The sequence below is a fragment of the Tursiops truncatus genome, chromosome 5 (genome assembly GCF_011762595.2).
Source record: "Tursiops truncatus isolate mTurTru1 chromosome 5, mTurTru1.mat.Y, whole genome shotgun sequence".
Lineage (NCBI taxonomy): Eukaryota > Metazoa > Chordata > Mammalia > Artiodactyla > Delphinidae > Tursiops > Tursiops truncatus.
Window position 1 is genome coordinate 89,443,798 of NC_047038.1, and position 144,179 is coordinate 89,587,976.

General features: G+C 38.8%; 2 protein-coding genes and 1 pseudogene across 4 annotated transcripts; 2 read left to right on the forward strand and 1 right to left on the reverse strand.

Moving 5' to 3' along the window:
* Window positions 1–2,603: 2,603 nt before the first annotated feature.
* Window positions 2,604–40,703, forward strand: LOC101331631 (alpha-fetoprotein-like). Its single transcript, XM_019932659.2, has 14 exons — window positions 2,604–2,688; window positions 3,805–3,856; window positions 4,005–4,146; window positions 5,477–5,688; window positions 8,469–8,601; window positions 11,623–11,720; window positions 12,759–12,888; window positions 18,365–18,576; window positions 20,098–20,230; window positions 21,855–21,952; window positions 24,223–24,361; window positions 26,801–27,027; window positions 33,642–33,774; window positions 40,659–40,703. The coding sequence occupies exons 1-14, from the start codon at window positions 2,604–2,606 to the stop codon at window positions 40,701–40,703; spliced, it is 1,839 nt and encodes a 612-aa protein (XP_019788218.2).
* A 2,030-nt stretch (window positions 40,704–42,733) lies between these two features.
* On the reverse strand, window positions 42,734–106,819 carry RASSF6 (Ras association domain family member 6). Of its 3 annotated transcripts, XM_019932714.3 has the most exons (12): window positions 106,589–106,819; window positions 94,735–94,833; window positions 75,440–75,518; window positions 69,979–70,118; window positions 63,251–63,348; window positions 61,516–61,700; window positions 58,242–58,343; window positions 57,857–57,908; window positions 47,235–47,353; window positions 47,042–47,139; window positions 46,896–46,944; window positions 42,734–43,705 (listed from the first exon to the last, which is right to left on the reverse strand). In XM_019932714.3, the coding sequence occupies exons 2-12, from the start codon at window positions 94,797–94,799 to the stop codon at window positions 43,688–43,690; spliced, it is 1,005 nt and encodes a 334-aa protein (XP_019788273.2). In that variant the 5' UTR covers window positions 94,800–94,833; window positions 106,589–106,819; the 3' UTR covers window positions 42,734–43,687. The 3 variants fall into 3 exon arrangements, with proteins under 3 accessions (XP_019788273.2, XP_033713025.1, XP_073661433.1); XM_033857134.2 differs by lacking the exon at window positions 42,734–43,705 and having other exon boundaries at window positions 46,439–46,944; XM_073805332.1 differs by lacking the exons at window positions 42,734–43,705; window positions 75,440–75,518 and having other exon boundaries at window positions 46,439–46,944; window positions 106,589–106,607.
* A 23,733-nt stretch (window positions 106,820–130,552) lies between these two features.
* On the forward strand, window positions 130,553–132,620 carry LOC101324526 (heterogeneous nuclear ribonucleoprotein K pseudogene; annotated as a pseudogene).
* Window positions 132,621–144,179: the final 11,559 nt, after the last annotated feature.

Genomic DNA, 144,179 nt, shown 5'->3' on the forward strand with positions numbered 1-144,179 from the left:
TCCCAGAAGTCTCTGAGACTGTCCTCAATTCTTTTCATTCTTTTTCTTTATTCTGCTCTGCAGTAGTTATTTTCATTATTTTATATTCCAGGTCACTTATCCGTTCTTCTGCCTCAGTTATTCTGCTATTGATCCCTTCTAGAGAATTTTTAATTTCATTTATTGTGTTGTGCATCACTGTTTGTTTGCTCTTTAGTTCTCCTAGGTCCTTGTTAAACGTTTCTTGTATTTTCTCCATTCTATATCCAAGATGTTGGATCGTCTTTACCATCATTATTCTGAATTCTTTTTCAGGGAGACTGCCTATTTCCTCTTCATTTGTTAGGCCTAGTGGGTTTTTGCTTTGCTCCTTCATCTGCTGTGTGTTTCTCTGTCTTCTCATTTTGCTTAACTTACTGTGTTTGGGGTCTCCTTTTCACAGGCTGCAGGTTTGTAGTTCCTGTTGTTTTTGGTGTCTGTTCCCAGTGGCTAAGGTTTGTTCAGTGGGTTGTGTAGGCTTCCTGGTGGAGGGGACTAGTGCCTGTGTTCTAGTGGATGAGGCTGGATCTTGTCTTTCTGGTGGGAAGGTACACATCTGGTGGTGTGGTTTGGGGTGTCTGTGGCCGTATTATTATTTTAGGCAGCCTCTGTGCTAATGGATGGGGTTGTGTTCCTGTCTTGCTAGTTGTTTGGCATAGGGTGTCTAGCACTGTAGCTTGTTGGTCATTGAGTGGAGCTGGGTCTTGGTGTTGAGATGGAGATCCCTGGGAGATTTTTGCCGTTTGATATTACGTGGAGCTGGGAGGTCTCTTGTGCTCCAGTGTCCTGAAGTTGGCTCTCCCACCTCAGAGGCACAGCACAGACTCCTGGCTGGAGCACCAACAGCCTGTCATCCACACGGCTCAGAATAAAAGGGAGAAAAAAAAAGGAAAGAAAGAAAGAAGAAGACAAAATAAAATTAAATAAAATAAAGTTAGTAAAAGAAAATATAATTATATTAAGAAAAAAATTTCTTTTTGTAGAAAAAATTTTTTAAAATAATAAAAAAAATTTTAGAAAGAACCCTAGGACAAATGGTAAAAGCAAAGCTATACAGACAAAATCACACACAGAAGCATACACATGCGTGCTCACAAAAAGAGAAAAAGGGGAAAAAATAAATATATCATTGCTCCCAAAGTCCACCTCCTCAATTTGGGATAATTCCTTGTCTGTTCAGGTACTCCACAGACGCAGGGTGCATCAAGTTGATTGTGGAGATTTAATCCGCTTTTCCTGAGGCTGCTGGGAGAGATTTCCCTTTCTCTTCTTTCTTCGCACAGCTCCCGGGGTTCAGCTCTGGGTTTGGCTCTGCCTCTGCATGTAGGTCGCCTGAGGGCATCTGTTCTTCGCTCAGACAGGACGGGGTTAAAGGAGCAGCTGCTTCAGGGGCTCTGACTCACTTAGGCCGGTGGGGAGGGAGGGGTACAGAGTTCGGGGCAAGCCTGCATCGGCAGAGGCCGGCGTGACATTGCACCAGCCTGAGGCGCACCGTGCGTTCTCGCGGGAAGGTTGTCCCTGGATCACGGGACCCTGGCGGTGGCGGGCTGTACAGGCTCCCGGGAGGGGAGGTGTGGAGAGTGAGCTGTGCTCGCACACAGGCTTCTTGGTGGCGGCAGCAGCCTTAGCGTCTCATGACCGTCTCTGGGGTCCGCGCTGATAGCCGCGGCTCGCACCCGCCTCTGGAGCTCCTTTAAGCGGCACTGTTAATCTCCTCTCCTCGCGCACCAGGAAACAAAGAGGCAAGAAAACGTCTTTTGCCTCTTCGGCAGCTCCAGACTTTTTCCCGGACTCCCTCCCGGCTAGCCGTGGCGCACCAGCCCCCTTCAGGCTGTGTTCACGCCGCCAACCCCAGTCCTCTCCCTGCGCTCCAACCTCTGAAGCCCGAGCCTCAGCTCCCAGCCCCGCCCGCCCGGGCGGGTGAGCAGACAAGCCTCTCGGGCTGGTAAGTGCCGGTCGGCACCGACCCTCTGAGCGGGAATCTCTCCGCTTTCCCCGCCCCCCCTCCGCACGCCTGTGGCTGTGCTCTCCTCCGAGGCGCCGAAGCTTCCCCCCTCCGCCACCCGCAGTCTCCGCCCGTGAAGGGGCTTCCTAGTGTGTGGAAAGCTTTCCTCCTTCACAGCTCCCTCCCACTGGTGCAGGTACCGTCCCTATCCTTTTGTCTCTGTTTATTCTTTTTTCTTTTGCCCTACCCAGGTACGTGGGGGTTTTCTTGCCTTTTGGGAGGTCTGAGGTCTTCTGCCAGCATTCAGTAGGTGTTCTGTAGGAATTGTTCCTCGTGTAGATGTATTTCTGGTGTATCTGTGGGGAGGAAGGTGATCTCCGCGTCTCGCTCTTCCGCCATCTTGAAGCTCCTCCCCGACATGACTCATTTTAAAATCCAGTATTCGTTAATGAATACTATCTATGAAAAATATTTCTTCATTGTTATGAATTTCTGTAATTGTTTGAGGGTCATAGTGGCCAACGTGGAAAAACATTCACCAGAAAAACGTTAATTATTAATAGCAATTACTTGGAAAGAATATAAAAGGATTCTTCAATTCAAATGATAGAATGTACTCTGTAAAGATTCATCTGAAATAATGAAGACTGTTAGAACCATATCTTTGCTTGTTTTCTTCAGCTCCATTAAATGTCAGACTCTTCAGAGAAGTTTACTAGATGCAGGTAGGGAATCCTATTTACAATCTATACACCCATGTGCCAGGAGATGAAACATAATGACTATTAACATATACATGGAAAGGCTATCTTTCTCAGTGCTCATCACTGTCAGTAGAGTCATTGAAGATTGCTAGAAATTAACCTGTGGAATAGATACAGAAAGAGAATTGATATATTGAAGCAACACACACAGGAAGATCTCATTTTCCATTTTCCACCTTACTTCCACTCTAGGTCAGAGAATGACATATTTCAAACTTGTATTTAAAATTGGATAAATGATTTTAGATAGAGCAATAGTGTTTATAGTAGCAAGAATAATCCCATGAGCTACATTATTCAGTACCTACTAAGTGCCAGGCACTGTGCTCAATGCTTCACACATAGGCTTTCATTTAATCCTAACAACCACCCAATGTAGTAGAAGTTATTTACATTTGATAGAGAAACAGAACCTCTGAGTGCTTAAGTTATTTCCTCAAGGCCATATTGAGTATCAGAGCTAGAAGCTGAACTCAGAATAAGTTATCTCCAAAGCCTTTACTTGTTAATATGTAAATAATAATGGTTTCTTTATTAAATAGATAGCTGCTAAGCTCTTTTGAAGCTATTGATATTAGAAGGAAGACACTGTTTTCAATAGAGAGCATGTGTATGTGTATGTGGTGAGTGGAGATGATGAAGATGATGAGCGAATTCAAGATGTATGAGTTACTGTCTTTGCCAAATTAAGCCTGGCAAAGTGTTAATGCTTATACTTTTGTTCCTAATACCAGGCTTTAATTTTCTTAGTGTTCTTTGCGTGTGCTAGTAACTTCTAATAAGAGATAACCAAAGAGTCAAGTTTAATTAATTCAGAAGTATCAATACAGGTATGTGCAACTTATTTGTAAGCCAATGACGGTTCAACTACATGATGTGTTTGACTAGAAAGAAATCATTCACAGAATACAGTTTAAATAAAAGAAAAGATATATTCTTATAATTTGTTCTGGTTTATGCTATAAACAAAAATAAATCTGGAAATTTATGAATGAATAAATATAGATTTGAATTGTCAAAGGGGATTTCAGTTTGGAAAATTTCCTCTTCTGTAAATAAAATCTCATTTTTTTTCAGCCATGCAGCACTCTAATAGCCAGAATTATCTAGAGGAGAACTTAAGAGCTGTGTGAGTTTTATTATCAGTATTCTTTTGTTTGAAATGTAAAATCATATTAATTATTTTGGGGGGGGGAGTAGGGCAGTGATATAACAAGACTGATGGAGGAAAAGAGTTTGATTCTATCGTCAGCATTCACACAAGTGTTCTGTTTCAGCACTAGTATTATGGTTGCACAGTTTCTTCAGAAATTGACTTATGAAAAAGTACAAACCATAGTTAAAGAATTGCTAGATCTTGCAGAGAAGTGCAAGAGCCTCAAGCCACATGAATCACCTTCAGAATGTTGTCACCAATTGGTAGGTGAATCATGTTCTGCCTTTTTCTCTCTGTTGTTTTAAAAACTAAATTGCAAACAAAGGATGTTGTTATGAAGTGGGATGATTGAATAATTAGGCAAGGGATTTTAAGGCAACAATATGTACATGTGTCACACTCAAGATATAATCTTTGTAGGTTTATAAACTTACATTTTATCATTTCATATCTGGGAGATCAGACTCTGAGAACTAAATGCTCAAGAGAATGAATTATACCCTAGAATGCCAATTTGTTAATTTAAGTCGGTTGCTCTGTCTCTGTCACTAGAATATTATTGTCTGACATCCTCATATAAAGGTTTCTGGGAAATTAACGTACTGATTTTAAAAGTTTCTAAGAGAATATAAAAAAGAAGAAAAAAGTGAATATTATTATAGGCTTTTTTCCCACTTAGTAGAAAATCTTGAAAATTACTATCATCTCATAAAATATGTCTATCTTGTGATTAGAAAAATTCTTGATAAAAACTAACATATTCTTATAATCTACATATTTTTATATCAGTTATTCTCATATCAACAATTTAAATACAAATAAATAATTTTCTTTTTTATTTATAGATTTTTTTCACTCCATCTTCTTGGGCTAAAACCTACCTTTTTTTTTTTCTTACCAGACTCTAAGTAGTCATAGAAAAATCATTAGTCTAATTAGAGACACACTTTAAATGAAGTTCCTTTGCCAGTGGCTAGCCTCACTTATTTTATATCGATTTCTTCTTATTTCCATTTCCAAAGATGACCTTTTTCTGCCCTTATCCCACAAATCTGGAAGCATATGTCATTTGAGGTTTACAGCATCCCACACATTTACTGCCGTTCAAAGATACTTGAAAACTGAATCATTACATTTCTATTTGAATATTTGACACCGAATACACATTGCCTCAGAGTTTAACTTTTAAAATAAGCTCCCATGGAAACCAACTAAAAACAATGAGGAAGCAAGGAAAGCAAACTAAGAGCTGTTTCTTGGTGGGTAATTCTTATTAAAAATACCTTGATTTCTTTAGGTCCTGGACATTTTGGCTTACCTTTATTTTAATACCTTCAACTGTATGAAAATGAAGCACTTACATAGGTAGGGAGAAAATGATAAATTCTATTTGGCCAATGTCCAGCATGTGGGAATTTAGACTTAAGAACCTTTTAAAAGGCTTTCACTCAAAAGAGCTATGTCCAGGGACTGTTGGATACAGAGTATAACATTAAGCACTCAGTTGCCTTTTCTATATAATTCCTTAACTTTCCTGTGGTTAGAAATGTAGACCACAAGTGCCTTCCCTTAAGTTACTATTTCCTCCTACAGATGACTACCTTCCTAGAGCATATTTGCAATAACCAAGGGTTGGCTGACAGACATGTGTTTTCTGACTGTTGCAATACAAATAACTCAGCAAGACACAAGTGCTTCCTGTCATACAAAAAGGATGTTGCAGGTTACAGTGATATCTCCCAAATTTCAAATCCTGAGCAGATCTGTGAGATGGACAAAGAGAATCATGTGCCAGTGAAAGAGAAGTAAGTCATATTTCCTTGCCAGGTCTTTGAAAAAGAGTGTTTTCCAATTTTGAAGACAGATCTTTTGTTTTAATATAAAAGCCTCTGAGTACCCAAAGCTTGATTATGTAAAATGAAAATTTGAGCTACACTTTATTTTTTTCCCTCACAATGACAACATGGTCTTAGTAAACCCAAGAGGGCATGAAAATGTCTGCACCATGAAACATTAAAAAGGACTAGGATCTGTAAGAGACCCATCTCCTCAAAGGTTAGGTTGGTCAGACCAGTAGCAAATGATGTTGAAAAATACAGTCTAGTAGGCAAAGGACACTAAACAGAGTATTGGGAATAGAGGGCAGGTAATAGCTCAGGCAATGGGCTAGTATTTGGGAGGTTCACGAAGGGATAGCCGGAGGGGTATCTGATAGGCATGGAGATAGAGTCTGTCATTGGGAACCTAGGAATAAGTAATACTTGTGGATCGGACAGAGATGAGTTTTCTACTCAAGAACTCTGATTCTGTAATTTCCACCTGGAGTGGATGGCATGATAGCCCATGGGTAGGTGAGCTCATATTTTGGTTTCCTAGTTAGCACAGAAGTCTATCTTTTGAGAGTGAGGTACGAGCAAGTTAGAGGCAGGAAACCAAAACCAGAGAGAGGTAGAAATGACAAGAGAAGGACAAAGCTTCAGTTCTCAAGGAATGCAGTTCTGGCCATCTGGTCAAGACAGACTCAGACACTAGGAAAAAGGGGAAGATCTGATTGCTGGATCTAGTGCAAAAGGCATGGTGGTGGTTTGATTTCAGATTTTAGACATGAAACTCTAAACCAGAAATGAATGAGCAGACAGGGTGACTTGATGTTGAACAACGTAAACACTTTTAATTCACCTATACATGGGCAGAATTGCCCCAGAAGTTACTGAGCCTTCAGGAAGGAATTAAATGGCCCCAGTCACTTAGGGAGAAAGGACTAAGAGATAAAGGATTGGGCCGGTTCCAACTGGTCTGACATTAGGGGCAACCAAATGGGAAACTGTAATATGAACTTGGCTACCTATTAAATGAAGTGCTAGCCACTCTAGGTGAGATTTATAAAATCATGTTCGGGCATTGTAAAATCAAGTTTGAGCATTCAGAGATTATGAAATCTAACCAATACTCAGGCAGTGAATCTAATCTCTTCTTGAACATTTACGATTAAGTCAGTATCAAGGAGTTATTTATATGCTAATTTAACTTATGTGCATACAACCATAAATATTCAGGGAAAAATAATTTTCTAACTACTTGCTTCATAATTATGTCAACAACTTTGTTTAGTTCTCAACCAAAGAAACAGTAACATATCAAAGCTAGAGGAAAAGTCTGCTATTTCAGTCTTATCAAAAGATAGCATAGAATACAGATACACCAAACAGTAGTTATTGTATCTTTGGATTATCTAAGGAATTTTCAATAACAGTTTTGATCATTGTAAGATAAGTGTGACCCTTTGTTACCTTGCAATAGGGACATTCTATTTTTAAATGGCTCTAATTATTAGAAAGCTTTTTCCTTATACTAAGTTCAGCTTTGCCTTTGGAGATTTGAAATTAGATTAGTTCATACTGCAAATCCTCTATGGGAACTAAGTTACTGCAGCACAAAAATGAACTCTTAGTTTAGCATAGTACCCAACAGAGAGCAGAGATATTGAATGGCTCCAATGAAATTTCCTATCAACCAGGAATTTTGCCTTATCTTGGGTGGCAGTTGTATCTTGATAATATCAGTTTGCTTTCCTTTTTTTACAAGTTGGGCTTGAGAAACTTTGCTGAAATGTAACAAATCTATTGACTGAACTTCCAAGAGTAAGGGGGGTGAGGGTGGAGGTTGGGCGGGGGTCAGCATTTCCTCTAGTTTAGCCTTTTGCTTATACTATCCCCAAAATGATTAAAGACTTAACTATACTTTCATTTTGGCTTTTTGTCTTCATTGGCTACTCTGGAACTCTTCCAAGGGGTAACTCAGGAGTGCAAGATCCTTCCATCTTGGAGCTATACCATCTGGAGCAAGTGTTTCCAAGGTTACTGCAAAAAAGAAAGAGAGAGACTAGGGAACTGTGCAAAGTAATTACTAGCCAAACCTAGGAGTGGTGTATGGCATGTTTATTCATATTTCATTGATTAGAACTCAGTTATATGTTCCCACCTAACTGCAGGAGAGGCTGGAAAAGTAGTCTTCCTGTGAACACAAGAAAAGAAAGTGGATTTGTGTGAGCATTGAGCCGGTTTTTGTCTGCAATGTCAACTTTTTCGGGGTATTTGTGTGTGTGGGGAGGTGGGGCATAAATAATTTGAGTAAGCTTTGTGGACTAGTGTGAGGAGATATGATTATAAGTGAAAGGCAGGCCTGGTGCCCAGGCTCTATAATGAGTGTAAACACCCACCAATAGCTTCTAAATTTAACTCCCCTTCACCAGGTGTACAATTCTCCATTTACAATCAGTTTAGACTATTGAACTTTCTATCTCCTACTACTTAGATAAAAATGAAAAGTTTTAATTACTGATTTTCTTTACTTACTGGTCCAGAAAGTACAGTTGGTGACTTCATGGGCACTGTCTAACCTCACAGTGATCTCTCTGTAGTGAACTTTTGATGCATTTAAGTACAGTGCTATCCTATTTCTGTCACCATGAAATTCTAGACATTTCAGGTCAACAAAACTAAATGAATCCTAAGTTTTTAAGAAACAGTGTCAGCATATGTTCTTGAATTCCAAATTATATAGCTTTGTATCTGTCAAATTACAGGTACATTTATGAAACTTCTAGGAAGCATCCATTCTTGTATGGACCCACTATTCTGACCATGTCTGCTTGCTATGAAACAGCTGTTCGGTCTTGTTGCCAAGAAGACAATAAGACTGAATGCTTCCAGATAAAGGTAAGCTATTCATATGTCAACCCTTACTTAGGGACTTGTTATGCTAAGTGTGGACTATGGACCAGTAGCATATGCATCACCTGGAAGCTTGTTAGAAATACAGTCTGAAGCTTTTCTCCAGACCTGCTAAAGAAGACTTCATTTTAACAAGATACTCAGGCAATTCTTATAGTCCTTCAATTTTGAGAAGCATGATCTAGCATAAATATAACTTCATAATAAGTATTTAATATTCCAGTTATTATTTCTGTATAACAAAACACCCCAAAATTTAGTGGCTCAAAACAATAACAATGAGTTTATTACTCTTATGGTGTCAGTGGGTCAGGAATTCAGGAAGGGCTCACCTGGGCTTTTCTGGCTACTGATTTTTCATGGGGTTGCAGTCAATGGCTGGGGCTCTGAAGGTCTGTAGTACCTGGGGGTTGGTCCAACATCTCTTTCTCCTCATATTATCTCAGGGCCTTTCCATGTGATCTCTCTGCCTTGGCTGGTTTGGGCTGCTTCACAGAATGGCAGCCTCAGGGAAACTGGACTGCTGACATATGGCCAAAGTCTCAAGAATGAGTTTTCTAGTGGATGAAGCAGAAATTGCATGGCCTTTTATGATCAGGATTCAAAAGTTACTTCTGCTCTACTCTATTGGTTGAAATATCATAAAATGTCACCAGTTTGAAGGGGAAAGTAAATATACTGTAACGAAAGCTCATTGTAAGAAGAACATGGGATAGAAGTTGTTATTATAGCCATCTTTGGAAAATACAGTTAGCCTCACACTTAATTTTAACTGTGTGGCTTTTTCTCCTTCATTGAATAGACATAAATCGGTGATTGGTTCCATGATAAAAGTACTTTTTATGTATGTTCATTAAAGGTTCTAAATATCAACACAAAATAGCCATCCTTAGAAGGCACACCAGATGGATTTTCCCCAAGGTCATGCTGAAATGAATAGTAGTTTGATAATCGTTTTGATGAATTCCTCAAGTCTAAGCGCAGTGCTGCTTCTTCCTTGCTGTTTTCTTTGATCTCCTCAGTGAGAATTTCTCTCATATTCCTCTCAACCCCCATTTCTCTATTCCTCTAAAGCTATTTCTCCTGTTGAGCTCCTCATCATCTACCTTGTGTAAGAAATTAAATAACGTATCTAAAGAGTCTGACATATGCTAAGTACTCAATAATCGCAGCTATTATCATTAAAGCTACTTATATATATTTCTTTCCCTAGTCATCTCCAATTCCTTCAGAAGCCAATTCTGAATTCCTAAGCAGGACAGTCATTTTTTTCCTCCTGTTGGCTTCATATTATTAAAAACAACAAAAACAAGTGATTGTGTAGACTTAGGTCTCATTACCTGGCATTTTGGAAGAATGAACTTTTTCATGAAGGTGAGTTTTTTTTAGGTAACTTGTTTCAAAGTTTTCTTAATCTTAACCCTTTCAGAGGAAATTTTTCCTTAATGTATAACATGCCCCTATAATTTTAAAAAAAATTTTTTATTGGAGTATAGTTGATTTACAATGTTGTGTTAGTTTCTGCTGCACAGCAAAGTGAATCAGTTATACATATATCCACCCTTGTTTAGATTCTTTTCCCACATAGGTCATTGCAGAGTATTGAGTTCCTTGTGCTATACAGTAGGTTCTTCTCAGTTATCGATTTTTTATATAGTAGTGTGTATATGTCAATCCCAATCTCCCTATTTATCCCTACCCCCCAACCCCGATTTCCCCCGGTAACCATAAGTTTATTTTCTACATCTGTGACTCTATGTCTGTTTTATAAATAAGTTCATTTGTACTATTTTTTTTTAGATTCCACATATAAGCAATATCATATGATATTTGTCTTTCTCTGTCTGACTTATTTCACTCAGTATGACAATCTCTAGGTCCATCCACATACTAAGCATAAGCAGATGCTTTTAAGTTAGCTAAGAGTTCTTTTCTCCTCTCCCTCACTTTGTGATGTTTACAGTCTTGCTGCCTCCAGGGTGTCTGTTTCAAGAAGTTATTACTCCTTGCCCAGAGAAAATTGCATAGCCAATCATGTAAAACTTGTATCTATGATCAGAGAATGCAGTTTATGAGTTAAGCCTTCACAGACTCTCTTGTGAAGAAGTGGATAAGCTTGTTTGTATTTGATTTCAAATGAGTATAATACAACAAAATAAGAATAAAAATAATAATTATATTATAATTAATTATAAAGTATAATTTATTATCGTTGTGCCAGATTTGTGGTTTGAATATTGCCTCTGTATACATTATCTAACTTGTTCTTAAAAAAAAGCATTGTAAGGTGTTGTTACCCCAAGTTAAAATAATATATGGTCAATATAATGTTTTAAGTGAATATATAGAGCTTTTCTGAAATTTTAAAATGTTGTTTATTCTCCCATCACACAGAGATACCAATTTTGGTATATTTCCTTTTATTCATTTTTTTCATTCACAGGTTTTATTTTGTACATTGTTCTGATCAAATTGAATATATAGTTTTGGTTAGAGACCTAAATACATGTGCTTTTTATTAGAAGTCAAAAGTCAAAATTCTGGGTTAAAGAATATAAATGTTTTCTTGGGGGGGGCTCCATTAATATATATTGCAAAACTGGAGCATATATCATAGATAAGCATTTGGAGACATGTTCAGGATGACAGGGCTAGTAACTTAAAAGAACCAAAATACAACTGTAAGACGTTATCAAAATTTATTCTAGTGGCTCCCTGGATTTTTGTTTGTCCACTTTCTTGTTCTCATTTATATGCCAAATGTCTAAGTTCTGGGACAGACACTCTCTGGGGAAGTGAGATGCTATTTTATAAAAAACAAAAAACAAAAAAACAGAACCTTCACCAAATTATGCTTTTACATTTGGCCTCATAGATAAGACAATAAAATCTTTCTAATTTTGAGGAGATACTTGATGTTTATTTTTCTGTCTTCTTTACTAACCATGAGATAAACTTCTTCTGTTGTTACCATAGTTCTTTGATGAGACGGTTTTCTAATTACAGCTAGAACCCATCAGAAAATACGTTAGAGAAATATCTTTGAGGCATCACCACTTATGTGAGATTGGGATTAAATTCAACCACAAAGTAGCAAAAGCAGTGTAAGTTACCTATTTAGATTTGTGGACTTTGTTGCTTTGTATCATCCTCTTTGATTAAACTCATTTGAAAAATCATTTATCTTTCATTTGCTAATGTCTCAGTGCAAATCTGGTTCCTTTCTCTACACGTGTGCTATTTGCCTGTTCAATAGGGCACACTGGGCTGTGCCTGAAACTGCACAGTCCTCCTCTCTACCCACTATCTCCTGTGGGGTTGATATCTCCTCTATCAACTTCTTCCATCAGCTCAAATCCTTTAGGCTCTTCTCCAGTGCACAAAAGTTTCTGTACATTCAGATGCTCACACTTAGTAGTTCTTCATGGTAAAGGCTGGAGGACAAAAGGTATTTTTCTCTTGGAAGATAAGAAATATTTTGGCTCTAATGTCATGTAGGACAGAAAAAGTGAGTGGTGTTTTTTGAGGTGGGGATAGAGGAGTGTGGGGTGGGAGGAGAATTTGATGCTACTCAGTGTGCCTGTATCTTGGGCCCAGATTGTGTTTCTGTCCCAAGTTTACCCCTGAAGACATGCATCTTCCCTTATATCACCTTCATCCCCAATTTAGGATAACAGTGGGCTGCCTGGAAGCTCAGTTTTCCTTATAAGGCAAGCCCATTTTTCATATTTCTAGAAAAATTTCAGGGATGTTTTTCAGTTGTCAACAGAGAGGGACAAGGGAGAACCAAACCTCTTACAATTATTATCTTTCTGATAAAGAATTTTATTTGGAAAGTCAGGTCAGATAAATTCCCAAATTACCTATCTAAGCAACTCAACTACTTTAAGCAATAATTTGAATGATGAAAATGACTGTATTTACATGATTATGAAGTGAATAATTTTCATTTTGTGATTTACATCTTTGTATGGCTCTGGGTTCTATCACTGTAGAAAAAGAAAGCACTTATAATATACAACTGTCTTCATCCTACATTTGCAACTGTGTTTCTATTCTTTTGGTTACTCAATGAACTACAAATAATTTTAGAAAGAATTGAATTCAAAAAACTGTTTAAAATGTACTTTTTTTTTTTCCAGGGAATTGGTTCTGTTGACTAAAAAACAACCTAAAGCTAACTTTTCTGAAATTGCCAAACTGGCCATGGATATTAAAAATCTGCATCAGATCTGTTGTGAAGGAAATACAGTAGGGTGTGTGCTTGGCAGAGTAAGACTTTCTCTTTTCTTAAAACTCTTTAAAATACTTGTACTTTTTAAATAAAAGTGAGGGTGGTATAGATGAATCTAAAAAAGTAATTATCATTTCTCAATATTACCAACAGAATGGTGTCTCCCCTCGTCTCTCTTCTCTTCTCATGAAACAATTTTTTTCTTTCTTTTCCTCCCTTCCTTGCTTCCTTCCTCCTTTCCTTCTTTCCTTCCTTCCTTCCTCATTCTATCTACTTTATTCTTTTATTCTTAAATTTTTAGAGCTGGCTGCTAATTTTCTTCCAAATTGAGATTGTATTTCATTCATCTTTGAATCTCTAGAAAGTCTTAGAATTGCAAACTATACCCTCAGGCCTTATCAGCCTGGAGGAAAGAAGAAACCACCAAAAGCAAAGATGTGGCGTCAAGGGACAAGGGCCGGGGCATGGACAGCATAGAACTCACCTGCCCCACGTCCAAATGTAAAGTCTCAAAATCCCAGAGAAGGAAAAAAATTGTAGCTGTTAAAATCCTGATAACGTTTTAGTAAATCACAAGTTACAAGTATGTTCCTATTCATTCTACAAGTTTGAAAACTGAATAATTTTCATCATGATAAAAAATAAAACAGAAACAAAGAAAGACTACAATCATGATTTCAGTGAGGAATCTATGACTCTTATGGGCAGAAATCCTTACCCCCAACAATTTTTGCCCCATTACACATAGATTAAGGAATGTGGGTAACAATATCAGTTAAAATAGAAAAATCATTGAATCGAACACTCAGTAGAACCCCTAAGATTCTAAGTCCTCAAATGTCTACTTTGCTGGAACAGAGAGTTGGGGTCGGACCATAGCTTTCCCTTGGCAGCCATCGCAGTTGGCCACTGTTTGGTCAGTGCTTGACCGAAAGATGGTGGCTGCTACTGCCAATTCCATCCTGGAGATAGACAATATAAAGTTGCTTCTTGGATTACTTCCCGTATGGCAAGAATCTCAACGCATACTGGAAGCGATACTATCCTATACACTTAGAAGTCGTGCTGGCTCTTTAGGATAGGCTCTCAGGATCCTATCTGCATGACGATTAGGTGAAAATTACAGGGAACTTTGGGACCTATCCATAGGTATTAAAACAAAACAAAAGAAAAATCTCTAAAATCCTTTAACACATAAACAATACCCATGCCAAACTGGTAACTCTAGAACAGCTCCTGTTATTGTCTATACTATGACAGGAATGCTAGAACAATCTCCAGTTATTTAATTGTATTAGGTAGTATTAATAAGCAATATAAAGTAACTTCAGATAGTTCTGGCATTCCTTTCTTATTCTAGACTATAAAGGAAACAGGTTTAGAGTTATTAGCTTGACAAAGATACTTTTATGTGTTGAGATGTTTCACTCTGTTTTAGAGGTTGTCTTGTTTTGTCTTAAATAGGATGGATTCTGAACATTAGTAAATATTCTTTTGTCTTCTTGGGATGATCATTTGATTTTTATTGTTTGACTTATCCATTGAAGAATTATATTAAAAGATTTCTTAATATTTACCCATTTTTACATTGCTCAAGTCAATATCATTTTACTATATCTATGGTGTCTCTCTCTCTCTCCATATATATATGTCACAATTTTGCATTTACCTTTAGATGTGAAATGGATCTAGAACTTTCTTTTTTGGCACATATTTTATCAGGTTTTGGTATCCAGTTATGATAACTTCTAAAAGATGAATTAGAATTTTTTTCCTTTCGAATTCTCTGAAATAACTTAAATAGCACTGTAACTTACCTGTTTTCAGGTTTGTCTGTGAAACTGGAGGAGGGATGGAGATACAAACTGTTGTGACAGCTTCTCCATTTCTTTTGTTATGGATTTATTTAAACATTTTTTTAGTCAATCTTTATTATTCATGAATTCTATACTTGAGAATTCACCTACATGCCAAAATTTATTTGTGACCCCCAAATCAATACTCACAGCACTTTGTGGTCATTCCCAGATTTATGCATGCTCAGGGCAGTGGAAATCTGAGTTGCCACATGTGCATGGCTCCAGCTAGAACAGAACAAGGTGATGCTCTCTGCCTTCTTGTTGTAGCTCTCATACTGTAAATAGGTGTTCTTTTTGCAGTCTATTAAGTGCCACATTTTCTGCATTTCTGTGCTTTTTGTTGATGAGTTAGCTCTTTACAATGGCCCGAGTATAGTTCTGAAGTGTTGTCTAGTGTTCCTAGAAGCTGTGATGTGCCTTGTGGAAAGAATATGTATTTTATTTTATTAGAGTATAATTGCTTTACAATGGTGTGTTAGTTTCTGCTTTATAACAAAGTGAATCAGCTATACATAAACATATACCCCCATATCTCCTCCCTCTTGCGTCTCCCTCCCACCCTCCCTATCCCACCCCTCTAGGTGGTCACAAATCTCCGAGCTGATCTTCCTGTGCTATACGGCTGCTTCCCACTAGCTATCTGTTTTACATTTGGTAGTATATATAAGTCCATGCCACTCTCTCACCTCGTCCCAGCTTACCCTTTCCCCCTCCCTGTGTCCTCAAGTCCATTCTCTATGTCTGCATCTTTATTCTTGTCCTGCCCCTAGGTTCTTCAGAACCTTTTTTTTTTTTAGATTCCATATGTATGTGTTAGCATACGGTATTTATTTTTCTTTCTGACTTACTTCACCCTGTATGACAATCTCTAGGTCCATCCACCTCACTACAAATAACTCAGTTTCGTTTCTTTTTATGACTGAGTAATATTCCATGTATATATGTGCCACATCTTCTTTATCCATTCATCTGTCGATGGACACTTAGGTTGCTTCCATGTCCTGGCTATTGTAAATAGAGCTGCAATGAACATTGTGGTACATGACTCTTTTTGAATTATAGTTTTCTCAGGGTATATGCCCAGTAGTGGGATTGCTGGGTCGTATGGTAGTTCTATTTTAGAATATGTATTTTAGATAAGCTTTGTTCATGCATGAGGAACAGTGCTGGTGGCTATGAGTTCAATGTGAATAAATCACCCATATGCAGGAGTCCCCCTTATTGCCCCCTTTGCTTCCTGAGGTTTCAGTTAATCACAGTCAACTTTCATCTGAAAATATTAAACAGAAAAATCCAGAAATCAACAATTCACAAGTTTTAAATTGTGCACCATTCTGAGTAGCATGATGAAATCTTGTGCCATCTTGTGCCATCTCATCTGGGACGTGAATCATCCCTTTGTCCAGCGTTTCTCGGGGATTAGTGACTTAGCAGCCATATAGGTTATCAGATTGGCTGTCCTGGGATCACAGTGCTTGTGTTCAAGTCACCCTTACTTTACTTAACAATGGCCCCAGTGCACAAGAGTAGTGATGCTGGCAATTTGGATCTGCCAAAGAGAAGCCATAAAGTGTACCCTTGAAGTGGAAAGGTGGAAGTTCTCAACTTAATAGGAATGAGAAAAAAAAATCATATGCTGAGGTTGCTAAGATCAATGGTAAGAACAAATCTTTTATCTGTGAAATTGTGAAGAAGGAAAAAGAAATTCATGTTAGTTTTGCTGTCACACCTCAAACTGCCAAAGTTTTGGCCACAGTGCAGGATAAGTGCTTAATTAAGGTGGAAAAGGCATTAAAATTGTACAATAAGGTATTTTGAGAGAGAGAGAGAGAGACCACATTCACATAACTTTTATTACAGTATATTGTTATAATTGCTCTATTTTATTATAAGTTATTTTTGTTAACCTCTTACTGTTCCTAACTTATAAATTAAACTTTATCATAGGTATGTATGTACAGGAAAAAACATAGTATATATAAGATTTGGTACTATCTGCAGTTTCAGGCATTGACTGGGGGTCTTGGAATGTAACCCCTGTGGGTAAGGGGGGGCTACTCTATATTAAATAAGGTGTTTTTAAACAGAAACATACACAAAATAAGGTTATGTCTTGATCTGTTGACGAAAATGTGGCCAGAGACTTGCAGAAAACTTGTTCTGTATTTCCTCTAGGGTAGATGATTCAATATTCATGAATTCAGTGTTTATAACTACTGTGAGTAATGAGAATCAACTGTACTTATTTTTGTCAGGTTTTAAAATATACATTTTCCTTTAAAAAAATCTCCTTCATTAGCACTTTCTCATTGAGAAATATAGAGTTCTACATGACAATATTATTATTTGATAACTAAAAACATCAATTATGTAGTTATACCTCCTTTCCCCCCCATGTATATATGTTTTCTCCTTTAAGTAATTAGTTTTGCAAAGAGACTATTTAATTTACTGTTCTTTTCCAAGACAGAGTTCTTGGAAAACGACATTTACTCCAGTCTCACAACTAGGTGGAGCCTAGTCAGAAGTGATTTATGTCATTTCTAGGCCTGGCCTATAAAATCTCCTGTCCAAAACACCCAATCTGAGGTCAGTGTTAGAATCTACAGGTTGGAGATGACAGGGCCTCTGTCAGCCTGGTTCTCAGAACTACTGCCCGGAGGCAATACACCTCCCCTTCTCAATAGGACTTTATTGAGAAAGAAACAGGCTGGATCCTATTAAGCCACTGAGAGCAGGCTCGTCACTTAACTAATGTACACACTCTCCCTTATCGGTCTCAACCTGACCTCACAATGCAGCTTCAATTTGCCACTCTCAGATCTAGATCTTCAGTACATTCTTCTTCTCTCCTGATCCCTTAATCTTAATCTCAACTAAATTTTCCCAATGAGCTCAAAATGTCCTATATACCATTTCCCATGTACGCCATGTTCTTCACATCTAAGACTCTTTTATATAAAGATGGATAATTCTAGTATGCTTTTCCTCTCCATTTGTTTCCAACTAACTTCTATTTGTCCTTCAAGATTCAAATCATTCAAGATCTTCACTCTGACCTTTATCCAGTCTGGATTGCCAATCTCTCTTTTTTCTTCCAAAATATAACACGTGCATTTCTCTAACAATTTATTTTATAATGCATTATTATTCTTGTTTAACTACTTGACTCCAACTAGATTGTGAGCTCCTTAAGTATAGAGACTAGCTTGTTCATACACACATGTACTTATTTTTGTATGTGTATATATAAGTAAATATGTAAGTTTTATAGTAATATTACAGTAATGTATATAGAAAATGACAGAGACAAAATGTTTTCTAAACTGGGATCCCAGAACGATAACAACAGTAGCAAGTAATAAAACTCTTCATTTGTATTTTGTTGGGCTAAACTTGAAAACAATAATACCGTCTGTCTCTCTTTAAGTTCTGTAAGAGATGTTAGAAGAACTTGTGACACTTCAGTAAAGTCAAATAGAGAAGGTTTCTTAGTAGAATGAGTCACTATAAATGACCTTTTTTGGTCTCGCAGTTTGCCATGGAAAAAGCAATATAAGATGCCAAGTTTTTCTCTGGTTTTCTACTGATAACAATAAAAAGAAATAAGTTCAGAATGAAGTCATCAAAAATTACTGCTCTTTTATGTTTATAGAGCCAGCTTATGAACTATACCTGCTCTAAACAGGCTACACCATCCAGCAAGATCACTCCATGCTGTGAACTGCCAGAACCATTCCGAGGGGAATGCATTATCAACTCAGAAAATGACAAACCTGATCTCTCATCCCTGCCACTTAGCAGGTTTACAGAAGACCAGTTTGTATGCAAACAATTCACTGACAAACAAGATGACTTCCTACAAGAGTAATACGGCTTTTTGTAAAATCTTAGTAATGGTATATTGTATTTATGGATTCTTTGGGAGAGATTGCAAACTTGAATGATGACAGAGGCGAGCCAATGATGTGAGTGAATGGTTAAATGGCTGAGAGGAGATGCCTTGTGGAGTCCAAGGTTGCAGCTACTATTTGGCTCTAGCTACTTGTAACCATATGGGAATGTAGGCTTTGGGTCGTTGGATCAACTGCATTTTGAGAGAAGTTGGAAGTCTCTTGATTTTTAAATGTTGACAACTAATATACGAATTTTAAAAAACACAGTGAGCGTCAAGTGTGTGCAGGCTTTGCTCTGAGGGACTTAGAGTCATCCCTAAGTAAGGGTTTCAGATTGGTATGCCTGGCCAGCTCTTCTAATTAATTTAATACCTACTCTCAAAGCCATAGTGTGGCATTACAAGATTAAAGAGATGGAGTTCTAACATCTCTGGTGTTAGAGATGGTGTTAGAGATCTGGAGTTCTAACATCTCTGGTGTTAGAGATCTCCAATCAGAAGTGCAAATTATTTGGGGCATAAAGCAAACTGATTTCAATATATTATAATATTAAGACAACATTACTGAGTGATTGAAATAGTTCCAAAGTCACTTTGTGAAGTATTATTTGGAGCAGCTAAATTCTAACAAAACATAAGAATTTGAATTTTCCTCAAAGTTTTCTGTAGATTGACTTTAGCTATATTTCTGAAATTACATTTGACACTGGCTTATAAAAGTAAATGTCACTACCTGAACTCACTTATCCCTAAACTTGCATTTAGTATTGAAAAAGTCGATAGGCACAACTTCCTAGTGGAAATTACGTTAGACTATGAGTTGTGAGACCTGAGTTCCAGTCTAGCTTGGTCATGCATCAGCTTTGAAATGCAGTTCAAGCCACTTAATTTCCCCAGACTTTTGGGTTCCAACTGTAAACTGAGGCAGTTGGATAAGATCACTTCAGATGTCCCTTCTGCAATTCTATGATTCCTTTGAAAATATTCTAGAGTCCAAATTTCTGTTTCTTGTAACCCAGAAGAACGTGCAGATTATGGACAACTGATGCTTGAAGGCTTATGTGGGAAACAGGGGAAGATGGTTATTTAATACCTAGTCAGCACAGTCTTACAAAAAAATTGTAATATTTATAAAATCTAGCCTCAAAGGTCATCAAGAAAATGTTCTCACCCAAACACTTGAAATGAATTTCTAGTAAAAGTAAGGAGAGACCCTGAGCCAGGAACTAAATCTTGTCAGGATGTTTTAGGTTCAAGTTTGAATCTGCCACTCACTACTGTGTAACTTTGGAAAAATCACGTAATTTTATTGATTTGGTTTCCTTATCTCAAAATCTAGCCAATAAAACTTCCCTGCCAGCCTCCCAAGATTTTCAAATACCTAAAGTCAGTTAAAATATTGAATAAATGTCATGGTCATAGGTGGCTTTTGAAAGAGAACTATGGCTTCAGAATTTAGTGTTTACTTTCTGATATGCTTCATGTGCTTACAGGTTTCTTTATGAATATTCAAGAAGACATCCAGAGTTGGCAGTTCCAGTGATTTTAAGAGTGGATACAGTATATCAAAACTTACTGGGAAAATGCTGTAAATTAGAAAATCCTCTGGAATGCTATAGTCATGGGGTAAATTCCTTTTTTTACACCTGTTTCTCATAAGTGATTATAAACATAGGGAAAAGTCCAATGCTGTTAGTAGTGCTGTACTTTTGTAAGATGATTATGCATGTTCTTTCTAATTGCAAGCACTACACAAAAACTTTGATTTCTGTCTAAACCAAAGGCCACATCATTATACAGCAGCAACTTTCTGTGTGAGTCACTGCCTTATAGATTCTGTGTTTTATGAAAACAACTCTGTGAAATCTTCTCTAAAGTTTGCTTGGCATGGTAGCAGGTAGCATGAAAGCATAGCCTATTAGGGTGAGGGAAGGTTGACGGTTTCCACCAAGCAGGCCTGGAAACTGTCCCTATCTCAGGCCAGAAATCATACTGTTCACAGTCAGCAGCTCCTGTTGTGTAGTTGACATGGAAAAAGCCGGTTGCCTTACAACTCTCTGACCAGACAATCTGTTATCCACATTTTACCAGGAGCCAGGTGGTTCTGGCTTTTGTTATGCTAATTAGTGGGTGGGGATGGAGGACGAAGGCATTTCTTGTCCTGTTTGAGCTCAAGCAGGTACACCTAGCATCTTCCTGTTCCCAGAGAGAAGGCTAAATGAAGGCGACTTAGTCTTTTGTAGGTTAGCACCCTTTCATAGCATCACCTGTAGACTCCACAATCATCATTATGATAATAGCCCCTTATAGGAGCATGGATGTTTAGAATTTACAAAGTAGCTTTACAACAAGTGTCCTATTTTATTCTCACAACAGCTTGGTAAGATAGGTAATGGCATAAGTACTAGCTACATTTTGTAGATGAGAGTTTTGAGTTTCAGAAGGTTCAGGTGACTTGTCCAATGTCACACAGGCAGTAAGGACAAGGCTAAGTGTTAAATCCAGGCAAACAGTTTGCCAATCAGGTAAAATTTTTACTATAACAAATACTGTTTATTAGGATCAGGTGGACTGGGTCTGATTACTTAAGAAGATAACCAGTGCTCCTACCAAAGAGCTAAGTCTGCAAGGTCACTCGTATCTTCCCACTGGAATTTTATTTGCACTGTTCAAGAATTCTTTGAACTTTCATTTAGCTCTGAGAATTCCATGTGATTCCCTTTAACGTGTATTCGTGGAGCGCTTTACTAGGTTCAAGTCTGGTACTTGTTTTTATTAAACCATGACTTCTTAATATGTATCTATATTTCTATATCTACATCCATATCTCTATATCTGTACTGTTTACATAAAAATGCTGTATTATTAAAAATAACCAGTATGCACACATACACACACACAGTCTGATCAATTAAACTTAGATCTATAAATTACTTTTAAGGACCTCCTTTTGGCTTGATGAATGGTTAGCTTTATGCTTGTAAAATATGCCATTTAAGCCCATAAAAGAGCTCATACCACAGGAAACTAAATATCAATCTTGCTGTCCCACTTTTTTCTCCACAAAGTACATGACCATTCCTGTTTCAGCAAAATGTGTTTTCTCAACATTTCCAAACTCACTAAGTAAATAAAACCCTGGGTTTAGTAAAACAGTCACATTAAACTATTACAGAAGATGGTTTTGCAATCTTACCTTAAGATAGATTGTTGCAATGATAGATAAACACTGATTATCTTTATTTTTCAGGAAGAGATGTTTCAAAGAGTGGTTCATGAAAGCCATGAGCATGTGAAAAATCAGTGTGATTTACATGAGAAATTAGGAGATAGTAACTTCCATGACAGGTATGCTTCCAAAATATTGTCCAAATTTGTGGTTGTTCGTGAGTTTTTGTTGACTCCTGCTGAGAGTTGCTAAGAGTCTATATTCAACCTGAAAATCTCAGAGGCCAAGGAAAAACTCAGTTCAGAATTAACCTAGTTATCTTTGTCTTGATAAGACAGTTGTCCACATAACCTTGGGTGCTTTTACGTTGCTTTTTAGGCCAGTTTCCAGATTCCAATCAATGCCCAGAGGTCAGGGAGCCGGCAGACCCTGACTGCCCTTCCGCAATCCCACAGGAGCCCTCTACCCTTCACCTGGACATTTAGTTTGGGGCTTTGCATGCAATCTGGAGTCAAGGCTGCAACAGAGATCTAATCTAGGTTTTCTTCATCAGTTTCAAGTCAGGTCAATATAGCAAATACAGTATTTTCACCATCAAGAGTAGAGATAAATAGGCACCTTAGTCAGAGGGAGCACACGTTAACTCTTTGTGTGCAGAGAGCCTGGTAAATCCCATTGTATTTCAAAGATTAAGATATCAAAAAAACAAAAAAGCCAATTTTCAGTTATCTTTAAGATCTTACTGTAATAGTCTATTAAGAAGCAGAGTATATATATATATATATGTCAATCCCAATCTCCCAATTCATCACACATATATACACTAATATGTATAAAATGGATAACTAATAAGAACCTGCTGTATAAAAAAATAAATAAAATAAAATTCAAAAATTCAAAAAAATATATATACAACTGAATGCAGAAAACCAGGTGGAGAGCACTACGTGTTTGTGGATGTTATTTCAATAAAAATCCAGTTTAGTGTGTGTGTGTGTGTGTGTGTATGTGTGTGTGTTTTGATAAAATGATCTTAAAATTGAAACAGATATAAAATAGGTAACTAATAAGAACCTGCTGTATAGCACAGGGAACTCTACTCAAAAAAAAGAAAAAGAAGCAGAGTATTGGGGAAAAGTTCAGTTTGATACAGTGTCCCATAATATTGAGCTTAAATTAAATGTCCAGAATAATGGATCCAAAAAAATTATTCTTGTTTTAGAATATTTGGCTTATTATTATTTTTTTACTGTTGTATTTAATTGCTAACATCTAGCTTAAGGATTAGACCAGTGGCTCTCAAACTTTAGAGTGCATCAAAATTACTTGGAGGACTTGTTAAACACAGCCCACCCCTAGAGTTTCTGATTCAGTAAATCTGGGGTGGGGCATGAGAATTTGTACTTCTAACAAGTACCCAGGGGATGCTGCCAATCCAGGGGTCACACTTTAAGAAGCACTGGATTAGGTTGACTATTTCCTTGGATGCTATAGCTAAATTCTTCCCCTAACTCCATTATAATATAAATGCAATAAATGATTCTGACATTTTGTCCTCAAATTCAGTTCTGCAGAGTCTTTCTCATTAAATCTCTCTCCATATCCCTCAGTTCCCACTACCACTCTCCTAGTTCAGGCCATCACTTGAATTACTGGCATGGACTTTTCTTCCCTCACTTTGCCTCTTGCCCACCTCCAATCCATTCTTTATATAGCAACCATAATTATCTTAAAAACAATGTAAATCTGATTCTATAGTTAAGCTTTCTTCCTTCTCCTCTCTCCAATTCCCAATCTCCCCTAATTAAGAAAAAAATCACAATCAGTGACTTTCTAAGTGCTCCCTTCTTACTTTCATTCCCCTTCACCTGGCTCATTTTTAGTTATTGTCAGATCTCAGCTCACATGTCATTTCCTCTAGGAAGCCTACCTGACCTCCCTGGGATGGGATTAGATGTCGTTCTGTGTGCACCTATAGCATTCTCTATTCCTCTCATTACACTGAGTGTACTCCTCTATCTCCTCCACTAGAGGCGTGAGACCATGAGAGTAGGACATGTTTCCTGATCATTGGTTGCTGTAGCTTCTATTCCTACACGTTGTAGACAACCATACATGCTTTAACGGCCTGTGCATATATTTATTTCAGAAGCTGTTTACTATGAGTCTGATTTTGCAGCCATCCAAATTAGCTATCACAGTATCCTTCATAAGTAGAAAGAAGATGGTTGAGAGTGGAGCAATGTGTGAGGTGGAAAGGGAATTTCCAGGTATACTGAATAAGCCATTGAGCCACTGGGTCAAGAACTAAAGGGATAGACTTAAACCCAATCTAATGACTTGCTCATCCCACATCAGAGACAATGTCAGATATTGAGGAAAACTTTGTAGAATTCTTCATTTTGGGCACATAGCCATTGCCAGGAATAAGAGGAAATTATTCTTTCAGGCTCATAGTCCTTTATACTAAGAAAGCCCCACAACTATCTGCTCAGGAGTTGGTTATATTCACGAAGAACATGGCGGCTGCTGCCACCACATGTTGCCCACTGAATGATGAGCCACAGTTTGTTTGCATGGAGAACTCGGTAAGTGCATCCTTGACTGCATGTCTGTCTGTTGTTAAAAGTTCTGAACTCCAAGCCCCAGCAATCAGTCTCATGTTGGTGGACACGTCTATGAATTGTCAATGGAACCTAATAATTCTGTCCTTAAGAGAATTTATTTCTGGTCAGTTCATGCCAATTGTCTTTGATTAGCAGCAGGGATAAATAAGACTATCACTTTGCAAAAACTGGGGATGTCAGATTCACCAGACCTTTGCCTGGATCATATCCCAAGGTCTATTCCCTGGATTTTCAAGTCAACAAAAGCGATTTTGCTGATTTTAGACTAACTCATACTAATCAAAAGTGTAGGAAAAAACCACCCAGTTTCCTCTTGTGTTTCTCCTTTACTCTCACACGATTACCATACTCACAACACTTCTGACACCAGATGTGTGGGTTTTTTTTTTTTCCCCAAAGCAAGCACTGGGAATCCTACAATTTAACTCAATTCTAACACTATCTGCTTGGAGATAGCATCAGATCCTACGGGTTGAGGGCTCAGTTCCACAGGACTGCTCCCACCTGACTTCAGATGCCAATCACAAGTCCAAGTTGTCACCTGTGCTTCTGACTGATTAGCTACAAATCGGAGGTTTCCGCAACTCCCTCCTTGGGTTCAATTAATTTTATAGAGCACTTCACAGAACTCAGGAAAACACAGTTACCAGTTTATTGAAGGATATGAAAAAGATGCAGAAGAACAGCCAGATAAGAGATACATAGGGTGAGACCTGGGAGGGTTCCAAGTGCAGAAGCTTCCTGTGGAGTTGGGGTGTCTCACCCTCTCAGTACTTGGATGTGTTCACTCACCTGAAAGCCCACTGAACCCCATACTATTGGGATTTTATGGAGGCTTCCTCACATAGACATGACCAATTATTAACTGTATTTCCAGCCTCTTTCCCCTCTCTGGAGCATGGGGGTGGTGCTAAAAATTCCAAGCTTCTAATCATGTCTTGGTCTTTCTGGAGACCAGCCCCCATCCAGGAGCCATCCAGGAGCTCACTCAGAGTCATCTCATTAGAGCAAAAGCTGCTCCTAATGCCCTTATCACTTAGCAATTTATAAGCATACCAGGAGCTTTGTGTCAGGAACCAGGGTCAAAGACCAAATATTTATATTTTCTGTTATCTTACATCAAACTTACAAGTGTTACCTTCATTAGACAGAATACCAGATTTCATTTACAGTGAGAAATGTCTTCCCAATGTCAAGAATAATTGGGTCTAATAACTAGGCTACACTTTTCCCTGAATCACATTACTTGGGAAGTTGAATTAGGATATGGGTATTCATGCAAATGGAATCAGAGGAAGGGCAGGGATGGTCTTGAGAGATATTTCTTCCAGGGATATGAATTATTCCCTCCTAGCAATGGAGAACATCACTCCAGGACCTGGATGCTCGTCTCCAGGTCTCTCTCAAGTGGTATATTTTAACGCTACTGAATTCTTGTTTGGTGACAGCTTTCTTTGTCCTATATTCTTGGTAGAGCATCTCCTCTATACTAAGTTAATCTTTTTCTCTGATAAAATATAGTTGTTTTGGTTACAGATTTAAATGTTTTATTATCCAGCTCTGTCTTCCTTTTATTTTATTATAAATTTTTATTATCTAATCATGCCTTCCTTGGGGAACTCTTGATTTATATTCCTAAAACCTTGTTTTTAAGTGATCTCTTTGGTTACTTCAGTAAATTCATAAATTAAATATTGATGCTCACTGGTTTCAGTTACTTCATCCCCACATACATAAGTGACAGGGAATTTGTGTGGTCATTATACTCAGAGTGGAATACAGGCAGCCTTGCAGACAGCGTCAGGATAAGTATCAGACACACCCTGGGAGCAAGGCAAGGTGACTGTTCTAGAAGGAGACAAGAAAATGGAAGGAGACAACTGAAATAAGATCCAGGGATTCCTTTCACCATTCATTTATTCACTTTTTCATTAATTCAACAAGTGTTTATAGGTGATTTATCATATACCAAGTTCTGTGGTAGTTACAGATGTCCAGTTATAAAACACAGAAACACATTGGATTTGAGCTTTCTTAGAAGTGCATTCATCAGTCTTGCATCTGGGTCAAATTAGCAGTCATGTTGACCTGAGACTTGATTTGAATTTGATGGAGCATAAGAAACTCCTGCCTCAAGTCAACACTGGTCTATAAACTGCACACTGAGGAGGAATTGGGAGGTCGGGTCCAAGGGAACTGACCTTTGAGGATGACAGGAAGAGGGAGGACAAGGCTGAGAACCAGGTTTCACCTGACACTCTTGCTCTTTCCCAGACAGTGAAATCCAGGCCAAATTAGCAGGAAACTAGAATTTGAGAATACTTTTCTATGGATAAAAAAAATATATATATTAATGACCACAAACCTTATGGCTCTTATTTTAATTCTTTTCTGGGGAAGGCAAAGCTAATTCTTGGAGATTTATGCAGAAGACACGAGGCAGAGCCTATCAATGCTGGTGTGGGTCACTGCTGTGATGACTCGTATGCCTTCAGGAAGCCTTGCTTTGATGATCTGCAAGTAGATGGAACTTACATTTCTCCACATTTATCCTGTGACCAAGTCGTCAACCTTAATGAGGACTTGTGCAGAGCTCAGGAGGAGGAATTACAAACCGAAAAGCAAAAGTAAGGATCTTTGTTTATGTGTATATATACATGCTGGTTACCCTGAATCAACACAATGCATCAAAAGCCCTCCACCTCCTGGCAGTGGGGCAGTTCCCCTTTAGTGCCCACCCACTCCTCCCACCCTCCTCACGTGCCCCTGATCCTGTCCTCAGGAGAAAGCGGGTCCTGGTCCTCATAGTTCCTTCTCCCCCCCGATCATTAGAAATGGTAGCTTACTTCTAATTAATTTATTTACTCTAAGACTTGCTCTTGGAGAGTCTAAATATTATTAGTCCAACAATATCATCTTGCCAAATGAGGCAAAGTTTTTGTTGCCTTGGGGATAAACACATTCCCATGGTCAGCAAGCGCAAGGTTGTCACTTATTCTGTTTTATCACAGTACTTAAAATTTATAAGCCAACTGACCCTTGAGGTCCTTTCTTCAGTTCCCAAGGTGAGCTGATCACAAACTAGACTGTAAAGCTTTCCAGTAAGCATCCAAAAACCACTGTAACACTTAGTTAGCCATTATTTCTTTTTAGCCCAGGCTGATGTGAGAAGATAATACTTTATTTTTAGAGTTCGGGCTTTGCTTTCTCTTGAGGAAATTCTCTGGCATAGATAGGCACCCTTTATGTATGTCATCTCACCAAATCCTTACCACAGATTTAGGAGGTAGATAATATTATTACCCCATTTTAATTGTGAGGAAACTGAGGCTAAGAAGGCAAGAAGAAATGGTATGAGATCATGCAACAGGTAAATAAGTTGTTGAACTGGAATTTGTACCCAGGCTACCTGGCTCAAAGCACATATACTTAACTACCAACATGTAGCTGTTAGTGTGCCCTAATCAAGGGGTTATAATGCTGGTGATAATTTTTAATACTTGAAAATCTTCATGTAAGGGCTAGATGATGAAAAGTGTGAAATATTAGGAAGCATCTGTGTTCTAGTTAATTCACTGTGTTTTCTGTATGGAGAAAGCAATAACGCAGAGACAGCTAATGTAGAGATTTCTAGAATATTCTGGGAGGATACATATTGGGAGTCAAGGGCTGGGCTGGACAAAGCTCTCCAATTTCCTGGGAAGTGGTAGGGGTTCTCTCCATGGCTTTCACCCCTATATAGTTCTGACTGATCATCATAGCATAAGTCCACATACACACAAAAAAGAAAAAAAAAAAAAAGCGAAGGGGCTCCTGGAGGAGAAAGACAAAATTCAGCAGGATTATAAAAAGAAGGCAGAAACGAGGTCATGGAATAAGACAGGAAATAAAGAGAATAGAAGTTCAAAGGAAAAGAATTTAAAATCCAATTAAGAAAAATACAGAGTAGAAATGTTAAGACTTAAGACAGTATATGAAGACTAGAATGTGCTTTAAATGAAAGGGTGAATAAATGTAATGAAAATAAAAGATTAATATAATTGAAATGAAAAGCTGGAAACAACTTGATGGTGTTGAGGATTAAAAGTAGGATCTAATATTTTAAAAGGTAAATTAAAAAATTTAAAACTAAAGGAATGAATAGAATTAAGGGAAATGTTTTAAAACAGCAGTTAGGTTGATAGGTAGAGAGATCCGGGGGGTGGGCTGGGTGGGTGCGAGGAAGTGGACAGGAGAGATAAACCCACTGCAAGCAGATCACAGGTATGTGGCAAGTCATTGTAAGGGAGGGGGGCCTAGCTTCCAAATGGCACAGAGTCCCCAGTTGTAGAAAAGGCAGCCTTCATATCTGGAGTGTCAAGGGAAGGTACCATGACATGCTGATACCTCTGCTCCAAATCTCATTCCCAGACCTGCATTCTCATAATGGGACCCTTTTTTACCCTTACCTATCCCAGTACAGTGAAAGTGTTTCTCCTTGTTTGTTTATTTATTGGAGTATAATTGTTTTACAGGGTTGTGTTAGTTTCTGTTGTACAATGAAGTGAATCAGCTGTATGTATACCTATATCCCCTCCCTCTTGGACCTCCCTCCCACCCTCCCCCCCCATCCCACCCATCTAGGTCGTCACAGAGCACAGAGCTGAGCTCCCTGTGCTTTAAGGTAAGCAGCTGCCACCTGACCTGGAAGCTCAGTGGTCATACAAGTGTTCCCTCTACTGGTGCCTCTGGAGACGTGCATCCAGAAACCAGCTGACCCAGCAGGACAGAGGAGAGAGCAGAATAGTTGGGTGTGTCTGAGGCATAGGTGAGAGAGGGGAGAGGAACCTTTGGGGCTGAGACTAGAGGGGTTGGGAGGGTTCAAACCATGAAGACAATTGGAATCCCAGAGCTTGTGAGGAAGGAGAAGAAGGGTACATATGAAGGAGCCTTCCTACATCCTCCGCTAGGTTTCTCTATTATTGTTAAATCTACAGCTCAGACCCTCAGGGAAATTATAAAACTGCTCATCAGTTATTTGCTGAGTGACTAAATGAATAAGTAGGTGAGAAGCTGTGACAATGTACCATTTATTGTGGGAGTCAGGGAGAAGGGAGACTGTGGTTGGAAGCAACCAATAATTTGAAACGAAAGTTGCAAGTTGTGCTATTACTATAATTATTCATTATCATTGCCATAATTTGATGAAATAATTATTCATATTATCTTTGCCACTATTTATTAAGTGCCTTTAGTATGCCAGTTACTGTACTCAGCCCTTTAATATAGTATTATTTTTGGTCCTCACAAAAACCTTGCAATGTAGGTGTTCAAATTCTCATTTTATAGAGTAGGGTCAGAGAGGTTAAGTATCTTACCCATCGTCACACAGACTAGTGAGTGGAGGACCTAACTTGAGCCAAAGTAAGTTTGACTGCAAAGTTTGTGCACTTTTTATGACATTGGAAGGAAAAAGAAGTCCAGATTTTGCATGAACTCACAGTAAAACCAGTGCCCCTCCTATTCCAGCTTTGGCCACTTGGGGTGCTGAATCCCCTAGGCCAGACCATAGAAGCCCCAGTGGGTGCTGGGAAATGTGGTAATCTCACTGTGTAGGTACTCATGATGCTTAGTTTCTGTAACATGGGACTGAAGCTGTCCTATGCTTTTATGGGTTGGGTAGTGAATTTCAGCATCATGAACAACATTGTTATCTGGGGGGGAATATTTTCTGAGACAAAAACCACCAAAATTCCAATGGGAAATAGCCTGTATTTCTCACTTTGAATAATTAATTTGTTAAAAACTGATAATTATTATTCAAAGATAGTATCAACTGTTTTGACCATACATCATACAAAACCATACAGACTTGAATGATACAGAGACACAAACAAGCACAGTGTTTTCCTTCAAGTGGGATCAAGTTTAGGTCTAATTGGAAAATTGAATATGTACATATCTCAACTATAATAAAACATAATTTAAAAAAAGATCAAATATGTACAGAATGGTTGGATAGAAAAAAGAATGCTTATACTATTCTATTTCTTTGTAAAATGTTGATTTACTTTATTATTAAAGTAATACATAGTCTTTGCAGAAAATTTAGAAAATACAGAAAAGAGAAGAAAAACATAATACTTTTATTCCAACACTGCAGAGATACCCATTATAAATATATGTATAGTGTAGGAATACATAATTCCATATCTGTACACAAGTGCACACTCCCACAATTGCCCTCTGTCCATCAGTCTATGGTTTGAATACATAATAATGCAAGTTTTGCACATTCTTACTACTACCTGCTTATACAGAATTTCAGTTTCAGCAATTATCCTCAGAATCCTCAGGGGAGAGCTTATTAAACTCCCCTTGCCTCTCCCACTCCGCAGGAATTCTCCAGGCATTCCTGCATCCTTGGCACCACTCCTGTGCCACTGGGAACAGTCATGCCCTCCAGGTACTGCTGTCTCCTGCTCAGCAGCAGACTGGATCCCTTTCAATTGATGACAAAGTTGCTTTATGTTTTGTTGTAAGGAAAAAAATAATACCTCCCCCAAACCTCAGGATTGTACACGTTTAACAGGTGCTGTGGCAGTGCTGCCTGTGTCTTAACGGTGTGCAGGACTTTAATGAAAGCACTCTTACAGCCCCCTTTCAAAGAGTTATCCTGATTCCATATAACTCAGAAATGAGTGTAATGGAGGCCCAGCTGGGGAACCACTGAATTACTCCCGTCTTCCACTGACCAGACCTTTCTTAATGGGCGGAAGTCTGTGAGCCTGACTTCTTGTCTCAGGACGAGTTCTCGAAAGTAGTTCTCAATCCTCATGCCTTCTGAAAGGGAGGCTCACCTCACTGGCTTGTTATATATATATGCCCAGATCTATATTATTCCCAAGGAGTTGAAACTAGTGTTACAAATGCAAAGTGGAGATGGCATAGAGCCTTATTAAGGAGGTGACAGAGAGCATTACACGAGGTAACATTTATAAATTTTCGGCGCATTGTCTGAAACAGAACAAATATCAAGATACTCAAAAGATGTTGGCTGTTGTCATCATTTTTAATGTAGCTTTAAAAATGATAATGTGTGCAGTTTTGTCACTGATTATTCTTCAAAACAGCATTTTAATGGCTTTTTAATATTCCAGTATATGGGTACAATAATGAACTTAACCAGTCCCTGTTTCTGGGCATGAAAATTGTTTTCAGTTTCTAAGTATCATAAATTGTGACAATGAATATTTTTGTACATATGTCTTTGTCCCCTCTCTGATTTTTTTCTAAATTCCCAGGTCTTAGGATTAGGGGCAAACATGGAGTTAATTAAAATCTCCTAGCTTCTATTGACTGTGTCGTACTGGTGCTTAGAGGATGCAGTGATTACATGCTTCTCAAACCCACCTCATCACTGTAGCAGTTCCCGAAAAGAAAATTGGCTTGTGCTTCCTTATCTTCAGTCATGCTGCTGTTTCAGCTCTGTCTATCCTCAAGGCTGGGGGCTGGGGGGAGGCTGGGAGAGGGTTGAGCTGAAATGGGAAGTTCAGAGGCATGTCCAGGGCGCTACCAAGTGAAGCTAAATATCTGATTGCTTAGATGGTGTCAGCACGCTACGGCCATCTGGCCAGGGCTGTTTCTGTAGGTCCTGCGGGCACCGCCTGAGCAAGCTAAGCCTGGGAGCTGCAGAGTGCCGCGTCTGCCTCGCCTCTGTCCCCGGCTTCGCTCCTGCCTTCCCCTCCTGGGACCGAGCTCGCTCTGCCCAGTGCCTGCGCTGGTGCCACGTGCATGGTGGGGACTTCACTGTTGACGACTGCCGGACAGCAGAGGGGTGGGTGGCATCTCAGTCCAGGAGTGAAGCGACTCAGAGAGTCACCTTGCCTTGGGCCGGCTGCCCGCGCTGAGAGCGGGGTGCAGGGAGAAGAAAAGGGCGTGTCACTGGGGCACAGAGTGAGACAAGCGGCGCGCGCCCCCTTCTCCACCGCTGGTCCCTCTTCACCGTCATTTCCAGCTGATGGCAACTGGCACAAACTGTGCCCGCCAGCCACTTGGGGCAGCCCACCCCAGGGGTGGGGCGGGCCTGGAGTTCTCTGTCTTGTGATATAAGTACTTATATAATATCCTCAATTTTGCCTCTTGGCTGAAAAAGGCTAAAATATTTGCCGGACCCTTGGGTTAGAGTGTCATAGGAATAGCTACTTAAAGCTTTGAGATATTTTCTTTTATACCTATTCAAGTACAAATAAGGCCACTAGGTATTATCAATGTGAATTTGAAAATGGAGAGTAAATGAAGGTTTTTGAGTAAGCAATAAAATATGGATTAATGTACATTTCCCCTACCCTTCATGCTTGTTTTCTTTGTAGTTAAATCTCTCTTGACCAATAAAGAAAAAAAAAAAAGGACAACATTGGAAGATTTGGGATACACTTTATTTTTTTATTTTTATTTTTTTGCGGTACGCGGGCCTCTCACTGTTGTGGCCTCTCCCGTTGCGGAGCACAGGCTCCGGACGCGCAGGCTCAGCAGCCATAGCTCACGGGCCCAGCCGCTCCGCGGCATGTGGAATCTTCCCAGACCGGGGCATGAACCCGTGTCCCCTGCATCGGCAGGCAGACTCTCAACCACTGCACCACCAGGGAAGCCCGATACTACTTTATTAAACAGAGAGACAGAAACCAGGTTATAATTTTAAATATTCTAAGTGGTTGAAACACCGATGTTTATATAGTTGTGGGGAAACTCATTCTGTGTGGGAAATCTGAGATGATTGTCAAACTACTGAAGTTTCAAATTAGTGTATTGGTTTTATTATTAGTAACATATAAGGGGGCCTCAACTTTCAGGTGTGTTATACTTGTAATATTTATTGGGAAGTTAGTTGTTTAGAATAAATGTTGTTCATAACAAAATATTATAGGAAAGCTAATTTATTGTATAACCTATTTACCACCCAATGTAATAAAAATAGAAAATAATATTTACCCTAGTAATAATTACATAAAGGTAATTAAATTTAATATAATAGTTACATCGATGAGATGTGCTTGAAGAAAAATATGTTGAATAAATGATGGAGATGGATACTGTGAAAACTATGAAGACATCAGGGCATTTTCAGGGCCTGTAAACTTAAGAGTGAGAGCTATGCAAAGGCATGGGTGGTGTGCAGCTTTAAATAAGTAAGGCAGGTTTGCAAGCTGGCCTTCTAGAACTCAGGGAGTGATTTTATTTTTGCCACTCATTTCTTATTCAGGCTTCTCAGCAACCTTGTGAAGCAGGAACCATATGCAGCAGAGATGCAGTTCCAATCAGTTATTGTGGGTTTTGCTCACCTGGTGGAGATGTGCTGTCAAGCAGAGAAAAGTGAAATGTGTCTCCAAGAAGAGGTATCTCTGTTTCCTTGTCTATTCTCTTAGCACTCTTAGGGTACAGTTTAAAAAAAAAAAATCCTTTCTCCATGCCAATCATGAATGGATTAGGAGAAAATCACAATTTAAGTGGATCGGTGTAATTGACTATATTTGGGTTTAAGATATGTTAATATTTGTGTTCATTTGAGGGAACTAGGCATGTTAGACGTGAATAAAGATAAATACAAAGTTATGACACCAGATGAACTGAGATGTTTAGGACTGAGGGTGGGAGGAAGAAGGATGAGTTGAAGACTTTCTCATTATAGAGAAATGGTGTCCTTGGAAATATAGAGCAAACTGTAGCTTCGTTCTAGAAATTTCTGGGGGCATAATCAGGAAGAGTCACCAAATGTAGTTTGGGGCTTAACTAGGAAACCGGTTTAGGTGGAAAGGATTGCATTTTCTCAGTGGCAGATCATTAGAACAGGGGGTTGAAGAATAGAGAGAGAAAAGAACAGTGACCAGAAAAAAGTGTCTCTTTGTGCATACACACCAAACTGAGTACCAGGAGACTGTTTTGTGTAACTAATCTAATTGCATACAGTTAACAAGCAAATGACTTTTCATAAGATGGTAACATTGTATGACTTAAATTTCTAAGAATATCATGGTAATCCTACCATCCCTGTGTGGCATAGAAAATTCATGTGAATTCATGGAGGGGACCTGGGATGGACCGTTCTCCTGGGGACATGACTTGAGAAACAGAAACTAGGATATAGTAGGTAATAGTATCCGAGTAGAAGAATGCAAACGTGTGATTCAAAAAATAAAATATAATATAGCAGGCTTTACAGTCAAAACAGGCTGTGGCTAATTAGTCCTAGTTAGGACTAGGTTTAGCAGTGGCCCAGGGAAACGTTTTCACAGGTAACAATTTTCATGAATGCCTCAATTACCTTCAGTGGCTCTTTTCTACTTTTTCACCTAAACTGTACATGTGCTTATGTTAAAAGTCATATATCTATGGTGTAGTCAAAGGTAGGCCAACTACAGCCCTCTGGCTAACTCAGCTCCACTCCCTGTTTATGTAAACAAGGTTGCGTTGGCACACAGCCTTGCCCATTTATTTACGTGTTGTCTATGGCCACTTTCTACAACAGCAGAATTGAGTAGTTGTAAGACTGAGTAGTTGTGACAAGACTGAATGAACTGCAAAGCTCCAAATATTATCTGGCTGTTCACAAAAAAATGTTGCTGACTCCCAGACCAGCTGATACACAAAATGAAAATAGTCACAAGTGCCCATTTATTTACTTTAAAGCCCTTTCACTTTTTTGTAAAACATTCAGAAAACAGATCTCTACCTGAGTAACAACCCCATATCCACACAGATAAACACTTTTGCAGAAGGGCCTGTGCCTAAAAATTCCCAAAGGAATTTTCTTGAAGTGTTCTTGCTCTTGAGCGTGAATGCTTCTTGCTTGAACTATTTCATCAACAGCATGATAGGAAGATTTCTGTGTGCTTTTTTTCCCCACACTTTTTGTCTGACAGTGCTCTTCAACTTAATCGTTGAAAAGCCCAAACTTTTCCCCTTCCCTCCCCTTCCCTCTCTACTTTCTTTTAGGATTTCTCCACAAATTAAAGGAGAAAATAGGGGCTATCTGAAGAATATATCATGTTAATTAAAATTTGCTAGATGAACTTCTTCAGATAGAAATGATTATTATATGTAATTCTGCACCATCTATAAAGTTTGACCAAGTATATCTCCGTATGATTATTTTAAGGAGGTGATTCTGAAATATTCGTGTGCATCAGAGTTATTTGGAGGGCTTGTTAAAACAAAATCAATATTCTCCATCCCCAGCATTCCTGATTTAATAGCGCTAGGGTGGGGTCTGATTATTTGCATTTCTAACAAGTTCCCAGGTGCTACTGATGCTGCTGGTTTGGTGACCACTTTAAGAACCACTTTCCTAAGGTGAAAGTAGATAATCATAAACTGTTTCCTCCCTCCCTTCCCAATATTTTTATATATCTAACTTAGTGAGAAGTTGGAACCAAGGACAGTAACAAAAATAATAAAACAATTGAAAAATAACCTATTTATGAAAGGAAGTGAAAGATTTTGGGGACATTAAATACAAAGGTAAGACTGGAATATAAAAGCAATAACCTTATATGAATAGGCTTAGCAAAAAATACAGGAATATATGATCGAAATATTTTGGAATCTTATCATCAAGAATTTCGGTGAGTCTTTGTGCCTCTGTGTTTGTGGAAGAGATCTAGGTTTGACTGTAATGCAAAGGAATAATACCTAGTGGCTTTGGGAGTCTCCATGGAACCAAAATCCCAGAAGTGAAGAGGCTTAGCCAATTAAGCAGTCTGTAGATGTTCCAAGTTAGACTAACTGCTCCAGGGACCTACATGCATTTTCTTTGTTTTCTTTTCTGAGATTAGAATAGTCAATTATGTGAATCTGTTCTGCCTGTTAAAAGAGAAAGTGGGCAGGTTTGAAGACTGCCTTTCTAGCTGTGGCTAGTGGGAGGGTAAAACATTTTTAGACAAGATGGAAGACATATTTTGAGAAGTAAACCAGAATGCAGGAAAATTCTAAGGAGAAAAAAGGGAACCAAGATTAATGTTGGAATGTTGGTAGAATAAGAATGAAACAAAAAGAAGGAATAAAATAAGAAACTCAGCCATACAAGGTGAATTTGGATCGTCCAAAGAAAAGGAATTTCATATTTCATGAAATAATGATGTGAATTGTAGACTTCAGCAGTTTTAAGGAGAAAACTACTCAGAAATTCTCTCCTCCAGGTCAGTGGGGAATGATAATTGTAGCCTGAGATACTTATCTGTCACCCAACAGAATATAACATAGAAGAAAGTTAATGAGAAATAGCAGGAATTTGGGCAGGTTGCAATGATGGTTTGAAAATAATACATGAAATTTAACAATAAAAAAAGCAAAGTTCTGCTTTTAGTTGTAACTCAACACAAGTTCATGCGGAAAGACTTGCTGGTTTAAGTGGCCTATGCTTACAACTTGATGGGTCTACTATCAAAGCTACTGCAATCCTGGGATGCATTTCTGGAGAAAAAACAAGGATCAGATTAAGCAATGTGATATCGTAACCACATGGATCAGGTCACTCTGGGATACTGTATTTAGTTTCTTATGATACATTACACAAGTTTTGAAAATTACATAAGTAATACACGAACATGGCAAGAGTTCAGACAGAAGAGCAGGGTACATTTCCCATTCCCAAAAGGTAAGCAATTTAAGTTTTCACTTTTAGTATTCCTAGTGATTACCATTATTACTTTAATAGTTTTTTAAAATACTGCTGTCACTTAAAGAATATAGTATACTTACACTAACTTCGACAATACTACCAGTAGACTCTCAATTTTTTATTTTAGGTAAAGTATTTTTGTAGTTTTAGCTCTTTTATCAGTTATACTCTATTTCTTGGTCCTTTGACTTCAATCAGCATCTAGTGATTTTCCAAAACATAATTAACATGTCTAAACTTCTTTTGATTTCTTTGCCAGCTTTCCTTTTTAAAGCTATACCATTACTTCCACACTGTCTAGGTTTATTCATCCTGCTTTGTAAATGTAAGGTTTATATGCTTTGTCAATAGGTTGATCCAAAAACTGGAAGCTATTAAATAGTGTTCAATAGTGTGTTTAACTGTAATATTATTTACAGCCGTACAATGAATGGATTCACCAATAGTTCAATGACTTATCCTGGATCACTTAAAAAGTGTCAAGATTAAATGAAGTCTTTTTTCTTACTATCAACTGCAGAAAATATGCCACATTTATTTAGCTTTACATATCTGGACTATGATTTCCTAGTACATCCTTCTTTTTTGAGAGTTTCTAATTACCATTCTTTTTCCATGTTGACAAATAAAGCATCTACTTTCATCACACCACTAAAATATGTCACACTGCTAAATTATATCAGGTTCTTAATCATACAGTTTTTGTAATAGAATATTCTGTCATCTTAAAGTTTGATAAGATTTGAAACTTAAAGTTTGATAACATTTGAAAAGTCCTCTGACTTAATCTTTCAGTTTGGATTTAGTTATTTCTGGGACTGATTTATGGCTGTCCACTAAGAGTTTCTTTTTAAGTGTAACTCTGGGTAAAATTGACTGTTTCTAACATCCCATTTTGTGTTTTTTTCTTGGATTCTTTTAAGTTTTTTTGGGCTACATTCTTAAGTTAGGTATGTATGTATGTATTTTTTCAGAATGGGCACCTGGGTGATAAACTTTAGGGACCCTTGCATATTTAAATATTATTTCACCCATATATTTACACAGTTATATTTTAAGCTGGTATGTTAGTTGGGGTTCTTTAGTTGTAAATAATAGGATCAAATTCTGGCTAACCTAAGTAAAAATTAGTATATTGAAAGGATAGTAGTGACTTCAGGAATCTTTAGGAAGTTTAAAAAAATGGGCTGAGCAGGAGATAAGAACCAAAGCAGCTCAGAAATCAATGACTTTCTGGTCTTTTACTGCTGGTACTTCTTTAATGTTACTATTCTGAGCTTCTATCTCTGCATTTTTATATGTTGATTAATATCACACCAATGACTATTTTTCAGAAGTTCATTATAGCTCTTACATTGATGGTGTTTTTTTTGTTTCTTTTTAGCATCAGTAGGCTTTATTCTTTCCGGTATATTGTTACTCTTATTGAATTGGGATTTCAAAAGAGATGAGAGGTGACCCATTTTAAAAGGATCTTGGCAAGCTGTTATGTCCAGCAGTATCTAGAATGTAAAAAGGTTTGAAAAGCATGTCACAGGATTTGGAGAAATAGACTAGTAGTTTATTCCAAAGTCTTCAGTTGTTATGTCCAGCAGTATCTAGAATGTAAAAAGGTTTGAAAAGCATGTCACAGGATTTGGAGAAATAGACTAGTGATGATTATTCCAAAGTCTTCAGATGGATGACAGGTTAGCAGTCTCCCATACAGACAACGTACAGGCTGGAAGAAGATATTTGCAAACAATGCTACTGACAAGGGATTAATTTCCAAAACATACAAACAGCTCATACAGCTTAATACCAAGAAACCAAACAATCCAATCAAAAAATGGGCAGAAGACCTAAATAGACATTTCTCCAAAGAGGACATACAGATGGCCAACAGGCACATGAAAAGATGCTCAATATCACTAATCATTAGAGAAATGCAAATCAAAACTACAATGAGGTATCACCTCATACCAGTCAGAATGGCCGTCATTAAAAGGTCTACAAATAATAAATGCTGGAGAGGGTATGGAGAAAAGGGAACCCTCCTACACTGTTGGTGGGAATGTAAATTGGTGCAGCCACCATGGAGAACTGTATGGAGGTTCCTTAAAAAACTAAAAATAGAGCTACTAATATGATCCAGCAATCCTGCTTCTGAGCATATATCCAGAAAAGACGAAAACTCTAATTCAAAAAGATACATGCACTCCAATGTTCATAGCAGCACTATTTACAATAGTCAAGACATGGAAGCAACCTAAATGTCCATCGGCAGATGAATGGATAAAGATGATGTGATATACATACACAATGGAATATTACTCAGCCATAAAAAAGAGTGAAGTAATGCCATTTGCAGCAACATGGATGGACCTAGAGATAATCATACTAAGTGAAGTAAGTCAGACAGAAAGACAAATACCATATGATACAACTTCTATGTGGAATCTAAAAAATGATATAAATGAACTTATTTCCAAAACAGAAATAGACTCACAGACATAGAAAACAAACTTAATGGTTACCAGAGGGGATGGCGTGGGTGGGGGGGCGATAAATTAGGAGTTTGAGATTAACATATACACACTACTGTGTATGAAATAAACAACGAGGATCTACCATATAGCACAGGGAACTATATTCAATGCCTTGTAATAACCTATAATGGAAAAGAATCTGAAAAAGAATAGATGTATATACTCGAATCACTTTGCTGTACACCTGAATCTAATACAACATTGTAAATTAACTATTCAATTTTAAAACATGAATTAAAAAAAGGAAATAAATTAACATTCAAACAAAACAAAACAAAAATAGTCATGGGTCACCGTGGCAGTAAGGATACATAAATTCCAGAGGTATTTTTATAAACAAGCCTAAATAGATTTTAATCTTTCTAGACAATTTAGGTGTGGTACTGTTTGAAGGTGGGAAGAAGAACTGAATTACTAGACTTCTAACCATTTTCTACAGGGTCCTAGAGACTCTTCGGAGTGTGAGTCATCTATCCCTCAGATGTGTGTGTGTTCATACCTTAGCAGTGGAGTTCTAGGGGTCCCATTTCCACTAAGCTAAAGATTTCACTTTTATCTACTTGGGCTTCCACAAATGATTTTTATTTGAATAAGGACTATACAGGTACAAATTGGGGAAAACTTTTGGACTTAATATCAAGGTCTACACCAGTACATATGAAGGGAGTAGAGATAATCTGATCAATTTTAGTGGTTTTGTTCCTCTTGAATTTCTATACCTGGATATGCAGTGATTTAGCATGGGATTACCCTAGAGCTGTTTTAAAATGCAGCGAGAAGCTGACGTTGATTGTTCATTCTTACCCTGCAAAAGAGTGCCATATTTTTGTGAGGAGGAAGCAAATTTTTATTTATTCTAAATCTGGGGTCCTGAAAGTGGATGAGGCATTGCAGTTAATTAGGTCCTTAAGCTAAGGGACTAGGCCTGTGAGAAATTCTGAGACCTTGAGAGGCAGGCTTATTAGAACCCATCTCAGGCATGCAAAAGGGAAGTCTTAAAGATTTTCTGTCTGGGGATCAGAGCTGCTTAGCTGTTTTCTCTTTCTCACAGATGTGCTTATTTGCTTTTTTTTAGGGGTCCAAACTGATCAAAAAGTGCCAGTCTCTTTTGGGAGGCTAAATGATTCCAGCATATGTCAATGTACAATCTTTGCTGAGAACTGCTTTTTGTTTTTCATGAATAATGAAATGCATGTCTAATATTCAAAAGAAGAATCAACATCATTTTTCAGCTACTAGCAATGTTACTCAGGAACATTAACTAGTCTACACTACATCTCTCCTTTCCTACTCAGCAATCTACTTATTGTAACTCTCCTACAACCCACTTCCATCCCTTCTCTCTCCCCATAAGCTTTCTATTTCTCAGAAGCAGCAACAGAAATATGAAACCAAGGGGCCTTTCAAAACCTCAGGTGGATGTAATGAGCTCCCACATTGAACTGGGACCTGGCTGCTGGGTTTCTGGAGTGAAAAAGACCCCAAGTGCCATTTGCGGTTTCTATCTGTACCACTACTGAAAATGATTATTGATGAACTGAATGAAATGTGTTTTACAATAAAGGTACTTACATGACTGTATTCCCTTTCATCTTTACCCGAGATATGTGATGTTGACATTGTCACCAAGGGGTCCTAACATATTTATATTCACTTGAGCTTTCAGTGATGATTTGTAATAGTAGTCTTTTCCCTGGAAATCCCGGCATAAAAGACATAAAGAACTTATCATTTCGACTTAGTTTTGCGTGTGTAATGAAGTAAAAATAAGCAGTGATATTTTAGTGCTTACTAAATAAGTGATTTTGGTTAGAGAAAATGTTTAATTCTCATTATAGTGCTCTTGATTTCAGTTTTTCCTTACCCCAGTAATTTCAGCATGTTCATATATACTAGCAAATTAAATTCAATAAACATTTAAGTATCTATTGTATGCAATACACTGTGCTAGGTGTTGCAGGGAATAATATGAATATGATATGGCCAGATCACTAATGAATTTAAACAAGATATAAACACATAAGGAATTATAATAATGGGCAGATTTCATGTTTCCAGTGTCACAAGAGCAGAGCTAACTAATGTGGAACCCAGGAGTTTGAGATCACACAGAGCCACAGAGACCAGGAAAGTTCATGGAAGGAGTGACCCTGGCCAACGACTAGAAAACAGGCATGTTTTAACAGATAGATGTGGAGAGTGTGAGCGCGAATGGTGAGTGATTCAGATGGGTGGGTTTTGAGTCAAGAATAAAGTAGTTGTGGGCAGTAAGACTTAGTGAAAGCCTAGGCTACAGTGTTGGGTGAGGACATATTATAGTTTAGCTATAACAATAGCTAATATTTATCACACACTTCTTATGTGCAACGTGTCAGCCTTTAAATATATTATTCCTATAACTCCTACAACCGTATAATGAAGTAGGTACTATTATTTCTATATCACAAATGAAGACAGAGAGATGCCACTTGAGGGTGTGTAATTAGGGTGAGGCCATATATTCCAGTGGTTAAGAGTGTGGGTCCTGGAGCCATAAGTTCAAATCCTACCTCAGTCTTCTACTAAAGAGCTTAGCAAATCTGCCAACCTCTTCATGGCTTACTTTCTTCATCTTTAAAATCAGGTTGAAAGATTAATTTCCTCACAGGAGTGTAATGGATGTTAAATGAGTTGATCTATGTAAGGCAAATGCTAAGTGTGGTTAGTTTCAACAATATAAAATTGCTGCTTTTGTAGGCCAAATATGGACAATTTCAAATGTCTCAGTCTAATAGTTCAGCTGTTATTTAGAAGAAAATTGGATGCTGTTGAGGGTTTTGCCCTCTTGAATTGCATCCTATTCCTTTCCTTTCACATGTAGATATCTCAATATAATAAATACATCTGCCATCTTTTCCACCTCATCCACTGCCTTGCAAATGGATTTCTTCAGTTCTTGAAGCCAAGCTGAACAACCCTAAACAAAATTCCATAGTAACACTGCCTAACTGTATATTTCATACTGCCAAGAGATGATAAAATACACCACGATATTAGGGAAAACTATATAGAAAAGTTTCGATATGTTTTTAGCTACTAGATCAGATTTGTGAAAAAGGAGGCATATATACAGGGGATTTAAAAAAATATTTTAGACAATTTATTCACTCATTCTTTTATTCATTCATTAATTCATTCAGTCCTTTATTCAACTGATTTTTATTGAGCACACCCAATACACAGGACACCATATTAAGTACAACAAAGTATACAAAGATGAATGTGACAGGTCCTCTACCATTAATAAGTATAACATTATCTAGAACTGAATTTGAACTAATATGTAACTGGTAGTGAAATATTTGGACTACCTAAAACAAGGATGAACGGTTTTGTGACAAAAGTTTATATTCTTGTATTATGTCAAGATGACTCTGAAGTGAACAGATTTTTGTCTCAGAAATTATATGTTATCTATTGTGATGTAACAAATTATCCTAAATCATAGCAGCATACTACAACAAACATTTCGTACCTCACACATTTTCTGAGGATCAGGAATCCAGGAGTGGTTTAGCTGGGATTTTTGGCTCAGGTCTCTCATGAGGTTGTAGTCAAGCTGTTTGCCAGGGCTGCAGTCGTTGAAGGCTTAACTGGGGCTGGCCGATGGCGCACTCCCACGGCTGTGGGCTGTGGACAGGGTGCCTCAGTTCCTTGTTGGCTTTTGGGCTTTTGGAAGAAGGTCTCAGTTCCTGTTATATAGGCCTTTCCCTAGGACTACTCTGGATGTGGCAGTTGGCTCCCCCCAGAGTCAGCAATCCAAGAGAACAAGCAAGGAGGACACCACAGTGCCTTTTATGACCTAGTCTCCAAAGCCACACCCTGGCACTTCTGCTTTCCTCTGTTCCTTAGAAGTGAGTTACTAAGTCCAGCCCATTGGCAAGGTGAGGAAGATTAGGCTCCATATCTTGAGAGGAGGAGTATCAAAGACTTCATACATATATTTTAAAACTACCACGGTAGTGATGTTAACATCTCACTTGCATAATTTATTTGAATTTTTTTGCATCTAGTAGAACTCTGTGCTTGCATGTACTTGCTACTCTTTTGTTGGCAACTTTTTAATCATAAATTTTCTATTTCCTAAATAGAAAAAGCAATATATGTTCATTACAGATTATTTAACAAGTGTAGAAAAATATGAAAAACATGAATCACCCATACATAATTCTACAAACCAGACATAACCACATTTAACATGTTTTTGGTTTGTAGTGTTTATGTACAAATAATATACATACATATATAAACATATATCTATATATCTTATGGATAATAAACTTTTGGATATTGTATCTATATTCTTGTCCAGATACATAAGGAGAATTTACTCTTATAATTAAAATTTATTAGAAAACAATTTAAGAGCTGCATAACATTCTGTAGGTAAATGTTTCTTTCCTTCCTTAATCGTTTTTCCTATTTTTGAACATTAGGCTATTTACTTCCTTTTATCACAATAAATAATAATCATCTTTACATAGTATCTTTGTATATATGATTATTTTCATATAAGATCCTACAAGTAGAATTATAGGATGAACTTATTACTAAATTGCTTTCAAGGAAAGTTATATTCATTTGTAATTCTACCAGTAGTTTAAGTGCCCATCTCATTGTAATTTGTTGAGTATTTAATATTATCATTTCTTAATCTTCTTTAATAGATGGATTTCACTTTTCTTTGCTTTGCATTTTGTTGACACGCCAGTTATTTTATTGCGTCTCTGCTCCAAATTCACTCTTTGCTGTTGTCTGTGAAAATGTACATGGGAGCCTTTCTATATGCTTCCTTTGCAGCTTACATGATGTCATGCTTTGTCAGTAGGGGGCACTGGAGAAACACTGTAGGAGGAAGTTGGTCTTTCCGGATTCTGGGAAGCTGACTTTCTTCCTTCACTGCTCTACCCAGAGTGGTTTCTTCAGTGCTAGTGGCCTGTAGGGTGCAGCTTTCTTTATCTTGTGTTCCTCCAACCCCTTTTGTAGCTTTTGATTTGGTTTGTGGTGGCACAGTCTGGAGGCCCAGTAGAGGCCTGTGTCCTAGCTCAGATCATTACTCTCCATACCTTCTCAACTTGGTGCATGCTCCCAGAGAGTGCCTTGTGGGGCTGATCATCTGGTAAGCCACTTGCCCCACCTTTGTCCCATGCAGCCTCAAAGATGCCACAGTCCAAGGCATACACAGAGTTGTACTAGGTTCCTGCAGAGATGGGCCCTGCAGCCCCCGCAGTCCTAGCAGCACTGGCAGCAGCGCCCCTGATTTTTTTGTGTGCCTACCCTTCAGCCTCAGCTTACCCCCAGACTTTGTTTCCTGCAGGCCTCCAGACACCGACACTCTGTGATCTGGCTTTGTGCCTGCAGAGAAGCCCCAAGTCCCTCTGCTCACCTGTCCACCTGATCCACACTCCAGAGAGTTGTTCCCGATTGGCCTATGACTGTGGCCCTGCTGTGTCCTGGGCAACCAGAGGATGTCTCCCCTATCCACTGGGCTGCAACCACACCTTCTCCAATGAATTCTCAGCTCCTCTCTCCAAGCTTTTCCTTTGTGGGGTATTCTTCCTCAGCCTTAGGGTACCCTTTGGAGTTCTCTTCACATTTTTATAGTTACTCTATCATCACAGCTAAGTTCTTTATATTAAATTTCCCCTGTTTAAATGACTGTGTGGTTTCTGTCTCCTGATTAGACACAGACTAATAATACAACTGATCACTATTAAGATACAACTTTTTTCACATACTTATTAGCCATTTGCATTTCCTCTTCTGCAATTTTACTTTTCAAGCCATATGTCTTATTTATTCTATCCAGGCATGGTATTTTTTAATGCATTTTGTAGACTTTCAATATATTAAAATGAATCTTTTGTCATGTTTATGGCAGATACTTGACACTACTTTAAATAAGTATACTGAATTTTAACCATTACATTCGCTTTACTTTTGTGAGATGAGATTTTCTTAATAACTGATAGATAATAGGATGAAGATGCAAGCCCATGTCTTATTCAATAAAGGAGATTTCCTAGGACTGAAAAGCTCACAGCACACTTTTACTTTCGTCTGGTTTAGGATTTGGTTACACTGAGAAGTAATATCTTTGTCTTAAACATGTTTCATATTTTGATAATTGATCTTCCAACTGGGTTTATTACATTCAACCTTATCCCATAGTGTGTGTAATATAATCAGTTTAATCCAATGCTTATGAGGAATGCAGATAGAAGTAGTAGTGGAATGGAAAAGAGCTGCATAAAACTCCCTTTTAATATAGAGTTCATAAATAAAATCATAGATGATACTTGTGGCATTCTCAGTGCTTTTTCAGATTGGTTAAGTGTACTTGATGGACCCTGAGTGTTGTTTTGTAGAATGAGTTGTCTTGGAGAAAAAGGGCAGAGCTCCAGATTTCCTGCCCAACTTCGACCTACAACAGCTTTGCATTATCTTCTATATTTATTCAGCAACAAATGGTTATCATGGGTCAAGTCTTAGCCTAGCCAACAAAATACACTAAATCTCTGTGATATGTTTGTTTGGAAAAATAAAGAAAACTAGTTCAATTGACAAAAGAAAAGCTTAAGAACACTTTTGAAAGTCATCTGTAGAACAGAAGGGAGGGGGGAAAAAGAAGGGCTCAGGTTGAGAAAATTACAATTTGGATTTCTTAACAGAGTCCATAATCTTTTCCATCCCAAAGGACAGATAGCTCTGATGTTATAGATAGCCCAAAGCCACGTATCCATAGAAAGATTGTCCTAAATTTTATGAAAAGGCTAGAGTTTAAGGAGCTGTGAAACACCATCACCATCAGATTCCTTGGTGGGGTAGTAATGTGCTGATTTTTTATTTTAAGAGCTGGCAGCTTTTACTTCTGAATCATTTCTGAGAGTCAGTTGATGAGAGTTCTCTTGACAGTTGAAGCTAAAATAAGTTTAAGCTGCATGGCATCTGAAGATGCCATTTAAATTCAAGTTCATTGAGCGTTTTACTATGAAAACTATTTGAAATACATAGTATCCGAGCTTATTCCAGTTACTGAAACTAAATTCAAGTTCCTTCAGTCCAACTGTGAACCTTACTTAACCTCTTCAGTTTAAAGAGAGACAAGCTTTTACCACATTTCAATTTCCTACAGATTCAAGTTCACATATATTTGTATAAATGCAAGTATAGAATTTATGCACTCAAATAGTTGTAACACCCTTCTAAGTTTGTTGAAGTGTTTTAGCAATAGTGACCTGTATTGCTAAACTGTTGTCTCTGTTTTTATTACCTGTTTACTTCGGAGACATTTCAGTATGATAGCCTTTTCTGTACTGAATCTGAAATAAGGAGAAAAAGAGTATTAACAACTGGACACATTTTGTGCCTTGAACCTATTAAAGAACGAAGCACCCAGTGTGCAAGCTCTTAACTTACTTTGTTATTGTTCTTTGAATCTCTCTTTTCTCTTCTTCATTTAATCTTTGAAGGATGGATTCCAGGAGAGAAAAATGAAAGTTAATATACTGAGCCACCTGAAAGAAAAACAAACAACAAAAGCAGAGCATTTGTGTGAGAGATGCTGAGTGAGGAGAGGGCAAAGACAGATTCAGGGCAATGGCATCCATACATCACTGTTAATTTCTTCTGCATCTTTATCCATGAGGAAAATGCGAGCATTCTTTTCGGATGGTCCCTGTAGGAGTCTATGCAGTAGCGGAATGTCTGTTTTCTTTAGCCGTCTCTGCTCTGCAAATGAAAATAAGAATCAACTACAGTCAGAGAAAAAAAGAAACATAATTTGTCCATTCATTTTGCTTCTTCAGCTCACTTTGAAAGACCTAAAAAGAACATACAACAGGAGGAACTCACTCAAAAAAGTAAATTGAAATTAAAACCTTTAAATGAACTAAAAATGGACTTCTTTCTCTTGCTATCCTTCAGGGTTTGACTTTCTATCTCAGAATGCCAACTTTGCCTTTGGTTTGGATGTTCAGACAAATCTTCAGTCCCATTTATGCCTTGTATTATGCAACACTCCTAAAAATTTTTTTTACAATTTTTCATTCATTCAACAAATATTTATTGATCTTTCCTAGTTCCATTAATGTAATTCTATCTTTCTAGTAGTTCAGATCCAAAACTTTGTAATTATCTTCAGTTCTTCATTTCTTTCTCACCCCACATCCAATCCTTGGCTTTTCTTAAAAATATATTCAGAATTGTTATTCACATCAGGGGTATTTTTTATTATTTCATTAAACTATGGACTTCATCCATTCAACCATAATAATGAGATGAGAAAAAAAATAACTTCCTATTTGGTATAGTCCCAGAACTTCAAATTTCCAAAAGTCACAAATACTCCCACCACAAAATACTTCTAGCTTTCTGCTGAAGTAGTTTCACATCTGTGATTTCATTTTAGGACACAGTGCCTTTACATTCATTTTCTTTCCTCCTTCCTTCCTCAAATATTTTTTGAGTTACAACTATGTACCAGGCCTTGTTCTCTGTACTGGGTACACTACGGAAAAAGCAGACAAAAATCACTTCCCTCATGAACCTTACACTCTAGTGGAGAAGAAGATGATAAGGAAGATACATCAATAAGACATGTCACATATAGTGAGAAGTATTAAGGGGAAAAAATAAAGCAAGGGAGGGGGTAGAAAGCATGCATATGTGTAAATACATGTGTGCAGGGGAGAAGTTTGCAATTATTTTAGGGTGGTGGAGGAAGGCCTCACTGAAGATGTAACACTTGAGCAAAGACCTGAAGGAGATGAGAGAGGAACCATGAAGCTATTTAGGGGAAGTGTGTGCCGAAAGGGTAAGTAAATAAATAGAGCACCTCTGAGGTCAGTGCATGCCTAATGCCGTCAAAGAGCAGCAAGGGAACAGGGTGGCTGGCACGGAGATGAGGGGAGGGTTGTTAAATGATGAAGAGAAGAGGTAATGGGACCAGCACAAAGACTGTGACTTTACTGTCAGAAGAGAGACCATTGGAGGATCTAAGAAGAGATGTGACATGGCCTGACTTCCATGGTTAAAGAATAATCTGTCTGCTCTGTTGAAGTAGACTGAAGGGAAAAAGGTGGACCAGTGAGTCCTTTCTACAGTATCACGTGTTTCCTTGGGCTTTTAGAAGTTCCAAGTGTCAGAACTGTTCTCATCCTCTGGACTGGACCTACCCCAGGAAAAAGGGCAAGAGAGGATCTAGAACACAGAAGTCCAGCTTCCCCACAATTAAAGTGACATCCATTCCTATGTCCACAGAGTCAGTGTTCGTTGCTTTAATTCCTCTTCTTTTTCTGAAGCAATGGGGAACCCCATAATTTAGCTCCTGTCATTAACCCACCAGAATCCTCTTTTGACCTTTACATCTTGTATTAACTTGGTTTTGCATCCTCGATTTGCTTCATTCTTGATATCACAGGGCAATGTTCCTTGCTTCATGGTCACCTGGGATAATTATTAGAAATATGCATTCCCAGACTGTCCTCAGATCTGGAGGGGCTTGAGAATTTGTGTTTTAAATGAACTCTCCAGGTGATTCTGAAGGGTGCTACAATTCGAGAAACACAGTTATAGATCATGTGCTTAGTAGATAAAAGGTATTAAAAAACACAGCTATCTGTTTTCCACATTACTACCCAAACAGTGCTATATGCTCCATTCTTTTCTCTATTCCTGGTCCCTAAAAAGGTCCTAGTTATGATTATCTTCACTTCTGGATTTCATGTATAAGAAATTTTGACACAATTTAAAAGAAAACATAATTTTCACAGGTAAAATTGAAATAACTACATTTTACAGTAAAAATAAGCATTTCCCCCTGATTTTAAACATAACATACGTATTGGGGAGGGGAAAGGAGGTTATATAGGTCAAAGAGTACAACTTTTCAGTTATTAGAAGAATAATTTCTGAGGATCTAATGTACACTTGAAAGTTGCTGAGAGTAGATCTTAAGCATTCTTAGCCCAAGAAGAAAAAGAGTTAACTATGTAAGCTGATGGATGTGTTGATTATCTTGATCTTGGTAATCGCTGCACAGCGTACATGTATGTCCAATCATCACATTGTACACTTTAAATATATACAATTATATTTGTCAGTTATTCTGAATTATTCCTCAACAACATACATACTACTGTAATTATGAGGAAAAGAATAAGGCAGAAAGTAAAGATCACCTGGAATCCCAGAACTCTAGGATAAGCAGCTTTTCACTTTTTGTGGCCATCCCTTCACATATCTCTTTATGCACACACACAAAAAATACATAAAGGTGGTCGTATCACACTTGATATTTTTATTGTACACATATATTTTTAAAAATCATAATTTGTTTTTTCCTTTTGTGCTTTTTCTCCTTCCCATTGTCTTTTCTGTATCTCCCCAACCCCCTAACCAAGTAATCAATGTTAATGGCTTGGTATTTATCTTTCCATACCTTTCTCCCTGATCATGTGATCATATAAACCACATATATAAATAGGGATTTATAATTCTTTTTTAAAAATGGGATCATACTGGGCTTCCCTGGTGGCGCAGTGGTTGAGCGTCTGCCTGCCGATGCAGGGGACGCGGGTTCGTGCCCCGGTCCGGGAAGATCCCACGTGCCGCGGAGCGGCTGGGCCCGTGAGCCATGGCCGCCGAGCCTGCACGTCCGGAGCCTGTGCTCCGCAACGGGAGAGGCCACAACAGTGAGGGGCCCGCGTACTGCAAAAAAAAAAAAAAAAAAAAAAAAAAAAAATGGGATCATACTATATACATTTATAGGCATCTTGCATTTGTAATTAAATGTATATTATAGAATTCCTTCCATTCAACTGGTATAGATCTAACTCATTTCATTTAATGGTTGCATACTAATCACTTATTAAATCATTCCTCTATGATGGGTAACTTTGCCTTTAGCTTTTTGTCATTATAAATAGCCTTCCACATAAATCTGTAGGCAGTAGTCCTTTTATTTTTGTGAAACACATTCTCACCAGTGGAATTGCTGGGCTAAAGGATATGTATACTGTGGATTTTAACAAATGTTGCTAGAATGAATTTTAAGAAAGTAGACAGACAGATCTTCACCAGAATTGCAAGAACATATGCTTTTACCCTTATCCACACCAGACATAGGTGATAATATTACATTGAATATAAGGATTGAATTTACGTTTCCTTAACTTCTGCATTTCCTTTAATATTTGTATTTCCTTGAGTTTAAGACTTTCCTAAAAATATTTACTGGTTACTTTGTTATTCTTTGAATTGCTTTATCATACTTTATTTTTATTGGATTGTCTTTTCACTATCATTTTGCAACAACTTTTTAAAAAATTATTATTATTATTTTTTGTACCGTACGCTGGCCTCTCACTGTTGTGGCCTCTCCCGTTGCGGAGCACAGGCTCCGGACGCGCAGGCTCACCGGCCATGGCTCACGGGCCCAGCCGCTCTGCGGCATGTGGAATCTTCCCGGACCGGGGCACGAACCTGTGTCCCCTGCATCGGCAGGCGGACTCTCAACCACTGCGCCACCAGGGAAGTCCTGCAAGAACTTTTTGATATTGTAGGTATTAATCTTTTTCTGATATTCTTCATAATGCTTGTATCTTTTCTTTCTTTTTTTTAAAAATATATTTATTTTCTTATTAGTCGTCCATTTTATCCACATCAGTGTATATGTGTCAATCCCAATCTCCCAATTCATCACACCCCCCACCCCCTGCTGCTTTCCCCCCTTGGTGTCCATACATTTATTCTCTACATCTGTGTCTCAATTTCTGCCCTGCAAACCCGTTCATCTGTACCATTTCCTAGGTTCCACATATATGTGTTAATATATGATATTTGTTTTTCTCTTTCGACTTACTTCACTCTGTATGACAGTCTCTAGATGCATCCACGTCTCTATAAATGACCCAATTTCGTTCCTTTTTATGGCTGAGTAATATTCCATTGTATATATTTACCACATCTTCTTTATCCATTCGTCTGTCGATGGGCATTTAGGTTGCTTCCATGACCTGGCTATTGTAAATAGTGCTGCAATGAACATTGGGGTGCATGTGTCTTTTTTTTTTTTTTTTTTTTTTTGGTATGCAGGCCTCTCACTGCTGTGGCCTCTCCCATTGTGGATCACAGATCTGGACACGCAGGCTCAGCAGCCATGGCTCACGGGCCCAGCTGCTCTGCGGCATGTGGGATCTTCCCGGACCGGGGCACGAACCCCTGTCCCCTGCATCGGCATGCGGACTCTCAACCACTGTGCCACCAGGGAAGCCCTGCATGTGTCTTTTTGAACTGTGGTTTTCTCTGGGTATATGCCCAGTAGTGGGATTGCTGGGTCATATGGTAATTCTATTCTTAGTTCTTTAAGGAACCTCCATACTGTTCTCCATAGTGGCCATATCAATTTACATTCCCACCAACAGTGCAAAAATGTTCCCTTTTCTCCATACCCCCTCCAGCATTTGTTGTTTGTAGATTTTCTGAGGATACTCATTCTAACTGGTGTGAGGTGATACCTCATTGCAGTTTTGATTTGCATTTCTCTAATAATTAGTGATGTTGAGCAGCATTTCATGTGCTTCTTGGCCACCTGTATGTCTTCTATGGAGAAATGTCTATTTAGGTCTTCTGCCCATTTTTGGATTGGGTTGTTTGTTTTTTTACTATTGAGTTGCATGAGTTGTTTATATATTTTGCAGATTAATCCTTTGTCCAATGATTCATTTGCAAATATTTTCTCCCATTCTGATTGTTGTCTTTTCATCTTGTTTATGGTTTCCTTTGCTGTGCAAAACCTTTGAAGTTTCATTAGGTCCCACTTTTATTTTTGTTTTTATTTCCATTACTCTAGGAGATGGATCAAAAAATATCTTGGGGGCTTCCCTGGTGGCGCAGTGGTTGAGAGTCCGCCTGCCGATGCAGGGAACATGGGTTCGTGGCCCGGTCCGGGAAGATCCCACATGCCGCGGAGCGGCTGGGCCTGTGAGCCATGGCCGCTGAGCCTGCGTGTCTGGAGCCTGTGCTCCACAACGGGAGAGGCCAGAACAGTGAGAGGCCCACGTACTGAAAAAAAAAAAAAAAAGAAATCTTGGTGTGATTTATGTCAAAGAGTGTTCTGCCTGTATTTTCCTCAAAGCGTTTTATAGTGCCTGGTCTTACATTTAGGTCTTTAATGCATTTTGGGTTTATTTTTGTGTATGGTGTTAGGGAGTGCTCTATTTTCATTCTTTTACATGTAGCTGTCCAGTTTTCCCAGCATCACTTATTGAAGAGGCTGTCTTTTCTCCATTGTATATCCTTGCCACCTTTGTCATAGATTAGTTGACCATAGGTGTGTGGGTTTATCTCTCGGATTTCTATCCTGTTCCATTGATCTATATTTCTGTTTTTGTGCCAGTACCATATTGTCTTGATTACTGTAGCTTTGTAGTATAGTCTGAAGTCAGGGAGTCTGATTCCTCCAGCTCCAGTTTTTTCCCTCAAGACTGCTTTGGCTTTTCGGGGTCTTTTGTGTCTCCATACAAATTTTAAGATTCTTTTGTTCTAGGTCTGTAAAAAATGCCATTGGTAGTTTGTTAGAGATTGCAATGAATCTGTAGATTGCCTTGGGTAGTATAGTCATTTTCACAATGTTGATTCTTCCAATCCAAGAGCATGGTATGTCTCTCCACCTGTTGGTGTCATCTTTAATTTCTTTCATCAGTGTATTATAGTTTCCTGCATACAGGTCTTTTGTCTCCCTAAGTAAGTTTATTCATAGGTATTTTATTCTTTTTGTTGCAATGGTAAATGGGAGTGTTTCCTTAATTTCTCTTTCAGATTTTTCATCATTAGTGTATTGGAATGCAAGAGATTTCTGTGCATTAATTTTGTATCCTGCTACTTTACCAAATTCATTGATGAGCTCTAGTAGTTTTCTGGTGGCATCTTTAAGATTATCTATGTATAATATCATGTCATTTGCAAACAGTGACAGTTTTACTTCTTGTTTTCCAATTTGGATTCCTTTTATTTCTTTTTCTCCTCTGATTGCCGTGGCTAGGACTTCCAAAACTATGTTGCATAACAGTGAGAGTGGACATCCTTGTCTTGTTCCTGATCCTAGAGGAAATGCTTTCAGTTTTTCACCATTGAGAATGATGTTTGCTGTGGGTTTGTCATATATGGCCTTTATTATGCTGAAGTAGATTCCCTCTATGCCCACTTTCTGGAGAGATTTTATCATAAATAGGTGTTGAATTTTGTCAAAAGCTTTTCTGCATCTATTGAGATGATCATATGGTTTTTATTCTTCAATTTGTTAATATGGTGTATCACATTGATTGATTTGCGTATATTGAAGAATCCTTGCATCTCTGGGATAAATCCCACTTGATCACGGTGTATGATCCTTTTAATGTGTTGTTAGATACTGTTTGCTAGTATTTTGTTGAGGATTTTTGCGTCTATATTCATCAGTGATATTGGTCTGTAATTTTCTTTTCTTATAGTATCTTTGTCTGGTTTTGGTATCAGGGTGATGGTGGCCTCATAGAATGAGTTTAGGAGTTTTCCTTCTTCTGCAATTGTTTGGAAGAGTTTGAGAAGGATGGGTGTTAGCTCTTCTCTAAATGTTTGATAGAATTCGCCTGTGAAACCATCTGGTCCTAGACTTTTGTTTGTTGGAAGATTTTTAATCACAGTTTCAATTTCATTACTTGTGATTGGTCTGTTCATATTTTCTGTTTCTTCCTGGTTCAGTCTTGGAAGGTTATACCTTTCTAAGAATTTGTCTATTTCTTCCAGGTTGTCCATTTTATTGGCATAGAGTTGCTTGTAGTAGTCTCTTAGGATGCTTTGTATTTCTGCAGTGTCAGTTGCAACTTCTCCGTTTCCATTTCTAATTTTATTGATTTGAGTCCTCTCCCTCCTTTTCTTGATGAGTCTGGCTAATGGTTTATCAATTTTTTTTATCTTCTCAAAGAATTAGCTTTTAGTTTTATTGATCTTTGCTACTGTTTTCTTTGTTTCTATTTCATTTATTTCTGCTCTGATCTTTATTTCTTTCCTTCTGCTAACTTTGGGTTTTGTTTGTTCTTCTTTCCCTAGTTCCTTTAGGTGTAACGTTAGATTGTTTATTTGAGATTTTTCTTGTTTCTTGAGGTAGGCTTGTATAGCTATAAACTTCCCTCTTAGAACTGCTTTTGCTGCATCCCATAGGTTTTGGATTGTCGTGTTTTCATTGTCATTTGTCTCTAGGTATTTTTTGATTTCCTGTTTGATTTCTTTAGTGATCTCTTGGTTATTTAGTAACATATTGTTTACCCTCCATGTGTTTGTGTTTTTTACATTTTTTCCCCTGTAATTGATTTCTAATTTCATAGTATTGTGGTCAGAAAAGATGCTTGGTATGATTTCAGTTTTCTTAAATTTACAGAGGCTTGATTTGTGACCCAAGATGTGATGTATCCTGGAGAATGTTCCATGCACACTGGAAAAGAAAGTGTAATCTGCTGCTTTTGGGTGGAATGTCCTATAAATATCAATTAAATCTATGTGGTCTATTGTGTCATTTAAAGCTTGTGTTTCCTTATTAATTTTCTGTTTGGATGATCTGTCCATTGGTGTGAGGTGTTAAAGTCCCCCAGTATTACTGTGTTACTGTCGATTTCCTCTTTTAGAGCTGTTATCAGTTGCCTTATGTATTGAGGTGCGCCTATGTTGGGTGCATATATATTTATAATTGTTATATCTTCTTCTTGGATTGATCCCTTGATCATTATGTAGTGTCCTTCCTTGTCTCTTGCAACATTCTTTATTTTAAAGTCTATTTCATCTGATATGAGTATTGCTACTCCAGCTTTCTTTTGATTTCCATTTGCATGGGATATTTTTTTCCATCCCCTCACTTTCAGCCAGTATGTGTCCCTAGGTCTGAAGTGGGTCTCTTGTAGACAGCATATATATGGGTCTTGTTTTTGTATCCATTCAGCAAGCCTGTGTCTTTTGGTTGGAGCATTTAATCCTTTCACATTTAAGGTAATTATCAATATGTATGTTCTTATTACTGTTTTCTTAATTGTTTTGGGTTTGTTTTTGTAGGTTCTTTTCTTCTCTTGTGTTTCCCACTTAGAGAAGTTCCTTTAGCATTTGGTAGAGCTGGTTTGGTGGTGCTGAATTCTCTTAGGTTTTGCTTGTCTGTAAAGCTTTTGATTTCTTCATCAAACCTGAATGAGATCCTTGCTGGGTAGAGTAATCTTGGTTGTAGCTTCTTCCCTTTCATCACTTTAAGTATATCATACCACTCCCTTCTGGCTTGTAGAGTTTCTGCCGAGAAATCAGCTGTTAACCTTATGGGAGTTCCCTTGCATGTTATTTGTTGTTTTTCCCTTGCAGCTTTCAGTAATTTTTCTTTGTCTTTTTGCCAATTTGATTACTGTGTCTGAACGTGTTTCTCCTTGGGTTTGTCCTGTATGGGACTCTCTGCATTTCCTGGACTTGGGTGGCTATTTCCTTTCCCATGTTAGTGAAGTTTTTGACTATAATCTCTTCAAATATTTTCTCGGGTCCTGTCTCTCTTTCTTCTCCTTCTGGGACCCCTATAATGTGAATGTTGTTGGGTTTAATGTTGTCCCAGGGGTCTCTTAGGCCTTCTTCATTTCTTTTCATTCTTTTTTCTTTATTCTGTTCAACAGCAGTGAATTCCACCATTGTGTCTTCCAGATCACTTATCTGTTTTTCTGCCTCAGTTATTCTGCTATTGATTCCTTCTAGTGTAGTTTTCATTTCAGTTATTGTATTGTTCATCTCTGTTTGTTTGTTCTTTAATTCTTCTAGATCTTCGTTAAACATTTCTTGCACCTTTTCAATCTTTGCCTCCATTCTTTTTCTGAGGTCCTGGATTATCTTCACTACCATTATTCTGAATTCTTTTTCTGGAAGGTTGCCTATCTCCACTTCATTTAGTTGTTTTTCTGGGGTTTTATCTTGTTCCTTCATCTGGTATGTAACCCTCTGCCTTTTCATCTTGTCTATCTTTCTGTGAATGTAGTTTTTGTTCCACAGGCTGCAGGATTGTAGTTCTTCTTGCTTCTGCTCTCTGCCCTCACTCTGGGTCTTTAACTATTTGCTGGGCTTTTTTCAGAGGCAGCAGTGTAGAAAGACACCACAGGGTCTGCTTCTAGGCCTTCTGCTTCTGCTCCAAGTCCTCTTCAGTGGTGCCTATCTCTGTGATTTTCTTCCATAGCAGTTGATAGTTGAAGCAATTTTAAAACTTTGTTTATGTGTCTACAGTTGCTTTCATTGTGACCCTTCTTCATAATGTTTGTATCTTCTATCAATACATTTTTATACAGTTCAATGTTTCTACATTTTAGTTCTTTTCTAAAACAACTAGAATGATTACACACACACACACACACACACACACACTCTTAGAATTTTCAAACATTTAATATATTTCTTATATGTAAGCTTTTGACTTATAAGGACTTTAATTTTGTATGTGTTTGGAAATCCAGCTTTCATTTTCTTGTAATTGTTCCAGATCAAAATGTATTATTTTATTCTATTCAATTTCTGGCTCAAACATTCTGATACTTAAATTATAACCTGAGCTATTTTTATAATTTAACATTTAAAATTTTTCAGTTTTAAGGCTTTCAAAAATTTCATTTTAGTATTGCTTTAGGGTTTCTCTAATCTTTCACTCCCTGCTCCTAGCACCCTACATATAGACTCTTTCCAATGTCCTGCTGCTAAACTTTTACCTCCACCACAAAGTTCTGCACATTTTTCTCTACTGAGGAAGAGAGAACACTCCCACAATGTGTCAGACACTGTGCTAAGAAAGATGAGGAAGAAATGATATGTAATGATGACTCTAGTAAGAGCTAGAATGATAAGGGAAAGTGAAAAAGAAAGAAGTACAGAGGTCAACTTAAATGCCTAACAATTCCTGGGAACCTTCCACCTATTCTCCAGTGCTCTTTGATCACCATTCAGATAATTTAATGACTGGCCAACAAGCAAAGTCTTTTGTATTATAAACTCTTCTAGGATACCTTATTCTTAGGGTGTCTTCCTCTGAAATTGTGAAATACGAATAATGTAAAACACTCCCCCTCTCTTCCTTCTTCCTTCCCTCCCTCCCGTTCTTCCACAGAAGGAGGTAAACTGCTTTTCTGCCTTTCTTATGGGCAGAAAACGATAACACACTGGAGTCATGTTAGAACAACCACCAAGCTTTCTTACCTCCTGTTGCAAAAATAATGTAAAGTGCAAAATCCTGGGCACTATTTTCAATCTGTCAATGGAAAAGAAAGAACAGACGTGAATTCTTTGTTGTCAATGTTTTCTAAGCCAACCAGACCCAAATTATATATGTTTCTTCACTTTCATTTTTCACTTTCAGATATAAAACCTTTTCCGCTCCCTGGGGATAATGTAATTTCGCAGGCACAGTCCATTTATATTATAAATGGACCCATGCAGTTCAAACCCATTTTGTTCAAGGGTCAACCATACATAGGAAAGAATTCTTTGGAACTGAACATTTAATTTCAGAAAAATCCATTTATGTGCCTACAGTTAAATTATATACAAGATATTTATAGCTCAGTTCACTGATAAAGATTACCTTAAATTTTTGGAGAATTTGCTTTATTACTTCTTCAGTTCTCATATTACTGTTTATTCTGACCTTAGTTTCTGATCCAAAGGCTGGAGTGAAAATTGATGTCTAGAAGAGAAAAAAAAAGATTGATATAATTTTAAGGACTTAATGTGACAAACTAACGAGAGTCAATATTTTGAACCTGGCCTTCCTTTGGACAAAAAATCCAAGATCATCAGTTTAAAAATTTGCTTTCTTATTTTTACTTTCTTTGCTTTTGTTGAATACTGTACTATGTATGCCTTTAAGCAGCTTTATATTTTTTCTAGAGTAAGTTAGGTAAAACATCATTTGAGAATGTTCAAAACAGTTTCACTAGATAGTCACACCATTCTTCAGTGTAGTTTAAGATTTCAAAATTCCCTCCTGGTTGGGAATAATTGTTCTAAATTGTTTTAATTTGAACTGTATAAAATCACTCCTTTTTGGTTGGTCAGAAATGGTCCAGTGTTGGCAATTTCATATGGTTCAGCCTATATCTCAACTGAGGATTGAGGTGAAAGTGCTGCTAATTGAATATCTAGAACAATATTTCCTGCAAGTTTCTCTAATCAAGAGTCTGCCTTTTAGATAATACCTGGTAAAAGATTTCTATGGTCAGATAAGTCTGACACATCTCTCTTGGGGATTAGTAATGCACCATAAAAAAATCATCAGAAACATATAACCATAAAATTTTTTCTCATTGTTTGATCATTATTCCTATTTTAAAATAAATAGAATCCTGAGAGAGATGAAAAAAATTAAATGGAAAATTCCAGAAATAAACAATTCATACGTTTTAAATTGTGTGCCATTCTGAGTAGCATGATAAAATCTTGCACCATCCTACTCCATCTGGCCCAAGATCCCCAACCACTGACAATGTTTGCTCCTGACAGCCAACTATCGACGTCATCATGGCTTGATGGTCCAGGATCATCTGAAGCACATGATCCCCCTTCTGACATACTGTCAGAAGGTCAAGAGTAGCCTAATGCTGCATCACCATACCTCCTTATTCACCTCACTTCATCTCATCACACCACAGGTATTTTATCATCTCACACCCTTACAAAGGTGAATACAGTGCAATAAGATATTTTGAGAGAGATGGAGGGAGAGAGAGACCACATTCACATAACATTTTTTACAGTATATTTTTATAAATATTCTACCTTATTATTAGATATTGTTGTTAACATCTTATTTTGCCTAATTTATACATTAAACTTTATCATAGGTATGTATGTATAGGAAAAAACATAGTATATATAGAATTCAGTACTATCCTTAGTTTCAGGTATCCACTGGGAGTCTTGGAATGCATTCCCTTGGGACTACTGCATCACAATCTAAGCCTCTAGTACTGGAGGCATTATCAAGAGGTTTCATGATATAAAAACATATCTTATGACTATATCAACTTAAATTCCTAGATGCCCATCCTTGCATACACATTGATAGAGTGCTTTGGGTTTCAGGGTTTTGTTTTCTGCTAGTTGTTATACTGCAGTGAATGATATTTGTGTGAAATATCTTTAGTTCCACTTGATCTCTTTCAATCAATATCAATAAAGCTAACTGTAAACGGAGTTCTTCCTTCGTGCAGATACTTATGCTAAGTACTGAACTCACCTCATTCCACTTAATCCCATCAACAGCCTTGTAAAGAAGGAAGGATGAAGGAATGAAGGCTAAGAGGTTGAGTACTTTTTTATTTGCTCAGCAAGAATTTGCAATCAGGTCATCAGGCTGCAATGCCCAAGCATTCAGCTATGGTGCTGTGCTGCCAACTTTAGTGCCCATTTCATTCTTAGCTCCGCATATCCCATCTGGAAGCTGCTCATTTGGAATAATGTGGCTTTCACAGCCTACTTTAACAGAAATCACCTCACAAGTGCTGATGACATACAGCATAATTCTGAGAAGAAGAAACCAGGTAGTTGCATATCTGTGGGGGACTGTCAATGTTACTTTTTGGCCAGGAGGAAGTTCTTGAGCCAGAAAAATGTCTAATTTGAACAGAGAATTCACAAGGGAGATTTCTCCATACCAGTCTCCAAAGGAACATATGGATACTCTCCCGAGGGATGAAAAAGAAGGATAAAAGGTAGAAAGCCCTAAAGAAAAAAAGCTTATGATGAATGAGTCAATATTTTGTATGAAAGGGCTTAGAGTGGTGCCTTGCACAGAGTGAGTGCTTTTTAAGTATTTATTGAATTAATGGATGAATGATCCCTAGTATATGACATGAAAAATTTGAGTTCTACAAAAACATGATGTATTTCCTACCTTCGACCAAGTTAAATGTCTTAGAAATACTATAGAAAGGCACATATATATTTAACACATATTAAGTGAAAAAAATCAAAATGCAAATAGTATAAACTACAATTGCACTTGTGGGTGATATGGGTTTATGTATATGAGTTTATGTATAAGACCTGGAAAATTTAATTGATCAGAATAAACAAGCCTATAGCTGATTTTTTCCTTTTATTTAAATATTAATGTTTGAATGTACTTTGAACCAATCTCTTTTGTAGCACTTACATATTTTAATACCATTTGTGGATGTATTGGTTTCTTTGCCCAAGCCCTGAGCTCCATGCTGGCAAAGGCATCAATTGAGTCATCTTTATATTTCCAGTGTGTATCACAGGGCCTGCCACTTAGGGTTCACTGATCATGTTGGTTAAGAACTTGGGTTCTGGCATCAGACAGAAGCTGGGTTCGGGCTCAGAGCTGCTACTTAAAAGCAGTGTGACCGGTGATGGATTGTGTAACCTCTGTGAACCTCAGTTAACTCATACGTAAAGTAGGGAACATAATGGTATCTGCTTCATAGGATTGTTTTAGTGATTAATGAGATAATCCATCAAAACAGTTTAATGCTTAACACATAGAGTACCCAATAATAATAGTAGTAGTATATCTAAAGGCATTATTATTATTTTTAATTATAAATTGAATTGAGGGCTTCCCTGGTGGCACAGTGGTTGAGGGTCCGCCTGCCGATGCAGGGGACACGGGTTCGTGCCCCGGTCCGGGAAGATCCCACATGCCGCGGAGTGACTGGGCCCGTGAGCCATGGCCGCTGAGCCTGTGCGTCCGGAGCCTGTGCTCCGCAATGGGAGAGGCCACAACAGTGAGAGGCCCGCGTACCACACACACACACACAAAAATTGAATTGAGTGATATTGTTAGCACAATAGACAACATTCTTTTAAATGACATTAATGAAACTGGAACTCACTTCATGGTTATAAAAGTGTCCGTTAATAGAGGCCCTATGCTTCTGTCTGTCCTTTCTGTCAATCGTCGGAGGCTTCATCCTTTTTCTCACCAGGGCTGCTTCACTCATGGTTCTATAGAGCAATGGGGATTCAGGTTCTTCATCTGCATGAAGCTTCAGAGTGCTACTGTGATAAGATAAATAATCTGGGGAGAATAAAGGTTATAAGCCCATATAATTTAGCTGCTCACCTCTTTGCATCGTGGGTGGATTTGATTACATACTTAGTAATTATATAGCTATGCAATGGACTATAATGCTTTTAAACAGAAAATAGCAATGATATTCTTTAAGAATAGGGCCATCTGGTGACACTTGTTTTCCATTTTACCTTGGAATTTTAATTATATTGTAATTAGAGTATAAGCATGTGATACTTCATCTTTCTCTAGCACTGGTGCTTAAATAAAAATAGATTTTTATTGTATCTTTGGTGCCAAGAGATTGGGATTCCCTTGTGTTTAGATGAGTGTTGTCAAAGGGCTAATTATAAGGACCCTTATATAAAAGATGCCAAAAGGCCATAAGACAAAAATAAGGGAATCCGGGAAGGAGCATCATGTTTGTTACAGAATCTGAGTTGTTATAGAGACAGCAGAGAGGACTGAACTGAGAATGCTTTGAAAAAAATTAAGCTAAACATTGGAAGTTGTTGGTAGATTCATGAAGATAATGCCAGCACCATACCCTTGTTCAGTCTGAAGTCAGTTTGGTAATATCACCATCCCGGGAATGTGAACCCCACCCCAGCCTCAGTCATCATCTTCTCCTTGGGTCTCTACATATTACATGCAAATGAAATCCATGTAAAATGTAAGATATCATGCCCGAGTCTCAGTAAATGACAGATACTAATATTATTACTAACACATCATCATTATTATGATTACTGTTGTCACATGTCATAGGGGCTGGCATTTTCCATTCGTTTGTCAAATTTGATATGAACTCACTTGATGTTCAAGTAGATTTCTCTTTTTTAAATAAATGCTTGAAACAACCCTATCAGATATAGTGAATGCAGTATATCTGCCTCTGAGAAGCAATGTTATATAAATATCTATTAACCGAAATGTTCAGCTTCTCAAAAGATGTAAAATTCAATCTGAAGGGCTTGGTCTAGCATAGAAATCTTCTGAGTATAATAAATGATCCTAATCCTTGGGGAAAATATAAAACAATTTTATGTACACAAACTTTATTCAAACCATCAGTTCTCCCTAATCTAGTAAATCTAAGGGACCTCATGTAATTAAAAAAATAATGTTTTTATATAGCAAAGTAAGGTTCTTAAACATCATATGAGCACTGTAGTGACTTAAGTTAGTATGCTCCTAAGATATATTTTTTTAATACAAAATAAAGGTTTAATAAGTAATGGTAGGGCTTCCCTGGTGGCGCAGTGGTTGGGAGTCCGCCTGCCGATGCAGGGGACACGGGTTCGTGCCCTGGTCCGGGAAGATCCCACATGCTGCGGAGCGGCTGGGCCCGTGAGCCATGGCCGCTGAGCCTGCGCGTCCAGAGCCTATGCTCCACAATGGGAGAGGCCACAATGGTGAGAGGCCCGCGTACCGCAAAAAAAAAAAAAAAAAAAAAGTAACGGTATATAAAATGTTGAATTTCAGAAAAACATTTAGGATTCATGCTTTGTATTAGTTTAAAAAAGTCTCCTCATTAATAAGATTTTGATACTGACCTTCCTGGGTATCTGTTGCTCCAGACACTGGAATCTGAGTCCTGTCCAAATCACTAATACGGTAAAGATCATCAAATTCTCCCCAGCGTGTCATTCCCCTGAAAAGTAATAAATCTTGTAAGTGATATTATTCTATTCATAAAAAGGCGTAGGATGGTTTTCAGATTTACAGTATTAATATAATGCTGTGGGCCTCTGTAGATAGACACATCATCCTAAGTTATAACAATTTTTTATATTATTAAAATTATATTTATACCAGAGTAGTCAGCTTGCATTTTAAATAATTCTTGTACTGATTTTGAGCATGTTTTGACACGATAATTCAGTTACACACTGAACCACAAGATTATATAGATTCTGTAAAACATATGTGCCAATGGAATTAGTAGAAACCAATATAATCCATTTTTTTTAACATCTTTATTGGGGTATAATTGCTTTACAATGGTGTGTTAGTTTCTACTTTATAACAAAGTGAATCAGCTATACATATACAATATCTCCTCCCTCTTGCAACTCCCTCTCACTCTCCCTATCCCACCCCTCTAGGTGGTCACAAAGCACTGAGCTGACCTCCCTGTGCTATGCAGCTGCTCCCCACTAGCTATTTATTTTACATTTGGTAATGTATATATGTCCATGCCACTCTCACTTCGTCCCAGCTTACCCTTCCCCCTCCCCTTGTCCTCAAGTCCATTCTCTACATCTGTGTCTTTATTCCTGTCCTGCCCCTAGGTTCTTCAGAACCCCTCCCCACCCTTTTTTAAGATTCCATATATATGTGTTAGCATACAGTATTTGTTTTTCTCTTTCTGACTTACCTCACTCTGTATGACAAACTCTAGGTCCATCCACCTCTCTACAAATAACTCAATTTCGTTTCTTTTTATGGCTGAGTAATATTCCATTGTATATATGTGTCACATCTTTATCCATTCATCTGTCGATGGACACATATGTTCACCTTATTTTTGATAAGAGAGGCAAGAATATACAATGGAGAAAAGACAGCCTTTGCAATAAGTGGTGCTGGGAAAACTGGACAGCTACATGTAAAAGAAAGAAATTAGCACACTCCCTAACACCATACAGAATCCATTCTTATACAGATATCTCACAATGCTTTTAGGAGAGTTTAGATACAAAGTGTTTATTCTGCCAACTTGCATTAAGTTCCTGTTGTATTCAAAGCATTTTTAGGTAAAGTGACTCCAATATAATGATATAAAGCCTATCTTTAAGACCCTTGAGCACTATAAAGAATGTGATTTATAAAGGAGGAAAATGTATAAGAAACTTCTTTTCCGACAATCATGATTTATATAGGGTACTAACAATTTTCAATGCATTCTAATGCCCAGAATACATAAAACTGGGCAACTGCTTATTTTTACCAGTTGGGCCAACACTTATTGTTATTTTCTTTCTGGCTTTAGATAAGCTACTTATCTTCTCTGTGCATTAGTGTTCTCACCTATGAAATGGGGATGATTATAGTATGAGGTAGGATAAGGTTATTGAGAAGATTAAATGAGTTAATTTGTGTAAAATCCTTGAAAAAGTGCCCAACACATAGTAAGCACTCAATATGTGTTAAAAACTATCGTGATCATCCTCATCTTCATTGTTATCCTCATCATAATCCCCATCCATTTCATGATGGGTCAGGAGCCATTAGGGATCCAAGGTATTCCTAGATGTCTCTAGGTTAATAGACACTCTCGTAGCTGGGACCAGTCTTAGTCCTACTAAGAGTCTCTTTCATAATGTCTGTTTTCCTTGTGAACAAAAAATATTCACCCATAGGGAATCTGTGGCATTAATTCTTCCCAAATGTCACTGGTGGCAATAGCAACAAAAAATGCTTATTCATACTAGTGGTGGCAAATATGAATAAACATGGTCCTTTTCTTCCTTGATCTCTGAATTCCTTTGATGTCTTTTTACAACTTCGATATCATTTGAGCCTCATAATAAAAGCCTTATGACACAGATAAGATAATCCTAATATATTTGTTTATTAATTTTCTAGTAAGCTGTACTATACAGAATATAGCCAGTCAAAATAAATGTCTTAAAAGTCCAAGAACTTTAGGCAATAACTTTAACTCAAAGGAGAACTGTTTTGGTCCTGACTCAGACTCTAGTTATTCTTCCTTTTTTATTGTCAATTGAAGTATAGTTAATTTACAATGTTTTAGGTGTATAGCAAAGTGATTAAGATATATATATATATATATATATGTGTATATATTTCCTTTTTCAGATTCTTTTCCATTATAGGTTATTACAAGATATTGAACATAGTTCTTGTGCTATACAGTAGGCCCTTGTTGTTTACCTATTTTATATATAGTAGTGTGTATCTGTTAATCCCAAACTCCTAATTTATCCCTCCCCCACTTTTCTCCTTTGGTAACCATAAGTTTGTTTTCTGTGTCTGTGAGTCTATTTCTGTTTTGTAAATAAGTTCATTTGTATCATTTATTTTAGATTCCACATATAAGTGATATTTGTGGTATTTGTCTTTGTCTGACTTACTTCACTCAGTATGATGTTCTCCAGGTCCATCCATCTTGCTGCAAATGGAATTATTTAATTCTTTTTTATGGCTGAGTAATATTCCATTATATATATATATATATATATATATATATATATATATATATATACACAACATCATCTTTATCCATTCATCTTTCAATGGACATTTAGGTTGCTTCCAAGTCTTGGCGACTGTAAATAGTGCTGCTATGAACATTGGGGTTCATGTATCTTTTCAAATTAGAGTTTTAATCTTTTATGGATACATGCCCAGGAGTGGGATTGCAGTATAATATGGTAACTCTATTTTTATTTTTTTAAGGAACCTCCATAATGTTCTCCATGGTGGCTGTACCAATTTACATTGCCACCAAGAGTGTAGGAGGGCTCCCTTTTCTAGTTATTCTTATGAGAGATAAAATTATCAATTTTCCCCAATCTATAGAAGATTAATTGAAAAAGGCAGATGTGATTATCATAGAAAGAGTGTTGGCAATGGAAAAGACAGAATACCAACGAAACATGCAAACTAAAAAGGCAAAGCACCCCAATGGTATCTCCCATGGGGGAAGATGAGAGAGCCCAAGCATACCAGACCAGTGATGTGCTATAAGTTCTTGGTAATCCTGCCCAACTTCACCCCTGTCCTCACCTTCTCTCAGCTTAGTGGTGTCACACAAATACAGAGAAACAAACATGCCTCAATATGGTCAGTGTTTGGCCCATTTTCCTTCCTACCATCTTAGCAAAAATAAACAACGCCCCCATCACCCCCAAACCCACCCGTTTTCAGCTCTGGATTGTGTAATTTGAAGCGTCTCCACATACAGCTGCGCAAGTGACTAAACTTGAAGGCAGTTACCCAAAGTTTTCCAAAGAAACCTCGTTGGGACTTCATGTACTATCAAATAGTTTAACTTGCCCAAGCACAGGACTGTTAGCGTTGCCCTGATCAAGCTTCAGGATATATACCATTAGCAAATTTAAACTGTGGGGAGGTTTTCTAATGAGCTGCAAAATAAAAAGGAGGTAGAAATTTGATAGACACATAGAAGGTGGCCACTTCTCTACCCACCTTGTAAAAGAAAAAACACTATTGATGCCATTCAAATGTACACCTGTCCAGTTTTTGCTCTTTATGCCATTCTGCCATGACTTGTCCAACGCATGTCAAAGCAGACTTTGGAAAGAAATTAAAAGCAGAAATGAAAACTGGTGCAAGCAAACATAACCTCAATAAAGCTGTTTTTACGAAAAATTTCCAAGACAAAATACTTGGACCAGATATGAGAGATCAAAGTACTGTCCGTAGAATTGTTTCCATAAAAGATCACAAGTGGTCACAGCTCAAACTGATTTACTTTTAAACTTATACCACTCCCATTAAGCTGATTCAGTGGGACTCATTTCAAAGATAATTAAAACAAACTAGCTTGACAAACTGATGATTCTCCCCAACGGTGAATTGAAAGAAAAGATTGCAGCCCTTCCTGCAGCTGAGTACACAACTTCCACGTCTTTCATTCCACATTCCATATCCATCCACTGGAGATATTAAATCTGTGATCCTGAGAGAGTAGAGGTATAAGTTCTGCCCACAGAAACCCAGTGTGGGAAAGAGAACAATAAGAATTGTTAGGGAGTGAGGGAATAGTCCATTTCCTTACACAATTTCATTCAAGGCTCGGAGTTTAAACGAATACCACAGTGACGGTAGCAACCAGAGTGAGGGTGTCTAGGACTGGATTGAAACAAAGTGGCTCTGCACCCCACTAGGGAATCAGAGACCAAGGATCTTTTTCTGACAATTCTTACCCACCAGAAAAATCGGATACACTGCACTTCAAATATTCTCCCAGTAAGTCTCATTACTGTGGTAAAGGGCAAGCAAAGTTTTCTAGGGTAGTCTTTCTCAACTTTATTATTTTTTTTTCTCAGCTTTAAACTAAAGGAGATAACTTATGTTTGTTTCACAGCACTGTTCTGATAAACAATAAGAAAAGGCAAATGGATTCTATGGAAGTCACATCATAAGGAGATTAATTTATAATCTGCCACAGAATATGGAAAGGCATCAATATACCTTGTCTACCTGGGCTTCGGAAACTCATCCTCAAATTCAGTGTTTCTAGGAACAAGGGTTTGAATTTTTTTTTTTTTTTGCGGTACGCGGGCCTCTCACTGTTGTGGCCTCTCCCGTTGCGGAGCACAGGCTCCGGACGCGCAGGCTCAGCGGCCATGGCTCACGGGCCTAGCCGCTCCGCGGCATGTGGGATCTTCCCGGACCGGGGCATGAACCCGTGTCCCCTGCATCGGCAGGCGGACTCTCAACCACTGCGCCACCAGGGAAGCCCAAGGGTTTGAATTTTAATTTGAGAAATTAAAGAAAATATCTTGGGATATCCATTCAAAATCGTGATAGCTTAATGTGCTAATACAGGTAGCTTACTGCAACTCTTTGACATCTTCCCATAGTGTTCCATATTAATCAAGCATTCATGATTCAAATAATTTAAATGCATCAAAAAGAGCTGGCTGCTCAGAGAACTTTGCAATGAGTTCTTAGGCAATATGAAGAATGCTAGCTAATTTTGCCAAATTCATATCTTGTACAGTTTCCTAAAAGCAGGGCCCAGGGGTAGTTTTTACTTTTAAATGATGCTCCTTGTCATTTAGAATCATCAGCCCCATCAATCTTCTAGTACCTGAAGGTGAGGGATGCAGGGCTTCATCAGGCTGCCTGTCTGTGGTTTCTCTTCTGCTGTTCATAAGTACGGGACCCTTTGCCCTTCATTAGCTTGGATGGGAGACTAATCAGAAATGGTAGATGGAGAGACAGTTTACCCAACAGAGCAGAGGTAATTTAACCACCAGGATTCCGTGGGGTTCATTTGATACTAAATTCTGAGTCCTCTCTTTGTGCCGACACACTGCTGAGCACCAGGATAAAAATGAATAAAGCATGCTCCTTACCCTTGAGGAGCTCACAGGCTGGGGGGGTGGGGGCAGGGGTATAAAAATACAGTTAACGGCATGCTCTGAAAGGGATATAGAAAAGTTGTCAGGGTACCTACTACAGGGTCAGAAAAGGCTCTCTGGAGAATGTGTTACCGACCTGAATCTTAAAGGATTGGTGGAAGAGTCTAGCAAATGGATGTCGAGAAGCAGATAGGCTTCCAGGCAGAGAGTCAGGAAAGTAAGAAACTGCATGACATGTGTAGGGAATTATAAAATTGCTGGAATTGCTGGAACCTCACATTTGAGAAAGATTGGCAAGGTGCAAATCATAGTGGGACTTCAGTGTTTTCCCCAAAGGAAAAGTGGGGCTTCCCTCAAGGTGATACCCGATTTTCCTTGGTTATGACCAAAGGTCAGATTGAGGAAAAGGTCCTGGCTGCTCTCTCTCTATCCTCTCTCCTGCTAGAACTCCAGCTCATCTAGTTATGGATAGAAGGATGGATAAAGAGAACGCTTGATACCTCCATGTACACGCAAAAAGGAGATGTGTTAGAAAGTCAAGGATTAAAAAGGAAGGGGAGAAGGGAGGGAGGAAGAAAACAATATTTATATCTGTGATTTCTTTGGGAATATTTATTAATTTTTCTAAAAATTGTAAAGGATAATGAAAAGATATATCTCAGCCCAACTTACGTATTCAAGGTACAGTTGCATAAACCCACACAGAGTACTGTTTTGTGCATTTACTGTACTTCACATGCACTTTGTCCTGATCCTAACAGGACACAGCAATCAGATGGAACATAATTAAGTCTCCTTTCCAGAAAGCAGGAAAAGCTCTTTGTTCTAAGAAGAGGAGAAATTTAAATTTTATCCCCCTCTTTTTGGTGATAAGACCAGGGCTAATGAAATCTTGCCTTTACATTTTGTTTTTTCTAGTGAAAGAATGCAGTCTCGCAGAAGAGAAGGAATACAGCAGAGAGGTCAAGAGCCAGACTCTGGCGCTCATAGACCTGAGGTCCAGTCCAGTTCTGCTACATGGTAATTGGGGATCTTGCACAAACTACCTAACCTCTCAGAGCCCTGGACACAAACGTCCTAGAGTTGATGGGGGATTAAATGAGGTTGTGTATAAACTTTAGAGCTTTCATCCTTGAGGCACACAAAAAAGGTAAATATGAAGATCATTTTCTAAGGAATTAAAATCATAAAAGGTAGCTCACCTTTTGGAAAAGACATCTGGTGACTTCAGCACAGTGAAAGAAGGGATTTGCTTCTCATCTTGTATTTTCAGTTGTATAGGCTGCTTTACTCCCCAGAAAATGTCCAGCATTCCTTCAACAATTAGTTTACCATCGTCAGTCTAGGGGAGAAACCAATCATCACAAACACTGTTTTTGTATTATTTATAGAAGGCAAATGTTTTAACTGAAGATTTAGAAATGAGGTCTGTAAGACATCTTAATAGATAAAAAATAAATTCCCAGGTGGGACTGTTTGGCTTTTAAATTTATCTACAAAACATTTCTACTTTTGAAACATTCTTTTATTTTTGAAAACAGCTATAACCAGCAAAGTCATAATCGTAATGACATGCCCACCAAAGGGCACAGTATGCTAAAATATTTTCTGAACTCTGCTTCTTCAATTAAGTGGAATTTTAATTCTCTAATTCTATTTAGCGTAAAATTAAAGCAGAATTAAAAACTGTGCTAAAGTAGAATTCAGAAGAACAGCTATTGTTCAGTTTAGTGGCTATTTTCTCATTTCTGAACAGGAAAAATTTAGCTCACAAACTTATGCAGAACAAGTGAAATAATGTATGTAAAAACACAGTGTAAAATACACAACAAATTATATTTTTGAAAAAAATCAATAGCACTTGAGTAATCTCTTTCAAGTTGGAACTATTATAACAAAAGAAGGGAATTCTATGCAAAGAAAAATTAGTAAACAGGATTGAACACTTACTTATCCTGTGGATGTACATATTAATACCAAAGCACATTCCCATAGAATGTATTTTCTAATCTATTGCTCTCTTATATATGTAAAAGTCTGTTATTAAAGTAGTGTTATTATTATAGTAAATTTGGGAAATATAGAAAGAACATTCCAACTATCCAATAACTACTCTAACATGCAATAACTACTTGTTATTATGAAAAATCAATAATTAGAAAACATAATAAATATAAACATAAATGACTCAATTCTTATTTGAGAGTGTAATGAAAACTCTAGACTCTGGAATCAGACAGACCTGTGTTTGAACTCTGACTCTGCCATTTTCTAGCTGTGTTCTCTTGGACAAGATGTCAAACACCTATAAAACTGGGCTGCTTCTTCTGAAGAATGAAATCATAACAATCCTTGATTCATAGGACCTCGTATTTAAAGTGCTCAATAAATGATATTGCTTATTATTTCTTTGGCTGACAAGCCTACTTTGGAGTCACTCCTGAAACAAAGTTTTGCTCTTTCTCCTCCTTTTGAGTTCATATTTCAGATCACTGTGAGGTCAGGTACCAATCAGTTGTCCTTAACAGCCACACATAATTTGCCCTCTGAAAGGGCAGTACATGATGCAGAGCCTACATTTTAGTTATTGATGTATAACATCTTTCCGTGGCTTAATTATACTACAATGAATCCCTTATATCAAAAACTCATAGGGGAGGGGCTTCCCTGGTGGCGCAGTGGTTGAGAGTCTGCCTACAAATGCAGGGGACACGGGTTCGTGCCCCGGTCTGGGAAGATCCCACATGCCGCGGAGCGGCTGGGCCCGTGAGCCATGGCCGCTGAGCCTGCGCGTCCGGAGCCTGTGCTCCGCAACGGGAGAGGCCACAACAGTGAGAGGCCCTGCATACCGCAAAAAACAAAACAAAACAAAACAAAAAACTCATAGAATAACTGCTCTTCTGAGGTTATCTAACTTTTGCTTTCAAGAAGAAATACTCCAACTATTATCAGAAAATGAGGTTTTCTCATGTAAGGAATATCAGAATATTTTTTAATTTCAGAAACCATCTCTAGGACTTCCCTGGTGGCGCAGAGGTTGAGAATCCGCCTGCCAATGCAGGGGACACGGGTTCAAGCCCTGGTCCGGGAGGACTCCACATGCCATGGAGCAACGAGGCCTGTGTGCCGCAATTACTGAGCCTGTGCTCTAGAGCCCGTAAGCCACAACTACTGAAGCCTGTGCACTTAGAGCCCGTGCTCCACAAGAGAAGCCACTACAGTGAGAAGCCTGCACACCGCAACAAAGAGTAGCCCCCATTCGCTGCAACTAGAGAAAGCCCGTGTGCAGCAACGAAGACCCAGTGCAGCCATAAATAAATAAATAAATTTAATTTAAAAAAAGAAATCATCCCTTTTGAAATTTACTAAATAAATTATCCCTGAAGCCTTGTTTATACTTATCTAATCTCATTGTCTCAATCTTCAGGCCTTTTCTCTTCTAGATCTACACCAATACCCTTGGTGATCTCAATGATCCTTATATGCCATCTCTAAACTAATAGCTCCCAACTTTAGATATACAGCCCAAACCTTCCCCTAAACTTCAGTTGTCAAACTTGACATCGAATTTAATACGTTCCTAATTAACTTTTGATCTTTCTTCCTGTAACTATTTTCCTTTCCCAGTCTTCCCCATCTTGGTAAATAGAACCCCCATCCTTCCAGTTGTTCAGGTCAACATTTTTAAAGTCACCATTAAACTTTCTTTCATACTTAACCTCTCAAAATCCAATACGTTAGCAAATCCCATTAGCTTTACCTTAAAAATATATCCCCAATATGGCTATACTCACCATGGGTACTACCACAATTCTAGTTTATGCCACTGTCATTGTTTGCCTGGTTATCACAATAGTTTCTTTGGGGTCTACCTCATTCTTCTCTTGCCCCTCTATGTATTCTTAGTAGCTAGAGAGATCGTTTTATTTTTTACTTTTTTAACTTTTTATTTTATATTGGAGTATAGTTGATTAACAATGTTGTGTTAGTGTCGGGTGTACAGCAAAGTGATTCAGCTATACATATATATATATATATCTATTCTTTTTCAAATTCTTTTCCCATTTAGATTGTTACATAATATTGAGCAGGTTCCCTGTGCTGTACAGTAGGTCCTTGTTGGTTATCCACTTAAAATACAGCAGTGTGTACATGTCAATCCCAAACTCCCTAACTATCCCTCCCCCACCTTCCCCCCGGTAACCATAAGTTCGTTAGAGAGATCCTTTTAAAATGAATCTTTAGATAATATCACAACTCCTCAGTGGCTTTCCATCTCATTCCAAGTACAAACTGAAGTCTTCACAATGATCTATAAGACCCTACATGCTCTGGTGCCCTCCCCTTCTCAGTTCTCTCTATAGCTTCCTTGTTCTCTACTATCCCATTCCCACAAGGTTCCTGCTGCACTGGCTTCCCCACCGTACCTCAGTTACACCAGCCAGGCTCAGGACCTTTATTGGGCTGCTGGATATGTCTGTGCCTGGAATGTGTGTCCCACAGGCTTCTACAAGGTTTGCTCTCTGACATCTTTCAGTCTTTGGTCAAATGTTCTTCTTTCCTCATCCACTTAGATTCCTGAGCCCTCTTCCCTGCTTTGTTATTCTCCACAGCCTTTCTTTTTTTGGCTGCATTGGGTCTTCATTGCTGCACGTGGGCTTTCTCTAGTTGCGGCAAGCAGGGGCTACTCTTTGTTGTGGTGTGCGGGCTTCTCATTGTGGTGGCTTCTCTTGTTGCAGAGCATGGGCTCTAGGTGCGCAGGCTTCAGTAGCTGCAGCACGTAGCTGCAGTAGGCAACTCAGTAGTTGTGTCGCACAGGCTTAGTAGCTCCGCAGCATGTGGGATCTTCCCAGACCAGGGCTCGAGCCCGTGTCCCCTGCATTGACAGGCGGATTCTTAACTACTGTGTCACAAGCAAAGTCCCTCTCCAGCCTTTATCACCATTGGATACACAGTTTACTTTTTTGTTTCTTTTCTGACTACTAAAATGTAAGCAAGCATGAAGGCAGGACATTGTCTAGTTTCTTCATTGCTATGTCTCTAGCTTTTAGAACAATGTCTGCTGTGTTGTATACAATAAATATTCATTAAGTTAATTAATCAGAGATTTAGAAAGCTACATGCTATTCTCCATGGACTGCCCCTTTTAACAGTGCCCATCATTGTAACTAAGTCAGAGACTTGCAAAATTCCGGATTCTAACTTTATTTATTTATTTATTTTTAAATTTATTTATTTTATTATTTATTTATTTATTTAGGCTGTGTTGGGTCTTTTGTTGCTATGCACGGGCTTTCTCTAGTTGCGGTGAGCAGGGGCCACTCTTCGTTGCAGTGCACGGTCCTCTCATTGCGATGGCTTCTCTTGTTGTGGAGCACGGGCTCTAGGCACATGGGCTTCAGCAGCTGTGGCACACGGGCTCTAGAGCACAGGCTCAGTAGTTGTGGCGCATGGGCTTAGCTGCTCCGCAGCATGTGGGATCCTCCCAGACCAGGGCTTGAACCCGTGTCCCCTGCATTGGCAGGCGGACTCCCAACCACTGCGCCACCAGGGAAGCCCGGGATTCTAACTTTATTGATGGTAAGTAAAGATGGAAAGATTAAGCAATCTGATATTCTCACTGTATACTTTACTTCATACAGTTTTAAAAAATTATGTAAGACAGGGCACTTTATTCTGAAAAATCAAATGACTTGCAGATTGAGCACTGATTCACAGAATAGGAAATGACACGCCTCAACTTATATGCTTGTCACATCAAAATTCAAACATTTTCCTAAAGGAAATGAACTTCTTAACATCATGAATTCTATGGAAACAACCGAATTAAAATATGAAATCATTTTCTTAAAGTTTTGATCTTTTCTTAAATTTTATATTTTTACAGTTACCTATATGAGAGATCTAAGATACAGGATAATATTGAAATAATTTAAAATTAGGCCATTTAAAAAATTTAGGCCCATTTCTTTATAAAGGGATTAGTTATTTCCTAATTCTGTAGGAAATTACATTTGGGAAGGTAACTGAAATGTCCAATCAAACTAAATCATTTAAGCTCACTAATAAAGGCCAGAGAGGTTTATAAATTTCCTTCTGTTCCAATTACAGATTGGAACAGTGGTGGCCTAAAGTCAATGCTGTACACATTTGAAGATCTGAAACGTAGGTAGAAAGTTCTAATGTTCCCTAGGACCAGGAAGATATTGTAAAGATGTGAAGTGAGTCTCATTAGAATACAAGACTGAGTAGGAAGACCTGTGGAGGATGAGGCATTAAAAAACCAATCTAAGGCCACTTTGTACAGTAGCCTGCCAGTTGCAACCTTAAAAAGGCTTGCTGAATTGTTTCTAGGATAGATTTTTAATGGAATTGCTGTTCAAAAGATGTTCATACTCTGTTTTTAAAGTAGAAAGCAAATATGTCATTAAAGTTGTTTTAAACGTTTTCCCATTCTAAAAAAATACTTGGAAAGTCACATGTTTCAGGACTAGGATTTTGCAATATAGTCTAAAACCGAAAAATCCTGATCAAGTTAAAGATTCACCTGCTTCTCCCAGATGTTTTGCCTTACGGACTCCAACTTATCCTGACTTCTCTGTACTTTTATGGATTTTTTTCTCCTGTGAATTAAACTGTACTGCATTTCTTTGACGGGCTTACCTGTCCATATAAAATATGCAGATTTTTCTGGTTCCTATAAAAGATGTTATAGGTCTTCAATAAAGAATTAAGTTGTTCCCTAAAAAAACAATATTACATTCAGTTACAATCAGTCTTAGGCTTTTTAATGGTAGAAGGCAATAATGGTGCCTTCAGTTCAAAAAGATATGAGATAGGAAAAAATGGTTCAATGGAATCTTTACTATTCTGTCATTTTAATATAAGTCATTGAAAACTGAAGCCTTCTTAGGACATCAACAAATGTTGAAGGTGTTAATTCATAAATAAATCATCAAAGTAAAACAAATAAAATCTGGTCTTAGGTGGTTACTTTCCCTTAGTGAAGATGTGTGTTAATAATTTCAAAGTTGAATTTGATTTTTAAAAAGTCCTTCAAAATCTTCCATAATGAAGAAATGACTGGCTGCAAAGAGCTGTTTGAATTGAATTTATAATCTAAAGCAGTGGTTCTCAACCCATTTAAGTCACAGTATCTTTTGAAACCCTGATGAAAGCTTTGCCTTCCCTGCGGGGGATGGAGTGGGTTAATCCTATATATAAACACATAGTTTTGCATATACAATGTGTAATAGCTAATTTATGTGCTATTTTGAAAGACTTGCCTGATAAACAAGGAAGGAGTTATTTTCCACATGGTGTAAGTATAGGTTCTTTTTATCTGACAGTAACAAACTGACATTTAAAAATATTCTTTGTTTAAAATTCTGGAGTAAAAGGAAACTCCCTGGCTGTCCAGTGGTTAGGACTCCAGGCTTTCATGGCCAAGGCCCCAGGTTTGATCGCTGTTCAGGGAACTAAGACCCACAAGCTCTGTAGTGCAGCCAAAAAAAAAAAAAAAAAAAAAAAAAAAAAAAAAAATTCTGGAGTATATACATCAAAATATTTCTAGTGGGTGGTAGGATTTGAGATGATTTTAAATTTTTTTCTACTGTCCTCTCTGTTGTCAAGTTCTTCCCGGGGTTGTTGTTTTATAAAATTTTGAGTTAGTTTTATTTTGACTGTTAACAATTAAAATATTTTCATAAGAGAATAAATAAATAACCAAAGAATGGAAAATGACTGCAGACAAAGTGGTGAGGAGAGTGTTCTGTAGCAGGAGAAACCTGTAAAACAGATTTCGTTTCACATTCCTCTTTTGTTTTACAACATTTAATCAACCTAATTTAAGCACCTAGTATGTGCCTGACTTTATGCTTTCCACTGGAGATACAGCAACAGTTCAGGAATAGTTGTTGCTCCTAGGCATCTCACCCTCTGTGGCAGGTGGGCTCTGGCAATGGGAATGCTGGTTCCTGCCACACCTCCATCCTCCCCTTGTGCTACCACAGCTCAAGATGCTGCTGTCACTCACCCTGCTGGTCCAAGCTATCTTCTCTCACCTGCGTTATGGCAACAGTCTCCTAAAAGCCTCCCTGTGTTTGTTGTCTATTCTCAACAGCAGGAGTTATTTTAAAACAAACCTGATCACCTCTCTCCTTTGCTCAAAGCTCTTCAATATCTTCTCATCATTAGAATAAAAGCCAATATCCTTCCAATGACTTCAAAGGCCAGTTGTGATCTGATCCCTTTTACACCTTCCATCTCATTTCTACTTCTCTTTCCTTCATTCACTGAACTCTAGCCGCTGGCCTCCTTGATGTTCCTTGAGTACTCCAGGCACATTCTCACCCCAGGGCCCTTATACATGTTGTTCCCTCTGCCCAGAATGACCTCTCCCATGCCATCACACTGTTAGTGCATTCATTTTTTTTAGGTATTTACTCCAAAGTCACCTGCTCAAGGAGTCCTTCTTGACAACCAAATCTGAAAGTTTGCCTTCTCCCAACATTCGTATCCTGCTTTCCTCCTTACCTCTGCCCCTTGGTCACCATCTAACCTTGAATATATTTTATTTATTTATCTTATATTCTGTCTCCTTCACTAGACTGTAGCTCCAAGAGACTAGGCTTGCTTCCATGTTTCGTTCACACTATGTTTCATGTGCCTGGAAGAGAGCACGGCACATAGTAAGAACTCAACAAACACTGGTTGAATGAAATGATCAGAAGAAGTCTTATTCCTAAAATAAAACCAAACATATCAACAGGTGGAAAGCTTTTTTATATAAGTTGCTTTATGGGGGAGGCATCTCATGATATTAAACTTCCAGATATAGTAATTGCTAAAATCCCTTTGATCTTCAATACCTGTCTCCCTCCCATAGGAATACTTGGCTCCGTGAGGGCAGGAATTTTGGTCTATTTTATTCATTGCTGTCTTCCCAGTGCTTAGAGCAGAGCTTTGCTCATAGTGGGTACTTATTCAATAAGCATTTAATGAGTAATGAATGACAGAGTTCATGTGTATTGATTTTTATGTTTGAGATCAGGTAAACATACTTTCCACTTGACTTTTCTCACTTGTAATTTTTAATGCGCACATTTCCAAGGATCAGTACACTCCACACAAACACCACATAAAAAAATTCTACAGAATTCCTCCATGCTATTTTTCCGTTTCCCAGCTGGCTTACTTTAGAATTTTAGTGTTGATGACTATTTCTGTTCTAAACATCACTGGGCACACAAGGGATTTTGTTTCATTGGAGTCATTGCTGTGGAATAGTTCCTTAAAATTAACATACTGGTAAAGAGCATGAACACTTTTATAGCTCTCATTATTGGGAGCCAGGGCAGCATACGGACATTTCCGGTTCACTTGGGATGCAACTCCTGATATGCTGAGCTGTGAGAGTTGTTATTAAAGTAAATGAATCTTTACATAACCTTATTCCCTCAGCTTCTGTTTCTGATAAAACTGCATGTTAAGGTACGGTACAAGTATCCTTCAAAGTATTTACCTCAGTACCATGTTTGATTAGAAAGATTATTCTCTGGGAACAAGCTACTTGGAAAATGTTTCTGTATCTGAAAAAACCTGACTAAATCTTTCTGCACAGAAATAAGTCTCCAAATGACCCAGGGAGTCAGCGAACTGTGGTCCCAGGCCACCTGCTTTTGCAGATAAAGTTTTATTGGAATACAGCCACACTACTTTGTTTGCCTATTGTCTATAGCTGCTTTATTTCTATAACTGCAGAGTTGAGTAGTTGTGATACAAACCAAATGGCCTACAAAGCCTAAAATATTTATTATCTGACCCTTTACAGAGGTAGTTGGCCAACCTATAAACCATGTGTAACACAGGGTAACTAAATACCACAGAAATCTTCCATATTTTTCTCACCACAGGCAGGATCTTTCTGACTATCAGTGAAACTTTGAAGGATTTTGGCATGTGGAAGAAGAAAATAGTTCAGTAAAATAGTGTTGGGATAAAATTAGGTAAGTTAATGGTGTAATAAAGTGAGGAACTAGAAAAGAAAATCCGGAAGTCAGGTGAACAACTACACTAATGGTGTATGCATTCCAAATATTAAAACTTCATCACATTTTAATTGTATGCACTTTACCAGAGGAAATTTTGGAGATGATTAGTCTATGCACCTGTTGAAGCAATGGGTTAATACAACAGGAGGATAAAGTGTAGCCTGCAACATTCTAACTCGACTTGTTGGCATTAAGGGCACAAAGAGCTGAAGAAGTTATTGTCAAGTTGATTATCTCTTATCTGCTGACTGATTCAAATTTTGTCCTCTAACAGAAGACCTGTCCTAATGGTTTGCTGTGTGATCACAATAAAGAGGCCTCATCCGTACACTGAGGTGGGTGAGAGCTTGAGGGAATAGATGCTGCCTATTGTGCACTCTGGAGGGGAAGGATTAAGCAAGAAGGGTGTGAGAAGCTTACTAGGCAAAGAAAATATCAACAAGGACATTCTAGATATTTCTGTAGTTTTTGTGGCAAAAGCTCAAAGAGTTGGGACTCTAAGAGTAGAACATGTGAAATGGGGAATGGTGAGTGATGAAGAAGAAGGCAGGAACCTTGTGAACCATTTTAAGAAGCTTAAAATTCACCCTGCAGGCAATGGGCACTTACTGGGGGTTGCAGGCAAGTGTAAGGTATGATGCTTCTAAGGGCCACTAGGGAGCTTATGGAAGACAGATTTCAGGACAAAACAACACGGAGGCAGCAAGATGAGTGGAACAATTGCAATGGTATTGGGGTAGAGAGCCAAGGCTATGTTCTGTGGGAAGGTGATCAAATGTCCCTCATGTACAGAAGAATCTAAAGTCTAGAAGAGACCTAAAATAAGTATAGGGATTATTTGGTTTAGGAGATCCAAAGGCCACCACTAAAGTGTTATCTAGGCAGTCCCTAGTCAGGAAAGGGAAGACTGATTTAATATACATGGTGACTTGTCAGTGCTAATTATAATGTATTTTTTAGGATTTAACTTAAATGTTACCTATGGACCTCCCTATCTCATAAAAAGGAAAAAAATCATCTGTGTACTGTTCCCTCTCAGCTCCAAAGAGTCCCCCGCCAGCCTAGACCAGACAGCTGTTCAGCTGCCCTAACAAAGCTATAAAGTGGGTGATAAGAAATGAATTCCATATCCAGTCTTCTCAGTTTACAAATTTTTCTAGAAGCCACAGGGACACCCAAGAAGTCGGCATGGTACAAACAGCCTGTATATCAATACTTTACGTGTGATACATAAATTGATTTTTTAAGAAGAGCTTGGTTTTCTCGAACATGAAATACTGTATCATAATATATCCTAAGGATTTTTAAAAAACATTATCACATAATATATAACATGAATAGTGTTTTTATTAAACTAAGGAACAGCAAACTTCCATGTAAACTGGACTTCTAACTAAACGAACACATAGAATCTTAAGCTTTGCCGGGACAGAAGCTGGCACTGTGCACTGACAGTACAGAGAGGGGACCCTGATAGATGCAGATGGACACCCAGAATTAGTCATTACAGCTCCTGGGTGAGTGCTAACCAGGGAAAGACTTAACATGGGGGGGCGACAGGTGTAGGGGAATGATGCCAGGGTTCCTGCTCCTTTCAAGGTTCCCTGTTCCTGTAAGGCTCCCAGCTCAGTTTTAATGAGTAAAAGTGGATCCAGAGTTGACTGTAAAATGCTTAGGTGTACTTTGCACTTTGTGGTCTGAATTGCATCTGCTCAGCAGATGGGAATTACCCACATTCTGACGTTTGTCATGAATAATGGGCTGAGCAAGAGAGGAGTTCCTCAATCTTATCACGCTATTTGGCCGGAAGAAACACTTTGTGTTTAATTTTATAAACTGTAATATGCATTGACATATTGGACAGCATGATGAATGGAAATGAGTTATGCCCTGCACCCATAGACAGAATGAGTGTCAAATTTTAGTTGTAATAAGAGTTCTCCCTCATTTTAGTAATGATTTACAGCATAATTCAGTGGCTATCTAATCCTTTTCCTGGAAACCAGAAAACCCCGTCTCATTCTTTACTAAGTGATTCTTAAAATTTGGACAAAGGCAAACCGGAAATACTGTTGTATGCTGTAGCCCAACGCAAGCTTCAGAGATTGCCACATGACACAAAATAAACTTCAGTGGAAAATACAGCCCAATGTAGTCACCAAAGGCAAATTTGGCCATGGCTGTGCTTCCTGAGTTTGTGTTATTTCTGCCTCTTGGAGACTTGCTGAAAAATGTTCAGGCTCCCAGCCAGGCAGCCACGGAACCAGATAGTGACAGCAGCACTAGAGACAGCATCCTGCTGTTTGTATTACCATGTTTAAGAGCAGGAACCTAAAACATTCGAAAGAGTCTTTTCAAACAGATGAGAAATTGAGGCAGAATAAAAATGCTAGCTTGCTCTTTTATACAGTCACCCCTCCCAATTTTGTTCATAATGTTACATTTTAGCAATGAGATTAACTATTTAATGTCAGGTTCAAAAAACTGAATTTAAAACTTAACTCAGAGTTATTTTTACAAAAAATATATTAACATGTAAAGATAGCAAATTGATCATTTTCTGGGAATTACGGTTGTGATGTTTTATTTTATGTGTTGTAGTTCTGTATACTTTTCAAACTCTATATAGTAAGTGCATAATACAGTCATAATGTTTTCATAATTTTTCTTCCATAAACATGTAATATGAACTTCTGTATGTTTTTGGAAAGGGGAACCAGGAAATATGCGGACAAAAGAACGAGTAAAGCCTTATCATTAAGCTCTTTGCCAAGACAAACCATCATTCCATATTACTGATGTCTGCAAGCAGCAGCAGAATTCTCTTAACCCACGTTATCCTTCGTTACTGTCAACTTGAATCCTGGAATACAATTGCAAACTCCTGCCGCCCCTCTTTCATAAGTGGCTACGGCTCCATTTCTTTTTGTCTTTGGCCTCATCTCCTGGCTGAAAAGATGAGGAAAGAAGACTGCTTTTCAACCTTTGCTTAGAGACTTTCTTCAGTTAGCAAAGTAGGTTATTCATTTCCATTGCAAATGAAGGGATTGGGTTCCACAGTTTGAATACTGAGAAGCTGGGAAGGGAAGGGCTATCTCGATGGAAGCAAAAATGCAAAACCTAAAATGATCAGGGAGCCCTGAATTTGTTGAACTCTCCCGACTTCCTTCAAAGGGCTGCTGTTTTTGAAAAGGTAGGGTTTTCAACAGCTTTAGCAACTCTGCTCAAGTATCATTAATTGTTGCTGGTGGTTAGGAGGATGGTGCCTGTGATTTGTTTATCTTTTTCTTCCAAGCAGTTCTATTCTAGACCCTAAGTCTCTGTCCGTGCTGACAATTGATAATAAAAAGGCCCTGGGAGTTTCCTGAAATCCATTAGTAATTAATCAGTAAGGTAATATAACTAGACTTGTCTCACCTCCCACCCTCTGGCTGCTTTTGGCCATTTTGTGACTTTTGTATTTTCCGAGGTATACATCTTTTTAAGATTACCCCTGTAAACAATGGCCCTGGAGCTATTAATGAATACATCTATCCACTTCTCTCAGGTCCTTAACACCTAGAACTCAGATAAAAGCAAAAGGATTAAAAATTAAGGTATAATTTCGCAATATTAAAAAGAAATTTGAAGTGACTGTTGGCTAGTTGCTTGATAGAAAACAAAAACCCCCCAAATGTTTTCTTGATTATGAAAACTCCACTGTTTAAGAGAGGAGCTGTAGCTACTCAGAACAATGTCACTAGATGTTGGTAAGACATGGAAGAGGGTCTAAAAAGGGAGAGGCAAAGAAGGATTGTATCGTTTATTAAAATGCTCGTGCTTCTGAAGAAGACAGGAATGTGTTTTAGAACTGGTATCTGATTTTGAAGAGAATTCCTTTATAAGCGTAACTATCAGATTTTATATTTTAACACACTAGCTTGTTTTCTAACAACCTCAGATAAAGGAAGACACTTATCTACTCTCTTTCCCTCTATGGTTTGGCTTCTGAAGATTTTTATGAAAAAGATTTTTTAAAAATTCACAGTCTATTATTCCAGTTGGCGGCTGCAATGAGCAGCTTCCGCATCAGACCTTGGTTTCTGTTATCACATGCAGCTGACTTCCTAAGGGCAGCCCAAGGAGTTTGTGGACAGGGAAGAAAGAATGAGGGAAGTCTATGCTCTACAATCTCCTTTTCTGGCCTGAAACACAGAGAAGTATGGTCTCTGGCTCGCAGCCCTGACACTATTTGCAAATTAGTACTGATTTTTATATTCTATTCTAATCCAGAGTAGGGACTTGAAACTACCTCCACTTTGATGGAATAGTCTGTTTCTTGTTGTAGCTGATGGTTTTGGAGAGAACAAAGAAATATTTAGTGACCAAGAAAAAGCTGTTTGAAAACTACAGAAAAATTATGTGCCCTGAATGTGTGGACAATATGAAACACAGTGGTAGATGTGCTATGTTAGATAAATGGTTCTAAAACCCGACCTGAAGGGCTTGTTGAAACAGATCATGAGGGGCACCTCCAAAGTTTCTTATTGAGTTATGTCCGGTGTGGGTCCTGAGAATTTGCATTTTTAACGTGTTCCCAGGTGATTCTGGTGCTGCTAGTCCAGAGACCACACTTTTTTTTTTTTTTATTCTCTGCGGTACGCGGGCCTCTCACTGCCGTGGCCTCTCCCGTTGCAGAGCACAGGCTCCGGACGCGCAGGCTCAGCGGCCATGGCTCATGGGCCCAGCCGCTCCGCGGCATGTGGGATCTTCCCGGACCGGGGCACGAACCCGCGTCCCCCGCACTGGCAGGCGGACTCTCAACCACTGCGCCACCAGGGAAGTCCCAGAGACCACACTTTTGAGATCTTTTAGATCTCAGGATGCTGAGAATCATGGTGATATTCTTCTTTTAGGGGAAGGGAAGTCTATCAACTGGCAGGTTGCAGGTTGAAACAGGCGGACATTCCAACTGAAACTAAAATAGTTACATATAACCAGCCTGCTAACACTTCTGCCCTTTCCTCCTCTGTTACTGAAGTAAGAGGCCAGAGAACACTGTCCTTGCAGACATTCTTTGGGAGGAGGTTTGTTCTAGTTTCCTATTGCTGCTGTAACAAATTACTACAAACCTAGTGGCTTTAAACAACATAAACATTATCTTACAGTTCTACAGGTCTCACTGGCTATAACCAAGGTATCAGCAAGGCTGTACTTCTTCTGAAGGCTCTAGGGGAGAATACATTTCCTTGCTTTCTCCACTTTCCACAGTCTACCCACATTCTTTGGCCTCCGGCTCCCTTTTCCATCTTCAAAGCCAGCATTGGCTATACAATCCTTCCCACTCCATCACTCTGACATGGAATCTTTTCACATAGTTCTCCTACCCTCCCACATAAGGACCCTTATGATAACATTGGGCCCATCTGGATAATCTCCCAAATTTAAGGGATGCTAATGGATTAGCATCCTTAATTCCATCTGCAACCTTAATTCCCTTTTGTGACGTAATGTAAAATATTTACAGGTTCAGGGGATTAGGAAGTAGACATCTTTAGGAGGTCATTGTTCTATCACGGGATTCAAGGGTGACTCCTATCCAAATATTGTCTGAGTACTTGGGAGGCATCTTGTTAGAAATCAGAATCTGTATTTTAACCGAGATCCCCAGGAAATTTGCATGTATGTTAAAATGGAGAGAAGCCCTGATATAATCACCTTGCCACTAGGTATGAAACAGTATTTAAGGGTAACATATGTCAAGCCAAAATACTAAAGTCCTGATTTAGTTCCTTGATGCTAATACTCCCATACTCACTCATCATCAACAAAAGTTTATTGAGGGATTACTGTGTAATAGACAATGTAATAGATGCTGGGGAGACTGCAATATTTAAAACCAATGGGGCCCGTGCAGTGATGGGAGTTGCTTTCTGGAGGAAGAAGATAGAAAAAAAAAAACAAAACAAAAGAGCAAATAAAGAAATATGTTGATTTTACATAGGGGTAAGTGCCATAATAACAATGAAACACCATCCTGTGATGCAGCAGATGAAAGAGGGCATTTTAGAGAACGTGATCAGGAGGCCTGAAGTATTAAACCGACACCTGAATAATGGGAAGGAGCTATAGCCCTGTGCAGAGTCGAAGAAAGTGTCCTGAGCAAGAGATGCCGGTGCCACATCTTGTGTGCGGCACTAAGCTTGACATGTTTAAAGGAGAAAAACAAGGGAAGAATGGCTCAAGATGAGGTTCTAAAAGTTCTCCAGGCCAGATCGCATTGGACCTTAGAGAGACTTCTTATGGTAAGGAGTCTGCAATAGGAAGCTTTGGAGGGTTTAAGCAGGACGCCGTGACGACATTGTAAAGAGACGTTCTGGCTGCTCGGGGAGGATGGATTACGGGGACAGGGAATGGAAGCTGGCAGCCCAATTAGGAGGCAGTAATAGTTGTCCAGGCAAGAGATAGTGGTGGCTTGGACTAGATGGTGAGAAGTGGTTGTATATTGGAGGTGGAGTTGATGGGACTTGCTGTGGGGCTGGGTGTAGAAATGAGGAAATGAAACAATTACGTTGGTTTCTAGCTTCCCTTAGGATCTTGCTTCTCATTTTTCCATGATTTAAACTTTTAGGTCTCTCTAATACGTGCCCTATAGATATTTTTTTTAAAGCCAGTTAAAAAGTAAACACAGATGTGTCACACAACACGCGTCATGATTGGAGCAGATGCAGGCTGATGGTAAAAGAACACGCTTTGTGTATGAACAGCTGGGAAATTTTGTGCTGGTTGAGGATGATTACCTTGACATCACCGTCTGATGCCCCTTGTTCCCTTGAGATGGAGAAACTATTCTGTTAAGCCTTTCAGACTGATATGGCTTTCAGCCACTTGGACCATCCGGATTGTTACTAGAGTGTCTGAAACACAGCAGGTGGTCAGTGATCCTCGGAGTCATCTATGTGAGCGTGAACTACAGACAGGGCTTTCCTTACAGGGCTTTTATGGTGCTCTTCTGTAATGTCGCCATGACTTTGACCACTGATTCTCTTTACATTGGAAAAAATACGTTAAGCGGCCTCCTTGTTTCTATTCTGGGCATCCTCCATCTACTCTTCACACTCTATCCAGAGTATGTAGAACATACATAAGCATATCATCTGCTTTGGTTAACATCCTTAAATGTCTCTCTACTGCTCTTGGTATAAAAACCCCAAATCCTTATCACAGCAGGTGAAGTCCTGCTTGGTCTCTCTTCCTCTTTAGCCTCTTTTACAGAGGCGCTTTTTTTTTTTTTTTTAAGAAGATGTTGGGGTAGGAGTTTAGTAATTTATTTATTTAATTTTGCTGTGTTGGGTCTTCGTTTCTGTGCGAGGGCTTTGTCTAGTTGTGGCAAGTGGGAGCCACTCTTCATCGCGGTGCGCGGGCCTCTCACTATCGCGGCCTCTCTTGTTGCGGAGCACAGGCTCCGGACGCGCAGGCTCAGCGGCCATGGCTCACGGGCCTAGTTGCTCTGCGGCATGTGGGATCCTCCCAGACCAGGGCTCAAACCCGTGTCCCCTGGATTAGCAGACAGATTCTCAACCACTGCACCACCAGAGAAGCCCCAGAGATGCTTTTTCCTGTGTCCTGCACCTCAACAATTCTGGGAACTTTCACTGGCTGGAACTCTGTGCTCCCTCTGGCCGTGAAGATGTCAGGCTGGCTCCCTGTGTCAGGAGTGCTCTCCTGCTGACTCTCTTAACCTTGTTAGCTTGCGTCACCTTCAGATCTCTAGACTTCCCTGCTTAGGCTAGATCCTTATTTTCTCGTAGAACTTGGTTCTTTTCCTTCTGAACACTGACCTCATTTTGTTACCAGGCTTTTAGAGCTGTGGTCTCACTGTGATTTCCAGAGCAGTAGCATCTGTACCACCTGGGAACTTACATGTGCAAGTGCTCACTCTACTCCAGACCTGCTGAATCAGAAACTCTGGGAATGGGGCCCAGCAATCTTTATTTTACCAAGCTCTCCAGAGATTCTGATAAAGGCTCAAGTTGGAGATTAGTGGCTTCAGACTCCAGCCTCCATGAGAGTAGGGCTCTTGTCTGTTTTGGCTCAAAATTGCTACCCCAGCTTCTAGTCAGCGTCTGACTAATGGTGTGCTCTCAGCAATTGTTCGTTTAGGGAGTAAAATATAGGAAACTGAATGCTGAGCAACATTTAGAGGGGAAAGATCTTTTACCAGCATAGCTAACAGGACCAGAAATTCAAGTAAACTCTGTGTCATCTATTTCTGGAGTCTTTGAATTTTGACCTCATCAGACTTTCTATTGAAACATTTTCAGTGTGTATTGGGCAGACAGATGATCTTGTTGTTTTTTAATGGACTAAAGTGATAAAATAGGTAAATGTGGAGTAGATACATTTTATTGTGAATAGCAGTCATATTGGTATGCTCAATGACTGTTAACAATATATATTCATTGAAAAATATCTGACATAAAGCTTAATGACCCTTTTCACTAGTCTGGGGGTGATATTACTGACCTTTATGTAAAATTGTGATATCCAATTTCTCACAATAAAAATGAATTTTTACTAGGTCACCAGACATGAATAATGGGAATGTTTACATAAATTTAAAAGGAAAACTCCCACATAGAAAAAGATTCCTCATTGGTTTTTTTGTTTGTTTGTTTGTTTTTTTAGCGATACGCGGGCCTCTCACTCTTGTGGCCTCTCCCGTTGCGGAGCACAGGCTCCGGACGCGCAGGCTCAGCGGCCATGGCTCACGGGCCCAGCCGCTCCGCGGCATGTGGGATCTTCCCGGACCGGGGCACGAACCCGCGTCCCCTGCATCGGCAGGCGGACTCTCAACCACTGCGCCACCAGGGAAGCCCAAGGTTCCTCATTTTTAAAGGAGATGGTCCTACACATGTCTCAAACTTTTTGCCCTGGCTTATTTTAAAATCCTGACTCCTATCAAAATATGTCAGGGAGGACTCCCTTATCCTTTATTAAAGACAACAGTCCAAAGGTCTTCAGAAGAGTGTGGCCCTGTCTTTATACACCTACCTGCAGGGCATGCTGAGGCTTGCAGTGTTTGTGCCAGTTCCTTTGATCCAGAGAAGACCCAGGCCATGGGACCTGGGCAAACACTGCCCTCTGGTTCTGCCCGCCAGGTAGGACGCAGCCCCTGGAACACTGGCTCTTTGTGCTGAGTTTGTGCTCAGAGGTGCAGGTGGCTGCTTTCTTTGTTTCAGCAAAGGGTACTGGCCAACATGCTTGGCAAAAGGAACTGTTTGGAGTGATGCACTTTCTGCTCAAATTTATTACATCATGCTAATTAGAGTTAGTAAGGACAGGAATGCACATGGGCCTTGTGGCCACTGTTGGAAGAGCTGCAGCCTGCAAGGGTTTGTATTAGGTTCCTAAGTAGGAGAATAAAAAAATCTAACAAGTTCCGAGAGTGAAATCTGATCTACATTCTAGAACTGGATTTGAACTCTTTTTTCAAATTCAGGATTGGCATTTACTCACCCCTGAAATGCCCTGATTTTAGCCTAAGACCTGAAGTGAAAGCACTTTGAAAGCAACCATAGGGAACCACTTTTTTGTTTTTTTTAATACTCAGCTCACTTAGAATATTTACCACATGAAGCAACAGAGCAGTGACAACCCCAGGCAAGGAAAGAGCAACTGGAATCTTAATCATTTGAGCATGGAGTTAACTTATGCCAACACCCTTCAGTCAGGGAAGTTTCTAAACTCAGAAAATTCTTATCCAGGAGTAAGACATAAATGTTATATTGCTTACTGTGATATTAAATCAATATCTCTTATTTCATGGATCATATGTTTGCTGAAAGCAAAATTTTCATTAAGGTAGGTCTATTTTCCTATTAATTTGCAGCATTTTCATGTATTTCTGTGCATGAAAATAAATATCGCAAATAAGTTGGTGATTTCTGTCTTGCCAGAACAACGCTTGTCACAGAATGGGAGCTGAATAACTACTTAAGTGAATAAATGAAGAATAGAGGGCTTCCCTGGTGGCGCAGTGGTTGAGAGTCCGCCTGCCGATGCAGGGGACACGGGTTCATGCCCCGGTCTGGGAAGATCCCACATGCCGCGGAGCGGCTGGGCCCGTGAGCCATGGCCACTGAGCCTGTGCGTCCGGAGCCTGTGCTCCGCAACAGGAGAGGCCACAGCAGTGAGAGGCCCACGTACCGCAAAAAAAAAAAAAAGAATGGAGGGGTTAATGACAAGCTGGATATCATAGGTAGTCAATGGTATCATTATAATTTTTGGTGACTATTTTGTAAAGATTTCCCTGAGTTCCAGAAATTTTGTTTATTTCAGGTGGGCAGAAGTTCTCAAACTTTAAGCCTTTCCTCCTCTGAGCAGTAGTTTCTAGACTCCAGTAATACTTCAGAATCACCTGATTAGCTCTGAGGGGGAGTGCAGCATCTGCACTGTTAATAAGCATCTTGATCAGAAGGCAGGTGGCCCCTGGACCACATTTTGAGGAATGCCATCTTCAAGTCCAGTGTTTGCGTAAATGCTATATTATTTTACTTTACCACCTGGAATACCAATAATACATGGATACTAGGGTCTGAAAGTGTATCTGTGGTATAGAAGATAAACTGCAAGTGCCCAATTCAGTCAGTTCAAAATATGACACAAAATAAGGGTCACTAGAAATGCAGACACTTTGGAAATAGCCTCCCCCAGAATATGTGGTTTCATTTTAACATATTTCATTGTAGGCCAGTTATAAAATGGGAATGCACATAGGTTCTCAAATTTTGTTCATTTTCTTTCTCTTCTTATATTCTAAATGATTAGAATGTATGTATAAAAATATTTTCAGCGATTAAAAAATTACAAAATGCTGGCTTCAAGGCTATTTTGTGGGAAAGTGATTGATACAGTCTGGCTGAGGGCTATGGATATGCTGTTCAAAACTAATTATTCATGTACTGCTTTTATGAGTTTGGCTAACTCCAAGTATAATCTGTTATCACTTAATATTTTTCTAGTTGATGTTCCTCTTTTTATATATTTATTCAACAATTATGTATTACTTATTGCATTAATATTTGCAGAATTATATATGAAACATTACCCTCTCCCCTTAAATTTTCAGTCTTATTTGGGGAATAAAATAAATAAATATAATACGTTAGAAAGTGAGAGTGTTCTGATAGCATGTAGTTCAGGATGGGTGTTTTCATTAGTTATAGGACCCATGGTTGTGAGTGACAGAAACCCAACCAAGTTACTTAGTAACTTGGTTACTAAGCAAGCTTTTAGCTGTCCTGAGAAATAATGTTTGTGAAATCAAAGATTTCATGTGCTAGTTATATTTTTCTAATGCTTTCCAAGAGTGTTCAAATAAAAACCAATTATTTATGTTTAACCTAAAATCATCTCATGTATCAAGGCCATCCAGGTACCTCACCTTGGGAAAGAGGATGCAAAAGATACTTAGGTCTTACCTTCAAGGGGCTTACATTCTACCTTGGGAAACCAGGCATCTGTTATGAGGCAGTAAAGACAAGGCAAGAAGCCTTAAGCTGTTGGTGGGAGAGACAGCTCATCAAACTATTTTAGAAAGCTAAATTGTAACAATAACATTAGATTTACTTGTATACTTTGATTCAGTAATTACACTTCTGTGAACTAGTCCTTGTATATTCAAAATGTTGGAGCCATCTTGAAGGTCAAAATTAAAGAAATTATATTATGACATTTCTATATTGTTGAGTGATATAGTATCATTAAAATCATCTTTAGGAAGATATTTTAATAGTATGGGGAAATATTTGTAATATAATGCCAGGTGTGTAAAACAAGATATAGAATGATCTCAACTATATAAAATAAAATCCTTAGAATATGGGTAATATGACAAAATTAAATAGTACATTTTCTGAGTAGTAAGATTATGGATAACTTTATTCTTTCAATCTATATGTTTCTATATTTTCTCAGCTTTTATAATATAAATATATAAAATACAATAATTTATAAAATAATGATACTTTCATAATTAGGAAGTAAATATTGTAAAAGAACAAATACACAAGTAATTAACAGGCTAATTAAAATCTTACTGCAGTTCAGGGAGGATTTCATGGGAAAAGTGAGAAACTGAGATTGGGAAACTATAAAATATTACAAAGGAAACGAAAGTTGACCTGGTAATCACTGGTGTATGGAATAGGTGTTTATTTCAGTGAAAATTCTTGATTTTCATACTGTGATTACACAGATGAATAAAAGGAATGTGGTGTCCAGGACGAGAAGTTACCATCAGCTGCTCATGGCTACAAATGAGATCGACATAAATCAATTAAGAACAGAACAAAGAGCTTCATGAAGGTGGAAGAAAGCTGTTCTAGAGAAACAGAAGATCCAAGGCCTGAGAATAAAGAAAAACACATGTGAACCGATAGCAGGATTGGGAAGGACAGGACCACCCCTTGGAGCAGACATGAGTTAGGGAGGGCACTGGGACTTCTCTCTGACCTTTGTCTTGAGGTTTTATAGGGGAAGAGAGGTCATGGAGATGCCCGTGAGTGCAGAAGGGGACAGTGAATTGCTACTTGGATCATGCGGTGCCTGCTTAGGGTGCCTTTTAATCTGATCATAAGGGTAAATCTAAAGGTTTTGGTGAGAAAGGACCTTGCTTTCTCAGGAATCCAAGAGGTGAAGAGCAGCTGTGTAGCTGAAGTAGATGAAAAAGAAAAGATTGCAACCTCCGACTGAGAGGTGGCCCCAGGAGTAGTTTAGCAATGCACTGACGGCGGGGCCGGGGGGAGGTGAGAATCAGGATTCCATGGGCTGACCTGCGTCAAGCAGAGTTGAACAGGAAAATACGTACAAGGGTTCGTACATTCTTCTCTTATGCCGTGTATGGTTTCTTCTCGAAACTTCCCTCCCAGTGTGGTAAATTTGTATTCCTGGCTGGTTAAACTTACACTGCACAGAAGGCATTTACGCAAAAAGGAACACTGGTGTAGACCCAGGGCTACTGTCTTTGGAGACACCTTTGTTCAATGTTTCTGTAATTTTCTCTGGGGGGAGGCACTGTGGTAGGGGGACCTTCTCAGGGCTGTGCTGGGCTCTTACCCTGTTCTGCCCTTTCTGTCACTCTCTCGTGAGCGTCTTCCCTTTTCTTCACAGTCTCTCCCATCTTCTCCATCATCCCTCTATCCTGAATCTCATTTGCCTCCTGCTTCCCCTACAGATGACTCACATGCTTTTTTCATCATTTTCTCTTCCCAAACCATCATCTTTCAGGTCCTCTCAACAATGTCCATCCTGTTACCATGTCCATCTCTTACTTCTCTCTAGGATCTTTCTATCTCTCTTCCCTGGTTTCATATGGATGTTACTTTCTCTGACTTTCATTATCAGTCATCTGCACTTATTTAAAAAATTAATTTCTGCCTTTCATTTCAATTTCCCATTTTCTCAACTTCCCTCTTCTCCTTGTATCCCCAGCAACACTTTAGCTACCTTGACATCCCCAAGCGGTGTTTTCTATACTTGCCCACTCTATCACTGCCCCTCCTCTCTGTTCAGTGTCCACATTCCTTCTGCCCACTTTCCATCCAATGTACTACTGCTCGCCTTGTTGTTTCCTACTTTTCCTTTCACTCTTTTCTAACCCTGGATCTTGAATCTTCTCTATCACACTTATTCCCTTGGTGACATTAGTCAGTCTCAAATGTAACTTGTCTAGGACTGAACTCCCGATCTTCTACCCCAAACCTGCTCCTCCTGTAGTCTTTATAATGTCAGAAAAATATTCACTCCATTCTTCCTGACCCAAAGCCTTGGAATCATCCTTAATCTTTCTCTTTCTCTCATACCCACATCTAATCCTTCAGGAAATCCTATTGTTTCTTCCTTCAAAATATACCCAGAATCTGAGCATTTTTCCCCACCTCCACCCCTGCCACCTTGGTCCAAGCCACCATCATCTCTACTCTGGACTATCTGCTCCTCGATAGTTTCTCTGCTTCTATCCTTGTGTCCTCTTCAGTCTGTTCTTAAAGCAGCAGCCAGACAGATTCAGTCACTCGTGTACTCAATAATCTTCAATGATTTCTCATCTTGTAAGTGGGAAAGACGAAGTCTCAGTGGCCTATGAGGCCTTACATATTCTGGTCCCATTCTGTCTCTGACCTCACCTTCTCCTACTGTCCTCCCTATTTCACTTTCCCATACCAGGTTCCTGCACCCTTACAGGCGTGTGCCTGCCTCAGGGCTGTGAACTTGGTGTCCCCTTTCCTGGAAGGGGACCTGGGAGGCTCCCAGCCAGACACCCACACAGCTCACTCGCTTCCCTCCTTCAGGCTTTTCCCTACTGCTACCTCCTTCCTGAGGCCTTCCTTGGCCATCTTATATGAAATCATAACTCACTGCTCTCTACCCCCCGCAATCATTACTCCCCTTCCAGCTTTATTTTTATTCTTCATATCTTTCAGCACCTAATAGTGCATCTTGTTTTACATTTATCCTACATTTTCACTGTATCCCTCTTTTAGGAGGCAACCCCGTGAGGGTAAGGGTTTTGTTTCATTCATTACTGAACGCTCAGGGTCCACAGGAGTATAAACTGCTTTTAGGAAGCAGTTTGTAAGTATCTGAGGAATGAATAAGTAACTCCTTTATCTTTTACTTCCTGCCTTCTTCCCGCCTCTTATATTTCATGCTTATCCTCCAGCTGTGGCTTTCATTCCATTTTTGACCATATTTATTCCTTTTGCTTTCCTATTGTGCAATCCTGCATCATTTATACGACTTGCCTCTGTCATTTATCTGGCTTTGTTTCTCTTCCCTGTAAGACATGGATCACATTCCAGGGCGACTTGTTTTTTTTCTTACCGTTGTTATCTTTTCCCTTTTCAGCTTCTGCTCTAGCTCAGCCAGGTTCGTCTCTTATCTTTACTCTTACAGTTTTCAAATCCCTGCTCTATTATTCCTAAACTAGCATAAGATGCTATCTGCTGCGTATAAGAAAATAGCCATAGCTGCTGACCATCTATTGCATAATCTAACATCAAGAGGGAAACGGTAAAAATGAAGTATGTCCTGAGGAGCAATGGAGGGAAGGAGAGGCCAGGAGAGCCTGGTTTAGGCCCATAGGCTAATTCTTTGGATATATTATTTATGAGGAGTCTCGGATCCTTTACTTAATGCTGTTCCTGAGAACTGTGACAACTATTAAAATAGAAATCTAGCTTTTGGTGAAATTAGACCACTATTTATGAAATATGAGTGATCGTTCCACGATAGGCTATGGCTTTTCAGTCTTCAGGAATGTATTTATTCAATTTCTAATTCAGTGTCTCAACTGATGATTCATATCATTGATCTTGTGGGTCATACATCATGCTTTTTTTATTGATACACATTTAGACTTTATTATAACACCTATGGAAGACCCAAATTTAGGCACTCTTTATATCATATTTTCTGAAATATTTTACAAAGCCCTCATAATTTTTTATAACATTTAATTCACTGGGGTCTCTTCATAGCAGATGAGAAAAATTAGAAAATGTAATGATGCCATTTTCCAAGTTTTTCCAATACAGTTAAAGCTTTCAAAATGAAGCTTAGGGGGCTTCCCTGGTGGCGCAGTGGTTGAGAGTCCACCTGCCGATGCAGGGGACATTGGTTCGTGCCCCAGTCCGGGAAGATCCCACATGCCGCAGAGCGGCTGGGCCCGTGAGCCATGGCTGCTGAGCCTGCGTGTCCGGAGCCTGTGCTCCGCAACGGGAGAGGCCACAACAGTGAGAGGCCCCCGTACCGCAAAAAAAAAAAAAAAAAATTGAAGCTTAGAATGACAAAATGTGTAATACACAAAAGGTGTAATCCACAAACAACTGATAACTAGAATAACATATAATACAGGTGTACAGTTACCTGGTAATGAATGTCCTCTCATTGATGAAGATCCAAGAAGAGGACTGGTGAGCCATCATAGTCATTTTCTCCCCCTTTCTGAGATCATCTGAGGCTACCCTAAAACATTAGAATAATATTAATGATATGTTCCTGTGATGCATTCATAAATCAGTTTCTGCCTTAAACTGAAATTATTTGTTGTGTCCCTATTGTATAAAAATATTTTGGGGAGAATTTTTAAGTAGTGTTTTTTGTATGGGCATGAGGGTTGGGTTGGAGGGGCCGGGAGGAAAGAGAGTTTTTTTTTTACCATGTGCCTGCTCTGGATCCTACACTCTGAATGTCAGCCATTTGATGGATGTTATCTCATTTACTCCTCAGACCATGCCAGCAAAATAGGGGTGTTATTTCCATTTCACTTAGTAAGTAGTGGAACAAATAATTTGAAGCAAGGTCTGAATGTCTTTAGGGTTTCCTCTTATTTTTCTTTCCAGCATTGTTTTTGCAGCTTGAAAAGGGTTTGAGTTTCTATAAATTTGTCTGTTCTAAGATTCTTTTAAAAGATTTTTTTCCTATGCCAAAGGGAATTAATTTTGAGGATAAGTTCAGAGTTCTAACTACAACTCACTTTGAGTGGGTTTCTAAATGGCATCCTCTAAACCTGCTTTTCATGTTTATTCACAGGATAATTTGTTTTGGGAACAAGTAATACTGTGTTGTTTTTCCCGTCCCCGCCCACCCCCTCCCCCACCTCCATATAGCTTTAAGATGTTTAGATGTTTTACTCCATTCTTATTACTCAATACATGCTTTTGAGAAAAATCTATTTTATTCTCTTTTGATATCAGTTTCCCATTTTAAACTGAAAATTACATTCTTCATATAATTTATGGAAAATAGTAGTAAAGGAAGAGGAACATATAATTTAATTTTGACCATCTAAAGAAAGAGGATAAAGAGGGCATATGAAGAAGTACTAGATGAGCCAGAAATACATAGCTTGACATATGGTTTTCCCCTTGGTAATCAATTCAAGAAACTGACAACTGTGTGATAGAGAAGGGGAGAGAGAAAGGCAGACAGGGATGGAGCAAGATTTCTAACAAAGGACAAAACAAACTGCAATGTTGGCCCATGATAAATGCTACTGATTTGCAAATTTATAAGTGAAATCCTGGACCAGAGATGTGCTGATAATCACTTCCCAGTTCACGGCTGTACTAGCCACGCTCCCAGTGATGCAGGGATCCAGTATGTCTGAATTTGGCATAACTCCCTTTATAAGGAGTCCTATTTCTGAATTTTTAGTATTTGATTTGGAATACATGCTAAGAATTTTCTTCATTTTTGCATTTATCCACAGTTCCGATACTACCAGGTTTTAGTGATTTAAAAGTTATCCTCGGGCTTCCCTGATGGCGCAGTGGTTGAGAGTCTGCCTGCCGATGCAGGGGACACGGGTTTGTGCCCCAGTCTGGGAGGATCCCACATGCCGCGGAGTGGCTGGGCCCGTGAGCCATGGCCGCTGAGCCTGCATGTCCGGAGCCTGTGCTCCGCAATGGGGGAGGCCACAACAGTGAGAGGCCCGCGTACCACACACACACAAAAAAAGTTATCCTCCTGTTCCATCTATAAATGCACAGATGGGCTTAGGGTGTTTGAAGCTGCTGCTTCCTGGTACAGAGCTTACGCTTTATTGAGAAGTGTAAAAAGGAAAAAAGAGAAGGCCCATGAGGAATTCTGTCTAGTTGAAATAATGTTTCTGAAGCCTTCCTGATTTTATATTTTATAGTAAAATTTCTAGATATTTTTGAGAAAAAATTACATGTCTTCCTGTTATACCTGTAAATAAAATTTCCAAATTTTATTTGTAAAATAAAATTGACTTGTTAAAAAATTCATTTAGTTTTAAACTTCTGTTTATATAGCAGCTCAGTGTTATTTTCTTTAAAAAGATATTAAATTCCCAAAGGCTTATGTGATCCAAAAAGAGGCATGTTGCAATCATTGAAATTTTGGGGGGCAACATGATAATACAAGCTAGCTAAAGTAGAGAAGAAATCCTAGGGCCATGTTTGGTGCTGTGCAGAAAAAAGGAACATGGACTGTGTAAACTGAAAAACTAGAGAAACTGTGGCCCAAGGCAAGGAAGGATCAGGCAGTTTAGTAAGTCTGTTTTTGGAGTATTTCTAGAAGAAATTCTCTCCTGTATGATTCTGTGCAAGGGAACATATTCCTTCTATTCCAGCAATTGAATTCAAACTGACTGAACCCTGTCCCATCTCACAAACACAGCCTGAAGTTACCAGGCAGCCAAAATCAAGCTCTGACTTGCAGGGTTGATTAAGTGTGATGTAACATCCTTCCAGTCTCCTTCAGGCTCTGGAAACTGTGGTCAGACATGAGTAATAACCTCCTTTATGTCTCCATATAAATGGCATTAGGGTGTAACCAGAGATTTTATATAATATTTTCTAGTCATTCCATTTTGCAGAAATAGAATATTTAATTATCATTGCTTCAAGCCTATAGAATCATAGGAACTATAGCCAGGATAAAAAGTAGGCTAGAGAGAAAAGTTCCATTTTTTTTTAACACCTTTATTGGAGTATAATTGCCTTACAATGGTGTGTTAGTTTCTGCTTTATAACAAAATGAATCAGTTATACATATACATATGTCCCCATATCTCTTCCCTCTTGAATCTCCCTCCCTCCCACCCTCCCTATCCCACCCCTCTAGGTGGTCACAAAGCACCGAGCTGATCTCCCTGTGCTATGCGGCTGCTTCCCACTAGCTATCTACCTTATGTTTGGTAGTGTACATATGTCCATACCACCCTCTCACTTTGTCACAGCTTACCCTTCCCCCTCCCCATATCCTCAAGTCCATTCTCTAGTAGGTCTGTGTCTTTATTCCCGTCTTGCCCCTAAGTTCTTCATGACCTTTTTTTTCCCTTAGATTCCATATATATGTGTTAGCATACAGTATTTGTTTTTCTCTTTCTGACTTACTTCACTCTGTATGACAGACTCTAGGTCCATCCACCTCACTACAAATAACTCAATTTTTTTTTATTTTTTAAAAAAAGGGGAGGAATTTCCTCCTTTTCCTTCTGAAGCAGGTCATTTTGATTTTGGTTGGGGTAAGCTGTGTGAAAGACATTCTATGTTTTCTTTCTTCAGGAGAATACCAGCAAAAAAAAAAAAAAAAAAAGAAAGAAAAAAGATAAAAGCTATCCTCACGAAATCCTGATGCATAGTTTTTCCTTATACTGAGCTATGAGCACATCTCAACAGGCATAATGTAATATTCAAGTTGTAATAGTCAAGCTGAATGCTTGACTAGTTTCCCTTTATGCTTTTACCATTTTGATCATCACATCATCTTGTTCACAAACCTTGGGATCTCGTTCTTAGCAAATATAGCCCAAGTGTCTTAACCTGACGTTCAGGCTTTCTGCAGTTTCACCCAAACCTACATTTCCCAACTCAAAATTGAAGCTTTCTTTAATACCAGGCCTTCTAGTCTAGTGGAATTACGTGTCATCAAGTCTCTTCTCACTATTTCCTTTTCCCTCATCATTGCAGGTTCTAGTATCTGCTCAAGTGGGATCGTATCAATCTCCCCATGACCTGTTCTACACTGCTGTGATGCCGCTTTCTGCTGTCCATTGGTATTGTCATGATTGATTTATACCTTATCTAATTTTCTACTCATATCCTCTTGCTCAAAGAGTAGTGCTCCTCTAGTTGGGAATGTCATCCTCTTTGACAGCACATCATTGGAAGGGGGTTTTGTGGAGGACTCATGACAGAAGAGACAGAAGCTTAGCCAACCAGGCAAATTAACTGTATAGGTCAGAAGCTACAAGGGCATTTTAGGCTCCCTTGGGACAGAGACACAGCAAACTCCAAGAGCCCAACAAATCCCAATTACTCAGTCACAAGATTTGGTCTGGGCTGTTTGGTTATGTAGCCTTTGCTCTTGCTTCTAAAACCTGAGTTTTGCCCCTAGACTTTGTCATTCTAATCATCCTCAAAAAGAGTTACTGATGCTCCCTAGTGAGGTCCACCCCCCCCCCCCAAGGTGGTCACCTTGCTACCCAAACATAACCTTCTCCCTCCTGGATCCAAATTATTTACCATCTATTCTTCATTTCTATACTTTTATTTCTCCTGTACCTCTCCTTCCACATTCCAGCACCCTATATCTTGCCAAGTGGTTCATTTTCTCTCCTCGTTTTCTCTGCCTCTTAGCAGCAATTGACAGAGTTGGTTGTCCCCTCCTTCTGATACACTTTTTTTGGAGACTTTTGAGACAAAACAGCAATCACACAACCTTACTTTATTTCCTTGCTCTCACAGGTCTCAACTTTTTAGTCTTCTCTACTGCTTCTTCCTTTATATAAAATGCTGGCTAGTTCTAATAGTCTGTCCTCAGCCATCCTCTTTTCTCTAACTATACTTTCTTCCAGTTAATCTAATCCAGTTCCATCCCAGCCTCTCTGCTGAGCTCCAGACTCATGTCACTACCTACTTTATCTCTACTTGGATGTCTATCAGGCATCTCAGTGTCAACATGGCCAAACCAGAATCACTGACTTTCTCCCATGCTCCAGAATTTCCTCCTCCACAATTCTTTCCAATCTACCCAACTGGGCACCAAAACTGAAACTCAGTCTTATTTTCTCCTCTTTCATCATAACTAGATTCCAATCTGAAAGTAAGTCCTATTGGTACCTCCAATAGGTAACTCCAAAGCTTCTGTTTCCACTGCTACCACTCTGAGCCAACCCACCACCATCTTTCTCTTGGATTATTGCATCAGCCTCCTGACTGGTTTCCCTGCACCCACATCGTGACCCATATTCCATTCTCCACATGGTATCCAGGATGATAATTTCAAAGAGCAAATTAGATCTTGTCATTTCATGATTAAAACATTGCAAAGACTTCCAAGAATGAACTAGAATAAAATATAACCTCCTTATGATGACCCCAAGATCCTGTCAATCTGTTCAGTATTCATTCCCTTCATTATTTCCCTCATTGATTACATTTCATCTATCAATACATTGGCCTTCTTTCTGGTTTTCAGTCACTCCCTAAGCTCATTCCTGCCTCAGGGATTTGAACTTGCTGCTCCTCCTACTTGGAGCACCTTACCTCAGACCTTCACGTGGCTGCCTGTTTCCCATCATGCGGATCTCAGTCCCTGGGTCTCTCCTCTCAGAGGCTTTCCCTAAGCAAGTCTCAGCCAGTCATTATCGCATTATTTTCATCTAGGTACACATCAGTATCTGAAAGGATCTTATTTATTTACATTGCCTGTATTCCCCAACTACAACATGAACTGTTTAGGTTGTGGGCTTTTTTGTTTGTTTGTTTGTTTACCTGGGTACATCCAGTTCTTAGAATTTTGGCGAGAACATGGAAGGGATTTAATTAATATTTGTTGAGTGACTGACTAAATGTCAAATTGTAGCTGTGACCCAAAGGACTAATTACTATTAATAAAACTTTTTCTTGACCTCATAGTTAATATGATATTTTAGCTGGGACTAGAAGTCGGGGATATTTTGAACTGAAGAAGCACAAAGTGCAAATTGACAGTGATGGGCTGAAGAATCATGGCAGTGGCTTTCTGATTGGCTCCATTCTATTTGTGCTCATAAAAACAATTAGCTAATGTATCATTAAAGATAGCAAAAATCGCTATGTAATTATATTGTCAAACTCATGACCTGTGCTGAAGCAAATCATAGCTAGCTTCAGAAGATGTGATTAAACAATTTCAAAAGCCCTGGGACTTCCCTGGTGGCTAAGAATCCGCCCGCCAATGCAGGGCACATGGGTTCGAGTCCTGGTCCGGGAAGATCCCACATGCCATGGAGTAACTAAGCCCATGCACCACAACTACTGCGCCTGTGCTCTAGAGCCCGTGAGCCACAACTACTGAGCCCACGTGCCACAACTACTGAAGTCTGAGCGCCTAGAGCCCGTGCTCTGAAAAAAGAGATGCCACCGTAATGAGAGGCCTGCGCACCGCAGCAAAGAGTAGCCCCTGTTCACCACAACTAGAGAAAGCCTGTGCACAGCAAGGAATACCCAGTGCAGCCAAAAATTAATTAATTAATTAAAAAGAAAACAATTTCAAAAGCCCTTACATTATTCTCTGACCCTAGAAATAAGGAGAGTTGAATGGAAATTATGAAAGAAAAATGAAAATAGGATAAAATTTTTCTTCATAAGCAGTATATGCTAATTGAATAGGAGATAATATTGACCGTGTCTGAATCCAAAATTTGGCTAAGCAAAATATTCAAACAATTGAAATACCTGAAAGGTAAAAATGTGATTTAGTAAAAGTCCCATTTTATTATTAATTGCTGAAGTGAGAAATAGATCTATGAATTCCAATAGTTTCCATTCCCATTAACCATGATTCACTGCAAATTAAAATCTGGTAATGACTTTGTGAATATCCTCTAAGTTATAAAGGCTTGGTAAATTTATGAGTCTGAGCTAGTTACCTCAAAAGGCTTAAGAGGAGGATAACCAGAGGTTGTGATTAGCAGAAAGATTTATTAACAAAAGAAAAATTACAGGTCTAGAAGCCTAAGGGTCTTACTTTGAATGTTCACAATTATTTTGGTAGAACAGAACAAACTATGACTTGAGGAGGAAGGTAGTTGTTAAAAATCTATATACTTTACTGGGAGGGATAATCATACAGGGCTCTCCCATCCTGGGGCCAGAGCTTATTACTTAGATTGTGTATGAAATAAGATCACTTATTTAATGTTTGGCTATTTATTTTTTAATTATGTCCAGACAGAGTAGAGCTCAAGAGATATGGAATTAAATAGGCAAGTAATTAAATCCTGGAGAAATAAACAGTCCTAGAAGTGCTAGGCAGGTCTAAGCTCAAACAGACCTTGGAGGCTCAACAGGGAAGAGAGAAGACCAGGAAGATAGAATCAGTCTGAGCAGGCAGCAGGGTTCAGGAACCTGAGAAAGCAGAATAAGTCAGCACCAGTATCTGGGCAACGCTGAGAACAGAGAGCATCTGAGAGCATCAGTGGTTCACCTCTTCCTGCTCGGCATCCTGCCTAGATGTGGGCTTGCCTGGATTGGCCAGAATGAGGCCAGAGGATGGGAGGTGAAGCCCAGTTAACTCAAAAGGGCCGGTCATTTAAAGTACCTTCCTTGGTCCAAGCATGGATTAATTAAATGGTTGCTTGTTTAAAAGTGGGAAACTTGGCTCACTCTTTTGTATATCAACAAATATTTCATGAGCTCCCTCTCTGTGCTGTTGCTGTGCTAGCCAGGAAGTGTAGCCTGCATCTGTATCTGCAGCTCCTGATTCCTGAGGCCCCTGCGTGCAGGAAGTGTCAAAGTGGTCATGATTTTACAATGAACCAAAAAAAAAATACATGTGCTAATTTCCTTGGGTCCTCCAGCCAAAGAGAATTTCTCCTGCCTTTGAACTTTGATAGCAAAATATCTGCAGCTTTCTAATTACTTACTACTTTCTCTCCCTAATCATATTTTATTTTACCTGATTTCCTCTAGAACAGGATGATTGCTCATTTCATTTTTGTATCTCCTAGAGTGAATGTATATATGCAAGTATGTAGAGAAGACATATATAAAATTATGAATATCTGTATATTCAAGATGTGGAGAGATGTACAAAAATATTAACAGTAAAATTGAGATCTATGAAATTGAGTGATAATTATTTTCTTTTTGATTTCATATGTACTTTCTAAGTCATATACAAGGAACATATCTTAATAACACACACCATAAAAATTCCAAAAAAAGAAAAAAGAGCAGAGAGTATAACATTAGAATAGCGAGTGTGTATTTCAATTATGAATTAAGATTAACGGCTGTATGCATGGTGGGTTTTGTTTTAATTATTATTTTGGCCTGAAGAAGCAATGGAAAGTTACAAATATGTATTTACCTCTAAAATAAAGCTGTTTTCTCTAAGCTCTGACGTGGAACCTTGTAGTACAGAAGAGTAGACCCGTATACAATTACATCACTTCAAGGAAACAAGACAAAACATCTATAATTCTAATTGTTATCCAATTCTTAGAAAACAAGAAAAGAGTCAAGAAAAGTATGGTTTCTGGGAAATAATTGGCTCCATATTTTTTCTAAGGAATGTGTGTCATTTGCAGAGATGGTAAAAGTTGAGCATTGGACTATAATCACTATCACTTTATTAAGTGATATTGATTGCAGTTAGGGAATGTTTGAGATACAAACAAAAATGTATTACAGTGCTTGAATTTAAGACAGGATAAACAGGATGAATATCAAACAACCAGGCTTCTATGTGAGTATACCATCACAGTCAGTCCAGTGGAATCTAATTTGAAATGCCAAACATTTAGTATGCTATTGTATATTTACATGGCGCTAATGCCCTGTACTCCATTCTCCCCAGAGTGCCCTCAGGGAGGTGAGAAAAGCAGGAGCAGTAGGAGAAGCGAGCTAGTTGGAAGCCATTCAGGACTCAAGGCATCTTGCCACCACTCAGTCTGGGAAGGAGCTACTCCATCTGCCGATGGCTTCTTCTGGAATTGCTTCTATGGCACAGCTCAAGAGTCTCTGCTTCATCTGGGTTTCCAAGAGGAAATTCTAAGGTTGACTTCACAGGGGCCATGGCTCAATTTTTCCTGTTCATCTGTTGGCTGCAAAAGAATCAGCCCTCCTCTTGAGCTCCATTTCCTAGACTCTGGGATAATGATGGCGATGTCCTTCAACCATCTCAGCTACTAAGATAACACCCTCATCCCTTAAGAGAGAGACACCTTCATGTTCAACTACTGAAAGCAGTAGTATTGGTTTGTTCGGTACTTGAGACGATGTTATGAAATGATGAAATCACTCTACTTGATAGCTTTAAAAGACTGATTTTTTTCCAACAGATCCAATCCTCTCTAACCCTAGACTTTAGTGAAAAGAGAGAACATTCAAAAGAAGTTCTTTCTCAGAGGTTGTATTTTCAATTGACCTTTACTTGACTATTTTTAAAAATCTAAACTTTTATATGAAGCCCATGTATCTCTAACAACCCTAAATTCCCTGTCTGCATTGTAACCGAAGAATCTGTACAAGTAAATTGACTATTAGCACTAGATTTCTATTTTGATGAAAGGTATAGGATGCATCTTACTTTAGGAAGTTAAAACAAGTATCAATTATGAAACCTTGAATTACATGTTAAAAAGACATATTACATATATGTTATACTATTTTAAATGTAACCAGAAAACTTAATATTTTCTTAATCACTGCTGGTTACTTCTATCTCTTCTGATTGACCAAAACATTTAATAGTTTATCACAAAATCTTATAAGCATTAGAAATAGTAGAAAAACATTTGTATACTAAAATAGACTTTAGGAAGATTTATAACTGGTTATGTGGTTAAATAAATAAATCTCAAATTATTCTCAAATATGGTTAATGGATTTATCTCAGTTGGGGCTACTGTTTGCTATTTAGATATATGCCTATTAAGGAATACAAAAATCAAATATTGATAACTTGTTTAAATTCTAACAATATTTATGCAGCATAAAGACATATTTCCTCTTTGAAAACTGTTTAGTAAACACTGGTACTATAATTTATTCTAAATAGATTGGATTATTTTACAAGTTTTTAGTTAAACTACACTAAACTGATTCAAGCCCCAGAGTACAATATAATAGTACAGTTCAGTTTACTTGGCTTTAGAATTCTATCTCCAATCCTCCAGTCACTATCCCATTATAAGGGTGGGCAGGAGGGGGAATTGGATGAAGGTAGTCAAAAGGTAAAACTTCCAATTATAAGATAAATAAGTACCAGGGATTTAATGTACAAAATGATATATATAATTAACACTGCTGTATGTTGTATATGAAAGTTGTTAAAAAGTAAATCCTAAGAATTTTCATCACAAGTAAAAATTTGTTTTTCTATTTCTTTAATTTTGTATCTGTGTGAGATGATGAATGTTCCCTAACCTTATTGTAGTAATCATTTTATGATGCATGTAAGTCAAATCATTGCACTGTACACCTTAAACTCATACGGTGCTGTATGTCAATTATATCTCAATAAAACTGGAAGAAAAAAAGTTCCTTCTATCTCTAAAAACAAAAAGCCACCGCAAAACAAAAAAAAAAACTCGAACAAACAAAACGAAAACACAGTACATACATTGCAGATTTTCAACTCTGCAATTTGAATACATTAAAACAATGATAATATTAAGCTAGGATCAATTGCAAAGCATTTAACTGTTTTATATTAATAAAATAAAAAGATAAAATGTCATAATTGGAAATACTTTGCTAGTCACACCTACTAAGTTTATTCCTTCCTCAAAGTCATCCACATTAATAAAACCATCAGCAACATTAACCAAAATGCCCTTTAAAGAATCATAAAGTAAGTTCACTTCCCTATAATTTAAGTGGTAAAGACCAGCAGAACACAGGTATCATTTGTTTATGTTTCTTGTCCGTAAACACAAATAAAAGTCCATATCACTTTAATACAAACAATACAATATGTGCTACAATGTAAGAACATGGACTATATGGTCTAATTTTATCAAAGTTATTCAGGGGCAGTCTCATAAATAAAACTCAAAATTGATGAGTTCTACAACAGGGGGTTGAGTGTTTCTCTCCTATTATGAAATTATTGTTTCTTGTTAGAAATAACATATTCATATAAGTGAGACTTCCCCAAAGTAAAAATGATTGAGTAGCAAAAAGTTTGAATCTGCCACCACATACTCTATTGGAAAAGTGGCAAGAAGCCAGATAATTTCATTGCTACTCAGAGGAATGAGTAGCTTTGCCCACTTGCCATCTGCTTACGTGTCCTGGACCCACTCACTGGAAACCAGTTCAACGCGGTACCCCCATACTGTCTGGTCTCACTAGTTCACTCACCCTCCTTGACATGGACCCTTTGGTAGAGCTGCACATTTCTTAATGCTAATTGAAGGCACTATGTATAGCTATTTATAGAAGGCTTGCTAAGTGTTTAATTCCCATCAAAGCCCTATTGGCAGATACTGTTATGACGCTTACTTTATAGATGGCAAACAGAAGCTTGGCTAGGTTAAGTAACTTGCTATGGGACAAACCAGTAAGTGGCAAAGCCAAGATTTGAACCTATAGCTCTCTTGCTTCAGAATTGGACCCTTAACTCATGGACTCTCATTTAATTATGATTATCCTTTCATTGTTTGGGGCAGTCTTAAATTATATCAGAAATCCTTTTCAATTTTGTGTGTGTGTGTGTGTGTGTGTGTGTGAGAGAGAGAGAGAGAGAGAGAGAGAGAGAGAGAGAGAGAGAAGTCTCTGTTGATTTGTGGAAAATAATAAAAGTTTAGCTGAACCGCAATTAAAAAGACCTTTCAGGTCTGCTGGTTGAATGTAACCTTGTAACCATAAGAGTACTGAGGGAAAGGGGGAAGTAATGCAGGAGTCTAGTATCCTTTCCAGGCAAACCACAATTCCGGGTGAAGAACTTGAGTTCATGACACTTGTCAGAAAAGGGAGGAGGGTTTGGTGGCCACACTTACCTTCAAGCCCTCCCCTCTTCCCCTCACCCTCCCCATATGCTTACCTTGGTCAGGAAAGGGTGTTCTGAAAAAATCAAAAGGAAAATACGTCCGGGTTTCGGGCTGCTCTGACACATGCACACCTTCAAACTTGGCTCCCTATGGATTTTGCTTTCTAACAACTTGTCCTCAACTTGACCTCAGGGAGTAGATTAGAGGGTTTTTGTTTTCCCCTACCCCCATGTTTCACCTGCTACACTGTGAATGGGAGATTTTTACCTTCGTTGTTGAGCTGAACCTGCTCCGGAGAGTGTGTTTCCCTGCTCAGTTCCAAACTCTGATCTTCGTTGGAGAGTCAGGGCTTGCTCACCTGTCCCGGAGGTGGAGCTGGGGTCGGAGACAAGCGCGGGAGGAGGGGCGCACACACTCCTGCCCGGGCGGGGCTCCCTCTGAGCCTGGCAGTGCCCCTCCCACGAACAGCAAGCCCAAGAAACTGTTAATTATTACTCCTTTTCGCCACAGCAGGGAAGTGTTAGAAACCTGAGCCACTCCCTGTGCCTCAGTGCATGTTGGGAGTGTTTACTTTCTTTCTTCGGAGCCACTGATAGGAACTCTCCTTTGCTCCCTGTCACACATCTTGAGGACAACTGAATTGACATGCTGGTTAACGCTTTAACCTCTGAACTGGCCGGATTCTAATCTCTCCTCTCTAGTCTGTAGAGAAATAGTCTTTAAGAAATGACACCGACTAGGACTGAATGTCATTATTCACATGTCTTTCTTTTGAAAATTTTCTCTTTTAATCAGAAATTTCTTAATTTCCCCCCCTTGTTCTTTTGCCACCTCCTTTCCTTATTGGCACCCTTTTCACCCAGAGCGGTGGTTCTCCCACTCAGAGCAAACCAGAGCCACCCAGTATCTTGCGAAACCCTCATAACCCATGGGCCTCAGCTCCTATGAGACTCCGATCTAGTAGGTCTAGGGTAGACAGCAGGTATGTTTTAAATAAGCTTCACAGAAGAATCTGGTAGACATCAAAATTTCAAAACTATTGTAATAAAAGTATACAAGAGGAAATGAATAGTAATTTAGTCACTACCTAGTGAATTGTGTTTGGAGACAGCTTTTCCTTAATACCTTTAATTTTAAAAAAGGCACTAAAGTCTAGTTAACTAGACTTATTATGGTGATGATTTCATAATATATGTAAATATTGAATCATTATGTTGTATACCTGCAACTAGTATAATATTATATGTCAATTATAACTCAATTAAAAAGAAAGGAATGGATAAAGGAACTGACAGTTAAAAAAAAAAAAAAAAGAGCTCCCTCTTTGAAAACTACCAAATTTACTTAAAATTAGTAAAATCAGACCCCAAAAAAGGGCACCAAAAACTCAGAGACACTCAGATGACAGATGTTCTGGAAATAGTGCTTTTATTTACACTCACACAAGTGCACTTTTTGGTATCATTGGTACTTTACCTGTTTCCTATGTAAAGCACTTTGATCATGAAAAAAAAAAAAAAGAAGGTTATTTTACAAGAATAAACCTCAGAGCCCTCAAAAGGAATTAAATATAATTCCTACAATGAGTTGAGTAGGCAGAGTTGATTTCTGGTGTCCTGTGTATTCAAATGTCAAATTAACAGACTGACCATCATTCTAGATTTGCAGGTTACGTGTTTGATATAGAACTTTAAGGATTCTCTATGTTCAAAAGGTCAGACAGTTTATCTAGTTGACTTGTGGTGTGTGGAGGCCAGGGATGATCAGACTGATCATTCCTTGGGCTATTTTAATAAATTGAACAGGCAAATTGGCTTATTGGATCACAATCAAACCTTCTACAACCTCATATATGAGGACAGTGTGACCTGGTATTACCTGTGGGGATTCATTTGATGGCCATGTTGACCTTACAACCCCCCATTTGTAACTGCTGGTATGGACTGACCTTTGAATGATGACTAACAGCAGCTGCAGTGTCTACAGCTCCTAGGCTCCAGAATGTCTTTGTTCAAATCCATGCCCCACTCCCATTGTCTGCATTTCCTTATTATCAATATCAGAGAAACCTTGTTTTGCCTTTTTTATCTGCAAGCATCCTTGAAGGCTTTATTCCGATTACTCGTTTTCAGCTGGTTTCCTTTCACTAGTTTCAGTGATTCCTTTTGTTCTGGAGTACTTAACCTTTTATAAATATGTAATTTTTATTTTGTAATATGAAAAATACATAATTGCACATGTGGAAAATATAAAAAGCACAGATATGTAGAGGAAAAAAATCACCTACAATTCCATCTCTCAAATATAGTTATCAAGAACAATTTGGTGAATGTCTTTATTGACATACTTTCTCTATGGATATTTACTAAAATGCTATTATATTTGCTTATTGTTTTATAATCTGCTTTTATCACATTAAACATATTATGAACAATTTACCACATGTCAGTCAGTTTTTTTTCTGCAATATGTTTTTAACTAGCTGCACTGTATTACACCACATGGATATACTATTATTTATTTAATCAGTTCCCTATTGAGAAATTTATATTACTATAAATAACGCTGTAGTAAATGTTTGTATGCAATTGCACACAACCACGATTATGCCTTTTAGACATTTCAAACAATGAAGTTGCCAGATGAAAGGTAATACACATTTTTATAGAATTTCTCTCAAGTGTCAATTTTATACTCCTGGAGTAACTCTTGGATTATTTTTCTTCTTTTAAACATTTCCCTATTTGAAAGGTAAAAAAATCATATCCTATTTTAAATATGTATATTATTGATTACCTGTAAGACTGAACCCACATTTAGACTGACCCTGCATTTTTGCTTTCTGTTTATTGTACTGTTTGTTCATTTTTTTGGTATTGATTTCTAAGATCTCTTTATATATTAATCACTTCAACATATAGTCATATATGCTGTAACTATATTTCCCAGTATTATTTGCCTTTTAATTTTGTTTATGGTAATTTTTGACCTACAAAAGTTTAAAACTTTAGTTATTAAATTTATTACTATTTTTCTTTATTGCTTATAACTCAGTGTTAAAAAGCTTTCCCATCCTTAAAGTATATATATATTTTTTTCTTCTAGTTTATTTATTTAGAGATTATTTATCTATTAAATTTAACATTTCAACCCATCTGGACTTTATGATGCTAACAACTGTGATATTTAAATCTAAATTAATTTTAAAAAATTATTAGTTATTAAAAAGTAGGATTTATTGAATAATTATAGATTATAAATTCCACAAGGTAAGGACTATGTCTTCTGCTCTATTTTATCTCCAAAGCCTAGCACATGACAAGCAGGTTCATTGTTAACTCAGACCAGAGTTCTATTTGTTTATTCACTTATTTACTTATTTATATATTTGAGATATAGTTGATTTACAATATTATATTAGTTTCAGGTATACAACATAGTGATTAAAAATTTTTATAGGTTATACTCCATCTAAAGTTATTATAAAATATTGGCTATATTCCCTGTGTGTGTAACATAGCCTGTAGCTCATTTATTCTATACAGAGTAGTTTGTACCTCTTAATCCCCTACCCCTATCTTTCTCCTCTCCCTACCAGTAACCACTAGTTTGTTCTCAATATGTCAATCTGTTTCTTCAGGCCAAATGTTTAATAGTCACTCGATTCTTTTCTTTGCAACCTTCCACTCCCAGCAAGTCTTGAAGTTGTATCTTAGTCTCTGCATCTCCACTACCTGCTAGATTAGGCAGTATCACTTCTTGCTCAGATACTACAAATGGCCTCCTAATTGGTCTTTCTGCCTGTACCCTTGTCCCACAATAGTCCATTCTCCACCTGTAGCCAGTGTAATCTCCTATAAACAAAAACCAGATCACAATGCCACCTTTCATCTCTTTTGCTGAAAACCTTTCTGCCGGTTGTCCCCTGTATCAGGGATAAAATCTAGATCTGAACTCCCTACATCTTTGACCTTACTGATTCTCTGCTCTCCTGATACTGACTCTCTCTTGCTGTCCTGGTTTGATTTTTGTTCCTGGGACAGACCAAGCTGGTTATTGCCTCACTGCCTTTGCATTTGGTATTGTCTCTGCCAAGAAAGCTCTGCTCTTGTCACGGCTTCTTTCTTTCCATTTTTTTCTTTTTTTTCCCCTCAAATGTTACTCCTTGGAGAGGCCTCCCATGACCAGTCTATTTTTAATTTTTATTTATTTGTAACATCTTTATTGGAGTATAATTGCTTTACAATGGTGTGTTAGTTTCTGCTTTATAACAAAGTGAGTCAGCTATACATATACATATATCCCCATATCTCTTCCCTCTTGCGTCTCCCTCCCTCCCACCCTCCCTATCCCACCCCTCTAGGTGGTCACAAAGCACCGAGCTGATCTCCCTGTGCTATGCGGCTGCTTCCCACTATCTATTTTACATTTGGTAGTGTATATATGTCCATCACAATGTGTTCTTAATATAATTCTGCTGCAGGGATACAATCACCCATAGAAATGGCACAGAAAAGGAGAAAAAAAGAGATGTGTATAATTAGAATGGGTCATTTCTACATCTCACTAAATCACTCCTGAAAAATATTTAGAGCTGATTGCAACTGGAAGAAAATACAAAGAGAACAACAAATTGCCTGATTGTAACACTATGACCCAATTGCTGTGGGTCACTCATACCAGTTTGTTTCATAGCCTACACCTTGTTAGGTATCTGAGGCTGCACTGGAAACCAAGGCTACAGACTGAATGAAGTAAAAAAAGGAAGCAGAGGAACTCCAAACAACGAGGGGACTCCCAATAAAAACCTAACTAGAAATTGCCTTAATAAGGAAGCCAGGCATTGATAAGGCAACATGATAAATTACTTTTCCAATATGTAAAGCTTAAAATAAATACATTTTACATTTGGGAATTTTGCCATAGAGATCTTAATAAATTATAATAACAACATTAATTCTCTTTGAAAAATCCCAACATTTTTCTTGAATTTGAAGAATAATCCACCATTTCCTGTTTAAATTAAGAAACATTTAATTGCTTTTTTAATAAAAACAAAGACTTTAGAACTTTGACTTTTTAAAAAATAGTTGAGAAAAATAAGATGAGGGAGGGGAAATTCCCTTCTAAAATTCCCCTAAAAATTTAATTAAAGTAATGCTGTTATTAATGTACAGGTCATTTAAAAACCTTTATATAGTTGATGAATTTTTAAAAAGCCTCACTCTTCTGTAGTTATTGTATGTTTTGTACTTATATTGACTTTTGAATCAGGCTCTAGTTTGTCCTAATCATGGGCATAAATGCCACACAACTGCTTTTACAATTTGAACAATGAAAAACATTATATTAATTGAGAAGTGATAAAGTAATCTCCATTTCTAATGCATTTTCTTTCTTCTCTCTTATCTTCAGTATGGACTGTTTTTCAATAGTGTAATGGCCAGTGGAAAGCATTCAGCTTAGTAAGACATTGAAAAATTACTGGAATGTAAGGTTGATCTGACTGGGACATCAGTCACCCCACTGTTCACAAGAGTTGATAGAGCTGATCTGGCTGGCTAGGTGATGTCCCCTTTCTCCCTCACCCCTCCATGAATGTCCTTTCTGCAGCTGCATGCTCCCCTAGGTCAAGGAAGATGACCTTCCCCTACACAGGCAGACCGTTCTTTGGTCAAGGGTATATGAGTAGCTGTGCTCCCCTGCTGAAATTACCCAACAAGCTCTCGAGGTGAATTTATAGGAGAACATAGGGCAGTCATGCTTTCAAGACTCCAGACACATCTGAATGAGGCACACATGTAGCAGTCTGCCTTTCTTTTCAAAAAACAGAAAAGGAAAAAGAAAAATTACTTTGTGCCAAGCAGGTGCAGAGATGGTCATACAAAGATGAATAAGACAATCTCTGCCCTCAAGGAACTAAAAATCTTCAACATCTAGATGGACTTCATTCAGTCTTCTCTGCCATAGGAGAAAAGAGATTTCAAAGCACACGTACTTTCAAAATTCAGTGACAGAAAGAAACACAGGGCATAGAGGTGTTTAGATAGATTTAAAGAAGTAGAAGGCACAATGTTTTTTTAACAAATGTACTCTTTATTTAAATTAAAAACTTCTTTATAACATTTTAATAACATTTTTAAAGATTATTTTCCAGTTACAGTTATTACAAAATATTGACTATGTTCCCTGTGTTGTACAATACATCCTTGAGTCTAATTTACCCCCATAGTTTGTACCTCTATGTTGCCCCTCCCCCCAATGGAAACCACTAATTTTTTCTCTATATCTGTGAGTCTGCTCCTCTTTTGTTATATTCACTAGTTTGTTGTATTTTTTAGATTCCATATATGTGATATCATACAGTGCTTATCTTTCTCTGTCTAACTTCTTTCACTTAGCATAATGCCCTTCAAGTCCTTCCATGTTACTGCAAATGGCAAAACTTCATTCCTTTCTAAGGCTGAGTAGTATTCCATTGTATATTCCATTCATCTGTTGATGGACACTTAGGTTGCTTCCATATCTTGGCAATTTAAATAATGCTTCTATGAACATTGGGGTGCATGTATCTTTTTGAATCAGTGTTTTGGGGTTTGGTTTGTTTTTGGATATATACCCAGCGCAGGATTGCTGGATCATACGGTAGCTCTATTTTTAGTTTTTTGAGAAACCTCTATACTATATTATGCAGTAGCTGCACCAATTTATTTTCCCACCAACAATGTACAAGTGTTTCCTTTTCTCCACATCCTCACCAACATGGAGTGGAAGAATTAATATTGTTAAAATGACCATACTACCTGAGGCAGTCTACAGATTCAATACAATCCCTATCAAAATCCCTATCAAAATGGTATTTTCCACATAACCAGAACAATTAATTTTAAAATTTGTATGGAAACACAAAGACCCCAAATAACCAAAGCAATCTTGAGAAAGAAGAACAGAACTGGAGGAATCACACTCCCTGACTTCAGACTATACTCCAAAGCTACAGTAATCAAAACAGTATGGTACTAACACAAAAACAGACACATAGATCAGTGGAACAGAATAGAGGGCCCAGAAATAAACCAACACACTTATGGTCAATTAATCTACAACAAAGGAGGCAAGGATATACAATGGAGGAAAGAGAGTCTCTTCAATAAGTGGTGCAAGGAAAACTGGACAGATACATGTAAAAGAATGAAATTAGAACATTCTCTAACACCATATACAAAAATAAACTCAAAATGGAATAAAAACCTAAATGTAAGACCAGATACTATAAAACTCCTAGAGGAAAACATAGGCAGAACACTCTCTGACATAAATTGTAGCAATATATTTTTGATCCACCTCCTAAAGGAAATAAGAGCAAAAATAAACAAATGGGATCTAATTAAACTTAAAAGCTTTTGCACAGCAAAGGAAACTGTCAACAAAACGAAAAGACAACTTACAGAATGGGAGAAAATATTTGCAAATGATATGACTGATAAGGGATTAATATTCAATATATATAAACAAATGTACTCAGTAAATGAATACAGAATCATTTTTAAATAAATGAAATGAGCAGTAGTCATTAACCCACCCTAAATGGTACTGCTTTTGAAAACTGATAATTGTGTACAAAACATAAAGAAATTCAATGGAATGTGACAGTGATTGCTGTTTTTATAAATATGGCATTTAGCTAATTTGATCTGTATTCCATTCTGTTTCTCCATTCCTTCTCCCCCAACACACAGAATTTTTGATACCATGTAAGACCTCTCTTCAAGTTTTGGAAAAGAACTAATAAAGTAAGAGTAATAATAATGTATGAAAACTTCAATTCCATGTAATAACAGCTTATAAGCAATTAAGATCAGTGTACTGAAACGTCAGTATAGTACTGTGTTGGCCAAAAAGTTCGTTCGGGCTTTACATAACAGAAAAACCCCAAATGAACTTTTGGGCCAACCCAATAGTTGAATACTGCTGAAAGTCAGGTTGTAACCTGGATGTTTTTTAAGGCAGTATTGTAACAATGACAATATTTCTAAACAAAAAATTGGAATATTTGATTGGATTCCTGGATAGAATACATGAAATTAAGAATTTTCAAGGAAATCATGGACATATGATTATCGAACAAATAACACAATTTTCATTAATGCTGACTCTATATGATGTGCTCAAAGGTATCATACATAATGACAGACTTAAAAACAATGTTCTAAACTATTAGCTATTGTTTTTCTTAGAAGGATGCACAATTGCTTTCTGTCCCACCCTTAATAACCCTGGCTACTCCATCATACGTTCTAAGCATAGATGCTTGCATAATTTCAGAAGACAAGATATAGTTGAGTTGGTGTTGGTTACAGTCACAATATGCAGCTCCTGGAACATATCCTCTTTGTGCTAAGGGATTCTTCTTGGGGTAAATTCTTGTGACGTCGTATAGATCACAGCATTTTGGCAGAACTGGGTTAAACACTTAAGTAACTGTAATTATTGGGTAGTGTCTGCTTATTAGTTAGAATGAAATGTTGATCTGGAATTAATATTAGCATATCTGAACATTTTTCATTTAGGCTATGTATTTTTTTTTTACTAATTTCCACAGCTACATAGTCTTTGCTTTGACATCTAATATTCTATAGTTTTGCTGCTTTATTTTTTGTTGGGTCAACAATCCCAGAAATGTAGAGGAATAGTTCCCAAGTTTCTCCTGCATTATAATTTCGTTTTTCTGTTTAAATAAATTTTATTAAGGTGTGATTTATGCCTAATACAATGCACCCATCTTAAGTGTACAGTTTTTAGTTTTGACGAATGTACACACCCTGCAACCACCACTGCAATCAAGACAGAGAATATTTCCATCACCCCCACATTTCCTTCCTCCCCGTTGTAGTGCCTCACCCCTACTCACAGGCAGGTACTTATGTGTTCCTTACTGCTTGTAGACAATTCGCTTGTTTTCAAACTGCATCTGTATAGTCACCACAGTGATCTTACTTAGCCCGTACATTCACTTGGAATGGTTGCAGGTTCCAACGAAGATTTATCTTCTTATTTAACAAAGGTTTATTGAGCTTCTACCAGGCATCAGACATTTCCCACCAATCCTCTTTCATTGATGACAGTAAAAATGGAGATAATATCATAACTAGATTTCATAGGTGAAATTTATATTACTTGTCAATATGCAATGTGAAAGTTAAGAGAAGGGAATATTCTGAGTACATTTCTTTAACTTTCAGTTTGGACAATTGGATTTTTTGTCATGTATTGAGTTTTACTGAGTATAGTTGATACATAATAATCTGCACATAGTTAAAACATACAATTTAGTAAGTTTTGACATATGTATACCACCATGGAATCATCATCACATTCAAGATAATGACCATGTCTATCACCCTCAGAAGTATCCTTACGTTCCTTTGTAATCCTGCTCTCCATTCTGTCCACATGTGAATCCTAATTGTTTCACATATTCATCAACACTGGGTATGGTTAGTCTGTTTAATTTTAGCCATTCTATTAGGTATATAGTGGTATCTCATTGTGGTTTTAATTTGTATTACCCTAATGATTAATGACATTGAATATGTTTTTGTGATTTTTCTGGGGTATATTTTTTGTGATTCCTGGGAAGAGTTTTCCCAATTCTTCAGCACTTTTCTGATAAGATCAATGATGATATAGACAATGTGATTTTTTGATATTATATAGTGAAATGTCTTAACATTTGGAAGATCTGCATAAGTCATTAAGCCAATATTTTCCAAATGACCAATACATAATGTCACAGAATCTTGCACGGGTAAAAGATCCATCCAAAGTTTAAAACAGACCAGATGATTTTATTATATCAGAGTATAAAAACTTCATTGACATGGTTTCAGATTCCACATTGCAACTCATATTTAACCACTGGTTAAATGGTGGCCTCATAGAATGAGTTTGAGAGTGTTCCTCCCTCTGCTATATTTTGGAAGAATTTGAGAAGGATAGGTGTTAGCTCTTCTCTAAATGTTTGATAGAATTTGCCTGTGAAGCTATCTGGTCTAGGCTTTTGTTTGTTGGAAGATTTTGAATCACAGTTTCAACTTCAGTGCTTGTGATTGGTCTGTTTATATTTTCCATTTCTTCCTGGTTAAGTCTTGGAAGGTGGTGCATTTCTAAGAATTTGTCCATTTCTTCCAGGTCAGCTTTTAGTTTTATTGATCTTTGCTATTGTTTCCTTCATTTCTTTTTCATTTATCTCTGATCTGACCTTTATGACTTCTTTCCTTCTGCTAACTTTGAGAGTTTTTCTTTTCTTCTTTCTCTAATTGCTTTAGGTGTAAGGTTAGGTTGTTTAGTTGAGATTTTTCTTGTTTCTTGATGTAGGACTCTATTGCTATAAACTTCCCTCTTAGAACTGCTTTTGCTGCTTCCATTTGGTTTTGGGTCACTGTGTTTTCATTGTCATTTGTCTCTAGTATTTTTTGATTTCCTCTTTGATTTCTTCAGTGATCTCTTGGTTATTTAGTACTGTATTGTTTAGCCTCCATGTGTTTGTATTTTTTACAGTTTTTTTTCCCCCTGTAATTGATATCTAGTCTCAGAGTGTTGTGGTTGGAAAAGGTACTTGATACAATTCTGAATTTTCTTAAATTTACCAAGGCTTGATTTGTGACCCAAGATATGATCTATCCTGGAATATGTTCAATGAGCACTTGAGAAGAAAGTGTATTCTGTTGTTTTTGGATGGAATATAAATATCAATTATAAATATCAATTAAGTCCATCTTGTTTAATGTGTCATTTAAAGCTTGTGTTTCCTTATTTATTTTCATTTTGGATGATCTTTCCATTGGTAAACATGGGGTGTTATAGTCCCCTACTATTTTGTGTACTGTCGATTTCCCCTTTTATGGCTGTTAGCATTTGCCTTATGAATTGAGGCACTCCTATGTTGGGTGCATAAATATTTACAATTGTTATATCTTCTTGGATTAATCCCTTGATCATTATGTAGTCTCCTTCTTTGTCTCTTGTAGTAGTCTTTATTTTAAAGTCCATTTTTTCTGATGAGAGTTTGTCTGATGAGAATGAGAGTTGCTACTCCAACTTTCTTTTGATTTCCATTTGCATGGAATATCTTATTCCATTCCCTCACTTTCAGTCTGTACGTGACCCTAGGTCTGAAGTGGGTCTCTTGCAGACAGCATATATACGAGTCTTGTTTTTGGATCCATTCAGCCAGTCTACATCTTTTGTTTGGAGTATTTAATCCATTTACCTTTAAGGTAGTTATCAATATGTAGGTTCCTATTACCATTTTCTCAATTGTTTTGGGTTTATTATTGTAGGTCTTTTCCTTCTGTTGTGTTTCCTGCCTAGAAAAGTTCCTTTAGCATTTGTTGTAAAGCTCGTTTGATGGTGCTGAATGCTCTTAGCTTTTGCTTGCCTGTAAAGGTTTTAATTTCTCCGTCAAATCTTAATGAGATCCTTGCTGGGTAGAGTAATCTTGGTTGTAGCTATTTCCCTTTCATCTCTTTAAATATGTCTGCCACTCCCTTCTGGCTTGCAGAGTTTCTGCTGAAAGATTAGCTGTTAACCTTATGGGATTCCCTTGTATGATATTTGTTGCTTTTCCCTTGCTGCTTTTAATATTTCTTCTTTGTATTTAATTTTTGATAGTTTGATTAATGTGTGTCTTGGCGTGTTTCTCCTTGGATTTATCCTGTATGGGACTCTCTGCTCTTCCTGGACTTGATTGACTATTTCCTTTCTCATATTTAGGAAGTTTTCAACTATCATCTCTTCAAATATTTTCTCAGTCCCTTTCTTTTTCTCTTCTTCTCTGGGACTCCTATAATTCAAATGTTGGTGTTTTTAATGTTGTCCCAGAAGTCTCTTAGACCGTCCTCAATTCTTTTCATTCTTTTCTTCTTTATTCTGCTCTGCAGTAGTTATTTCCGCTATTTTATCTTCTAGGTCACTTACCTGTGCTTCTGCCTCAGTTATTCTTCTATTGATTCCTTCTAGAGAATTTTAAATTTCATTTATTGTGTTGTTCGTCATTGTTTGTTGGCTCTTTAGTTCTTCTAGGTCCTTGTTAAACATTCCTTGCATTTTCTCCACTGTATTTCCAAGATTTTGGATCATCTTTACTATCATTACTGTGAATTCTTTTTCAGGTAGACTGCCTATTTCCAATTCATTTGTTTGGTCTGGTGGGTTTTTACCTTGCTCCTTCATCTGCTGTGTATTTCTGTGTCTTCTCATTTTGCGTAACTTACTGTGTTTGGGGTCTCCTTTTCACAGGTTGCAAGTTCGTGGTTCTCATTGTTTTTTGTTTCTGCCCCCAGGGGCTGAGGTTTGTTCAGTGAGTTGTGTAGGCTTCCTGGTGGAGGGGACTGATACCTGTGTTCTAATGGATGAGTCTGTATTTTGTCTGTCTGGTGGGCAGGACCGTGTCTGGTTGTGTGTCTGTGAACTTATTATGATTTTAGGCAGCCTCTCTGCTAAGGGGTGGGGTTGTGTTCCTGTCTTGCTAGTTGTTTGGCATGGGGTGTTCAGCACTGGAGCCTGCTGGTCGTTGAGTGGAGCTGGGTCTTAGCTTTGAGATGGTGATCTCTGGGAGAGCTTTTGCTGATTGGTATTATGAGGGGTCAGAAGGTCTCTGGTGTACCAGTGTCCTGAACTCAGCTCTCCCACCTTAGCGGCTCTGGCCTGACACCTGGCCCTAACACCAAGATCCTGTCAGCTCCATGGCTGGGTCATCCTGGAGAAGATAGACTGAAGCCAGGAGAAAGCTAGAGGATTGGAGACCTGTCAGAAGGCTTGTTTGATGAAATCAGGCAAAGGATGGTGAGTTTCTGTACCCATTCTCTACTCACGAAGGGGAAAGTGGTGCCTAAGGATCCGCGTGCATGCTTCCACCTTATTACTTCTTTTAAATTGAGTTAAATGTTCTGGCCGTTTCCTAGTTTGGCAGAAAGAACAGAGGCACTGTGATCAGATGTGACTTTAATTCTGGTCCTGCTTCATACTGGGTTTGTGCCTTGGGCAGCTAAACTCTTGGAGGCCTAGTTTCCTCATCTGTGACATGAGAACCTTGATAGAGACCTCAGATGCAGTCATATTATATAAGGAGAGGTAAGTGAAGCACCATTTGTCTTTCACATAATAGTTGCTCAATTAATAGGAGCTGTTATTGCTATTTACGGAGGTGTAAACAGGAGAGGGCAAAGATCTCAAAAGTGATGCTTCCAAGACTGAAGTTCTGAGTTATAATGGAAGGATGGAGCTACATGAAAAATGAAAGTAGACTGTGACCAATGAAAAAAACTTTAATTTGAAGTTTTTTGTTTTCTAATGTGACTCAAGTATCCATTTTAATACTTTCCGAAAGCATAGACATATATGTCTATATGTATATGTATGTATATATCTATATCTATATCTATATCTAGTGACAAACTTAGGCTGAAGGTAACAGAAATTAATCTGGGACAAGGAAAGAGTAGGAAGAGTGATGAGAACCTAAGCCACAGGTTGCTAGATAGACAGATGGAGCGGTAACTATGAGAGAAGTCAGGTAGAAAGGACAGGGGGTCTCCATGAACTCAAACGCTGAAGACCTTGCAATGTCATTCAGCCCGAGACCTATGTTTTGCAACTGTGTTTGTGCCACTGTTTGCCCAGCTCCTTTTACTTGGCACCTCTTTTTAGGTTATTAATTTAAGGTTGATTTCTTTTTGTGAAATGTCATGAATATGTTGGAGGCAACACACACAGGCAGAAGTAGGTTTGACTCTTAGCTCTGCCAACTTGAGCAAACTAATTAGTGCAACCTCTATTATTGAGTCTCTATCATGTCCCTGGTATTGCACTAATTTCTGATGATATGATGGTGAACAAAGGCGCCTGTTAATACCTGCTCTCATGGACTTGAGAGTATCAAGTGGGAGACAGACATTATTTTAAAATGACACTAATGAATGTATAATTACACTCTTAGATAAGTTCTAAACTGTATCATAATTTAAAGGAGGTTGGGGGAAGAGTATTATATTTAGACGGAACAGCATGTGCAAAAGATCTGGAGCAGGGAAAATTAAAAGACAGAAAAATCAAAGGTAGATGGAGTGAAGACAGCCAAGGAGAATGCAGAAGCCTCAGTTTCCTTGTCTATAAACCATAGAGGGCTATCTTATGGATTAGTGAGAGCCTAAGATAATGCCCAACCAATAGTGGCTACTAGTTAGATGATGGCTACAATTATTATAACATAATTGCTGCAGAGATGAAGACATTTCTTGAATCACGTAAGTCAAATCAACCTTGTCTTTAACATTTATTTGTGCTTGACCTTTGTGATGGGCTACTGGCAGACAAATGTGTCTCAGTCCCTGCATTGCCCAGCAGACCTGTAGTTTAGGGAGAAAGTGGGGTGTTTTCTTTTGGTCTTGGACTATGTAAGATGCCTGTCAGTGAGAAGAGGAATGTCTAAAAGGCATGGTTGAAAGGAAGGAGGGAAGAGGTCAAAGAAGCTCGATGTTCTAAATCTTTTTTCCCCAGACATGTCTGGAAATGTGACATTCCGTTCCCCTAATCTGTCATTTTCTATCCTACAGGCAAAGGTTCCAATCTCCCAACATGTTCCTGCAAGCAAAGTTCTGAACAAGGAAACAACTGTAGAAAAGCTCTTTTAGCAGTAAGAGTGGAATTGAACTGTAGAATTAGGAAGACTCACCCATCCAGCCTTTTAAATGGACCCCAGGATGAGAGCCCCTATAGCCCAGAGCCTGTAGCACGAATAACATGGATCCAAATCCCGTCTTCACTCTTGACTTCTGTGTGTCCTTTTTTCCCTATCTGTAGGATAGGGATAATGATGAAAACAGTAATATCTACTTCATATGGGTGTTGTGAGGATTAAATGAGTAAGCAGAGTGAATGTGCAAAGGCTTTAGAACAGTTCCTGGCACAGAGTAAGCATATGTGTAAGTGTTAGCTATTATTTTAATGCCTGAAGAAGTTGCCAGTTTTGCCCCTCCCCCCTTCCAACATATACACATGCACACCTATGTACGTATATAAATATGAATAAACACACCCACATAAGGTTTTCCTGATCTTGGTATCAAGATGTGTATAAATGTCTTAGGGTGTTGTATATAATTGAAAAAGCTTTGAATTTAATGAGTTTTCAAATGCTGCAGCTATTAAGGGCAATAGACAAAGGGAAGAAGTTGGATTTTTTTTGGCGGCGTCACGCAGCATGTAGGATCTTAGTTCCCCAACCAGGGATCAAACCCGCACCTCCTGTATTGGAAGGGCGGAGGCTTAACCACTGGACCGCCAGGGAAGTCCCCCGGAAGAATGTTTTAATTTCGACAGCATCTTTCTAGGGACTAGTGTTGTTTTTTGTTTTTGTTTTTTTTTTTTTTACGGTACGCGGGCCTCTCACTGTTGTGGCCTCTCCCGTTGCGGAGCACAGGCTCCAGACGCGCAGGCTCAGCGGCCATGGGTCACGGGCCCAGCCGCTCCGCGGCATGTGGGATCTTCCTGGACCGGGGCACGAACCCGTGTTCCCTGAACCGGCAGGCGGACTCTCAACCACTGCGCCACCAGGGAAGCCCCGTAGTGTTGTTTCTTAATAGTCAGTGCATGAGGGAGAAAGAAGAGTGGGAGAGTTATTTGGGGAGCAGCTCATCCTCCTCCTCCAAATTTCACGTGTGACCATCAATCCACATCAATCTTCCCGGAGGCCCCATCCCCTGACACCCACCCCAGCATAATTAAAGCCTGGGGAAAAGATAAAGAGCTAGATAGCAGGAATGGGAGTTGAGAACCCGTTGCATCATTTTGCACACAGTTTAGCTTCCTGCATCCAGACCAAGGTCCCATGGCCACCTTTGCTTGCAGAAGGCTGAGCTCTTGTAGGCTGGGACTCAAGATGTATCCCCAGGCTTTGAGTGAACAAAAAGGGATTAGCTAACCCATCAGCACCTCTCTAACTCCACATCAGCTGTCATCAGAAGCAGTAGGTTGGCTTTCCTAACTTCAGGCTCCTATTGGTACAGCTTCCTGGAACCTGAACCTCAGAGGCTCACATTTCCATTGCAATGTTATAGCCAGAGGGTGCCCTTGTTCCTGCCAATCTCTTACTTTGAGTCTGGTTTCTTTGCCATTCTTTATAAAGCTGGAGAGCTTGAGGCTGCAGACACCGGTGCTCAGTGATACTGAAGCTGCACTTGCAGGACACACATTACCAGTTTTCCTTTCTACACATGTTGCTATCTGACCTATGTGTGCATTGTTACACTGCAGACTTCAACACATTTTCTTTGCTGCCACTGAGAGTTGCTGTGTTCCTAACTCTCTTTGCTCTAATCATTTGTCTTAACCCAGAAACCTCTGTAAGGAGAGGTGAACACTCGTGAGGGTGAAATGTGGCTCAACCTGGGGTAAGTATAACCTCATATTTCACTACCATTTGTTCTCTACCGACACAGCACGAGGACTCGGCCCTGGCAATATCCCTCCTCAGGGCTTCTAGCTTTCTCTAGGGATCACAACTCAGTTCTCCATTTTCTTCAACTTGACCCCTATGTACAACCATTTGAGGCCACTCCACTTCCACTGCTGCTGGGTTTCTTTGTGAAGCGTCGGATGCCCAAGCCTGAGTATTTTATCCTGAGGTTTCCAACACTGTCACTGGGGAAGGGCCAAAGTGGTGCATATGTCAGCAGATACACAAGAGACGTTCCTGCTCTCGGCCACACTGGCACCAGACCCCAATTGTACTGTTCATGTCCAAAGCCTCATAGAGTCCGCCTATGAAGGCGGTCCTTCAGCTGCCACCAGCAGGCTTACTCTTCATGGCCTCAGTCACAAATCTAAGGAATAAAATAGAGATTTCTGGCTTCTGATCTAGCATGTAAGGAGCTTGGAAGTCACCACTCTGTCCTAACAAATAAAATGCTGAACAGACTGAAAATGCAGCATCTCTTCTTAGATCTGTGAGAGAAGTGAGGTCATGATCAAACCACTTCCCCCAAATTGATTAGACCAACAGGCATGTACAGAGAATCACAACTTGCTGGAACAGAAACCCACAAGCAGAAATCTCCACGGGAACCGGTGCTGGGGTAGGAAAACCTGGACTGATCAGTTTATTATAAAAAATTTCAAATATACAGAAAAGTAGAAAGACTTTTACAGTGAATACTATATACTCACTCTATGGATTCAACAATGAACACTTTCCTATACTTGTTTTTTGAAATTATATATGTATCCATCCTTCCATCTATCCATTTTACGTCATCGTCTTATGTTTTGATCCATTTTAAATAAATTATAGAAATCAGTTTGTTTACCCCCAGACACCTTTGTGTGCATATCATTAACGTTATTAGCTAGAGTTCAATATAGCTGTATAAACCAAAATTGTTCCTTCTTTTTAGGTATAATGAAATGCACAAATCTTAAATGTTCCATTCGATGACCTTTGACAAATGGATACACCAATGCAACCCAACCCTCTTTTTTCTAGCCATGCTGGCCTCTGGATCATCCTCAGGGCGCTTGCAATTGCTGTGTCCTCTACCTGACATGCATCCCTCCCAGAGAAGACATGCACATGGCTCATCTTGAGTTTATGCTGAATTGTCACCTCCATAGAGATCCCCCACTTAAAACTGCATGCCTACCCCCACCCTGGCACCACCCATCCCCCTTCCCTGCTTTAGTTACTCCATAGAACTTATTTTTTAAGTTAGTTTATTTATTTATTTATTGAGGTATAGTTGATTTACTATATGTTACTTTTAGGTGTACAGCAAAGTGATTCAAATATATATGTATATAGATATGTATATGTATATTTTCAGATCCTTTTCCATGGGTTATTACAAGATATTGAATATAGTTCTCTGTGCTGTACAGTAGGTCCTTGTTGTTTATCTATTTTATATATAGTAGTATGTATCTGTTAATTCCAAACTCCTCACTTATCCCTCTCCCCACTTTCCCCTTTGGTAACCGTAGGTTTGTTTTCTGTGTCTGTGAGTCTGTTTCTGTTTTGTAAATAAATCCATTTGTATCATATTTTAGATTCCACATATAAGAGATATCATATGATAATTGTCTTTCTCTGTATGACTTACTTAGTGTGATAATCACTAGGTCCATCCACGTTGCTGCACATGGCATTATTTCATGCTTTTTATGACTGTAATATTCCGTTGTATATATGTGCCACATCTTCTTTATCCATTCATCTGCTGATGGACACTTAGGTTGCTTCCATGTCTTGGCGACTATGAATAGTGCTGTGATGAGCAGTGAGGACTCCACAGCGCTTACTGCTCTCCACTTTTGCCATTGTGTACTGTTCATCTCCTTTCACTTGACTATAAACTCCAGGAGGACAGAGCTTTTCGTCTCTTCAGTTCCCTACTATAATCTGAGTGGTACAATGGTGCCTGGAATACAGTAGACACTAAAAATTATTTGTTGATTGATAAAATTAACAGATGAATTAATATGCCAATATTAATACTTATTTAAGGGTCTGTGAGATTTTCCAAGAGGGTCGTCTTGCTAAACACTGCTTGATCCGTGAAGGAAAAGTGTGACCTTCCGGCCACTGCGCATGGAGGCCACTGCATATGTGGGTCAACAGGGGCCCAGGGTTCAGCTGGGGAATCAGGTAGGGACTCAGGTGCCCCAGGTTCGGCTGGCCCTGGGGGCAATGCATACAGACAGAGCACTGGTTCACATAACTTAGTATGCATCAGGATCACCTGAGGACTTATTAGAACTTACACTCCTGGGTGCCCGTCCCAGAGTTTCTGATTCAGTCAGTCCTTGGTGAAATCCAAGAACTTGCATTTTTTAACAAGTTCCCAAGTGATGCTCTGCTGCTGGTCAGGGATCAGCCTTTGGAATACAGTAGAGCATTGAACTGTTTCCTGCTTCTCTTTTTCAAGGCTGTGTACAAACCCCTCCTCCACCATCCCTGCTGGACCCTGTGCTCCCTCTGCTTCGCATCCAGGGCTCCTGCTTGTGGCTGAGCAAGGGAGGTACTAGAAGCAATGGGCAGGAGAAAGCCCAAGTCTCACTCTTCCCTGACTGTGCTCTGCTTCTGCAGCTGTGAGGCCTGACATTTTCCATCCCTTACAAGTGGTGATGACTCCATAGACATATTTGCATCAAAGAAATGAGTTAGTTAATTGATTAATTCCTCAGATGAATATGGGGGGGGGGGAGCGGAATTGAGACCAGAAGTAGATTAAGCCAGTGGTCCTGAAACTTCAATTACACATGGGATGCTTATTAAAAAGGCAGATTTCCCATGACCACCACCAGCAACTCAGAGGAGCGCTAAAGTATTAGGTCTAAGGTAGTTTAAGGAATAACAATTTAAATAAACACCCAGATGATCCAACTATGGCTGATCAGTGGACCCACTCTAAAAAATACTGGATTAATTACTTTGCCCAAGTTCACCCCAATAATAGCATACATGGAATAGAACTGTGTCTAATTCATTGAAATATGTTCTTAAGAACCTACTGTGTGCAAGCAGTGTTCTAGGCTGTGAAGAGGCAATGGTTCCAAGATAGATTGGATCACCCACGCCCTTCCAACTAGAACATTCTGCCTCTTTCTGAGTCTGGTGAAGATTTCTTGAGATGAATTATGCTTTATTGTACTTCAATTTAGCCACTGTGATTTAAGAAAATGACAATTATGGACACGAATTATAGGCATCAATTTAAAAATGTAGTAGCAAATAGAGAACAGTTTCTCTAAGGCAATTCAATTAAATACCATATAAATCCATATCATATGACACAACTTAATCTAATGCAATTCAATGCAATACATTACGCTACAATACAGCAAAAAATGAATTGCAATGCAATGCAATATCTCACTGCAGCTGCAGTGCAGTGGCCTTAGCGGCAACCTCATCTCAGGTCTTAGGCTGTGGCGTCCTCTAGTGGCAGAGACTGAGATGCTTTTTTTTTTTTTTTTTTTTGTGGAGGCTACAGATGCACTTCCCATTAAATGAAAAAACTGTCAACAAACATCTGTTAGAATGGAAAGGAGCTGAGCTCCACCTGCCTGCTTTTTATATAACAGAGGTCACAGATTAAGAGATTTATCTGAGCTGTCACCTGAGCTAGTAATAAAGTAACTAATTATCCTATCCATACTACTATTGTTTTCACAGTATTTTTTTTCACTTGTGACACATAAAGGAGGAATAGTAATCAGCCTTTTCTCCAGCCTGAAGATAGGAGCCTGGAGTGGCAATATAGGATGGTTAGAAACCCTATAAAGGAATAACACAATAGAAATATAGAAATAAAATATATAATGGAATATCATAGAAATAGAAAAAAATCTGTATCCTTTAATATGGAGTCATCTTCCTTCATGGTTGGAGGTTAGCTGCTCTTATGCTGTTTGGGGATAGCAAGGAGAATGTTAATGGTTAAAAATACCTTATTTTGCAAAATGTCTTTTGAAAAATGTAAAAACTGTGTATTTACAGTTCATTAAATTCATATTTACTGAGCACCTACTATGCTTCAGCTCAAACAAAACACACACACACATACCCCTAAGCAATTTCATCTGCATCGTAGGCTCCTTTTCCTCCCTCATACATTTGCTGAGGATGACAAGAGCTTCCTTAGTGCCAGGCACTCTGTTAAGTACCAGCGGAGCTCATGGTCATGGGCTGACTCCTTCATCTCCTCTGTGGAACATGGGACTCTGACTGAATATGATGTTATGTAGCCTCCCATACCAGTGGATCAAACTCAGGTGATCCACTTAGGTGCCACTTGGCACTCTCTTGCCCAGTTTTGATGACAAATAGACGAGTATAGTAATCCTGCCTTGAGAAGATCATGGTGATCAGGGCTTTAGGCTCTTTGAGGACGAATTTCCAAATCATGTCACCAGGAAGCCTCTGAGACAAGCAGAGGTGTCAGCTAAAGAGAAAGGAAATCTACAATGGATAATGGAGGAGGGAGACCATATCAGTTGCAGTGGTTCGGACCATAGTTCTTCCCATTTCATTTCCTCACCCAAGCTTCCCTTAGGAAGAAAGATCCCCAGAATCCTAGAAAAGCTGCTCCCTGTATGTATGTGAGGAAGTAGATCCAGGCAGTGCTAGGGGTGGACTGCAGTGGATGTGCGCTGTGCCCGAGGTTCTCCTTCATCACCTTAGCTACTGGAATAGGGAAGAACAAATCTGATTCCAGAGTAGATCTGTTTCTTTGCTTTCTGTCGCTTTTGTTACAAGTTACTCACTAAAAGGATGTTGACTATAGCTATAAACATACATAATGGCCTGTCTCAGGGAACCCTGCCCCTCTGCCTGAATGTTAAACTAAAATACCTTTGTTCAGCTCACAAGGAACATCCTGACCCAGCTCACCTGTGAATGGCTGCAGGAAAGAAGAAATTAACACATCCCCTCCCTGAGTCCGGCGAAACCAGGAGACATTTGCAAAACTTATGGCCTTTTTTTACTTTACCTCCTCACCAACCCGCTCTCTGTTCTATAAAAGAAACTAGCATCCAGACCCTGGGAAGATGGTTCTCTAGGACTCTAGTCTGCCATCTTCTCGGACTCCCGGCTTTCCGAATAAAGTCGCTATACCTTGCCCCAACACCTCACCTCCCGATTTATCGGCCTGTCGTGGGGCGAGCAGAATGAGCTTGGACTCAGTAACACTACTGGAATACTGTGAGCAGATGACCTTCAGCTCAGACCCTTCGGAAATTGCCTCAGTTGCTGAGGTGAACTGCCGAGGTGAGCTGACCTCACCTAAGGTCATAGCCTTCTGGGCCCTATACCCATATCCGATGACTGATAAGGTGGAGATAAAAGACCCATTGGACTCAAAAGCAGGACAACTTTGACGGGCCATAGCACCTCCAGTAATGATCAGTTAAATTATGCCTTAGTAGATAATCTAGGAGACTTCGATGCAAAATTATTGTTTCTCCTATTGTTTGAAATTAGGATGCTATTAAATTGTAATTAGGGACTTCCCTCGTGGCGCAGTGGTTAAGAATCCGCCTGCCAATGCGGGGGACATGGGTTTGAGCCCTGGTCTGGGAGATCCCACATGCCACGGAGTAACTAAGCCCGTGCGCTTCTACAGCCCGAGAGGCACAACGACTGAGCCTGCGTGCTGCAGCTACTGAAGCCCGCGCGCCCAGAGCCCGTGCTCTGCAAAGAGAGAAGCCACCACAATGAGAAGCCCGCGCACTGCAACGAAGAGTAGCCCCCGCTCGCAGCAGCTAGAGAAAGCCCGTGCGCAGCAACAAAGACCCAACGCAGCCAAAAATAAATAAATAAATAAAATAAATTAAAAAAAAAGAGTACTGCCTTCGACAGCACCTTTTTTTTAAAAAGAAAAACAACTGTAATTACCACTAGTAATTTGATGGTAACATCTTAAGCATGTAATTTTTCTATTTTTAAAGAGTATTTACAAAGAATAAAGCCTTATGATCAGTGTTACTAACTCAAAACACATGTATATTTTTATACCTCCTGACGTCTATGGCCTAATCACTTTTCAAAAGGGTCGGGCAGGTTTGTCGTGACATACATCAAAATATGTTTCTGTATAGCCCGTGCTTTGTAAATATTTCCAGGTCAGTATTTGTGGACTCTTAAAAATTCTGCCCAGTTCTTCTTGACATAAAGAAAATTTATTTAGCTAATTTTGAAACTTCGCATTGACAAAGTTTAAAAAATTTATCTGAATTTGAATGATGAAGATGAGAAATTTTATCAGCTTGTCTAATGATGCCAACTTGATAAAACAATTTTCTCCTCACTCACGCTATAACTTTACAAATCTCTTTCTCAGTCTTTTTGGACCTGTTTCTTTGTTGATTAGGAAGAATTGCGTTATATAATTTGATGCTGAAAATCTCGTATGGTTTTGAGAAAGAGAAAAGCTGTCCCCAACCTCCAGGGACTGGGCTGGTACACCCAGCAAGATCTTCATGTTCTTTTTTTGAAATAAACAATTTCACAGAACACTGACATCAGACAAGCTGCTCTGTGACCCTGATGGATCAAGACACGAACAAGGCCACTTCCTAACCACAGCTGAACACAGAGTAAATCATGAATGCGGGCTAAGCCACAAAAATGATCAAACATCTGGCTGTGCAGGCTGATCAGCACGCCTGCTGCTTCTTTACTCGTTACAGTTTTAGCCTCGGTCTTGATATCCCTTTGTCTAGGTAAGATTTAATAAGAGACCCAACCATAGAATTGCCCCACTTTCTGACAACATTCAGTCCAGAGCGAAGCCCTGTTTCCTAACCCTCCCCCCAAATCACCTAATGCAAGTCCAAGTTTAAAAAGAAGTTCTTCTGAATGAATGCCATTTTCATGAGATACACCCTCCCCAAGGTGTGATTTCTCCCTCACACAACGAGCAGCACACACTGCTTGTTCAAACACGGTGGTGTCCCAGCGGAGGGTGTGACACCTCCTTTACTTCACCTATTAGTAATTTCAACTTAACTTGGCTAGAACATTGCAGGTAAACTCGATGTATCCTAATCTAGCTTTCCAGGTTCACATCTCTAATTTACACAGTATTTTCTCTCCAGATTTCCTCAATTTTTCAGTATTCTTTTCTTTAGACATGTAATAGGTCAACAATAATTTTGTTAAATGCTTGGCAATCTTCCTCCTTTCCAAGTATTTTAATAAATGTGATATTTATTTATTTACTTATCATAGAAACATAGAAATGCTTATGGAAAGATGACAATCCAGTTTCTGTTTGGCTGGTGCATGTGTTGCCATTTGCTTGTAAGGCATTTTGAAACTCTGAGGTTTCCTCTGAGTCAACTCCCTGCAGGTGAATAAGTAGAAAGGCCTGTGTCAGGGTACTGACATGGGGAAGCCAAACTTCCCAACTGTCAATAAGTGAGGTCAGTGGAGAGACTGAGTAATGCTCCATCTATGTAATTCTTTGAATTCCTAGAGGAAAAGTTCATAGAGGAAACGGTTTTGAACAAAATGAGAAACAATCCTTTCGGTCATGTTTTATTTCTCAACATCATTTCCTGTTCTTAGACTAAAAGGTACCTATGACTGATAACATTTGCTCCAAATTCTCAGAAAATAAAGCTTGTTTTCCTCGGCAGATGTCATTATCCTCTGTTTCTCTGCTGCATCAACCTCAACGTCTTGCCCACTTCCCGCTTTTTTGCGGCCTACAAGCTACTGCAGCAATAGGGTGTCAGTTGGTCCCGCCCAGAACACTTCAGTTCTGCCCTGCAAGGATATATTTAATAACTGATTGGTGTGTCCCTTTAATACAAGAAAATGGAAACTGAACGGCCAGAGGAAGCCTTTCCCAACACCGAAACCAGTGGCGAACTTGGTAAACACCCTGCTGAAGATATGGAAGAGGAACAAGCTTTTAAAAGATCTAGAAACACTGATGAGGTGGTTGAATTACGCATTCTGTTTCAGAGCAGGAATGCTGGGGCAGTGGTTGGAAGAGGAGGCAAGAATATTAAGGCTCTCCGTACAGACTGCAATGCCCGTGTTTCAGTCCCAGACAGCAGTGGCCCCGAGCACATACTGAGTATCAGTGCTGATATTGAAACAGTTAGAGAAATTCTGAAGAAAATCAGCCCTACCTTGGAAGAGGGCCTGCAGTGGCCATCACCCACTGCTATCAGCCAGCTCCCACTCCAATCTGATGCTGTGGAATGCTTAAATTACCAACACTATAAAGGACGCAACTTTGACTGCCGAGTTGAGACTGTTGATTCATCAGAGTCTGGCTGGAGGAATTATTGGGGTCAAAGGTGCTAAAATCAAAGAACTTCGAGAGAACACTCAGACAACAATCAAGCTTTTCCAGGAATGTTGTCCTCAACCCACTGACAGAGTCGTTCTTATTGGAGGAAAACCTGATAGGGTTGTAGAGTGCATAAAGGTCATCCTTGATCTTATATCAGAGTCTCCCATCAAAGGACGTGCTCAGCCGTATGATCCCAATTTTTATGATGAAACCTATGATTATGGTGGTTTTACAATGTTTGATGACTGCTGTGGACGTCCCTTGGGATTTCCCATGTGGGCAAGAGGTAGTTTTGACAGAATGCCTCCAGGTCGGGGTGGGCGTCCCATGCCTCCATCCAGAAAAGATTATGATGATATGAGCCCTCGTCGAGGACCTCCTCCTGGACGAGGGGGCTGGGGTGGTGGCAGAGCTCGGAATCTTCTTCTTCCTCCACCACCACCCCTTAGACGAGGAGAGCTAATGGCCTATGACAGAAGAGGGAGACCTGGAGACCATTATGATGGCATGGTTGGTTTCAGTACTGATGAAACCTGGGACACTGCAGTAGATACATGGAGCTCATCAGAGTGACAGATGGCTTATGAACCACAGGGTGGCTCTGGACATGATTATCCCTATGCAGGGGGTCGTGGCTCATATGGTGATCTTGGTGGACCTATTATTACTACCAAAGTAACTATTCCCAAAGATTTGGCTGGATCGATTATTGGCAAATGTGGTCAGTGGATTAAACAAACCCGTCATGAGTCAGGAGCTTCGATCAAAATTGATGAGCCTTTAGAAGGGTCCGAAGATCGGATCATTACCATTACAGGAACACAGGACCAGATACAGAATGCACAGTATTTGCTGCAGAACAGTGTGAAGAAGTATGCAGATGTTGAAGGATTCTAATGCAAGATATTTTTTTCTTTTTTATAGTGTGAAGCAGTATTCTGGAAAGTTTCTCTAAGACTAGTGAAGAACTGAAGGAGTCCTGCATCTTTTTTTTTTTTTTAAATCTGCTTCTATTTAAAAAGCCAACATTCCTCTGCTTCATAGGTGCTCTGCGTTTGAGGTGTAGCGAAATCTTTGCAGTTCACCAGGTGAACTGTTTGAGTTCCTTACAAATAGGGTTGGGGGTTGGGGGAGGGTGTGCAAAAACGAACAATGAAATTTTGAAACAGCAGCAGAGTGAGTGAATTTTAATTTCTGTTCATTGTTGGTGGTTTTAAAAAAAAATCCCCCCATGTAATTATTGTGAACACTTTGCTTTGTGGCCACTGTAACATTTGGGGGAGTGGGACAGGGAGGAAAAGTAACAATAGTCCATATGTCCCTGGCATCTATTCAGAGCAGTGTGCAGAATGTAATGCTCTTTTGTAAGAAACGTTTTATGATTTTTAAAATAAATTTAGTGAACCTGTTTTTGGTGGTCATTTCTTTTAAGACTTTTTTTTTAACATCTTTATTGGAGTATAATTGCTTTATAACGGTGTGTTAGTTTCTGCTTTATAACAAAGTGAGTCAGTTATACATATACATATATCCCCATATCCCCTCCCTCTTGCGTCTCCCTCCCTCCCATCCTCCCTATCCCACCCCTCTAGGTGGTCACAAAGCACTGAGCTGATCTCCCTGTGCTATGTGGCTGCTTCCCACTAGCTACCTATTTTACATTTGGTAGTGTATATATGTCCATGCCACTCTCTCACCTCGTCCCAGCTTACCCTTCCCCCTCCCCTTGTCTTCAAGCCCATTTTCTACATCTGCGTCTTTATTCCTGTCCTGCCCCTAGGTTCTTCAGAACCATTTTTTTTAGATGCCATATATATATGTTAGCATACGGTATTTGTTTTTCTCTTTCTGACTTACTTCACTCTGTATGACAGACTCTAGGTCCGTCCACCTCACTACAAATAAATTAATTTCGTTTCTTTTTATGGCTGAGTAGTAGTCCATTGTATATATTACCACATCTTCTTTATCCATTCATCTGTGAGACGGTCGGCTGAATTCCCCCCAAACTGCCCCCGATTACTGCTTGGGTCTGGTTATAATTCTATATCTTTTATCCCAGGAAGATGTCCACAAGTAAGCCCTTATTAAAACTATAGCATGTAGAAAGTAAATCCCTCATTTCAAGTCATCTCAAACACCAGAATATACAGTGTTGGTGTCTATTTATCAATGAAGAGCTTTCAGTTGCAGAAAACCTGAGTCAATGGGATTTAAACAATAATGTGGATTTATTGGCTCTTGTAACTGAAAACCAAAGGACGATCCCACATCAGACACGTTTTGGTTAAGAGCTTGGTTCTGTTTCTTCATTCTGGCTTTATCCCCAGCCAGACGTCACCCCACAGTCACAGAGATGCATGGTCACGAAGGGGCGACAGGCTTCCTTGTCCATTTCCAGGGTAGAAAGTGGCACTTCTTACATATCAAATGCTATTTCCTGTTCTTCAGGCAGATTGAACTAAGGTACATTGACCATAGTTGCAAGGGGTTTGAGAATAGGCTGATTGACCGTCAGCTGGAACTGTGGAAATGGATAAGTCCACTTTCACATCACGGTTACTGCGTGATTACTCCATGGTTACTACAGATATTTCCTTAAAGGAAAATCAGAGATCTATTGGGTAGGAGGAACAGAGGGAATAGATGCTGGTCAGGCCTGTCCAGGACTTTCCATTTTAAATCTTTGAAGTGATATCCCATTTTACCTCTAGGTGGCAGTATTGGGCTAAAGACATGGGATCTAGACAGCTTGTGGTCATTCAATTCTTAGGTCGACAGTTACAAGCAGTATGGTTTTATGCACGTCGCTTAACCTCTCCTTGTCTCCGCACCTTCATTTGTAAGATGAAATTAGTAGAATCTTCTTTGTAGAGCTGCTATGTGTTTTCAGTGAAATGATGCATATATACAGCACTTAGCACCGTGCTTGCCAATTTCTAAGTATTGGGAACAATATATTTTCAGGTGAAGTAGCCATTTGATGGACTCTCTAAGGCATTGTTTTATCCGTTGGGGCATGTACAGGCTGTCCAGAATGTTTTGGAGGTTTTTCTTCCCATTCTTAGGGTATTTTTATCAGTTAACTAATTTATTTTAAGTAAACTCAGTTCTTTGACCCAGAGACCAGCAGTCTGGTACTAAAGAAGTGATGTGTTGTGGCATATTGTGCTATAAATTCTCCAAAAAAAAGTCCCACCAAGTGTTCGTGATAAGGAATTTCCTTTGCAGTGTAAATTTCATTCTTAAATGGTTTGAATACAGGGTTCCAGCAGCATCTTACTGGGTCTCCATAGTTTCTTGTTAGGAAAATCACCACAGAAAGCCTGCTAAACCCATACAGGGCAATAAAGTTTTGATTATTCCTTGCTTACTTCCATCAGCTCAAGTAATTAGATAGCTGAATATATGCATATGGCAATAGCAAAGTAATTTTCTTTTGGCTTGCAACTTTTTAATTTCATTTTAATTGAAGCTAGTGGTGAGGTGGGACAGTGGAGAGCAAGAAGAAAGGAGGTGAAGTAACCCTGGTTACTTGTTTTAAAACCCATCCAATGAGGGCTAAAGATGGAGCTTGGACTACATTCCTTTGGGAAAATCTATATAAACCTCGTAATGTCTAAAGTAGATGAATTAGGGCGATTCCTTCAAATAGCTCTTTGCTTTTCAAAATGATTTATCTTATGTATTTACAGAGATGACAAACTTGATGAAAAATACATACCCCTGTCTTCAGTACAAGATGACTCACAATTTCATCAGGAAAAAAATTGTTAAAGTATTGACATCACATGAACACCTTCAGGAATTTGACTGCTCTGAAAAGTTTTTAAAGAAGATAATTTATGCACAACTAAAAATCAAGAAGAATTGCTTATTCAGGCAGTGTTTGTTTACACTGGAAACTTAAGAATTGTTGATACTGCTGAGATTTAGATTTGAATCCACAAAGCAGCTTTAAACTGAACTGTCTTGTCCAGGATCATTTGGCTAAACTCCACTGGTCAGACTGCTACCAGCTGCCCCATAGCTGACCTTGACTTTTGACAAAGAAAGCAGCAACTCCTGAATAGATCTGGGACTTGTCCAGGCTATGGCACAGGAATATCCATGTTAGCGGTGTGCCTTTAAAGGAGACAGCCAGGATACTTAATGTCCATTTTTTACTTTCTTCCTTTTTTTTTTTTTTAACTTCTTTAGCCTGGCATAGTCGACCAAGCCAATGGCGTTTGAGTCAGTTATATCTAGGTTTGAAATCTCAGCCCTTCCTATTTGCTGTCTTTGAGTTTGGGACAAAGTACTTTGCTTGTTTGCATAAATAATTGTTTATTATAATCTCACGTAACAGGAAGTCATGAAATAATGATTTTAGGAATGGCTCAGCTGCTTGACCATGTTATCAAGTTTCTCCTGATCCTATCACATTGACAATGTGTTTCACCATGATGACTGTGGAAACTCCAAGTATCATATCTGCACAGGTATCATACCTACACAGGACAATGCCCTTAATAGAAAGACAGCGTATATCATATACCTCTATTTAATCAGGGAAAAAAGTCCTATCTAGAAGACTCCCTATCTGACTGCCCTGTCATCTAACTGAGCAGGAATAGATCACAGGTCAAACCCTGAACCAATCACTGACAAATAAGAATGGGATTATCATTATGGATTTAGATTTCTCATAATTCATCCCTGGGCAGAATTCACATTGTCACATTGTGGAGAGCACAAGGTCAAATCAGGATCCTCTTAGCAGGGAAAAGTGGGATATGCTAGTGTATTGACAACGTAGGTCTTTAAAACACCATTAACAGTTGTCCTTCTTCATTGTTGAGACTATCTCTGAATTAGGCAATTACACTGGCCCACAGGGAATCATCAGCAGGTTTGGTTCCCCCAAACTGATTCATTTCTTTACTTGAGAATGGCTTCAGTTTGCATCTTGGAAATTTTGTTTCTAGTAAAAGAGTTCTTATCGCATTGCCATAAGCTTTTTGAAAGTTTTCACCTAGAAGTTGAAAACAGTATGATCTTTGTTGCTCTCTTCAAAATCTAAGACCAAGAAGGCAAAATTACATTTTTATTTATAAACAAGGACTAGGTTAACATCAAATTTAAATTTGAAATCAGAGAGGAAAGAGGACAAATTTTGCTCCTGTTGTATTAATGTATCATGGACATTTGTTGCTTCCACTAATACTGTATTACGAGTTCTTCACTGGAAGTGGCTGTCTTATTAATCTTTGTATTCCAAGAAGTTGACTCATTTCTTGGTTCATAGGAGATGTATGATAAATGTTGCATTGAAAATAATCTCAAAATACACGATTTCATGCAATGTTAACTTGGCAAAGTTATAAGACAAAGTCCTTGCCTTGGCGTTAATGAATACCTCCTAATTTTCCTATGACCATACTTGAGGCAGCTTGTCAATGATCCTCCAGCTTATGGTGAATGTATCAAGTGGTGTTGACAGTGTCAACTCGTGAATTGGCGTTACTTGGCACACACAGAGTAGATGTGGCGCTTAGACTGTTTTTTGCAGCACGAAGCCCTCCAGTTGTCCCGAGCTCGTTACCGCACATTGGTCTCGGAGTCCACAGCTGAGGGATATCAATAGTTCTGGGAACCAGCTCACATCACACCCTAAGCTTCACTGATGGCTATGTCTGAATCAGAGCAAGGCCTGAGGGCGCAGGATTTCTTATAACTTGTTTGGCTGGTTTTCAGGAGTTAACTGATTAATGTGGAGAGTCAGCTCATTTCTCAGTGTGAAAAAGATGGAACCACTGTGTAATACTAGAAATTTCTTGAAAATGAAATACTTACGGAAATACGAGGAGAGCCTGAGGGAAGTGAGAATCAAGAATAGCTTCCAGTAAGCTTTAACTTTAGAATGTAATTTTCTGGAAAGCAGAGACCTGTGACTTCTCTGTCCTCAGTCCCCATTGGTGACTTGCTGCAACACTTTATACTGTGTAATGCTCAGGAAAGTTCACATGTGCCAGATACCCTTCTTTTCTCCCGAATCATGAACACTGAGGGCCAGAGGGGCATTTGCACATAGAAGCACCCCTAGGTGGTCATCCTGCCCTCACTCTCTCTTGGTAAGTGGCCATTCTAGGAGGGCTGGTCATTCTGGTCACTTAGTTTGTGCTTCCTCCATCATTCTCAGTTTGGGTAGCTCTTGCAGTCTTCCCAGAGCACGAACTTCCTCCCGAGGGTTCCTTATGAGTAGCCGTTGCCTTGGGCTTAAAGCTGAGCTTTTATGAGTAGAGTCAGAGTATGGTAGTGATGATTTAAGATTCTGGAGTCATATTTTCCAGGTTCAAATCCCAACTCTGCCACTTGCAAGTTCTATGACCTCAGATGCTGCACCTCTTTTCGCCTTACTGCCTCACTTTCCTCCCCTATGGCGTAGGGCTGTAAGGAAGATTAAATGAAAGCATTGTCTGCCACAGAGAAAACACTGTGTAAGTTAGTAAGATTATCATCATTTTGTCCATCCCAATTCAGATGTATAACAACTTTAGCAATCCTACATAGAGCCTGTACACCACTGGCATCAACTTAGAAATTTCCCGGCTATGCAAGATAGGTGACTAAGTAAACTATATAGCAATGGTTGTGATCACCATTTTGCATCAATATTTTGTTTTAAATTTTCTTAAATATCTTTCCTATAATTTCTTTATTTTTCAGGGTAAAATATAAAATTTTCAAGGGCTGGGACTTTTTTAATGAATTTCTTCATATACCCAATGCAGAAGTGCTACATATGTGTCAAATATAAAATGTACTGTTTTCAAAATTAAAAAAAAAAAAATGAGGCTTCCCTGGTGGCGCAGCGGTTGAGAGTCCGCCTGCCAATGCAGGGGACGTGGGTTCGTGCCCCGGTCCGGGAGGATCCCACGTGCCGCGGAGCGGCTGGGCCCGTGAGCCATGGCCGCTGGGCCTGCGCGTCCGGAGCCTGTGCTCCACAGTGGGAGAGGCCACAGCAGTGAGAGGCCTGCGTACCGCAAAAATAAATAAATAAATAAATAAAAATTAAAAAAATCAGTTGAGCGGCAAGCCCTTCACAATGACAAAAGAACCAACCAATTCAGTCACAAGGCTCCTAGTTTTAGGACTGTTAAATTCTAGGGTCAATTCCATTATTTTCAGTGTAATAATCTGACTACCTTATCACATAATCTTCCCACCTAACATCCACATGACTTTAGGATGCCTGGACCTCATCATTGCCTTTCATCTTAAGGAGATACTAGGATTTCTAATGGTTTAGCTGATGACAGAGGTTGTAGTATTGAGGAATAATCCCTATTTAGAGATTAGAAGGCTCATGAACAGGTCCTATGCAGTTAGAATATGTTTTGACCAATGAAATATCCAGTTGGCATTGCTCAAGTAACACAAGAGTTTCCAATCATTGGAAACCATGCAATGTGGGCAAAGTGTTGGTGAAACATAGCAGTGTGTGTCCTGGTCCAAAAGATAACATTTTGGTTGTTTCTCTGGTCATCGAAAAGCTGCATCTGTATCACATGTACACAACTTCTTGTAGGTGACTCAAAATGAATTATTTCAGCAAGGTAGTGGGTTTGACTTAGACAGTGCAGAAGAGTTATTAAAAGTACTGGCTCTGGAACGGAACTCCCTGTGATCAGATCAAAGCACAGATGCACTAACTGGTGTGTGACCTCAGGCTGATTCCTTCACCTCTCTAAAGATCTGTTTTCTTTTCTAGAAAACTGGCATAAAAATAGTACTACTTCATTACTGTAAGCATAAAATTTGAGAATGTGTAATAAAGTGCTTAGCCCACAGACTGTATAGTAAGAATTCACTACATTTCAGCCATTATTTTTTACTATTATTTGAAGACAATTTCTAACTTGATGCTGCATTGGTAAATAACATAATGGTGAGAAGAAAGCTCTTCCTGATTAGCACTGAGACCTGCATATTCAGGGAACTCTAATTTGTGTTTCAGTAAATGATCTGATTACTGGTGAGACCAGAAGGTCCTGTAAATGGCTACCCACCCTGTTCCTGTCAGAACCTGAGTCAGGTTGAGACTAGCTGCCTGACACATTCCTATATGGTTTCCACCTAATGAAGCCACCTTCACACATTGCTTTCTTTAATTGGCCAAGGACCTATTGAGAAAACTGTCATAAGATGACAGAGGGTTCTTGAAAGGAAGAAGTGACTTGCCTGAGGCAAAGTTTCTGCAGTACTACTCGGACAGTCTTAATAATAGCCAACTTTTGTGAGCATCTACTATGTACTGGCATGAGTTAAGCACTGTACATGCATTATCCTGCTTAATATTCATAACAACCTTTTGGAATGGAACTTTCATTATCTCATTTAAGTACAAGGAAACTGAAGTGAAGAGAGGTGCGCAATTTGTCCAAATCCCCACAACTTGGAAAAACCAGAGTGTGCTCTGATACTATACAATGATGGATGCAAGGACTTTGTGTATGAAAATTGTTGTTTCTCTGAGGCCTGTAGGGTACAGCTATTTTTGGAAGGGCAAAGATTAACTTCTGTTGAACTTTTTGTTTTTAATTTTATCTTTTATTCTATTTTATTTTTTTAACATCTTTATTGGAGTATAATTGCTGTACAATGGTGTGTTAGTTTCTGCTTTATAACAAAGTGAATCAGCTATACATATACATATACATATATCCCCATATCTCTTCCCTCTTGCATCTCCCTCCCACCCTCCCTATCCCACCCATCTAGGTGGTCACAAAGCACCCAGCTGATCTCCCTGTGCTATGCGGCTGCTTCCCGCTAGCTATCGATTTTGCATTTGGTAATGTATATATGTCCATGCCACTCTCTCACTTTGTCCCAGTTTGCCCTTGCCCCTCCCTGTGTCCTCAAGTCCATTCTCTAGTAGGTCTGCGTCTTTATTCCCGTCCTGCCCCTAGGTTCTTCATGATCATTTTTTGGTTTTTTTTAGATTCCATATATATGCGTTAGCATACGGTATTTGTTTTTCCCTTTCTGACTTACTTCACTCTGTATGACAGACTCTAGGTCCATCCACTCACTACAAATAACTCAGTTTCATTTGTTTTTATGGCTGAGTAATATTCCATTGTATATATGTGCCACATCTTCTTTATTCATTCATCTGTCGATGGACACTTAGGTTTTGTTTTTCTTTATACATGTTTTTTTTTAAATTAATTTATTATTTATTTTTGGCTGTGTTGGGTCTTCGTTTCTGTGCGAGGGCTTTCTGTAGTTGTGGCGAGTGGGGGCCACTCTTCATCGTGGTGCTCTGGCCTCTCTTATTGCGGAGCTTCTCTTATTGCGGAGCACAGGCTCCAGACACGCAGGCTCAGTAGCTGTGGCTCATGGGCCCAGTTGCTCCGCGGCATGTGGGATCTTGCCAGACCAGGGCCCGAACCCGTGCCGCCTGTATTGGCAGGCAGATTCTCAACCACTGCGCCACCAGGGAAGCTCGCTATATATGATTTTTTAAAACTAAGTAATAGCTTTATTTTCTAATATAGAGGTAATTAGAGACATCAAAGCAAAAACAACTACATAAAAGAAGAAAGATTTATTTTGGTCACTTACAGACTCAACTCACATTTCAACTGCTTTCTATAGCCTTCCTAAATCTCCAGGGTTGAAATTAATCACCTCATCCTCTGGGCTCCCAAAAGACTTTTCAAAAAGAAATTGACATCCTGAGCAGGGTTGATATTAAAAATATTTAACAACTGGTAGAGATGCTGGCCAAATACAGAAGCAAGGGCTTGGAGCTTATTTGTGCTAACCATTAACCCTTTAGCTCCTGGATCCTGGGGAATTCCAGGGTGACTCAGGCTTCTGTGATGACTGGGAAGCACTCAGAGAACAAGAGCCAAGGTTATTTGCCAGGTGGTATGAAAGAATATGTTATTTCAACAACCAAAAAATATGTATGGGCACAGGGCCTATTTCTTTTTGTTGTTGTTGAGATATAATTGCTATGGAACATTATATTAGTTTCAGGTATGCAACACAGTGATTAGATATTTGTATGTATTTGTAATGATCATCACAGTAAGTCTAGCTAACATCCATCACCACACATAGTTACAAAATTTTTTATCTTGTGATGAAAAATTTTAAGATCTATTCTCTTAGCAATGGTCAAATATACAATACATTATTACTAAATATAGTGCCTACGCTGTACATTATATTCCCATAACAGATTCATTTTATAGCTGGAGTTTGCACTTTTTAACCCCCCTCTCTCATTTTACCCACTCCGCAACCTCCTGCCTCTGGTAACCACCAATCTGTTCTCTGTAGCCACGAGCTCTGTTTGTTTGACTTTTGTTTAATTTTTTATGGTTTTTTTTTTTTTTAGATTACACATATAAGTGAAATCATATAGTATTTGCCTTTCCCTGTTTGACTTATTTCACTTAGCATAATGCCCTCAAGGTCCATCCGTGTTTTCCCAAAAGGCAAGATTTCCCTCTTCTTTTGTGGATGAATAGTACTCTATTCCATTTTCCATAATTACACACACACACACACACACACACACACACACACACACACACACACATATATATATATATATATAGAGAGAGAGAACATCTTCTTTATCCATTCATCCAAAAATGGACGTTTAGGTTGTTTCCATATCTTGGCTATTATAAATAATGCTCCAAAGAACATGGGGATGCATATATCTTTTTTTTTTAATTTGCATTTTTTATTTATTTATTCATTTATTTATTTTTTAACATCTTTATTGGAGTATAATCGCTTTACAATGGTGTGTTAATTTCTGCTTTATAACAAAGTGAGTCAGCTATACATATACGTATATCCCCATATCTCCTCCCTTTTGTGTCTCCCTCTAACCCTCCCTATCCCACCCCCCCTAGGTGGTCACAAAGCACTGAGCTGATCTCCCTGTGCTATGTGGCCACTTCCCACTAGCTACCTATTTTACATTTGGTAGTGTATATATGTCCATGTTACTCTCTCACTTCGTCCCAGCTTACCCTTCCCCCTCAGCCTGTCCTCAAGTCCATTCTCTACGTCTGCGTTTTTATTCCTGTCCTGCCCCTAGGATCTTCAGAACCACTTTTTTTTTCTTTTTAGATTCCATATATATGTGTTAGCATACGGTATTTGTTTTTCTCCTTTTGACTTACTTCACTGTGTGTGACAGTTTCTAGGTCTATCCACCTCACTACAAATAGTTCAATTTCATTTCTTTCTGTGGTTGAGTAATATTCCATTGTATATATGTGCCAAATCTTCCTTATCCATTCTTCTGTCGATGGACACTTAGGTTGCTTCCATGTCCTGGCTATTGTAAATAGAGCTGAAATGAACATTGTGGTATCTGACTCATTTTGAATTATGGTTTTCTCAGGGTATATGCCTAGTAGTGGGATTGCTGGGTCATATGGTAGTTCTATTTTTAGTTTTTTAAGGAACCTCCATACTGTTCTCCAGAGTGGCTGTATTAATTTACATTCCCACCAACAGTGCAAGAGGGTACCCTTTTCTCCACACCCTCTCCAGCATTTATTGTTTGTAGATTTTTTGATGATGGCTATTCTGACTGGTGTGAGGTGATACCTCATTATAGTTTTGATCTGCATTTCTCTAATGATTAGTGATGTTGAGCATCCTTTCATGTGTGTGTTGGCAATCTGTATGTCTTCTTTGGAAAAATGTCTATTTAGGTCTTCTGCCCATTTTTGGATGGGTTGTTTGTTTTTTTGATATTGAGCTGCATGAGATGCTTGTATGTTTTGGAGATTAATCCTTTGTCAGTTGCTCCGTTTGCAAATATTTTCTTTCATTCTGAGGGTTGTCTTTTCATCCTGTTTATGGTTTCCTTTGCTGTGCAAAAGCTTTTAAGTTTCATTAGGTCCCATTTGTTTATTTTTGTTTTTATTTCCATTTCTCTAGGAGGTGGCTCAAAAAGGATCTTGCTGTGATTTACATCATAGAGTGTCCTGCCTATGTTTTCCTCTAAGAGTTTGATAGTGTCTGGCCTTACATTTAGGTCTTTAATCCATTTTGAGTTTATTTTTGTGCATGGTTTTAGGGAGTGTTCTAATTTCATTCTTTTACATGTAGCTGTCCAGTTTTCCCAGCACCACTTATTGAAGAGTCTGTCTCTTCTCATTGTATATTCTTGCCTCCTTTATCAAAGATAAGGTGACCATATTTGCGTGGGTTTATCTCTGAGCTTTCTATCCTGTTCCATGGATCTATATTTCTGTTTTTGTGCCAGTACCATACTGTCTTGATTACTGTAGCTTTGTAGTTTAGTATGAAGTCTGGGAGTCTGATTCCTCCAGCTCCGTTTTTCTTTCTCATGATTGCTTTGGGGGGGGATTAGAGAAGATGGCAGAAGAGTAAGACACGGAGATCACCTTCCTCCCCACAGATACATCAGAAATACATCTACACGTGGAAATTCTCCTATAGAACACCCACTTGACGCTGGCAGAAGACCTCAGACCTCCCAAAAGGCAAGAAACGCCCCACGTACCTGGGTAGGGCAAAAGAAAAAAGAAAAAACAGAGACAGAAGTATAAGGACGGGACCTGCACCAGTGTGAGGGAGCTGTGAAAGAGGAAAGGTTTCCACACACTAGGAAGTCCCTTCGCGGCCAGAGACTGCAGGTGGCGGAGGGGGAAAGCTTCGGAGCCATGGAGGAGAGCACAGCAACAAGGGTGCGGAGGACAAAGCAGAGAGATTCCTGCACAGAGGATCGGTGCCGACCAGCACTCACCAGCCCGAGAGGCTCGTCTGCTCACCTGCCGGGGCGGGCAGGGGCTCAGAGCAGAGGCTCAGGCTTCAGAGTTCGGATCCCAGGGAGAGGACTGGGGTTGGCGGCGTGAACACAGCCTGAAGGGGGCTAATGTGCCACAGCTAGCCGGGAGGGAGTCTGGGATAAAGTCTGGACCTGCCGAAGAGGCAAGAGA

What these genes read in the sequence shown, in the direction of transcription:
- LOC101331631 (XM_019932659.2), top strand. Translation starts at nt 2,604, where the DNA reads ATGAAGACTGTTAGAACCATATCTTTGCTTGTTTTCTTCAGCTCCATT. An exon ending in CATGTGCCAGTGAAAGAGAA is followed by an intron (nt 5,689 to 8,468) that starts GTAAGTCATATT and finishes GTCAAATTACAG; the next exon opens with GTACATTTATGAAACTTCTA. An exon ending in TTGTTTGCATGGAGAACTCG is followed by an intron (nt 24,362 to 26,800) that starts GTAAGTGCATCC and finishes TTTCTGGGGAAG; the next exon opens with GCAAAGCTAATTCTTGGAGA.
- RASSF6 (XM_033857134.2), bottom strand. Translation starts at nt 94,799, where the DNA reads ATGACTATGATGGCTCACCAGTCCTCTTCTTGGATCTTCATCAATGAG. An exon ending in GACACTTTTATAACCATGAA is followed by an intron (nt 58,344 to 61,515) that starts GTGAGTTCCAGT and finishes TTTCTCTTCTAG; the next exon opens with ACATCAATTTTCACTCCAGC. An exon ending in CAGAAGAAATTAACAGTGAT is followed by an intron (nt 47,140 to 47,234) that starts GTATGGATGCCA and finishes TTTTTCTTTCAG; the next exon opens with GTGGCTCAGTATATTAACTT.